Source organism: Paroedura picta, chromosome 9, assembly GCF_049243985.1.
Source record: "Paroedura picta isolate Pp20150507F chromosome 9, Ppicta_v3.0, whole genome shotgun sequence".
NCBI lineage: Eukaryota > Metazoa > Chordata > Lepidosauria > Squamata > Gekkonidae > Paroedura > Paroedura picta.
The window spans coordinates 7,074,470-7,218,648 of record NC_135377.1 but is presented as its reverse complement, the minus strand read 5'-3'; the positions used below and the strand labels follow the sequence as shown (position 1 = coordinate 7,218,648).

The 144,179-nt window shown below is 47.8% G+C and overlaps 1 protein-coding gene across 3 annotated transcripts; it reads right to left on the bottom strand.

The window, feature by feature from the left end:
• Positions 1 to 48,791: 48,791 nt before the first annotated feature.
• On the bottom strand, positions 48,792 to 133,469 carry ZFAT (zinc finger and AT-hook domain containing). 3 transcript variants are annotated; one of them, XM_077351450.1, is made up of 16 exons: positions 133,107 to 133,469; positions 126,670 to 126,840; positions 121,541 to 121,816; positions 115,463 to 115,636; positions 110,964 to 111,117; positions 107,860 to 109,283; positions 104,636 to 104,868; positions 91,479 to 91,566; positions 89,416 to 89,565; positions 85,685 to 85,858; positions 81,826 to 81,914; positions 74,139 to 74,277; positions 66,775 to 66,887; positions 64,990 to 65,122; positions 63,959 to 64,107; positions 48,792 to 52,760 (listed from the first exon to the last, which is right to left on the bottom strand). In XM_077351450.1, exons 1-16 carry the CDS (start codon positions 133,123 to 133,125, stop codon positions 52,518 to 52,520), a joined length of 3,729 nt encoding a protein of 1,242 aa, XP_077207565.1. In that variant the 5' UTR covers positions 133,126 to 133,469; the 3' UTR covers positions 48,792 to 52,517. The 3 variants fall into 3 exon arrangements, with proteins under 3 accessions (XP_077207565.1, XP_077207567.1, XP_077207566.1); XM_077351452.1 differs by lacking the exon at positions 133,107 to 133,469 and adding an exon at positions 132,346 to 132,437; XM_077351451.1 differs by lacking the exon at positions 133,107 to 133,469 and adding an exon at positions 131,090 to 131,209.
• Between the last annotated feature and the right edge of the window lie 10,710 nt (positions 133,470 to 144,179).

Here is a 144,179-nt window from a genome sequence, read left to right as displayed (position 1 = left end):
CAGGAGTGGATATAACTCACTACATTTGAGAAAACCACTCCAAAGTGTAGATGTCTGCATTTTGCCGGATTAATTTCCTTCCCCTTCTCTGCACCTCCAACACTGATTTAGTGAAGTAGTCTATTGCTGATTGGTCAGGGCATCAATACAAACACTGCAGGAAAACTGGTTCCCAATTGCCATTCCCTCGCAAGACTTATTTTTGCTCTCATTTCTAAAGTGATTGTGCTCCAAGCTCACACTTCTATGTTCTGAGATTTGCCTTTTGGATTGCCTTTCCACCCTCATTCTCCTTACCCCTCACTAATTCAGGAAAAGAAAAATAAACAAGCAACCTTGTGCCCCCCCCCCCTTTCCTTGCTTTGGCTGTAGAGGAGACAAACGGCAGGAAATAAAACCCTCTCCAGCCCTATGCTATTTCAATGCCGGCTGGAGCTTCACAACCACCACTCCCCTGCCCCCTCTTAATTTTCCCAATCAAACGGGAAGAACAGAGCAGCCAGACAATTCTGTGTAGAATGCAACATATGTTTCAATTTGAGAAAAAACAAAGGCAGAAGACACAGGTTCAGATCGATCTGAATTCAGCAGGATCGACAACAGGAAAAAAATGTAAGTGCAGAACCAGCCCAGGATAGCCTAGGCAATTCCCGATCTTGCTAGAACTTGTAAATTAAGCACAGCCAGCCCTGATTAGTGTTTACATGGGAAACTTCCAAAGAGGCAGGCAATGGCAAACCAGCTCTGAACATCTCTTTCCTGGCTGCCAGACAATCTAAGGATCTCTTGGCCACACTACACACATGCCATGTGATAAATAAATTATCTACCTATCTATCCATATTGGATAATTTTAAGCCTGTGTGACTCTCACCTAAACAAATTAGAGCACAAGTAATCATGCAAGTCATTATGAATTTATCAGACGTGCGCCTATTAAGCGGCCTCCGTCGCTTCATTAGCGAGCAATATAAAAATGAATAATAGTTAACTACCAAGGTAAATGCAATTACCAATGCATAATCACTGGGAGAGCAGCACACCAACCCCAAATTAATCTGTCTTGAGTAAAAAATGCAATTAGTTGATTGTCAAAGGGACATGGAGTGGAACGGTGGGATCAGACAAAGGGGTCTCAGCAGCAGTGGCATAGCACCCTTCGCTCCATGAGGGGCCTGCAGAAAATGATACAAAACTGACTTTCTGTTCTACATACCATTCATCTGTCTGAATATCTCATCTAGAAAAAAAGGACAACTGCAACCTTCCAACTGCGAATGGCTTTGCTACCTTTGCTACCACTGCTATGGTTGCCAAACTCCAGTTGGGATATGGTGAACTCTATGAATTGTAACTGACCTCCAGAGAACAGTGGTCAGTCCTTTTGAAGATGTGGCTACTTTGGAGGTGGATGGTAAAGCTCTGAGGTTCTTCCCCAAACTCCACCCTCCATATGCTCCACCAGGGGTGGCCAAACTGTGGTTCTCCAGATGTTCATGGACTACAATTCCCATGAGTCCCTGCCAGCACATGCTCATGGGTATTGTAATCCATGGACATCTGGAGAGCCACAGTTTGGCCAACCTGCTCCACCATCAAACCTCCAAGCATTCCCCGACCTCGAAGTTTCCCAGCTGCTCCTTTAAAGGACCTGACAATGACCTTAGGGCCTCTCTCAACATTTTACCATTGAGAAATCCTTGAAACATTCTTCAGATTTTGAGAAACCCCAGAAGTGACCCAATCATGCAGAATATGGTTGGGAAGCAGAGCTGTGGACACGCCCACCCTGGGCCCCTCCCATTCCCACCCCCTCCAGGCCATCATTGGTCATTTCAGGAGTGGAGGGTGGGTCAGCATGACCAAACATGCTTATATCACCCAATAAACATTTAACACATTAAAATATATATTAAAAATTAATTTACTCCCACCCATTTGGAAAACCCTTCCAGGGCCCTCAAGACCTTGGGCTCACCACAGCACTGATGGAAATGCTGATTCTGTGAATTTAGGCAAGTAGGCGGGGAGAGGGGATTGTGTCTGAATTTGACTCTTGTGGTCCTTTCTTGTATGCCCAGGGAAATGCCGATAGCCACTTTGGGGTCAAATGGTAGATTTCTTCCAGACCAGACTAGCCTGGGATTCTGGATTTTTTTTTTTTGTGCAGGGGGGGGGGTCTCATCTGGGCATGGAATTAGAGTCAATGTGGTGGGCAGACAGTTGTGAATTTCCTGCATTTTGCAGCGGGTTGGACTAGATGACCCTGGAGGCCCCTTCCAACTCTATGATTCCTTGACCTCTGCAATCTGGAGAAGAGTTGCAGTCTTGGGAACTCTGGCAGCAACCATCCTTCCACAGCGGAGAGGCCTCCATCGGTGCTTAGAAAAGTTGGAAGTCGTGTGAGATTCTGCTGTAAACTTAGTTCCGAGTTTTCCGATTCACAGCTCTCTCCTTCTCCTTTCAACTGCCGTGCCTTTGTGCATGTGGGCATTATTAATTCATGTATCCTAAATCAGGACTGTCTAAACAGAATACAATTACAGCTGCCAAGTGACGGATGCTGTGTTCCTTAGCATCATGCCCGGGGAAATCAATATCCATCATTTTTCTTCCACTGGAAAATTCAATAGGTAATTGCTCAATTCACTTCTCGACCAGAGGAGCCAGCAGACACTTTGTGCTTGGCCATCTGCTCAACAATAGCGATCGGCGCTCACCATTTGGCCCACTTCTCCCGATTACCCCTCAGCAGCCCTGCCAAAGTATCCAGCCGATCGTCTCCTCCCAAATTCCCATTCCCATCGTGTTGACTTTTCTCTTGAAATCGCCTAATGAGCGTAGCACAAAGATGATGACAATAGAACTGTTCGGAGGGGACTTCGGCACGATTGCAGAAGCTCAGAAAGGACGCCGCCAAAGAGTCTCCCCTCGGGCTTGTTATGGGCTCCCGATACAAAAGCAGCTCGACACGGATCTCCCTTCTGCACAGGGAAATGGCACAAGATCAGGGATGTGTAATTGAACACACATGTCTGCTTCACAATGCACACCTGTGGAGGGAAGGAGTCCAAGAGGGCACCCCCATGGAACCCTGCCCTGAGACTTGGCTTGGATAACAGCAGTTTCATCAGATTTCATTGCTCTCTAGCAGTGTACTTTGTGGGCAGTGCAAATCTCTTCTTCTTCTTCTTCTTCTTCTTCTTCTTCTTCTTCTTCTTCTTCTTCTTCTTCTTCTTCTTCTTCTTCTTCTTCTTCTTCTTCTTCTATCTTACTCGATTTCCTGCCCTTGAAAAATTGAGGACCAGGAGACAGAATGGCCTCCACACATCCACAGAATGTTGCTGTGTAAAGTCCATTATTCTCCCTCCCACTCCTCTGGGAGCCAATAATGTGCCTTGGACTGGTGAATGGGAGATCAGCTTGGTGGAGTTGTTAAGAGTGGCAGCCTCTAATCTGGAGTGCCGGGTTTGATTCCCTACTCCTCTTCTACATGCAGCCAGCTGGGTGACCTTGGGCCGGTCCCAGATCTCTCAGGGCAGAGCAATTCTCTCAGGACTCCCTCAGCCCCACCTCCCTCACAGGGTCTTTGTTGTGGGGAGAGGAACGGAATGCAGTTGCGAGCCTCCTTGAGACTCCTTCGGGTGTTGAAAAGTGGGGTATAAAAACCAACTCTTCTTCTATTTCCTTCCTGTAAGGAGATTAGATCAGCCATAGCTAGACGTTGAGTACTTCAGTGGAAGCCCCAGTTACAAAATGGCCTTCCTGAATGTCTTAAGAAGACGATATCAAGAACCAAATCTCTTAGACAAAATGTCAGGTTCTCTTGATCCACACCTTTTATATTCATCATCTGAAAATGTCAAAATGCCTTTCTGTTTTTTTTTTTAATGCAATTTTCCCCCACACCAGCTCTTAGCTGCTTCTTTCTCCCATGTTTAATTTCCTCCCGGCCTGAAGCATAATGCCAATAAGAGCTCCTTAACTCGCTCCACAAAGCAAGCCCTTATAGAAATGAGCAGAGCATCATAATGGGATCCATTTCTGCTAAAAGCCACATGCGTAGACCTGCGGAAAAAAAACCGTTCTGTGGCTGATAAAAAACGAACGTTAATACAGAATTACGCTAATGCAGGGGGAAGTGGCCCAGATAACAAAAGTGTGTCTTGCCTAATATACTCACCTGCAACTTTCCAGAGCTTTTAGAGAGTGATTTGCAAGTGTGTTAACAGGGCTGAGAGGAGAGCTGCTTTGAAAGAGAAGGCTGCCATAATCATCCTGCCATTACAGTTTAGCCGGATTGCCTCAGTTCTTAGGGAATGCTAATTAACAGCCACTTGGTACGGAGAGAGCCTTCCTTTGACAAGTGAAGGTTTAAAAAATTGCTTGTTGTGCAAGGACGTAAGGGGCACCCACACTTTTAAATAAATTGCATGTGTTTTAATTTCTCTTGGGATCGGGCATTAGTCAGGGGCAACCCGTGACAGTGCTGTAATGAATAATTCCCTTGAAAACAACGGAATGCAGTCAGAGGAGCCAAAGCAAACCATTTGCAGAGTTGGCTTGCAGTTACTTTGCGGGGGGGTTACGTGAAACTGGCAATATCCTTACATCACCTCCGAATACATCCCCAAAGTGACAAGGAGTAGTTCTAGGAATTGCCATAAACTCTATGATTTACCATAGAGATTCCAGTGATTCCTAGAACGACCCAATATCACTTTGGGGTTGTATCTGGAAGTGCTGGCTGCATTTTTATTTGTCTCCTGCTCCTTCTCTGAGCAGGACTGGGCAACAGTGACCGTCAGTAGGTAGTCCTCCTGAATCATTTTGTTCTTTGTGCTCTCACATTCCAGGTTACCAGAACTCCTGGGGTTTCAGAAACATGTAACTGTTTGTATTGGATCTCTCCTTGGTTGGAAAGTGCCGTCCTGCAGCAAGAAAGCATTTGATAGGTCATCCAGTTGAGGCAAGGGTTCAAGAAGGCAATTCTAGATTTCTATAGAGGTTTCTCCTCTGCCTCCGTTTCCTGATGGGTTGGTGAATTCTTCCACCCTCCCATGTTTGTGCGTCCATCTCTTCTTTAAACATGTGAAATGGTGTTGGAAGATGCAAGAGGTGCAGTGTGCATAATTCAACAGCATGTGTGAAGAATATCCTACAGGGGACATCAGAAGAGAGGTGTATTTAGCATATTTAGATCAAGAACTTTATGGTATTTATCAAATAATCTCCTCGTGTATCCCGATTGGCTCAATTGGAGATTTCCTGCTCCTTTGACCACACTTTGTCTGTTTGCCTTTAGATGAAGAACAGTTAGTCAGTTAGACTGCTAGGACTCTCTGCCTCTCCTTACAAAGTTGTTCCACTTCTCAATGAAGGTATTTATTCTTTAGCAGCTGGTGCTCCGAAAGGTTTGCGCGTTTAAACTCTCCCAACAAAAAAACCCATAATTATTTTTCCAGGCACTGGTGATGAGTTTTGACTCTATGGTTTGGGAATATTACATATCTCACATGACCAATTTCCAACCTTCAAGCGGGGCTTTGGGAATTCCTGGAATTACAAATGAAGTCCAGTCAAGAGAGATCAATTCTGTGGGAGAACATGGCTGCTCGGGAAGGTGGACTCTGGGTCATTGGACCCCTGCAAAGATATTTCCACTCCCCCAACCCTGCCTTCTGCAGGCTCCATGCCAACCCAGAGCTGGCATCCCAAATTGACCACGGATATTTGAATGGCATTCGGAATCATAGCTTTTTCCACACATGAAAGAAATATTCAAAACGAATAGATGTTACTTGCTAGCACAATTTTTCCACTGTGACACCTTTTGAATTGTCATGTCTTGCTGAGAGCAATATTAAGATTTCTTCCCTCTGGCGCTTTCACAGATTCCCTAAATAGAGATTAATCTTCCATATTTTGATATCAATCTGAGTTCAGAAGAATAGAGACAACTCCGGTGCTTTCAATTAGTCAAGCTGAATGCCCCCCAAAATCAATAATCCGAAATAAAACAAGAAATAAATCATGAGAAGAAAGACAACATGACGAGGAGTAATAAATTAAAGAAACAACAAGGGGAAAGAACTGAGAATTAATGAGATAAAATAGTGCTAGACTTCAAGGGCAGCCCCGCATAACATGCATTGCAGTAATCTATCTATGTGGATTCTCTAGGACTTCTTGCTAGTCAGAGAAGTGAGCAGCATTAAGCAATAGAAAAAAGGCATACAGAAACTTTGCCAGTGGGAAACAAGAAGCTCTGATGCTATGGGCCTCATGAATTCTTAAAAAAGGAAGTAAAAAGGGAAAGATGAAGTCTGGGAGGAAGCAGATGAAGCAGATAAAGGTGGGCAGCAGAAAAGGAAGCGAGGAAAGGGGAAAGGCACTGGGAGCTTCTGGGGGAGGGAAAGAGAAGGAATACGGGGGGGGGGACAGAGAAAAATTAGATGCCTACTTCACATTCTAGAATCATAGATTTAGAATACAACACAGGCCAACCCCCTGCTCAATGAAGGATCAAGTCTAAAGCATTCATGAAAAGTATCTGTCTAGCTGCTCAAAAGAATATGCACAGTTTATTATTGGAATATTTCTATATATATATATATATATGTGTATCATAGAGTTGGAAGGGGCCATACAGGCCATCTATTCCTACACCCTGCTCACTGCAGTATCAGCCTAAGGCATCTCGGATAAGGATCTATCTAGTTCAGCCTCTCTTGACTTTTTTACCATTGAGAAACCCCTGAACCATTCTTTCAGCTTTGAGAAACCCCAGAAGTGACACGTGGTGCAGAACATGACTGGGAGGCATCGCTGTGGACACGTCCACCTCTCCCCTTCCCACGTCCTCCAGGCATAATATATATTATATATATATATATATATATATATATATATATATATATATATATATATATATATATATATATATATATATATATATATATATATATATATATATATATATATATATATATATATATATATATATATATATATATATATATATATAAAATATATATATAAAATAATTAACTCCCATCCATCCAGGAAACCCTTTCAGGGCTGTCAAGAAACCAACGAGTTTCACAATCCAGGTTGAGAAAGTCTGACCTAGCTGCTCAAAGTAATATATACAGTTTATTATAGGAATGACATTTTTATATAGGTATCACAGAATCCTAGAGTGGGAAGGGCCCATCTAGGCCATCTAGTCCCACCCCCTGGTCAATGCAGGATCAGCCTCAAGCATCCAGGATAAGGATCTGTCCAGCTGCTGCTTGAAGACCAACAGTGCAGTGGGGTGGGGTGGGGGACCTCACCACCTCCAAAAGCAGTTGATTTCCACTGCTGAACTACTCTGGCTATGAACAATTTTTTCCCTTGATATCTAGGCGGTATCGTTCTACACGTAGTTTACACCCATTACTGCCGGTCCTTTCCTCTGCTGCCTACAGGAACTGCTCCCTGCCCTCTTCTAAGTAACAACCTTTTAAATACAACCAGAAAGCAATGCTGTCCTTATGGGTCCCCAGCTTGTCCACCTCTAATTTTACGCTGTTCCACAGGTCTGTCCATCACCGCTTGCTCAAGAACAACAGAAATCCAGACTCAGGTATTGCGCAAATGGATGGAAGGCTTGCCAAACTACCCTGGCAGCATTCTGCCAATACTTGTTCCATATCTGACGTGCTGCAAACTCTTTCCTTGTCCAGGCTCCCTGCAGTGACCTCAAAAAGCAAATGACAAGATGATCTCCCTCCCTTTAGGAGACGGTGCTTCTCTCGCAATCCCTTGTCCTACAGCAAACAGCCTTCTGAATTCTTCGATTTCCCTGCTATAATATCTGAGTAACACCATGTACAGTCAATAACGCTATTGACTAGTTTCAGATCGTATTTGTAATAAGCTCTTTGCTGAATGCATTGGCAAATATATTCTCTCTCTCCCTTTCTCTCGCTCTCTTTCTCTCTCCGTCTCTCTCTCTCTTTTTCATGCCTCCTGATTCTTCTTCTTCTTCTTCTTCTTCTTCTTCTTCTTCTTCTTCTTCTTCTTCTTCTTCTTCTTCTTCTTCTTCTTCCTTCCACGGCTTTTCCTTGCAGACTATCCATGGAGTGGGTGACATCAAGAAGTGGCTTCCCTCATGCGTCTCTGGTGCCACCTTTTGAGAACAGCAACATGAAGGCGAGCCTTGTAGGTGTGAATAATTCAACACAAGAGGCAGCAGCAAAGTAGTATGGGAGATGGCATGGCGGATTGGTAAAGAAGGGCAGACTTTGATCTGGGGAACCGGGTTTGATTCCCCACACGCAGCCTGTGACTTGGGCCAGTCACTGTTCTTGCAGAACTCTCTCAGCCCCTCCTGACTCGCAAGGCGCCTCTTGTGGAGAGAAGAAGGGAAGAGAATTAGGACCACTTTGAGACTCTTTTGGGTAGAAGGGTTTGGAGGGCTACCAGATGCAGGTTGGGAAATCCCTGGAGATTTGGAGGTGGATCTTAGGGAGGACAGAAACCAGAACTGGATACAGTGCAACAGAGCTCACCCTCCAGGCAGGGGTAGTCAAACTGCGGCTCTCCAGATGTCCATGGACTACAATGCCCATGAGCCCCTGCCATAATTCACTGGCAGGGGCTCATGGGGATTGTAGTCCATAGACATCTGGAGGGCTGCCGTTTGACTACCCCTGCTCCAGAGCATCCATTTTCTCCAGGGGAACTGATCACTGTCATCTGGAGAAGGACCATAATTCCGGAGGCAATGGCAGACCACCCCTGAAGGTCTCTTGTCTTGAAAACTCCATGGAGGTCACCATAAGTTGGCTGTGACTGGTTGAGGGGGGAAATGGAGAATCATCTAGGTCAGCTGTTCTCAACATTTTGACCATTGGGGAACTCCTAAAACATTCCTCAGGCTTTGAGAAACCCCAGAATATGGTTGGGAAGTATAGCTGTGGACATGCCCACCCGTGGCCCCCTCCCCTTCCCACCCCCTCCAGGCCCCTCACTGGCCATTTTGGGAGGGGAGGGCAGGTCGACATGCTCATATCACCTGATAAATGTGTAACAAATTTAAAAAATATATATTAAAAATTAATGAACTCCCACCCATTCAGGAAACACTTCCAGGACCATCTAGAACCTCGAGGGCTTCACGAAACCCTGGCTGAGAAGGCCTCCCATCTACAAGGTTTAGCCGTGGCTTTCCAAGGTATGTGGCAGAGTTTAGCTTACTCTTCCCTGAAGTCCAATACATACTGCTGGTGCAGTCTTAATTGTTGACGAGATATGATCCTTAGGAACGTTCAGCATTCGTCTCTCATAGAGAAGGCACAGAGAATCTCGGTGCAACACTGAGCAATGTTGCCCGGCCCAACAAGGCAAGCGCTGGGGAGCTCAGCCAAGCTCCGAAACCGTCTTCTCTTCAAGCAACGCTTCCCAGCCACACTCCAGGAACACCACGACGCCATTAGTGGGTAGTTCATAAATCCCGGAGTTGTTGGCATTTATTGATTAAAGCTCCAAGGTAAATGGATCAGTCGCTCTGTCTTGCCAGCAGGTTATTAAAATAATACAGTGAGAGGTGATAAACGCCATGACAGTGAGTCATTGACACAGAACTTGGTGCCTGCTAGGACTTGCACGGAATCTGGGCCGAGGAGGGGTGTGAATCTCTTCCTCTCCCATCATCTTCTCACCTTTCCGTAAGGTGAGGGCGTTAAGGATGGGTAACTTGCTTTTGCCTTCACCTAAATCACCCAGGGAGTCCGATCTCACAGATCTCAGGAGCTAAGCACGGTCGGCCCAGGTCCGTAAAAGGATGGGAGACCACCAGGGAAGTGCAGGGTCGTGACATGGAGGAAGGCAATGGCAAAACTATGGCGAATCTTGAAAATCCCATCTGGATAACCATAAGTCAGCTGTGATTTGACAACAATCCCCCATCGTGCACTAACGTGCATAATCCAGGAGCACTCAGTATTGACCCACACTCTTTAACAGGCTGATTTAAATTGTTTTAGATGGTCTCCAGCATTGCGCCTGTAGGCACCATGGTCTCAGTTGACATCTTTCCTGGTGAAGAAGAAGAAGAAGAAGAAGAAGAAGAAGAAGAAGAAGAAGAAGAAGAAGAAGAAGAAGAAGAAGAAGAAGAAGAAGAAGAAGAAGAAGAAGAAGAAGAAGAAGAAGAAGAAGAAGAAGAAGAAGAGTTGGTTCTTCTATGCTGCTTTTCTCTACCCGAAGGAGCCCCAAAGTGGCTTAAAATCACCTTCCCTTTCCTCTCCCAACAACAGACACCCTGTGAGGTGGGTGAGGCTGAGAGAGCCCTGATATTACTGAGGAAGAAGAGTTGGTTCTTCTATGCTGCTTTTCTCTACCCGAAGGAGTCACAAAGTAGCTTACATCCACATTCCCTTTACTCTCCCCACAACAGACACCCTGTGAGGTGGGTGAGGCTGAGAGAGCCCTGATATTACTGCTGGTCAGAACAGTTTTATCAGTGGTGAGCCCAAGGTCACCAAGCTGTCTGCATGTGGGGGAGTGGAAAATCAAACCCGGCTTGTCAGATTAGAAGTCCGCACTCCTAACCACTACACCAAACTGGCTCTCAGAAGCTAAGCAGGTGGTGCTCATGCCCAGCAATGCTTCTGACTGGCCATTGGAGACCTGATAGGCTGTGCAGTTATTGTTATTGCTTCAGCGGCATTTGCCACCACAGCACAAGGGTCCTCACTGAGCAACTGCAGGGGTGAGAAAGAAAATATTTTGTAAACACTCGGTTCATTCTGAAAGGCCAAAACCGATCTGCTGTCCAAAATGCTGGACAAGTACTATTAGAGCTATGCACGTAACTCACTCCCTGACATTTTGTGGCGGGTTCCCTCTCTTGTGGCAGCCATTTTGTGGCTGACTCCACCTCTTGGGGTAGCCATTTTATGGTTGGCTCTGCCTCTGGCAGCAGCCATTTTGTGGTTGACTCCCCCCCCTCACGGCCGCCATTTTGTGATTGCGTCCTCCATCCTGCGTCCAAACGCCAAAAGCGCTCACAGACACACACAATCTGAGCTGTTTTGCTTCCCCCCAGTCCCTTGCGATCTGTCCTGGTTTGAAATTGCACTGCATCACTTTAAAACTGGCTCCTTTTGAGTCATTTGTGGTTCTTGTAATCTAGAGGTTATCTCACGTTGGGTACCAGTCCTCTGAGGAATTGCAGCTATGCTTCTTCCTGCTGATGCCATGCTTCTCAGAGCATCTTGTTCTACACCGGCATCGTCCTGATTACGCAGCCCAAAGGTGCATGTAATGACACACCGTGAGACCCCCTCCTGACCACGGTGGGGCTGAATGAGTCAGCGTTCCTTCTGTTTTCCTGGCCGCTTTTATCATCTCCTTGTTTTGGAAAGAGAAGGGGCTGAAAGCCTCTTATTGTGGAAAAGGATTTAGATAACTCGGCCATTGTGCACTTTCGCAGTCATTTCCATTTTGAAGGACGACACCTGAGAGATCGATACCTCCATCTCTTGGCAGTGTGGATCCTTGGCAAGAGAAATGAAAGGGGCCTTTTTCAAAATCTGTGTGGGGCCCGCCTCAGTGAACAGGAAAGGACTGGCTCTTTACAGGCACTAGAAGACAGGAGATGCATAATGACAAAGAGTGTGCAAGAAAAACATATTTGAGATGATTGGGTGACTTGGAAAGTGTCCCTGGAAATAAGGAGTGGTCTACATGAGAGCCATTGTGATTGCTGTGGCATGCGTCTTCATGCAGGTCACAGGTAAGGTGGCCACAGACCTGTAAGTGATCTATAGCCCCTCTTCCGATGTTCCAACTTAGGACAACTTTCCCCAGATGTATGGCACATGGGGGGCAAGTTTAGTCTGGGTTGGGTGGGGGGGGATAAAATGGGATTGTTTTAGTTTTTATTGCTCAATTATTACTGTATTGTTATTGCTATGAATTGTTGTTAGTTACCACAAGTTGGCTGGCCAGGTGTGGCGGACTATAAATAGCAGATAGATAGATAGATAGATAGATAGATAGATAGATAGATAGATAGATGGATGGATGGATGGATGGATGGATGGATGGATGGATGGATGGATGGATGGATGGATGGATGGATGGATGGGTTTCTGACAGACAGACAGACAGACAGACAGATATGGGGGAGGGCTGCAGCCCCCGGATGGGCCAATATATTGGCAGTGGGCCACCTCCTCCTGGCCAATGCAGCTGCTCCAACACAACCTTCCCCGAGAGGCAGTGCTGTTGTCCACCGTGGAGTGGTCAGAGGAGTGAGCAAGAGTGGCTTGCATGGAGGTGGTGGCGGAGGAGGCAGGGTGGCTAGCTGGGGTGGACGGTCACCTGCTTGCAGGGAGGAGCAGCTCTCAACCCCTGTCTTTCCAGAAGCATCAGGCCCAGAGTCAGATGAAGCAGGGAGAGCCAAGGTACAGGGTCTTCCAGCAGCTGGCTAAAGGGGCCGTGGGTCCTGCATGGAGGGCTCTCTGAGGGCCCCTGAACCACAGGTCTCGTGGGCAGGCTGGCAGCAGGCAGCTGAGCAGCGGAAGAGGGCTACATCAGTAGAGCTGGTCTACATGTTGTTGTCTTTTATGGGTAGACCTGACCTCTGGAAGAACAGGTCTGTGTCTATGGGCAGGCCTGTCCTCCTGGGGAACAGGTCTACATGCCATAGGCTTCTGTGGGCAGACCTGGCCTCCGGTTGAGTTGACCTACCCACTATAGGTTTCTATGGGTAGTCTTGGCTTCCTGAAGAGCTGGTCTACCCAGCATAGGCTGCCAGGGGCACCTGGGTCAATACTGCCAGTCTGCCCCTTAACAAAAATGCCCCTCCCCCATAAAAATTCTGTCTGTGGGACTTTCCTTGGCTGGGCTACTGCCCAATGCATATCTATACAGTACGCATTAAGTACAAAAGGAATACATAAATCACACGTGCATGGGTAACTGCACATCTCCTTGTGTTGCTCTTGAGGAAATGGAACGAACTACCAGGCTAACGCAACACCAGCTTTACTCCATCAACCTTCTCTCCTTCCCCTTCTGCAAGGCAAAAGAAGACGATTGCTCCTGCAGTGGGATTACGGGCCTCCTCCTTCCGAGCCATTAACCGTGGGCTCTAACAAGGAGCCTGTCAGGCTGTTATGGAGCTGGATTTGAGTAATCCATCAAACCGGGGAAAGCACAGAACTCTGGGAAAAGCACTGAAAACTGCATTAGAAAGCCAGGCGAGCGGCTTCACTCGAGTCACAGGAAATGTAGAATATGCTCAGGCTCATTATTGCAGAGAGGGGAGGCTCGGAGGGAAAGGTTTAAAGCAGGGGTAATCAAACTGCGGCCCTTCAGATGTCCGTGGACTACAATTCCCAGGAGCCCCTGCCAGCGAATGTAGTCCACGGATATCTGGAGGGCCGCAGTTTGACTACCCCTGGTTTAAAGGTTTCCGTGTGGATCTATTTGAGGGGAAATGACTAAGTAAGCACATGTTTACCTCCGACATGTAATTCTCAGTCGTTAGGGAGGCACTGATAAGGGCCAGGGCTTTCTGCCCAACAGTCCCTGCAACCATTCCTTAGGCCAAAGTCAGGAGAGGTGAGTGCGATCATATTTCACAGGTTTCCTGATGGCCTCACCATTTCGGTTTGGGGGTTTTGGTTGTAAGGAACGTACTGTTGGAATAGGCAAGGTCTACAATGTGCTGTGTTTCAAAAGCATATGGGGAATAGAACAGAATGGTATATAGGGAAGGGGTCATACAGGCCATCTAGTCTGACCCCCTGCTCAATGCAGGATCAGCCTCAAGCATCCAGGAGAAGGATCTGTCCAGCTGCTGCTTGAAGACTGTCAGTGAGGGGGAGCTCCCCACCTCCTTAGGAAACCCATTACACTGATAAACTAGACTCAGAGAATCCTAGAGTGGGAAGGGGCCATGCAGGTCATCTAGTCCCATCCCCTGCTCAATGCAGGATCAAGCTAAAGCATCCAGGAGAAGGATCTGTCCAGCAAATGCTTAAAGGCTGTCAGTGAGGGGGAGCTCCCCACCTCCTTAGGAAGCCCATTCCACTGCTGAACTAGACTCCTAGAATCCTAGAGTGGGAAGGTGCCAGGCAGGCCATCTAATCCCACCCTCTGCTCAATGCAGGATCAGCCTAAAGCATCCATGAGATGTATCTGTCCAGCTGCTACTTGAAGACAGTCAGTGAAGGAGAATACACCACTTTCCTTAGAAAGCCCATTCCACTGCTGAACTAGACTCACAGAATCCTAGAGTTGGAAGGGGCCACCCAGGCCATCTAGTCCCACCCCCTGCTCCATGCAGGATCAACTTAAAAAATCCATGACCATTTCCACACGAGGAATTAGCCCCTGCCCGGCCTCTTTCTCCTCTCTTTTTCTACAAAGTTATTTCTCCTCTTAATAAAACTATTATTTAAGCAACCTGGTGCTTTACACCCTCTTTGCACATTTAAACTTGGACGACATGAAAAAGCCCTTGTTTGTTTCTGTGCATTTACAAAGTCATATTGTTATGCATACCTGGGGAATCTCTGGACTATCCGGAAGCCTTCCTTTGTCACTGCCTGGTTGTTTCTGCTTTCAGCATTTGCATGAAGGGCAGCCACATTACTACTAGGTGGAATAGTATATATTATACAAAAAAGCAACATGCGTTGTTTGTATATCTACCAGGCACCTCCACAGGGACTGTATGAAAAATATATTACAGTCTGTAGAAGAAACCAACAAATCAGCAACAGCATCCTTGAAAGCAACTGGACTGAACCAACGGCAGGACCTGGAAATGGTATAGAATGGCAACACCCACCCATGTCCCTCAGCAGCCACCGTTTCTGTGCTCAGAATAGAAACTCCCTCTGAAGCTAGCCATGTCTTATTTGCCAGAATCCTGTTGTTTCTTGTCTGCCTTAAAAGGTTTCTGTAGTTATTCATTTAATTGATTGCCTTTTGGGGTCCAGGTCCTCGGCTATTAATTGAAGTGCATTTGGGAATGGAAAGAAGCAATTCTGAGAATGGCCAAGACAGTCGATGTTCTTGCCCTTTCGCGAATCTGTCTCAGCCGTGCAATTATGTTGTAATTGTGACATGGATTCGCCCTGACTAAAAGGTAGGAGAGCACCTGTTTTTCCTTGAGCCGTAATCCCATAAAAGCCGATGACGACAGGGCATTTGTGATTTCATCTCTGGCCCTTTAGGAGACTTAAAGATGCATTTATTCCATCACTCCTGGTACCTTCTACGTTCAAAAACACTCATGAAACTTAGATCTCATAGGAAATGATTGAGAAGACTTTATCAGCCTCTCCAGGATGGTGGCGATCATGGTGGCAGCAATGTGGACAATCTGTGTTGGAGGCCAGAGTAAGAGCTGGCCTCAAAGATGGAAGTAGAAAAGATTATTTGCAGGTATTATGGGCCTCAGCCTTTTAGATAAGGTTCCCAACATTGCCTGCACTAATGCTTGGAGATTTGGAAGGCAATGCCTGGGGTGAGTTTACAGCATAAGGCTTTCATCTAAGTAACTAACTCTCCTTGAAACTAATGGCACAGAATGATCATGATGATTAATTTAATTGCTTTCGACTGGGCAGAATCATGACTAAGTGATTATGGCTGGGGTTGTGGGTGTGATTAATGCACAGCTTTGAAAATGATTTTGTGCTTGACAAGAATCCCATACTGTAGTGACTGACTGGCCTATGAAAAGGGGGAATGTACAATATGTTGCGGTTGAAGCCAAGTCACGCCAATGGCGCTTCTCCCAGATTTCGTATTTAATTGTTAATTTTTTTTAAGTTTGGTTAAAGACAGTTCCTTAAATTTGATCTGGACCAGTAACCAGTGCACCTGCTGGAGAACAGGTCAAATATGTACTCATAGAATCATAGAATAATGGAGTTGGAAGGGACCTCATGGGTCATCTAGTCCAACCCCCTGCACTATGCAGGACATAGAGTCTTCATAAGGACCTGAGCAACCATTTCCTGAACCAGCTGCAGTTTCCGAATCGAGGGCCTATTCTGCACACAATAGATAATGCATTTTCAATGCACTTCAGAAGTAGATTTTCCAGTTCTGCACAGGAAAATCCAGCTGCCAAAGCACATTTAATGTGCATTATCTTATGTGTGCGGAATGAGCCAAGGTTAAAAGTAGGCCTGCATAAAGTGAGTTCCAGAAGTCAAGCCTGACTTTGACCATCATGGATCACTGGGGCTAAGTGTTCTGGGGCCAGATAGGATGCTAGCAGCTTCACCTGGCAGAGATGGGGGAAAAGCTCACTGAGCTACCCTTGCAATCTCCATAGAAAGAGAGGTGTTGAATATCTCCCCCAGATTCCAGATGGTGTGAGCAGCTTCCAGCTGCACCCTATCCAGACAGGGGAGGCCCACTTCCTCTTTTGGTATCTTCTTTCCCAGCCAGAAGACCTCCATCTTCAAGTGGTTTAGCTTCAGGGAGCTTTGTTGGAGCCACCCTGTTATGGCGCCTGCTCCTGTCGCCACGCCCAGGCCGGGAGATCGGGGAGGGGGGGCGGGAGAGGGGCCGGCTGGGACTCCACAGTGGGGGGGGGCTCACAAGCAGCACTGTGAGCCCCCCCGCCCTCCCAGCACCCATGCTAGCGCCCATTGTATTTAAGAATACAATGGGCTTTGCCCCTAGTATGTATAAATAAGAAGAAGAAGAAGAGTTGGTTCTTATATGCCGCTTTTCCCTACCCGAAGGAGGCTCAAAGCGGCTTCCATTCGCCTTCCCTTTCCTCTCCCCACAACAGACCCCCTGTGGGGTGGGTGAGGCTGAGAGAGCCCTGATATCACTGCCCGGTCAGAACAGTTTTATCAGTGCCGTGGGGAGCCCAAGGTCACCCAGCTGGCTGCATGTGGAGGAGCGCAGAATTGAACCTGGCATGCCAGATTAGAAGTCCGCACTCCTAACCACTACATCAAACTGGCTCCTAACCACTACACCAAATAACGTACATTGCGTGCTTAATTTGCAAGGGGGAATTAACAACATCCATGCATTAACACAAACCAATCTAGAAACCCAGCAATGAAAATCCTGTCAAACAATGTTTTATTATTAGCTTCAGTCCAGATTTTAAAAGCAAGAGGAAAGAAAGAGAGGAAACTGCACAAAAGGGGAAGAACAGACCTTTCAGCCTCTTTAAATTTTGAATTTTCAGCCTTCCATACCATTGATTATTAATTCAGACTTGACCTTTATGTTTAAATAGCTTTATAATTATTACAGCAGCTATCGTGCTTAATCTCTGAAACCACAAGTCATCAAATTGTTTTTTATCTCTATGTTGCAAGAAGTCTATAAGATTTCCAATTAATAATGAAAGAAGTTGTTGATTTTTCTCTAATCAATGAGGTAAGTTTAGACAGTTTTGCAGGTTCTCTTGTTTTCATCAGCCAGTCTCCTAAAGCTAACATATTTGTAGTTTTCCAGTTAAGAGAATAGAGTTGAAGAAGAAGAGTTGGTTCTTATATGCCACATTTCTCTACCCGAAAGAGTCTCAAAGCAGCTCACAGTTGCCTTCCCTTTCCTCTCCCCACAACAGACACCCTGTGAGGGAGGTGGGGCTGAGAGAGCCCAGATATTCCTGCTTGGTCAGAACAGTTTTCTCAGTGCCGTGGCGAGCCCAAGGTCACCCAGCTGGCTGCATGTGGAAGAGCGGGAAATCAAGCATGGCTTGCCAGATTAGAAGTCTGCACTCCTAACCACTACAGCAAGCTGGCTCTTGGTGTAGTAGCACTGCTGTTATCATACATAAGAACAAAGTTCCATGGTTCTTTTCTAAATTACTATCCATCAAACCTAACAGAAATACTTCTGAAAACTTACCATGAAAATCAAAGAACTGAACCCATCGACATGAATAAATGTTTTTCAATGAGAACATTCAACCATCTCTATCTCAGGCCACTCCTGCCAGTTTGGTCACCAGTAGGTGCAAAAAAAAAATCAGATTGTTTTAGATTCAGCCCGAATCTTAAGCACCCGAAATACCATTCTCTGTTTCATATTTGACCAAACCCATAGCAATTTAGCACCTTAACAACCTATGGTGTCATTAGTCAATGAGAAATTTGCCCTTTCCTTCTATTCCATGGTCTGGGTGGGAATAGATGTAGAGGCACCAAATCTGCAGGACCCTCTCCTCAAACGAACCTCCAAGGGAAGAAAAGATTCTCTGTTCTTGTCCTTTTCCTCCTCACAATGGAGATTGGATGGGAGTACCACCTTTGGGTGACCATAGAATTGGATCTCCTGGCTCAATCTTTTTGAAACGTGTGGGTCCTTTTGAGCAGGGGTAGTCAACCTGTGGTCCTCCAGATGTCCATGGACTACAGTTCCCATGAGCCCCTGCCAGCAAACACTGGCAGGGCTCATGGGAATTGTAGTCCATGGACATCTGGAGGACCACAGGTTGATTACCCCTGCTTTTCAGGAAACACTCCTGCAGCTACACTACAAATTTGGTACCTCCAAATGCCCACCTCCACTCCAGACCACAAAATAGACAGAAAAGGAAAGTTTTGGTCCCTTTACACTTTTAACTGCCCAATCTCCACATGGGTGAATCACACCTGAATCGCGCTTCAGCAGTTTGGCGAAGGCCGATTCGGACAGCTTAACCTAAGGGGGAGTGCAATTTGGATGAGATTTGTACAAAAAGTATCCAAATTGACATTGGTTTGGGTGCTTTTCAGACAATCTGACACGAATCGCACATGCCTAGTTGCCAGTCAAATGCGCATGGAAAAGGCATTGCTAAAACCTCTGGAAGAAACACTTTGGATGGAGGTCTGTTTGGCACATCTGTCTCTTATTGCTCTGCTCAAAAACGCCCCCTTCCCAAGGCTGCCCTAGCATGCTTTGTGCATAATGTACATTTCCACCCACATTAAAGGATCTTTGGCATCCGGGCTGCATGAGCCACTGTGCTGCATCCCTCGAGGACCAATGTCAGTCAACACAGACAGAACTGGGCTAGATGGGCCATTGATCTAACTTGCGATAAGGCTCTTTATCCTTTTACATACGGTTGATAGATGCAGCCATCACACAGAACAAATGTGGTTGCCGAGTATCTGTTCTGACTCCTCACGCTGGATGCGCCTGGCTCCCGCGAAGAAGGAAAGCTGAAATCGTCACCCTGAGGCAATCATTTTGAAGGCCAGGTTGCTTCCTTATTACAGTCCCAAAATTAACATCGGGGAATAAACCCTGGCATGCTCGCGTCGAAGGCCGAGCGTCAAAGAATTGAGGCTTTTGAACTCTGGTGCTGGAGAAGACTCTTGCGAGTCCCTTGGACTGCAAGGCGAACAAACCGGTCAGTCCTAGAGGAGATCAGCCCTGACTGCTCCTTAGAAGGCCAGATCCTGAAGATGAAACTCAAATACTTTGGCCACCTCATGAGAAGGAAGGACTCCCTGGAGAAGAGCCTAATGCTGGAAGCGATCGAGGGCAAAAGAAGAAGGGGACGACAGAGAACGAGGTGGCTGGATGGAGTCACTGAAGCAGTCGGTGTGAGCTTAAATGGACTCCGGGGAATGGCAGAGGACAGGAAGGCCTGGAGGATCATTGTCCATGGGGTCGCGATGGGTCGGACATGACTTTGCAACTAACAACAACAACACTACTAGGCAGTGGATACGTTTGTTGCTCTCCATCGGTCTGATACAGAGACATTTATTTATTTATTTTCATCCTGAAGGATGAAGAGAATTAACAGCATTAAAAGCTTACACTGAACTAACATCCATATAATAGTCAAAACACTTCCATCTCACCAGTGTACTGATGTTTTTCCTAAGTAGGGAGGACAGATTGCTGGTGGTATTCTCTAGGCCTCAACCATAGGCCTGGTGGAGCAGCTCTGTCTTCCAGGCCCTGAGCAACTGTCCAAGGTCCAGTTGGGCCCTGATTTCACTCAGAAGGGTGTTTCCCCAGGCCGACACCAGGGCCGAAAACCTCCTGGTATAGATTGAGGCCAATTTGACTTCTCTGGGGCCAGGAATATTGAGCAGACTTTTTAAGCTAATTCTCAGATTTATTTTGGGGGCAGAAGGAAGAAGGCGGTCCCACAGGCATTAATGTCCCAGAGCATTTGGGGTATGTGAAGGTTGGTCAATGAAGAAAGCTGACAGGAAGAAAATAGAGTCCTTTGAAATGTAGTGTTGGAGGAGAGTTTTATGGATGCTGGAGACTGCCAAAAAGGCAAATTGGTGGGTGATAGATCAAATCAAGCTTGAACTCCCTCTAGAAGCTAACATGACTAAACCAAGGCTATCCTGCTTTGGTCACATTAAGAGAAGGCAAGGGTCACTGGAAAAGTTGCTAAGAGATTGCTAAGGGGAAGGCAGCGGTGAAGACGAAGATCCAACATGAAATTGATGGATTCAATCAGGGAAGCTACAGACTTCGATCTGCAAGACCTGACCAGGGCTGTTAATGATGGGATGTGTTGGTGGCCATCAATTCATAGAGTCACCATGACTTAGTGGTGACTTGAGGACACTTAAGACACAGACATAAACATATACACTTTTGAGCTGACCTGCTAAAGGTTGCTCCCCTAAAGTATCTGCAAACTGGATAGGGTTGGATCCAGCCCTATTTTCTACATTTGATAAAGGAAGAAAGTCCCCTTTGACTACCCTCCCCCCCCCCAAAAAAAAGGCATCCTGAAGATCAGGAGACCTTCATGGACAAATGTCAAGCAGGATGTAGTAAGGAGGAGAATTGGATGACATTGCACTAATAGGTTGGCTAGATTCAACCCTACATCTGTTGAACTCCTATTGGTTTATTCATAGTAATGTCAAGCATTAGCCATATCAATCCATTGTATAAAAAGAGTACAGGTCACCCTAAAATTTAATTCCATCATAAGCTTTAATGGGCTAGAGCCTCCTTTTCAGTTGCTTTGAGTGGGTTCTTATTATGCAGGCATTTATGTAGGAGATATTTTAAAATAAGTAGTAGAGTCAAGGAGTCATGAAATGTAGTAAGTACAAGGTGATAAATAATCATATAAAATTCACCTCTAATCAAGAAATGTGCAGAGATTCACTAAATAAATCAACACCTGAAATGAATGGGTCATTCCAGGTTTTGCAAAGATACTCAATGCTTTGATTTTTTTGCCATCACGTGACTGATGACTTACAGGAACCCCATAGGGATTTCATGGCAAGAGACAGCCAGAGGTGGCATCCAGAAGGTACCAGGTTCAATCCCCTGCATCTCCAGTTAAAAGGGCCAGTTAAAATAAAAAACCTGGGCCCCCAATGGAATAGTCAGGATTCTGCAGGAACTCTAAAATGGTGCTTTTCCACCAGGCCTATGGATGAAGCAAGGGCAGTTCAGAATTACACCCGGCCTCCCTCCTTTCTGCTGCCCATCTAGCCCCCTGTATTATAGGCTCCTCCCCCCACCTACTACCACAAAAGAGTAGAAAACTGACAGCAAGGGGATGGGGCAAACTGAATGAAACGGCGAAAGGATGGAGCATTTAGAATTTAGTAACCTATTACTGTATTTTATTATGTTTCAGGGAGAGATGATTTTGAATGCGTGTGTATTGGTTTAAACCACCCTAAGCCAACTTGCAGGGAGGGTGCAGTCAAGAAATCAAATGAATGAATGAATGAATGAATGAATGAATGAATGAATGAATGAATGAATGAATGAATGAAACCCGAGACCCTGGAGAGATACTACCAATACGAATACACAATACTAACCTTGATGGACCAATGGTCTGATTCAGTATAACACATTCATGAGTCAGAATGCTCCTGACAGATCGGAAGAAAAATCCACATGGTCCAATCAGATGCTCACAAGAGGATCTCCCTGCTGGAGGAAAACTCCTTAGGCTTGAAGAAGTCTTCAAACGTTGCTGAGAAGATCAGTGGAACATAGGCCAGTGTGTGTTTCTTGAGGCATGTGAATGATGGCTGGGAATATGTTCTGCTTTACAGATGTGGGTAATAACAGCCAGAGCAGTGTGATGAGGTAGAGTTTGGGATAGTCCAGGCAAGCCCAATTCCGTCAGATCTTGGAAACTCAGAAGGACCAACCTTGGCTAATATTTAGAATGGAGACCTCCAAGGATTTAGGTGGTAATTCCTCCAAGGAACACTTGGAGTTATGACTCAAAGGCAAGAAATGGCAAGCCACCTCTGAACATCCCTTGCCTAACTGCCAGGCAATCCTTAAATCTCCCAGCTGCACTGCACATGCTGTATGATAAATAACAATGGGATATCTCTGTTTCTGTCCTCTTCCATGAGGGTCTCTGAATGACCTTTGGCCACTCACACTCTTTCATCCTAGCCTACTCCAGAGGGGTGCTGTGAGGATCGAAATGAGGACAACAGAAAATTACACATGCCTCCAAGCTCCTTGAAGGAAGAACGGGATAAAGTATATCAGGCACATAAATGGCCTTATCCTGCCGGGAGCGGTGCTTTTTCAGTTGGCCATGCGGAAGGAAGAAGCAGACTCTAAGGGGCCGTCTGGGCTGATCCGCTATAGCAAATTCCACTTTTGCAGTAGAACAGGATATAAGACACAAGCGATCAATCAATAAGTGTCCTAATGGAATTTGGCTAGCACAGGTGCGACTTCAGGTTGAAAAACAACACATCGCGCTATTTTAATAGCTGTTCATTAAAGGAGATCATTAACATGCAGAAGTCTAATTTACCATATGTCCCACCAATGATTGAAGGGCAGGAAAAGGGTAAGTGCGTATTAGATCATCGGGATGAGGGTCTTTATCCCTAATAAAACACATTACTGTCTCAGAATCCCTTGGTATATGGACTGTCATGGCTGCCACCACTCCTCCACCATCTGCCGAGATTCAATTACAGGACACGTTACCGGTCTGTTAATATTGTTTCAAGCTGTCCTGGCTTGGTGTATACAGATTTTGCAAGGTGATCAGGAGAGGAAGTTTCTGTTCAGACTTGCCTTTTCCAGTAAAGAAAGATCCCTGGAGAAAGTCCTTCATCAGGCCAAGATGGAAGCATCAAGAAGTATCTGGTGTTGACCTATGGCTGGAGAAGATTAGAGAGTTCACCATAATGGCAAAGCCGTCTAACAGTAAACGGAAGGCCAGCAGAAGAATTTCATGATGGCTGGGATTCCCCCCCCCCTCCACCTAGAATTTGTGGACAAATACAATTAATAAGTAAATATTTATATTTCTTATCTTTTAGATCATTGCATAACAACAAATAATATTATCACTAAGGAGTAATATTTTGCTCAAATGTTTGATACAATTTGGAATGTACTCCATGAATTATATGTTTTGTTATATATTTTACTTGTTGCATATGTACCATTTATAACTTTTTTTTCCGGTATTCCCTTTATATCTCTATTTCTTATTGTTTGAAATATATATATTCCTTATTGTTTTTATATTATATATAAAGTCCTTGTTGTTCCTCTAGCTCGTTCACAACTAGTGTTAGCAGGAAACAAAGAAGAGAAGGACTTGGGTCGGCTATTGGCCATGGACTGATGTGAATTTTAGAAAAACAGGAAGTGACATCAGTCCTCTCGAGGAATTGCTAGAGACTCTGTGGTTTTACCAGAAAGATCTATTCCTAGTGGGCATATGGCAACCTTATCAGCTCCCACAAATTCTCTAATTCTATCTCAGTACAAAAGTATCTCAGTTCCATCCTTCTAGCTATGACATATCTTCTGGAAGCTGGACTCTAGACCATCTGAGAATACATCTACCCTTACCATGACCTATATGGTCTTATTGTCAAGATGCATGATGTTTTCACATACATCTATGTGACAATCTGATTCTCAAGACTTTTTTCTGACCCAACATGCATTTACTTTCACTTGACAACACTGGACTTCATTGGGCACATTGTCACCCACTCACCTTCTGTGTGACCCTTTCACAAGGATAAGGTGATTCAAATAATATTTGCGTGAGCTCCTGGCTTTTCCAAAAATAGATATGGACCTTTCCGTGTCTCCCAAACATTATTTATCTGAGGACAAAGCCTCAAAGGAAGCAAGAACAGATTCATGCTAGGTTGGAACTGTTGGTGGTCAATGATTCAGCTCCTGATTAAATAATCTTCTCTCTCTCTCTCTCTCTCTCTCTCTCTCTCTCTCTCTCTCTCTCTCTCTCTCTCTCTCTCTCTCTCTCTCTCTCTCTCTCTCTCTCTCTCTCTCTCTCTCTCTCTCTCTCTCTCTCTCTCTCTCCATTTTAAGACGAATGAGTTGCCAAACTATTATTCAAGATATTTCAGCACCACCATCTGTGATATAAATCATCCAGCCGCTACCCAGAACATTGCCAATGGATAACATAGCGAAAGAGGGTGCAGGAAATGAGGAAGGCGATTGATGTCATGTTCCAGGACTTTTGACCTTAACACATTGGATGGTTGCATCTTCCTGGCTTGATTTCCCCTTGCCAAAAAAGAAAGGGGGGGAGAGATGAATTGCTTTATGGAACACCCAAATGGCATGGAATGAAAGATTAGATACCGTAAACATTTAAATTGCTCTGTCTGCTCAGCATGTCATAAATCAGTGCATAAATGCAGGCCATTAACAGCAAAAGAGAGATTGTCCGTGTCTGTAATAATGACATAGCAAAGCAGTCTTCTCTGATTGGCCAGGGCATCAGTTCAAAGACTTCCTGGTTCCCAGTTGCAAGGCTTCCCTCCCTGTTTTAAAGTGACTGCGCTCCAGATGCCCACACTTCTCTTAGCTAAGATCTGCCTCATTCTCTGAGAGGCTGCTACTGGCTCCAAATCAAAAGAGAAGAAATAAAGCACTAGTGCCGGCTGGATTTCACCCAACCCCTTCCTTCCACGTCAGTTCAGGAAAGGTAGTTCAGCTTCATGACCACCATTCACCTCCCCACTCTGAGCTTCCCCAATCAAGTGCAGAAGGCTTTCTGTTTCAATTGGGGAGGGGGGGAAGGAGAAAGACCTGGGTTCAAATCAATCTGAATTCAGCAGGATTCACAATGGAAAAACATAGTAAGTGCAGAATCAGCCCAGGACAGAAATGTTCACACTCAGAGTAGTTCAGCAGTGGAATCAGCTCCCTAAGGAAGTGGTGAGTTCTCCCTCACTGACAGTCTTCCAGCAGCAGCTGAAGAGATACTTCTCCTGGATGCTTTAGGCCAGTGGTTCTCCACCTGGGGATCGGGACTCCTTTGGGTGTCGTAGTTGGACAAGGGGGGATGCTGCCACTGTTACCGCTCCTCCTGCAGGCGCAGGTGCCTGTGCTTGGCCACCAACCACTCCAGCAGTGCCTCCAGCGCAGTGCAGTCTCCCACCAGGCGCACCAGGTGGCAGCGCAACTCAGCAAGAGAAGAGGCAGAACCGAACTGAGAAACCCTGGGGGAAAAAAACAATTTATGTACAATCATGAGCAATGGATCTTCACACCATTGGTCAGTTTGGGTTTAATTTCTGAGAAAGAACAGTTGCCTAATTTTATGGTTGGGGTCACCACAACATGAGGAACTGTATTAAAGGGTCACAGTAAGGTTGAGAACCACTGCTTTAGGCTGATTCTGCCTTGAGCAAGGGGTGGGACTAGATGGCCTGTGTGGCCCCTTCCCACTCCAAGATTCCATGACTCTATGGTTCTATGATTTGAAACCAGTTCTTGAAACTCAGATTTGCTTGTGAAGATCGTAGCTAGTATTCTCCACATGTGACGGGTGTGGGTGACATTATCAGACATGGATGCTGTTCTCTTGAAGCTCACAGGTAAAAGCAAGGTCTTAACTACCTTCAAGTTGGTGAGCTGATGCCATCATTTTGAGCAGAGCGGTACGACGGCTAGTTTTGATTTCCGAAATTTTGCATTCGTGCCGAACATTGTTCCAGTTTTAAATATTCTGTTCCGCTAGCAAAGCTGTGACCTGGATAGCCAGGTGAGCCTGACCCCATCTGATCTTGGAAGCTAAGCAGGGCTGACCCTGGCTAATATTTGCATGGGGGACTGCCCAGGAATGCCAGGGTCGAGGCATGGAGGCGGGGAATGGCACTCCACCCCTGCACTTGGGTCATCTTTAAACAAAGAAGACACAAAGATGTCAAAACACAGTAAGGCTTTCATGGGTAATTGTCTATTTCACGGGTAATGAGTCACTAATTGTTTTCAATAGGGTCGGTTTGTGGAGGAAGGGCGCGTGGCTCGGTAGTGGAGCATCTGCTGCGCATTCACTTCCTGTATCAGATGAAGTGGGCTTTAGTCCACATAACCTTAACCAGCAGAAAATCTTTCTGTCTTTTAGGTGTTACGGCAGAATGACAAAGATTCCCCCCCTGGGGAGGGGTTTTGGTGTCCAGGGGAGTCTTGTTTTACACTGGACCTACTTTGGTGTAGCCAACTTGGTGTAGAAAATGCAAGGCTCTTATCTGGAGAGCCGGGATTGATTCCCCACTCCTCCAGATGCAGCCAGCTGGGTGACCTTAGGCTAGTCACAGTGCTGTATGAGCAGTTCTCACAGAGCAGTTCTCTCAGAGCTCTCTCAGCCCATCTACCTCAGAGGTTGTCTGTTGTGGGGAGAGGAAGGGAAGGCAACTGTTGGTTGCCTTGAGATGTCTTCAGATAGTGAAAAGTGGGGTATAAAAGCCAACTCTTCTTCTTCTTCTTCTTCTTCTTGTGCTTCTCCTCCTCCTCCTCCTCCTCCTCCTCTGCCTTGCCTAATGATGGACATCTGAATAGAAAAGGACCTGCATTTTCATACAATGCATTGGTTTTGTGCCCTCATCGAGAAAAGGAATTTATTAAAAAGGAAGAAGTCCAGGGAAGATGGTCATCTCCCACCGTGCCCTGCCATGTATTTGCGAGACAATGCTAATTTCACCCAATGGCACTTTTAAAAGCCAGCAATGGCAACGTCTCCCAGCCTCCCCTCTTCCTGATTCTCCGGCTTCTGCTCTGAGCGAAGAATCCCTTCAGCCCAGAGACCAGAGTCAGCGTCTCACAACTTCTCCTGATGCGGCGTGACAACCAAAGCTCGGGGGCAAATGGAGACCAATTTTCAAAGGCCTGTCGGTGACTTAGATCTGCCCAGATTTGCAGCTTGAAATAAAGTGGGTCATTAGATTATGCGGCATGGCTAATGAGATGCTGGGTTTAATTACATGAGAAAAGAGCTTCTAATCATGCCATTGTAAAAAAAAAAGAAAAGAAAAGAAAAACACCACCCTCTCTCTTTCTAGAATAAAGGGGATGGGGGAACATTCACTGAGTGCAGCCTAATTGCTCGTTTTCCCAGCGTGGGGCTGCTTTTGATAGGCTCTTTAACTCTCTCATCCTGCCTGACATCATCAAAGCGAGGGCAGGCTGAAGCTTTTTCATGCCGTCCTTTCTCAAAGGTGGATATGGTTCCCTGCTCTTCCATTTCATCCTCAGGTTACTCCCTGAGGGCTGCCAGATCATTGGAGGGGGAGAAGGGCAGTAGGGATGAACACACACACAAATACACCTTCTGCTGGACCCTCGGTCCATTAAGGTTGTCAAAGGTGTTTCATCAGAATGGAGAGAGGTGAGTAGCTGGGTACCTCAGGGCTCGGTGCTCGGCTCGGTACTTTTTAACATATTTATTAATGATCTAGATGAGGGGGTGGAGGGACTACTCATCAAGTTTGCAGATGACACCAAATTGGGAGGACTGGCAAATACTCCGGAAGATAGAGACAGAGTTCAACGAGATCTGGACACAATGGAAAAATGGGCAAATGAGAACAAGATGCAATTTAATAAAGATAAATGTAAAGTTCTGCATCTGGGTCAGAAAAATGAAAAGCATGCCTACTGGATGGGGGATACGCTTCTAGGTAACACTGTGTGTGAACGAGACCTTGGGGTACTTATGGATTGTAAACTAAACATGAGCAGGCAGTGTGATGCAGCGGTAAAAAAGGCAAATGCCATTTTGGGCTGTATCAACAGAGGCATCACATCAAAATCACAAGAAATCTGTGAGATAGGTGGGGCAGAGAGAGCTTTAAGAGAACTTTTCTGTGAGAACCCTAACAGGGCTGTGACTAGCCCAAGGTCACCCAGCCGACTGTCTGTGGAGGAGCGGGGACTCAAACCCAGCTCTCGAGCTTGGAAGCTGCCGCTCTTAACCACTACAGTGATCTGGCTCTTTCAGTTTAGTTCACAGATCTCTTACAGATTTGTTTTCTTGGAGAGAATGGCTGCTTTGGAGGGTAGACTCTATGGCAGGGGTAGTCAAACTGCGGCCCTCCAGATGTCCATGGACTACAATTCCCATGAGCCCCTGCCAGCGAATGCTGGCAGGGGCTCATGGGAATTGTAGTCCATGGACATCTGGAGGGCCGCAGTTTGACTACCCCTGATCTATGGCCTTGCACCCCACTGAAATCCCTCTTCTCCCCGAAACCTGCCGTTCCCAGGCACCCCTTCCCAAAATCTTCAGATATTTCTCAACCCAGAGATGGGAACCCTTCATGAAGTTGAATATCGATGGGAGGGAAGAGAGAAAAATGTATTTCCGACGGAGCTGTTATGGCTTCCTCTTCTGATCTGAAACATTTCTTTCCCCACACAGAAGTATACATAGAAGAGAAACTGCAAGGGCGTAAGGAACGGTGGTCTCTCAAGCAGTCTCCTCTCTGACCCTTTCCCTGGTTCCTTCATCTGTCTCCAGATGTCCGTCTCCCCCGTCGGCCACTTTGTATCTCCGGGGGTCCTTTCTCGGCCCACCCGGACGAGCCAGTGAGGCGTGTCCCAGCCCCCTTACAACCGCCGGTCGCTGCTCATTAGAAAAAGCAGCAGTTAGCCATCCAAAGTCATCGAGAAAACAGCTTGAAACTTCGGTGTAGAAACATGTATTGACCCACAGCACCCATTAACAAGGAGGCAAGTTAAACAACAGATGGTCCTCTTGTCACTTGACAGAACAGGACAGCCTTTTTGAATGCAACATGTTGCTTTCTCGGCTCCCTGGCAGCTGGACTCCATCCAAGCAACATGGAAACACCAGGCCTCGGAGTTAAAATAGATGAAGCACGGATGGCCTAATCACATTATTTACAGGCACAAATCTAGGCCCGTGGCCAGAAATTTGAAGGCAGAGGTAAGGGTGTACCGAGGACGAGCCAATGCAAGTAATGGATTAGTTATTTCAATCCTGTTAACATATCCATGACTATCTGTGAATCGTCCTGAAATCTTTGTACTCCTTCGCCAGAAAACGTAGATTTACCTGATAGTCCTGGAAGCTTTGAAGGTTGGGACATAGAATCATAGAATCATAGAGTTGGAAGGGGCCATACAGGCCATCTAGTCCAACCCCCTGCTCAACGCAGGATCAGCCCTAAGCATCCTGAAGCATCCAAGAAAAGTGAATCATAGAATCATAGAACCATAGAGTTGGAAGGGGCCATACAGGCCATCTAGTCCAACCCCCTGCTCAACGCAGGATCAGCCCTAAGCATCCTGAAGCATCCAAGAAAAGTGAATCATAGAATCATAGAATCATAGAGTTGGAAGGGGCCACACAGGCCATCTAGTCCAACCCCCTGCTCAACGCAGGATTAGCCCTAAGCATCCTAAAGCATCCTAAAACATGGAGGGGGGCAGTTGTGATGTGTGGTGACATCATTTCCAGGTAGGGTTGCCGGGGACCAATGGGAGCATTTAGGGCAGGACAATGGAGGACTGGCAGGGTTGTATGAGACATGACATTACTTCTGATTATTCTTTAAAAGAAGGTGACCAAGAGCAGGGATGGACATGAACCAGAAATGTGGTTCATTCCTTAGTTTGCGACATGCCTGGTTCACAAGCCATGGACATCATGAACTTTTACAGTCCAAGTGAACCAGTTTAGTAAATGGGATTTGTGCTCTGGTAGAATACCCCCTAGGCTAGAGACACACAATTCACAAAGGATCTCCAGCTGACTCTCCTCTCCCTGCCCTAGAAATTTGAAGGGAATTGGATTTATAGGGGACAAATTACAGACTCCAAAGGATGGTGAATAAAATGGGCAATGTTGTAATGCCCCCGTATAGATCTGTGGTGCACCCTCATTTCAATAACAAAAAGACCAGATAAGTAAACGACCTATAACAAAATGCCCTGGTGCCTTTCGATCCAGTTATGAATGCACACATACATATGCATAAGTATACATGAAAAAAAAAAAGCTTGTTATAGTCCAGAAGGTTGAATAAAAGTCTGTGTTATACAAACACGCCGATAAATATCCTGAGTCTGTTTCGATCCAATTACGGATCCACACATACATATACATGAATAAATAAAAACTTTAGTCCAGAAGGTTGAATGTAAGTCTGCATTGCACAAACATGCCAATAAATATCCTGAGTCTATGTTGTGATGGACAGAATTCATGATCACCAGAAGAAGAAGAATTCTTTTTTATACCCCGTTTTTTCACTGCCCGAAGGAATCTCAAAGCAGCTTACATTCAACTTCTCTTTCCTCTCCCCACAACAGACACCCTGTGAGGGAGGGGAGGCTGAGAGAGCCCTGAGATTACTGAAGAAGAAGAAGAGTTGGTTCTTATATGCCGCTTTTCTCTTCCCAAAGGAGTCTCAAAGCGGCTTACATTCGCCTTCCCTTTCCTCTCCCCACAACGGACACCCTGTGAGGGAGGGGAGGCTGAGAGAGCCCTGAGATTACTGAAGAAGAAGAAGAATTGGTTCTTATATGCCACTTTTCTCTTCCCAAAGGAGTCTCAAAGCGGCTTACATTCGCCTTCCCTTTCCTCTCCCCACAACAGACACCCTGTGAGGGAGGTGAGGCTGAGAGAGCCCTGATATTACTGAAGAAGAAGAAGAGTTGGTTCTTATATGCCGCTTTTCCCTAGCTAAAGGAGTCTTAAAGAAGCTTACATTCGCCTTCCCTTTCCTCTCCCCACAACAGACACTTAATGAGGTAGGTGGGGCTGAAAAAGCTCTGACAGGACTGCTCATTGAGAACAGCACTATCTAGACTGTGACAAGCCCAAGGTCGCCCAGCTGGCTGTATGGGAAGGCATGGGGAATCATACCCGGCTCGCCGGATTTGAAGCCAACGCTCTTCACCACGATGCCACCCTGGCTCCCTACAACTCTCTGCCCACATTTCTCAACTGAAGGAAGCTCTCTGTGGATGGCTGTGTGCAGGGGAAGTTTATCCATGTAGTATGTGCTACAGACCCTGCCAGGGGCCCTGGGTGGTGCCTTCCCCTCTAGGGATCATGGCCATAGCTTCTGTCCTGTCCTCCTTTCCCTCTTCAAGGAGTGATACCCCTTTCCACCACGGGGAGCCCTTCCGCCATTTCACTGGCTGCTCCTGTTACACTTGTAGTCTTCTAGGTCCCTGCAAATTCTTAAATTGCTCCTGGCTGCACATATCAGTATAAGGTTTTAGGGGCAGAGTTTGGAGATAGAGCCTGAGGAGGGCAGGGCTTGGGGAAGGGAGAGACTTCATTGGGGTACGTCATAGAGCCCACCCTCCCAAAAGGCCTGTGCAGAAAGACTTCCTGGGAGGGCACCCATCCAAACAGTAACCAGGCCTGACCCTGCTTAGGTCCTGAGATCTCACTAGATTGGGTTAGCCTGGGCCATCCCGGAGAGGGCAGGGCAGGGCAGAGAAAGAGTGCCCAATATAAAGAATTATGAACAGAGCAGTGCAGGGCTGATTCTGCACTTACTTTGTTTTTCCATTGTGATTCCTGCTGAATTCAGATTGATTTGAACTCGGGTCTTCCTCTATCCTCCCCTCCCATTGAAACAGAAAGTGTTCTGCACTTGGTTGGGGAAGCTCAGAGAGGGGAGGGGAGCCAAGCACAGCAGGAGTCTCTTTCTTTCTTTTCTTGTACAGGGCAAGGGAGGGAGAGAGGATTGGAGACAGCAGAGGAGGGGGAATAAATCCAAGTGATGAATCTCTGCTGAGAGAAGTTAGGGCTTCTGGAGCACAGTCACTTTAAGACAAGCCTTGCAACCAGGAACCAGGAACTCTTTGAACTGGCACCCTGGCCAATCAGGGAAGAATGCTTTGCTACGTCAGTGGTGGAGGCGCGAGGCAGGAAATTAATTTGCAAAAAGCAAAGATCTGCACATATATTGATGCTGATAATTGATATATCGAGGGTTATATCCATTTCTGGATATCACGGGGGAAAGGTAGGGTCACACAAGATCCATCATGCCTGTTGCGGATGGAAAATTTAAAGCACTAAAGAGACTTATTCAAGGACTGGGTAAATAGCCCTGTGCAGACTTCACCCTAAATTACGATACGGCACATAATTGACATTTAAAAGGAAATGTTTGCTTTTGGGAGGAATGTGAAGCAACAAACTCCTTTCACCTTTGCTTCCTAATCCGCATACTAATTTCCCTGAAACCGTATCTGTGGCTGGCACGTACCGAACTGTCTTAATGAAGCTGGCTTTAATCCTTTTGCCAGGACACAGGAGCAATTACATGGTGGCTTCATCGAACGAGAGCTTCTGAGAGGCTTGCCTCGCGGCGCAGGAGGCCAGGCGACCTTTCCGCACGTGAGCCCCTGTGACAGAGAGCGACATGCGTCTTTGTCTAGCAGCAAGCACCTCAATGGCTTTTGCTGACCCTTTGGGGCAAAAGCACAATTTTCTGCCACCTGTTTGGATTAAAGAATGAACAGAGAGGCAGAGAACCCTCTGGGGCTGCAAACGCCAAAGCTGATGTGCAGAAACCGGGCCGATAGCTTGAACAAGGAGGCCAGTTGCTGTTAAGACTGCCAATTTCTGTCTGGGAGATACCTGGGGATTTGGGCAAGGAACTTGAGAGACCTCAGTGGAGTATAATGCCACAGAGTCCACACTCCAAAGTGGTCATTTTCTCCATTGGAACTGGTCTCTGTTAGCTCGAAAAGAACTGTCACCCCAGATCTCTAGCCCACACCTGGAAGTCGGCAACCCTAACTGCTATCATGAACCATTCCGCAGCACCAACAAGGATGTGTCTGCTACCTCTCAAAGTTCAGGGTTGCCAACTCCTGCTGTCATTTCGGGTGATCTCAAGGCCACAGCTGGAGGTTGCCCATGCGTCTTCAAAGAAGCGATTTCCTTGGAGGGAAAAGACGCCTGCTGTCTTCGGATCAGCTGGAATTCTGGAATCTCTCCAGGACCCACCGACGCATCAGAAATCATTTTATTTATTTATGATTTCATTTTTTATGCTGCCCTTCCCCGCAAACGGGCTCGGGGCAATTTGCAAAAATAAACAAAGGTCAAAACATTGTTAAAACATCCTTAAAAACCTGCCCTCTTCCCCCGCCCTCTTTAATCTCATCCACTGTCTAATCGGACTAGAGAACACAGGGACAGGGGGAGCCAAGGGGAGGCGAGAGGCCCGTATAACTTTCATATTGCTGTTTTAGGGCCCTATAGAACTTCGATGCAAAGAACGTTTCATGCAAAGATGGGTATGATAAGGGACCAAAATGGTAGGGACCTCACAGAAGCAGAAGAGATCAAACAAAGGTGGCAAAATTATACAGAAGAACTATACAAGAGCGAGCTTAACATCCCTGATGACCACAATGGGGTAGTTACTGACCTGGAGCCAGACATCCTGGAATGTGAAGTCAAATGGGCCTTAGGAAGTCTGAGCAACAATAAAGCTAGTGGTAGTGACAGCATTCCAGTTGAACTATTCAAAATCTTAAAGGACGATGCAGTAAAAGTGCTACACTCAATATGCCAGCAAATTTGGAAAACTCAACAATGGCCACAGGATTGGAAAAGGTCAGTTTACATTCCAATCCCAAAGAAGGGCAATGCCAAAGAATGTTCAAACTACCGCACCATCGCACTAATTTCTCATGCTAGCAAAGTTATGCTCAAAATCCTACAAGCTAGGCTCCAGCAATATGTGGACCGAGAACTTCCAGAAGTACAGGCAGGATTTCGAAGAGGCAGAGGAACTAGAGATCAAATTGCCAACATACGCTGGATCATGGAGAAAGCTAGGGAGTACCAGAAGAACGTCTACTTCTGCTTCATTGACTATGCTAAAGCCTTTGATTGTGTGGAGCACAACAAATTGTGGCAAGTTCTTAAAGAGATGGGAATACCAGAGCATCTTATTTGTCTCTTGAGAAATTTATATGCAGGTCAAGAAGCAACAGTGAGAACTGAACATGGAATCACTGACTGGTTCAAAATTGAGAAAGGAGTTCGGCAAGGCTGTATACTGTCGCCTTGCCTATTTAACTTGTATGCAGAGCACATCATGAGAAATGCGGGATTAGAGGAGTCACAAATTGGGATCAAGATTGCAGGGAGAAATATCAACAACCTCAGATATGCAGATGATACCACTCTAATGGCAGAAAGTGAAGAGGAACTAAAGAGCCTGTTGATGCAGGTGAAGGAGGAGAGTGCAAAAGTTGGCTTGAAACTCAACATCAAGAAAACAAAGATCATGGCATCCGGCCCTCTCAATTCCTGGCAAATAGAAGGGGAAGAAATGGAGATAGTGACAGATTTTATTTTCCTGGGCTCCAAGATCACTGCAGATGGGGACTGCAGCAAAGAAATTAAAAGACGCTTGCTCCTGGGGAGGAAAGCTATGGCAAATCTAGACAGCATCCTAAAAAGCAGAGACATCACCCTGCCAACAAAAGTGCGTTTAGTCAAGGCTATGGTCTTCCCAGTTGCAATGTATGGCTGCGAAAGTTGGACCATAAGGAAGGCCGAGCATCAAAGAATTGAGGCTTTTGAACTCTGGTGCTGGAGAAGACTCTTGCGAGTCCCTTGGACTGCAAGGCGAACAAACCAGTCAGTCCTAGAGGAGATCAGCCCTGACTGCTCTTTAGAAGGCCAGATCCTGAAGATGAAACTCAAATATTTTGGCCACCTCATGAGAAGGAAGGACTCCCTGGAGAAGAGCCTAATGCTGGGAGAGATCGAGGGCAAAAGAAGAAGGGGACGACAGAGAATGAGGTGGATGGATGGAGTCACTGAAGCAGTAGGTGCAAACTTAAATGGACTCCGGGGAATGGTAGAGGACAGGAAGGCCTGGAGGATCATTGTCCATGGGGTCGCGATGGGTCGGACACGACTTCGCACATAACAACAACAACAAGAACTTCGATAGCTCTACGTGGATAAACTGGCCTTGGCTGAATGGCCCCTTCCGACTCTACGATTCTAAGAAGGACTGGTTGAAAAGAAATACATTTTTTTTCACAGATCCTTCTCCTGGATGCTGGAGGCTGATCCTGCCCTGAGCAGGGGGTGGGACTAGATGGCCTGGATGGCCCCTTCCCACTCTAGGATTCTGTGAGTTTAGTTCAGCAGGGGAAGGGGCTGCCTAAGAAGGTGGGGAGCTCCCCCTCACTGGCCATCTTCAAGAAGCGGCTGGACAGATACTTCTCCTGGATGATTTAGGCTGATCCTGCACTGAGCAGGGGGTGGGACTAGATGGCCTGCATGGCCCCTTCCCACTCTAGGATTGTAGGAGTCTAGTTCAGCAGTGGAAGGGGCTGCCTAAGGAGGTGGGGAGCTCCCCCTCACTGGCCGTCTTCAAGCAGCGGCTGGACAGATCCTTCTCCTGGGTGCTTGAGGCTGATCCTGCACTGAGCAGGGGGTGGGACTAGATGGCCTGCATGGCCCCTTCCCACTCCAGGATTCTAGGAGTCTAGTTCAGCAGTGGAGTGGGCTGTCTAAGGAGGTGGGGAGCTCCCCCTCACCGGAGGTCTTCAAGAAGCATCTGGATCCTTCTCCTGGATGCTTGAGGCTGATCCTGCCTTGAGCAGGGGGGTTGGACTAGATGGCCTGTAGAGACCCTTCTAGCTGTAGGATTCTAGGATTCTATGATCAGATATAGTTCTGTCCCTTCTCAAGTCAACTGCCCACTGCAAATCTTGATTTGCCACTACATTCTATATAAATCAGACCTGACATTCATCTTTCTGGGACTCAGCTGTATTTTGCACCTTTAGCTAGGAGCAGGGAAGAAAAACAGCTGAGTTCCCCCCCACACACACACACACACATAATAGCAGGAACATTCGTTATGCTGCCGTCTTATGGTGTTTTGGCAGCCTTTAAGAGGTGGCCCCTTTTCAAAAACAGCCGTTCCAGAAATCCTGCTGGAGGAAAAATGGCCAATCTGAACAGAATGTGATTATCGAGGCTTATTAGCATACATGGCATTGTTTTTCGGGAAGGGGGGGAAGTAAGACTGAAGCTCGGGAGCTGGGATGTGGCAGGCAACTGTTATCCGGAGGTGGAAGGGATGACAGACGGTGTCTCCGTTGTCGCTGCGATCTCAGGCTCCGAATGACAAAGGAAGGACAGCAGAGTGTCTCGTGGGCAGATAGTCAACGATAGGAGCTGGGTGTCAGAGCCCCCGCTGTCACTCAGGGAGAGTCAGTCGTGGCTGGCCATCCGCCCACATGCCCGGGCCAGCGTCGTGAGCCGGCTTGTCATTTCGATCCGCCATGAATTATTAAAAGAACAGCTGTAAAATAGCATGGTGGGGGAAGATGTCGCCGTGACTTTTCCCCCGGCGGAGTGACAGCATCTGCGTGTTCCGGGCTTCCGTTTGGATTTAGGAACGCTAAATAATAATAGGGACAACCACAAAAACCAGGCTGCATTACTGCTGGGACGTACGTCTTTCGGTCTTTGGGCCAAAGTGGTAAATACTGTGGTAATAACATTTTGTAAACAATTTAAAACCTAGAAGATTGATTACGGGAATATATTTTAGTGTGTTGTGATGGAGAAGAAGAAGAGGAGGAGGAGGAGGAGGAGGAGAAGGGGAAGGGGAAGGGGAAGTGGAAGGGGAAGGGGAAGGGGAAGGGGAAGGAGAAGGAGAAGGAGAAGGAGAAGGAGGAGAAGGAGAAGGAGAAGGAGAAGGAGAAGGAGGAGAAGGAGAAGGAGAAGGAGAAGGAGAAGGAGAAGGAGAAGGAGAAGGAGAAGGAGAAGGAGAAGGAGAAGGAGAAGGAGAAGGAGAAGGAGAAGGAGGAGTTTTATACCCCACTGGGGTATACTCATTAGCTGAAGGAATCTCAAAGTGGCTTACCATCACCTTCCCTTTCCTCTCCCCACAACAGACACCCTGTGTTTACTGACAGTGGATGGAATCTGCTCCCTCGGAGGGTGATGGAGTCTCCTTTATTGGAAGGAGGAGATTGGATGAGCACCTGTCAGGAGGGTGTGATTTTGAAGTCCCTGAGAAGGGCAGCGGCTGAATTGGATGGCCCTCAGTGGTCTTTTCCAGCTCTGTGCAATTCTAATCCAGGAGCCATAAATGTGATGCATGATTTCTACTACTAAACAGTAACCTCCATGACCAACACATAGATGTACTGTGCTAGCTGAAGGGAAACACCTAATTTAGTGGAAACTGACTCCCCCAAGCTCTGCCGATCGATCAGGCCAATTGAATTGTGTTCCTGACATCACCTCCGATCAATAGGGGATTAGACCTCTCTTGCACAGTTCTGAGTATAAAGGAGGGGAAGGGGGGAAGTTCTTTCTCATTAAGATGTCCCAGGATTAGTTTAAGCAGCTGTAGCACAAGGGGGGCGTGATCCACGCAAATATTAAAACGATGAATTTTCTCAAAGCAACTGCAAGACAAGGCAGAGATAATCCCACAGTCCAGGGTGTGGAGATTTGGGTTTTTTTTTTTTAAGAAATGCAGGTGGGAGGGGGGTTTCTCAGCAAGGCTGGCCCAAGGTTTGCACTTGTTCAAGAAAATTACCCTTCAATGCACACACATGCACAAACACAATTTCATTATTTACTGAGTAGGTAATCTTCCAGAGAGCCAGTGTGGCATAGTGGTTAAAACAGCCTTTCTCAACTTTTTTACTTTTGAGAAACCCCTGAAATATTTTACAGTCTTGGAGAAACCCCAGAAGTGGCGTGATCATGCAGAATATGGTTGGGAAGCAGTGTACCCGTCCACCTGGAGGCCTTCCCCACCTCCTCCAAGTGCATAATTGGCCATTTTGGGGGACGGAGAGGCAGATCAACGAGATCATATATGGTCATATCACCCGATTGATGTTTAACGCATTTCAAAAATATATTAAAAAATTAATTCACTCCCACTCATTTGGGAAACCCTTCTAGGGCCATCAAGAAACCCCAGGGTTTCATGAAACCCTGGTTGAGAAAGCCCGGGTGAAAAAATGGCAGACTCTAATCTGGATACCTGGGTTTGATTCCTCACTCCTTCACATTCAGCCAGCTGGGTCACCTTGGGCTAGTCAACAGACACCCTGTGAGGTAGGTAGGCCTGAAAAAGCTCTGAGAGAACTGCTCTGTGAGAACAGCTCTAAGAGAACTAACTGGCCCAAGGTCACCCAGCTGGCTACACATGGAGGAAGGCTGGCTACACCAAGACAGCTCTCAATATGCCTTTAAAAAGGACCCTGTTCTTATAAAATAGAATCATAGAGTTGGAAGGGGCCACACAGGCCATCTAGTCCAACCCCCTGCTCAACGCAGGATCAGCCCAAAGCATCCTAAAGCATCCAAGAAAAGTGTGTATCCAACCTTTGCTTGAAGACCGCCAGTGAGGGGGAGCTCACCACCTCCTTAGGCAGCCTAGTCCACTGCTGAACTACTCTGACTGTGAACATTTTTTTCCTGATACATTCTTGCACACACACTGCTAAGTATTAGTCCTTTTGCTGTGGTAGCAATGGCTGCCAAGCAGCTTTTGAAAAATCTGACAATCAAATCTACAACGGCCAATCAGAAGACTTGCTGGAGAAAAGGCCCACCTATTTTCTCAAATACACTTGATGGGCATCGGGGCAAGAATTGGCGTCTACATTTATGCCCATGGCTCATTGGGGACCCCTGCCTTAGATGGTGCAATATGTGCAGGGGATAAAACTTGCCAGATGCCCAGATACATCTGGATGGCTTCAAATGGGGGGCTACGAGCACGTAAATGGCAAGTGTTTAAAATTCAAAACACAGGGCATGTCTCTCTAAAATCATCGACTTTGGTTTCCTCCCCCATCCTACCAAAAACCAGGTGTAACGAAATCTACTTTCTTCAAAGTGGGATTGTGGGGTTTAAATCAATAAAGGCGAGTAAAGTCCTTTGATGTCCGTGGATGAAAAATATCCTATTCATCAGCCTTATGAAAAGATTGACTTTTCAGAGCAAAGGATCAAAGCAGGGAGGAAAAAAGAAAGAAAGACAGATGTTATCAGCGTTCATCTTAAATTGTTGAAGGCAGCATCGCAGCTCGCATAAGAAGATGAGGGGAGGGCTGCAGGTGAAAATCAGAGATAGGGATCAGAGTATACTCCCAAAGAAAGATGTAGGATACAGCTCGGAGTAAAGGCGGGGGAAAGGAAGAAGAAGAGCTGGGTTTTTGTACCCTGGTTTTGACTGCTTGAAGGAATCTCAAAGCAGCCATAATAGGCACCCTGTAAGGTAAGTGAGGCTGAGAGAACTCTGAGGGAACTGTGACTTGCCCAAGGTCACCCAGCTGGCTTCATGTTTTCAATCGCCTACCCTTCTCCCCACAACGTGCTAAATGCTGCTTGCAATCACCTTCTGTTCCTCTTTCCACAACAGACCCCCTGTGAGGTGGGTGAGGTCTGAGAGAGCTATGAGAGAACTGTGACTGTCCCAAGGTCACCCAGCTGGCTGCATGTGGAGGAGTGGGGAATCAAGCCTTGTTCTTCAGATTAGAGGCCATGGCTCCTATCCATTATCCCACGCTGATTCTTGGTGTGAAATGCTATTTTGAGAGAAATGCTATTCTGAGAAGCTGTCAGATAGGGAAGGTCTTAATATAAGAATGAAAATGTCATCGAGATAAGACAGTGGAAGGCAGCAGGAAAGAGAAAGCAGTGATAGAGGCCTGGAGTCAGCTGCAATTCCCTGAGCAGGGTCTGTATCCAAGGCTACTAGATCACTAGCCTGGGCCATCCAGGGCATGGCAATCCCTGTTTCCCCATCCTGGTTTTCCATTCTGTCTCTCATAAATCAGAACTCCTGTTTTGTTGTTGGGAGGCTGAGGTTTGGGTACCTTTGATCCATGAGTGAACAGCATAAGGTGCTAGAAATGCAGCCCCACACTTCCTGCAGTTTGGAGATGGTGGAAGATTCCAGAAGTCCCAGCCACCCCAAAAGGACTTTGGGGTATCTGAATCTATTAAGGGTAATAAATCAGGAAATGCATGTCCACAAAGAACCAGGAGCCTCCACTGTAGGCTTTCAGGACTTCATTATTTAGGAAGCAGTGATGCTGTGGGCCAAGGTGAGGTTGATCCAACTTACTCCATCCACTGGATGTGACCTTTGGGGTAGCAAGAAGCAAAGGAGTCTTGGATTCTTGAAGCTCAGAAGGAAGAGCTTGGTCTTCCCAAATCCGATCGCATACCTGGTATGGAAAGCAGGTCTCCCGGTGAGTTGCAAGGCAGGCGTGGACAAAGCCAGATGACAAGACTTGAGGAGCAAGGGGACAGGAAAAGCTATGGCGGCCTCCTCTTTCAGTGTGCTGAAAGTTCTAAAGATCTCCAGCCAGAAGGCATCCTTTGTAACATTGGCCAGTCCAGTCACGTCCCCAGCAACATCTGTATCCAAATCACCTCCACGTTAAGTACCATTTTTCTCCCTTTTGGGGGGGGGGGGGTTGGGGGTTGGATCAATGCCTATTTAGAATCCACCCTCTTTCAGGAAACTCCGCACGCTTCCTTTACGTTTCACGGAATGGTTAGACTTTAATAGGAATCCTGTACACCGCATCACGTTCCGCGGGCCCCTCGCCGTTCACAATGATTTTCTTTCTTTGCTCGAAAAGCCGTGTGCACTTTAAAAATCAATACCTGCTTGTTTGCCAAACACGATAGGTCAGCAGTTCACCTGAAGAGAGGGGGGCATTCACTGAGGCTGGGGTTCCCAATTTAAACAAAAAAAGTGATTTAAAGCAGAGGTAGTCAACCTGTGGCCCTCCAGATGTCCATGGACTACAATTCCCATGAGCCCCTGCAGGGGCTCATGGGAATTGTAGTCCATGGACATCTGGAGGACCACAGGTTGACTACCCCTGACTTAAAGCACACCTATGCTGCTCATAAAACACACAACCAAGAGCGTGACGTTAGTAACCTTGGAGACAGACTCTATTCTGGGAATGTTACCTAAGTTCAAGCCTATTTCTCTGCTCGGTCGTTTCCACGATCCTGTTCAAAGTTAAGCTAGCTTGCCTGACCCTGTTCTTATAAAAGAAGAAGTGCAGAATATAACTTCTAATAATATTAATCTGTATTTTTATATAGACAACCTAGCCTTACTATGCTCAGGGTGGATAACAATGGTCAGTAGAACAATCAGTAAAATTATAAAATCAAATATAAATACAGTGAAACCTTTCTCCTAGGGTTCGGTGTTTCGGCGTGCCTCGGCCGCTTCGGTGACCGCGGAAGTTAAGGCGGCCAGTGCTGTGCTGGCCGCCTCGGGCTTCTGCGATCGCCGAACTGGCTACGGCGTGCCGAAGAGCGCAACCCTACTTTCTACTTCAACTAATTCAAGTCTCGATGTGCGGAGTGGGGGTGGTTAAACTTTAGAACAAATCCACTCAAAATTTATGGCAGTGAAGCCAATATTTTTTTAAGGCCTGTCAGGGCCCGGTCCCTAGGCCTGGTGGAACAGCTCTGTCCGGCAAGCCCTGAGAAACTGGTTAAGGTCCTGCAGGACCCTGATCTCCACCAGACTGGGGCCAAGGGTGAAAAGGGTCTGGCCTTGGCTGAAGCCAATTTCACCTCCTTTGGGTGGGGGATCCTAAACAGGTTTTGTTCTGATGATCTCAATGACCTTTGGAGGGCGTAGTGGGTCCCATGGGGACGCTGGTCCCAGACCATTTAGGGCAGCCTTTCTCAACTTTTTTTTTTACCATTGCAAAACCCCTAAAACATTCTTCAGGCTTCAAGAAACCCCAGGAGGGGTTTGACGGTGCAGAATACGGTCGGGAAGCAGAGCTGTGTATACGCCCACCTGTAGTTCAAGGCAGAGAGGGATGAGGTGACCCAGGCTAACCCAATCTCATCAGAACTTGGAAGCTATGCATGACTGGCTCTCGTTAGAATGTGGATGGGAGTCCACTGAGGAAGACCATGGTCATGACTCAGAGGCAGGCAATGGCAAACTACCTCTGCACATCTCTTACTTTGAAAACCCTCCAGGGTCACCATAGATCAGCTGCAACTTGTCAGCACCTTCCACCACCACCACCACCAGATGATGGACCAAGGGGGCACAGGAAGAGGGCTTCTGGAGTTCTGGTCCCTCTGGTGGACCTCCTGATGGCCCCTGGGTTTTGGCTACTGTGGGGCAGAGAGTGTGCGTTTGGATGGGCCACTGACCTGACCCAACATGGCTTCTCTCATGTTATTAAGGCTGATAACGGTAGACATTTTGGAGCTAATTAATTCGCAGTCAACTCCAGATGCCCAACGATCCGCAGGAGCAGAGGACGTGTCCCTCCCAGCTATTAGCGCCCGTCTCCACAATATAACGCACCCAAGGAAATGGTCACCCTCAATTTCTCTTCCTGTAGTCCCTAAAGAAGGTGGACTGTTCATCTAATTAAAACTGGGTTGATAAGAATAGCACATGAAGCCAGCTCAATGCACATTCATGCACAAGGCAGTTTGTTACGGAGGGGAACGCGACAGAATTGAATGTGATTGTGAAAAGCCTGACAGATTCACTTCAAAATATGGGACGCAATTACATTACTGTGTCTCTTTTATCCCGAAGAGGCTAAGTGCCAAATTGCCAAACAATTTTCATATTTAAAAAAAAAGAAAATAAAGTTCCTTAGACTGAGCTGCCGGATATTTCTCATGAGCAGGTGGAGCTGCCCTGCACTGTGACAGGCCATGGGTTCATCAGTGCTCACATTCCCTACTTAGACTGACAGGAGACGTCTGAAGCTTCAGCTAAAAGTTTTTCATATTACCTACTGCCAGTTCCTTTAAATGGAGATGCCGGGGACTGAAATTGGGACCTCCTGCACATGTCAAGCAGATGCTCTGCCACTAAGAAGACGAAGAGTTGGTTCTTAGATGCTGCTTTTATCTACCTGAAGGAGTCTCAAAGTGGCTGACAATCGCCTTCCCTTTCCTCTCCCCACCACAGACACCCTGTGAGGTGGGTGAGGCTGAGAGAGCTTTGGTATTACTCAAGAAGAAGATTTGGTTCTTATATGCTGCTTTTCTCTACCCGAAGGAGTCTCAAAGCGGCTTACAATCCCCTTCCCTTTCCTCTCCTCACAACAGACACCGTGTGAGGGAGGTGAGGTTGAGAGAGCGTTGATATTAATGAAGAAGAAGAAGAGTTGGTTCTTATATGCCGCTTTTATCTACCTGAAGGAGTCTCAAAATGGCTGACAATCGCCTTCCCTTTCCTCTCCCCACAATAGACATCCTGTGGGGTAGGTGAGGCTGAAAGAGCCCTTACTGTTTGGTCAGAACAGCTTTATCCGTGCTGTGGCAAGCCCAAGGTCACCCCGCTGGCGGCATGTGGGGGAGCGGGGAATCAAACCCGGATCGCCAGATTAGAAGTCTGCACTCCTAACTGCTACACCAAGGTGGTTCTAAACTACGATCATTTCCAAAGCATTTAACCCCACCCCCATAGTTCTTTCTTAAGAGTTCCAAAGAAGAAAATGGCCCTCTCTTCGTATGCAAGCATGAGACCTTCCAGGTGAAGCTCAAGGAACACAAAGTACAACCTAGGAAGGTGAAGCACTTAAAAACCTCCTTGAAAGTGAAGCAAAAATTCCCAAGAGACCCAGCATGGGCATGGTGGTTACAGAGTGGAGGACTCTCGTCTGGGGAACTGGGCTTGATTCCCCATTTCTCCTCCACATGCAGCCAGCTGGGTGACCTTGGGCTGGCCACAGTTCTCTGAGCAGTTCTCTCAAGAGCCAGGGCTGTGCAAAGGGGTAGTGATGGTTAACCCTCTAAAAAAAGGATAAACAAAAGAAATGATACAAAAAGCTACTCATTGAATCCATGAAAACCTATTAATGATTGTACGAGAGAGAGAGAAACAGGAGAAAAGAATTTAAAAATTCAAGAAAAAGTAACTATTTAAGAAGTTTCATGAAGGTTCTGGAATGTATTGGACCCCCACCCCCTTTAAATCCAATGCATGGGCCTGCTCACAGCTCTCTCAGCCCCACCTCCCTCACAGGGTGTCTGTTATGCAGAGAGTGAGGGGAAAGTACTTGTAAGCCACTTTGAGATTCTTTTGGGTAGTGAAAAGTAGGGTCTAAAATAAACAGTTCTTGGTCTCTTCCGATTTCCACAGGAGAAAGATTCAAGCACGTGTGCACTTCTTCTCTTGCGGACAACAGTCAAGCTGAACTGTGGCCAAATTCATTTTGGGGACTTCTTATCCCTAGCAATCACAGAATGCCTTTCTAAGCAGAGTTAAATCCCTTGCAAATCTGCTTCGGAGACTGCTCCAAGGGCTAATGGCCTGAATCCAATGAACACACATGAAATTGCCTTGTACTGAATCAGACCTTCGGTCCATCACTATCAAGATGATTCTATGATTCTAAGATTGTCTGAGAATCATAGAATCATAGAGTTGGAAGGGACCTCCTGGGTCATCTAGTCCAACCCCCTGCACTATGCAGAACACCCGCATCCATATTGCTCATCCACTGTCACCTGCCACCCCCTTGAGCCTTCACAGAATCAGCCTCCCCGTCAGATGGCTCTCCAGCCTTTGTTTAAGAATTTCCAAAGATGGAGAACCCACCACCTCCTGAGACAGCCTGTTCCACTGAGAAACTGCTCTAGCTGTCAGGAACTTCCAGATGTTTAGACAGAATTTCTTTTGAATTAATTTCATCCCATTGGTTCTGGTCCATCCTTCTGAGGCAAGAGAGAACAACTCTGCTCCATCCTCTACATGGCAGCCTTTTAAATACTTGAAGATGGTTATCAGATCCCCTCTCAGTCGTCTCCTCTCCAGGCTAAACAGACCAAGTTCCCCCAACCTTTCCTCATATGTCTTGGTCTCCAAACCCCTCACCACCTTTGTTGCCCTCCTCTGGACATGCTCCAATTTGTCTACATCCCTCTTCAACTGGGGTGCCCAAAACTGAACACAGTTCTCTAAGTGAGGCTGAAGCAGAGCAAAGCGGTACCATCACCTCCCGTGATCTGGACACGATACTCCGTTTGATACAGCCCAAAATCCCATTGGCCTTTTTAGCCACTGAGTCATACTGCTGACTCATCTTTACTGTATGGTTTACTAAGACTCCTAGATCCTTTTTGCACATGCTACTGCCAAGACAAGTCTCCCCCATCCTATATTGGTGTAATTGGTTCTCCAGGGTCTCAGGTGGAGATCTTTGATGCCACTTATAAACTGTTTGTTTTTTTTTAACAGGAGGAGACGGGGATTGAACTCGGGAGTCTTCTGCACACCAAGCATCTGCTCTACTGTTAAGTCATGGCTCCTCACCAAGGAATTCTGAACAACCAAACGCTTGCAGAAGGGAAGGAGACTTTTCCACCTCCCCCAATCACACAGCAACACCCAGAGATCTCTCTTCCGACAACATTTTGTGGGTGTGCCACGAAAAATCGAGCTGCACAAAATGCATTTCCACGCCTGAATTTTCGTGTCCAGTTGATTTCATTTTGTGGAAATTTTTAAAAACACAAATGGTCAAAACAATTTTTCGCTTCTTTCTAATGCACTTTTCCTTTTGCAAGGCCAAGAATGCACGGCTAATTAAATCGCAATCAGTGCATTTCTCTCCCCGCGAACACAGTTCCGATCAGAATCGTCAGGAGAGGAGAGGAGGCACAAGTCCCTGACGGGATATGCAAAACCAATCAACAAGGCCACTCGAAGCAAAGAAGTGCTAATGTCTGGATGATTCAACCAACCCTCCCCAGATGAATATTCAGGGTCTTCCTTCCCCTCCCCTCATTAAAGTAATGCTTGGCCTTGATATTGATCCTGTTTCTCTAAATGGCGCCTCATAACCAAGGTTTTCATTTATAATGTCTGAAACAGGAAACCTACTGTCTTGCAGGGTTGCCAAGCTCCAGGTAGGACCACAAGGGAATAAGTGTATGAGGGCTACCCAAGTCAAGGATGCTTGCGAGATGTTACTTTTGGAACAGAATGAACAGAAGCAATGGGGAAGGGCTGTGGCTCAGTGGGAAAACATCTGATTGGCATGCAGGAGGTCTTAGGTTCAATCCCTGGCATTGTCAGTAAAGACCTGGTCATAGATGATGTGAAAGATCTCTGCCTGAGATGACAAAGAGCCATTGGCAGTCTGAGCAGTCATGACTGGTGTGGACAGAGCGAGAGTCTTACTCGGTAAAAGGTACTTTCATGTGTTTATTAGTTAAGAGTTGGGGCAGTGGCTCATTGGTAATGACATGGTCATAGACAATATGAAAGCTCTCTGTCTGAGAGCTCCTGCCAATTGGAGTAATCATGACTGATCTGGATAGAATAAGAGCTTTACTGGATAGAACAAGAGCCTTACAAGGCAATTTCAGCTGGCCTAGTTAAGGCTACGGCACTTACTTGGCATGCAGAAGGTCCTAGGTTCAATCCCTGGCATCTCCAGTAAAGACCTGGTGGTAGATTATGTGGAAGAACTCCACCTGAGAACTTGGAAAGAGGTCCATGAGTGGTTCTTAGCCCCAAGATATAGATGGAAGACTCTGCCTGGTGCAGTGATGCTCTGTATTCTTTGTGCTTGTGGAGCAACAGTGGGAGGGCTTCTGGCCTTGCTGGTGGCCCTTCTAATGGTATCTGGGTTTGGCCACTGGGTGACCCAGAGTGTTGGACTGGGTGGGCCATTGCCCTGATCCAACATGGCTTCTCTTACGTTCTTACGAAAGCCGCTGCCAGTCGATGGACAGAGGTTCTGAGTCAATATAAGGCAGGCTCATGCGTTTGCTACAGCAGGTCCCAAACAGCTACCGTATTCAGAACAGGTATGACGATAACATTTGCATATATTTGATGTTTAGCTTTACTGTTTCGGAAAAAAAAAATCCATCACATTGAGTCGGAAAAAAAGAAAACAATTTCCATACTCAATCGGCAGGAAGCACAACTAGCGTTATCGGGCTCGAAAACAACCCAAGCCTTAAATTGCAGTAGGTGTGCGTGACACTGATATATTAGAATTTTTCTTTTAAATTACGCCTGTCATGGACAGTGGAAATGCAGAGTCAATTGGAAAATAATTTACTTGAAAATTTGAAAGCGATGCATGGCAAATTAGTTTCCCCGGCTCTCACACCTTCCCCCTCCCCACCCCCAGATATTAACACAAGCAATTGATTAATTGATTCAGAAAGGCTTCCTTGCTAATAGTGTGACTCCCGTGACCGGTTACGATACTGTTCCAAATAGAGTTTTAATGGCAAGTGAGCCGTAGATAGAGCTGCTGAAGTCATCGTGTTTTTTTAAAAAAGAGGACACACAGTTCGCAGCTGCTCCTGCTTTTCTGATTACGGCAAAGGGTAATCTCTGGAAACACACAATGACATTTAATTGGGAACCACAAGACAAATTCATTAGTTCTGCTTTTCTCGGTGGTGTGCACAGGAAACGGCCCCCATCTACCTCTCGTTAATGGATGAGCCCGTTTGTTCGCTTGCAAAAAAGTCGCTTAAGTCTGTCCGCACTCCCTTAGCATCCTCAAGGGAAAGAAATCCAAAAGAACGTTTGCTACCTTGTGTCTTCTTCACCAAATCAGCCAGGATGACACCATACCCATTGGTATATTCCAGGGGTAGTCAACCTGTAGTCCTCCAGATGTCCATGGACTATTATTCCCATGAGCCCCTTCAAGCGTTTGCTGGCAGGGGCTCTTTGGAATTGTAGTCCATGGACATCTGGAGGACCACAGGTTGACTACCCCTGGAATATTCCCTTTAGGTTTCCAAATGAGCAAACAGTGTGTGTCCTGGGAATGCCAAAGAATAAGGAAATGGACAAAACACAGCTGAACATGGCTGACTTTTCAACTGGAAGCATGTTGATGACTCCTTCCAAAGCGGAAGTGACGGTGGTAGAAAGGGCTGCCAAGTTGGAACTGACTTATGGCCACTCCTTGTGGTTTTCGAGGCAAGAGATGTTGAGAGGTGGTTTATCATTGCCTGCTTCCTGCTTCCACATCACAAGCCTGGCATTCCTTGGAGGTCTCCTATCTGAAAACTAGTCAGGGCTGACCCTGCTTAGCTTCAGTGTTCTGATGAGATCGGGCTAGTCTGGCTATCCAGGTTAGGGATAGAGTGGTGCTACCATCCATCCATCCATCCATCCATCCATCCATCCATCCATCCATCCATCCATCCATCCATCCATCCATCCATCCATCCATCCATCCATCCAATTCTGTTGGGCAAGTTGGTGTTTCTGTGGATGGCCAATTGCCGTTTTGTAAGTATAGAGGCCAGTTCCCCCTCCTTTCCCATCTACCTGTTAGGGACTAAATTTTGCACGTGGCTTCCACATCATTTTTAGACCTTGTTTGGTGCCAACCCCAATGATTGCACTCAAACAGAAAGTCACTGTATTAAGCACAAGTGCACAGATATTTGTGGAGTACAGGTTTTCAAGATCAGGTCTACATAATGGCAAGAAAGATGGCAGAAAACTAGAAAAAAATAGCTAATTTATTTTTAGGAAAAAGTGGGGGGACCAGTTATTTTCCAGTTATTTCATTGAAACTCACTGAATAGAATCAAACGTGCTCACATTGTTAATAATGTTTATTGTTTGGATAGAGAGGATTGTCTTCCCAGAAGCCTCCAGGGGATTCATTATGATGTCACAGGTACACTCCCCATTCGACATGCCAAAGAAACAGCAAATCTGACGGATTGTGCCCATGAAGATTAACAGGGATGAATCCCACTTCATATTCTCTTATGTACAGCATAATTCAAACTCTGGTCGTATTTACAAACAAGGTTTGATTTTCATACATATTAACAAGGACGAGTAATTGGGGTTCACACTGCTGTTTTTGTGTGCGTGGCATTTGACAGAAGTGTTACAAGATCTATGAACTTCATTCTACGGTTGTAATCGGAAGTGGGTTTTTTAAAATCATGATTCAGTAACACGAGAGTCGGGGAGAGAGAGAGAGAGATCTGGGCACAACAATATCAGTACCCACCAAAAATCAGCTCCCATCCAGAATCCATAAACAAGCATCCACCTGATTTGAGTCCAGATACTGAGTTAAGTTTGATCCTATGGATCCTTGGGGCCTAATTCAAGCTTCGCACTTAGAATCGGTGGACAGTGTCCCAAGAGGATGAAGCAAAATGGAGTTCCATGGACACCCTCACAATTAAAAGTCTGGATGTCTATGGAGTAAATATTGAATCAGGCTTCTCCATCCATTTCCGGTTCCCCTTTCCAGATTTCTTGTGGGGTTGGGGAAACCAAACTTTGCAACACGAATATGCCAAGTATTCATATTGCCATCTAAATTTTCGATTCTTTTTGAGGTTAGAAATTCAAACTTTAATGTGTTGTTTGACAAGGCTGTTACTGCAGGGCCGTGATGGGGAAATTATGCAACTTCTCTTTTCCTATAACTTCTAGTGGACCCAGTAACTAGGTCCATACCCAGCATATTACTGAAAATATGTAATTCCAACATTCATTTGTGTATATTTATTTCATATTACGTAGAAATCCCCACTCTGCTCTGCATTAGAACTTGAGGATCTGCTCAGGAAGTAAAAGGATATTCTTCCCAATGAGGAAGCTTCTGCATTAAAGAAGGCTCCTCCCATTCTTACTAGGCTCCTCCTATTCAGCCCTCTGCTTACAAATCAGATCTGTGAGACGCAAACCTTTTTCTCTTTTTTCTACAAGGCTCTCATGCTACCTTGATGGGCCCTGTGGATACCAGTCTTACAGCCACCTTCTGCCTCCTTCCAGAGTTAGGGTGCTGAGGCTCATGACCCCTGTCACGTCACTTGAACCACAGCTTCATTGCGTGAAAACACAGGGATAAAACCACGCACAGGAAGTGGGTGTGAAACAACGGCAGACAGTGGACACGTGGGTTGCCAGTAGCTTCCAAAGAAATCCACATGTACGCATAGGATATTGCAGTGGACATATGTAAGCTCGCTCTTCCAAAATAGTGGTGAGAATTTTATCTCTCTTCTTGCTAGATGCTAACCTAATTAAAGGAAGGCGATTTGTGGAGCTGAGGTTTCAAAGGACTCTGGTCCCAGGGAAACTCAACAAATCAGATGATAGAAGTTGCAAGTTGTCTCGTAGTCACAAATATATGCATAGACATAAATGTAAGGATGACAATTCGTACAATTCACTAGAAAGAAGGAAAGAAATTGATTCAGGAGTCCTAGTACTTAGAGCAGGGGTAGTCAAACTGCGGCCCTCCAGATGTCCATGAATTACAAATCCCATGAGCCCCTGCCATAGCAAGGGTTCATGGGAATTGTAGTCGACATCTGGAGGGCCACAGTTTGACTAACTCTGACTTAGGGGCTTCCCTTCTGAGCTGCTGGCGTTCTTACATCTTGACTGTTATGAATTTTTCAGACATAAACAGATAGTGCTCCTGTGTCCACAAATGCAAGCAGAAACATGACCCATGGAACCTACGTTCGGCTGGGAAGTAACCTCAATTTCATTGGCGCTGAAGCTGGTTCTGACAATTTTAATTTACTAAAATCAACGGAGCTTGCATTTCCCCTGGCATTCTGGGAAATTGAGTTTCTTTTAAATGCCCCTATACATTTTCTGAATCACAATTTATCGCATTTCTTTTCAGACTTTGCAAACACAGAATCTGTCATCGGGAAATATACCTAGTCAGGGAAGTTTTGCAGGGATGTACAAAACCCACCGCAAAAATATGGCCTGGGAAAGATACCCTCTGTTCTTCTTCAACAAAGGCAGTGTTCTCAGACATCTACAGGGGCCAGCCCCTACTGACGGAGACTCTTACGTGCCGCCTTCTTTTGGTGAACCTTCACTGGTATAGGCAGATGCCTATTTCACTCTTTAAACAGAGTTGGACAAAGCCAGGCTTTCAGCAGAAGGCCGAAGTGTACCCAGGACTATAATATCTGGTGCAAATTCAAGATGGGCAGCAGCTAGTGAAGAAACACCTCAATGTACGGCCAGTTGGACAACCAGAGTCCACCAAATACCACCCAACCTCTCTTATTTCTGTTACATGCAGCTACACCTTGCTTTGAAAGGGCAGCTATGATGCGTGAATCTAGAACACTGTGCCCAAGCTATTTAAAAAATATATTTCTGAAATTACTGCAATGGCTTGTGAAGAGAGGGGGAGGAAAGGGAGGCTTTGACATTTTATATGCAGGGCGGATTAAAAACGTCCTTTCTCTCCAACATACGTGTCCAAAATCTGGCATAACCACAGAATGTCGACATTGGAAAGTTGGGGGCAGCTTCCCACTTGTGTTCCATGTTAGAACCGACCCTAACGAAAACCGGGAGTGCAGGGGAGCGAATCAGGATGCGATGTCGCAAAAGTACACATAGTTCTGATTCGGAGTACACACAATCCAACTGCCTTCAGGGAACGATCTTGTGTGTTTTGACAGCAGTGTGGCAAAGCAAGTACAATTCCTTGCAGAAGGTTAAATGCTGAACAACAGAAAAAAGGGGTGTAGGGGGGGGAAGCAGGTAGCAAGGGACCCTGTTTGTGCTTTTCTGCTTTTCTGCTTTCATATTGAAGAAACTATGGTTCTTATATTTGGTCTTCCGTCAGGCATCCAGTAATAAATATCCTGGGAAATTTGCCCCCCCCCCCCCCAATTATTAAAAGCTCAAGGGAACATCGTACGCAGCCGGATATGGTGGAAGAGAAACAACCGGGTCTCTTTTTGCTTTTGAGGGAGAGCTGGGTGTGAGAACTTCTGGGTTGTCATGTCGGCAGGAAGACCCAGCATCCAATTCAGGGCCTTCAAAAGCAGGGGGAGACCGAGACCCAGAGGCGGCTGATCTGAAGTTATCTTAAACTGCATTCAAGTGAAATAGCAACAAAAATGGCCTTAACGGGGCCCGTTTTGAGGTCACCACCCATCATGTTTTGGCTTTCTGCCTAAAAGCACAAAAAAGCTTACTGTCCCAGAAGGAACTGGGTGTGGTCATCTGCAACTGTAGATTTGTAGGCTGTGACTTCAGGAGTTCTTAAACAGAAGCTGTGTTGGGGGCTCAGTAGGTATCAAGAACATCTCCAGCCCAAAAGCCACCAGCCCCCTCAACAAGAACCCACACGTCTACTAAATTCTAAAAAGACGAGGTCCATTCGTTGTCCAATGCAAAATAAAAATGTGCTTTGATTTGGTAGTGTTGGAGGCTCACCTCCTTTGGGAGTCGCAGCTAGATATTCTGGGCAGAGGGCTCGTCCTCCACTGCTTGCTCCTCCACCGCCTGCGTGGCTTCCTGCACGTAGACAATAAGTTCCGAGGCTTCTCCTCCTTGGGTGTATACCGTCACTGTCCCAATCCCTTCCACCTCGTTGGAGATGACCAGATGATGTTCTTCGGCCAACTCTACCGAAGCGTCTTCCAACGTTTCCTGAATCATGACTGTGTGGTTGGTCGAGGGCTCCTCTTCCGTGACCTAAGAAGGAATCAAAAGGGCCGTGAACGTCTGTTTCTGATGCCGGGGCTATATTGCAGCTGAATTAAGAGCGCGGGAACAGAAGGAGAAATTCCGACAGCCTCTGTTTCATAAATGAAGGGCTCTTTGGGAAAGAAGCATGAGCTTCGGTTAACAGAAGAATTGACCACCTTCAATTAAGTCCACCTTAGGGATGGGCATGAACTGGCTCTCAAACTATCATCACCATCACTAATACTACTACCACTGCTACCACTGCTACCACTGCTACCACTACTACCACCACTACTACCACTACCACCACTACTACCACTACCACTACCACTACTACTACCACTGCTACCACTACTACCACCACTACTACCACTACCACTACTACTACTGCTACTGCTACTACTACTACTACTATTACTGCAGGAACTTGCCGCTACAGAGAAACGTTACTGAAGACGCCTCACAGAGTACTCAAGGAACAGATATACTCTGAGCCTCCAGCCTCCTCTCCACGGGATTTGCGTGCCAAAAGGCACTCCCACAGGAAGGCTGCTTATTCTAAACTACAAAGTGACACCTTTCTTCAAACGTCTTTGCACCCAGATGCAAAGAGCCAGGCAAGGTCATTTGCATTATTTTCAACATTAAACAGTGTCAACCATAAAAGGCAATAGGTGCGACCTCAGAGGGTGGAAGGAGTGGGGAAATGAGACTGGAAGAGCCCCCCCCCAGGGAAGAGAAGGCCTCTTTGTGGGCCCCCTCAACTGTAGACATGTACCTGGGCTATGGGTACAGGACAGCAGTTGCTTGGGGTGGGGTGAGTCCGTAACTTCAACCCTGTAAGTCCAATCCTTGTCAAATGCGGAAGGCAGGTAGAAGAGAGTCAGTCAGAGAGCCCTTGCAAGTTTGGTGTCTCTGGCATACCAGGAGTGGGCATCCAATCATGCCACAAACCTCACATACTGAACCAGTTAGTTTGAGGCCTAAACTACCCCAGCTAAGTCCACTGGATCAGCAGTGGAAAGATGAACACATGAAATGGCTTTATATTGAATCAGACCGTCGGTCCATCAAGGTCACTATCGTCCGCTCTGACCGGCAGCCGCTATCCAAGATCTCAGACAGAGGTCTTTCATATCACCTTCTACCGGATATTTTAACTCAAGGTACCAGGGACTGAACCTGGGCCTTTCTGCTCTACCACTGAGCCACCGCCCTTCCCTAAATATCCAATTTCCGAAATGGAAATGGCAACGGAGGGCAAACACAAGGGAGAGCCATGTGTGTGTGTGTGTGTGTGTGTGTGTGTGTGTGCAGCAATCATCATTTTTTTCTGGAGCAAAGAAAAATGCAATTGTTTTGTGCCAAAAGCGTTGTTATATGACACAGCTGTGCTGAACAGAAGGCCGTTTTATGTGCACGTTGATCAGTGTATACCGCGTTAGCTGTGCCATTTAACTGATTTAAGCTGGCTTCTTCCCTTGCTCTGAGAATGAATAGGTTTTATTCAGGTTTGTGTTTTCCCCCCTTTAATTTAATCTAAAGGAGGAGGGGAGAGGGGAGGGGCACGGGCAGCTGGAACCCGGGAAAGCAAAATCTAACACAGCCTATTGCCGTGGCAGAAGGTAGAAGCAACACTAAGAAAATGCTGGCCTCTCCGCTTGGAGGTCCTCCCCTAAGAACTCCACATGGCTCCCCGCCGTTCTGTAACCATCTAAGATAAGTTACCATCTTAGATACCCATTTTAGATAAGTTCCACGTCAAGAGGAGGCGGTCGTAGATTGTGAACTGATCAGGTTAATTATTTAATATTAAAAAATGTTTGAATCTTAAAACCAAAATTAACTAACTAGAGCTGACCTTGCTAAGTTTCTGAGATCTGACAAGATCAGGCTAGCCATGGCAGAGACAAAGAGAGGTGGTCTCTACGTAACAACTCTGGGCTTGCTTGGTGGTCTCCCATCCAAATACTAAGGAGGACCAATCATGCTTAACTTTCAAGAGCTGACACGGTCAGGCTAGCCTGGGCCATCCAGGTCAACATGGAAATATACAGGTGTCAAAACAGATGCACAAACCTCTTTCTCTAACTTAGCCTTTCTCAACTTTTTTATGGTTGAGAAAAACCCCTGGAATATTCTTCAGGCTTTGAGAACCCCCAAGTGTGGCATGATCATGCAGTCTATGGTCGGGAAGCGTAGCTGGGGACATGTCCACCCAGGGCCCCTCCCCTTCCCACCCCCCAGGCTCATCATTGGCCATTTTGGGAGGGGAGGGCAGGTCAACATGACCATATATGGTCAGGATCACCTATGGCGTGGGGTTATGACTCTCTCCGCCTACTTCCTCCACTGGTGTTATGGGGGGGGGGAGGATGGGGAGTTGCAATGAGTGATTTACACCACCATGTTTTCTTGTGTTTTTGTTTGTAATTTTATGTCCTAGTTTTGTTATTTTAATGGGGTTTTATTGGGGTTTTAAAATTATGGACCATTGTAACCCGTCACAAGATGGTTCCGGGAGTGTGTGTGTGTGTGTGTGTGTGTATATATATATATATATATATGTATGTATGTATGTATGTATGTATGTATGTATGTATGTATGTATGTATGTATATATATATATATGTGTGTGTGTGTGTGTATATGTGTATATGTGTATATGTGTATATGTATATATGTATATAAATTAATTAACTCCCACCCATTCGGGGCGTCAATAAACTCTACGTCAGTGGTTCTCAACCTTCTTAATGCCGCGACCCTTTAATCCAGTTCCTCCTGTTGTGGTGACCCCCAACCATAAAACGATGCAAGGGTTCTTTCACAGAAATTAAACCAAAACTGACCAACGGTGTGAAGATCCATTGTTCATGGTTGTATGTAAATTGGTTATAAATTGCATATAAATTGGCGGGTGCCTGCAGAAGAAGCGTCAACAGTGGCAAGACCCCCCCCCAGCCAAGCTGCTTGCTCTGCCGCAATCCCTGTGAAAGGGTCATTTGACCCCCAAAGGGGTCCTGACCCCCAAGTTGAGAACCACTGCTCTAAGGTTTCATGCTACTCTGAGGAAGCCTGCTCTAACTTGTCATTTAGGACACAAACGTATTTGTGGCATCTGATGGTTTCACTGGGACCGGCGGAGTGTGTAGATTCCACGAAATTAATTTGCAATTCATTCGGCAAAAAAAAAAAACAGTTCTAGCCTACAGAGTCCCAAAGGTGGCCACTTGGCTCCAGGAGAAAGCACCATTCCATTCTCCGGCACCTGTGAGAAAGCCGAAAGGATGCCGAGTGGGATGCACAATTGGCTCGTTTTCACGGACTGCCATGCATAATTTTAAATGCAGCCGAGATGTGCAAATAAACAACAAGGAGCGGAAGATAAATAAGAGCGTGTTTGACACCGGAGCGGAATGAAAACAGAACCTCATTTGGTGGCAAGGGCAAGCGAACGGGGTGCTTATTCAGTTTTATGTCCCCTTGAAATGAAAATTGGCCCATAACGAAACGCTAACGGCCTTTCTACCTGCCTTTATCCATATGTCTCTATTGGCTTCGTCATTCAAGGTAAAATGATTAACTGTTTGTATTTGTGGCGCTTCTCGTTCCATCTTTCCCGGGCAGACACCTATCCACAATCCTCGGAGCGTGACGGATGGATGGGATTTCCCAGGGTACGGCCTCTTGGGACCAGTTAGGCATTTCCATGCAGGCGACGAGATCGATCCACTGGGTGCCGTCCTTGCAAAACGCTATTTCCATGTCCTTTCCAAGAAAGAGATAAGGGAAGCGGCGGCTGCCAAGTTAAATGCTTATTATTCCGTGTATTCTCTTTGGTGCCTGCCGACACAGCTTCGTTGGTTCCCCAGCAGGCAGGTAACTAGTTATAATTTCTTGATTAAAGAGAGGGTGGGCAATCCTTCCTTGCAAACCACTCTGCTGAAAGGCTTCGGGAAAGATCCTGGCTTTGTCACAGCAAATTGGGCAAGACTGGAGCAGAATGAAATGTCATGGCCCAGCTACTGCTGGGATCTGCACGGGCACCCTGGGAAGCTCCAGGGTCCAATAGTTCTGGCCGGAAGTGACACGGCACTCTCAGGACCGAGGGACAGCGAACGACATGGAGAAGAGGGGGAGAGCTGGCCCTGCAGGAGGAAGAGTTGAGTGACCTCCTCTCAGATGACTGACAGGGGGAGATTATTGGCAAGAGGAACCCAGCTATAATTCCACTCCCCCGAGAAGCTCCCATACAGGGAAGGCCTCTGGGTGAGAGAACCTGGGTCAGAGGTCCACAACATGGCACCTGTGGGCTTCATGGAGACCAGCAATACACTTCCTAGTAGGAGGGACCTGGTGAAGCTTTGACCCAGCAGGACGTTTGACTGGCCCTCAGAGATCAGACTCACAGTACGGTTTAGAAAGTTGCTCTGGCAGCAGCTGCTGCCACACCACCAAGATCTTCACCATTTCTTAGAATCCTAGAAGGGGCCATGCAGGCCATCTAGTCCCACCCCCTGCTCAATGCAGGATCAGCCTCAAGCATCCAGGAGAAGGATCTGTCCAGCGGCTGCTTGAAGAAAACCAGTGAAGGGGAGCTCCCCACCTCCTCAGGCAGCCCATTCCATTGTTGAACTATTTGGACTGTGACATTTCCCCTGATATCTAGCCGGTACCACTCTACATGTAGTTGAAAATCATTACTGCAGGTCCTATCCTCTGCTGCCAACAGGAACTGCCCCCTGTCCTCCTCCAAGTGACAATCTTTCAAATACTTCCAAGAGAGCCATCATGTCCCCTCTCAATTTCTTCCTCTCCAGGCTGAAAATCCCAAGTCCCTTTCCTCACAGGGCTTGATCCCCTGGCCCTGGACCATCCTCATCGCTCTCCTCTGAATCCTCTCAATATTCTCTACGTCCTTTTTGATATGAGGCCTCCAGAACTGCACTTCGGACTCCAGGTACAGCCTGACCCAAGGGGTACACAGTGGGACTATGATGTCTTAAGATTTCGAGGTGATGAGATTTGAAGCACAAGGCCGCCAACCCCCTTAAAAAGAAGGCGGAAAACAAACTAGCTTGTTTGAGAGAAACCAGAAGGCACGCTGCTAGAGCCGAGACCAAGGAGCCAATTAGAGGACAAGGGTGGAGAGGCAGGGGCACCTGACACTGATGTATTGCTGAGACCTTGAACGTTTAGTTCTCACCATCCATTAAACCAGCTGAAGGTCACAAGGCTGGGAGAGAAGACGACCACGGCAGCGAGGGAGAAGTCAAATAGAAACACACGTTTTTTTTAAAAAAAGCATGGCTTAGTGAACAATGAGGAATGCAGAATGATTAAAAAATCGACGGTGGCCCTGGCTTTGAAAGAAACTGCATTCCTCAAGGTGACATTAGAACACCAGGTTTTTCCCCCCACCAGGGTAATTTGAGGCAAATGAAGAGATTCAATTAAAGCATTAAGAACAAGAAAAAACCCACAACGGCCGCGGCTTGGGAAGGAGCAGAGACTGAATAGGAATTTTAAATAAAATCCTCCAAATAATCGAGAAGGGGAGGACGGCAATGAAGTCAGGCAATGCGCTCCCTAAGTCATCCAGACAAAAGCAGCTGCTGCTTTGAACCCAGATGTGATTCTGGGCTTCCCTTGGAAGGGTGGATCCAGGATTTTTGCATAAGGAAAGACTAGGATCACAGCTGGCAAGCAGAACCACCAAGCAGCGTTCTGAGAATCAGGAGGCGAACAGACAGGAGCAAAATGTATTTCAGACTTTCACATCCAGGGTTTCCCGAATGGGTGGGAGATAATTAATTTTTTATATATTTTAAAAATGTGTTAAAACATTTATCGGGTGATACGACCATATACGGTCATGTCAACTCTCCCCAAAATGGCCGATGATGGGCCTGGAGGAGCTGCGAAAGGGAGGGGCCCCGGGTGGGCGTGTCCACAGCTCTGCTTCCCAACTGTATTCTGCATGATGGCGCCACTTCAAAGAATGTTTCAGGGATTTCTCCATGGTAAAAAAGTTGAGAAAGGCTTGTGTATTTACACCAGTCAAGCTATCTGACATGCAGACGTAACCTTTGATAGCACCTCCCCATTCATTTCCATGGAGGGGCAAATCCCCTTTGCAAATGTATTGCATCTTATTTCGGTGAAAGAAGGTAAGACGCTGGCGTGGGCCAGCACTTGGGTGCATGCCTTGGTGCACCCGTGCAAGTCTAGGTCTACATCCATGTACTAGTTCCTGGCAGCAGAACCCAGAGCCAATTTATTGTTGGCCAGGAGCGGAACCGAGGGCCCCATTCTAACAAATGCCAACAGGACCGCAAGCACAGAATAGCACTTGTGCCACCATCCCTGCAAGCCCCCTCCCCCTCGCCGGGATTGTGATTTCTAGAGAAATGACTTTTTCCAGAAGGAAAAAAGAAAAGCCAGCGCTGTACGCTGCTCGGTTGCTTTATCCCTGCCGGGTCCCTCAAAATTCCAAGCTGAATGCCGCTGCTGACGTTTCGACACCGCGTTTCAGGAAGCCGAGAACCCGGCAACAAAGACCGGCCCGGGCATTTATTTAGCTCGGCTTAATTGAGTTTCTGCAAGGCTAGCCAAGGAAATGTTCAAGTCCTTCTCAGTTAATTTGGTTCTCTCGGGCTGCCAACTCGATTCCCTGACTCATCACTTCTGCCGAGCAGAGACGCCCTGGGGGACCAGACGGCGGGAGAAAGGGAGCAGAGGGAACGGTCGGAACGCGGGAACTGGCTGAGCTATCAGGCGATATTTATGTGCAAAGGTCTGGGCTGCTCCCCACCACCTAGAGCAGGGGTGGTCAACCTGTGGTCCTCCAGATGTCCATGGACTACAATTCCCATGAGCCCCTGCCAGCAAAAGCTGGCAGGGGCTCATGGGAATTGTAGTCCATGGACATCTGGAGGATCACAGGTTGACTACCCCTGACCTAGAGGCTACTTCATTGTCATTCAATTACAGTTGACCTGTATGATGGGGAAACCAGCTGAGCCAATGCTTTGTGGGAAAGCCTCCTGCTGCTTGTGGGAAGCTGGGGATGAAACAACGTCAGCCGCTGCAAGCAGAGGTGGTATGCATTGAGCAGGGGGTTGGACTAGATGACCTGCATGGACCCCTTCCAACTCTAGGATTCGGATTCTATGATCAAGGGAAAGGAACTTCATACATAAATATTTAATAGGTCATTCAGTAGAGAATCATAGAGCTGGGAGGGACCTCCAGAGCCATCCAGTCCTGCCTCCTGTACAATGCAGGAACTCACAACCACCTGCCCGCCCATGGTGTCCCCCCATGCCCAAGTGATCCCTACACAAAAAAAAACCCAGAATTCAGCCTGGCCCGGAGGAAACCCACCTACTCACAGGGGCAACTAGCAACTCCCTGCGCACCCAAGGAAGGGCCACAAGAGACAAATGCCAGTACATCCTTTACTGCTCACCCACCCACTCAAAATCTGCCCAAGTTCATAAAAGATAACTATCTAGCCTCTGCTTAAAAACTTACAAAGAAGGAGAACCCACCACCTCCCGAGGAAGCCTGTTCCACTGAGGAACTGCTCTGACTGTCAGGACTTCTTCCGGATGTTTACCCAAAAATTCTTTTGAATTAATTTCAACCCACTGGTTCGAGTCCGACCCTCTGGGGCAAGAGAGAACAACTCTGCTCCATCTTCTCTATGACAGCTTTTCAGGTATTTGGAGATGGTTAACATATTAGTTGTCTTCTCTCCAAGCTAAACAGACCAAACTCCCTCAACCTCTCCTCATACGACTTGGTCTTCAAACCCCTCACCCTCTTTGTAGCCCTCCTCTGGACACGCTCCAGTTTCTTTACATCTTTCTTCAGTTGTGGTGCCCCAAACTGAACACAGGACTTCGACTGAGGTGTAGGCAAAGCAGAGTAAAAACATAGGCTCAGAAAGCTGAAACCAGCAACTGTTGGGGATTGCTGGGATCTGGAGGCTGCACAAGTTAGTTGCTCAGAGGCCTCCCAGCCCACCTACCTTGCAGGGTGTCTGTTGTAGGGAGAGGAAAGGAAGTCGAACGTAAGCCACTTAGAGACTCCTCTGAGTAATGAACATTAGAGTATAAAAACCAACTCTTCTTCTAAAATGAAAGGAGACCCGTGTATGATGTACCCAGCTCCTTGGGAAAGGGGCAGGATATGAAAAAGAAGAAGAAGAAGAAGAAGAAGAAGAAGAAGAAGAAGAAGAAGAAGAAGAAGAAGAAGAAGAAGAAGAAGAAGAAGAGTTGGTTCTTATATGCCACTTTTCTCTACCCGAAGGAGTCTCAAAGCGGCTTACGGTCGCCTTCCCTTTTCTCTCCCAACCACAGACCCCCTGTGGGGTGGGTGAGGCTGAGAGAGCCCTGATATTCCTGCTCGGTCAGAACAGTTTTATCAGTGCCATGGTGAGCCCAAGGTCACCCAGCTGGCTGCATGTGGGGGAGTGCAGATTCAAACTCAGCTCCGAAGCAGGAGGGCTGAAGTTAACAACAATATTCTCGTGCTATTAGACCTGTCAGCCGCATTTGATGTGGTTGACCACGAGCTCTTGGTTCACCGCCTCGCTGATACTGGGATTGGAAGGGTGGCTCTTAAATGGCTATCCTCCTTTCTAGAGAACAGATCACAGAGGGTCGCTGTGGGGGAGGAGTTATCCGACTCCTTTGCACTCCCATGTGGGGTGCCACAGGGAGCGGTGCTCTCCCCCACGTTATTTAACATCTATATGCGTCCCCTGGCTCAGCTGGTACGGAGTTATGGGCTTGGGTGTCACCAGTACGCTGATGATACCCAGCTCTATCTCTTGATGGATGGCCGGCCAGATCTCCCCCCAGAAAAATTCGCCAGTTGTTTGGAAGCAGTGGCTGGATGGATCAGGAAGAGCCGCCTGAGACTCAACCCCTCTAAGACGGAGGTCCTTTGGCTAGGCCGAAGGGAGCAGGAACAGGAAGCGCGTCTTCCCTGCCTGGACGGGGTACAATTGTCATCTGTGCCTCAAGCCAGGAATTTGGGAGTGATTCTGGATGCCTCACTTTCCATGGAGGCCCAGGTCACTAAGGTAGCCCGGACGGCGTTTCTCCATCTACGCCAAGCTCGGCTACTAGCGCCCTACCTGCCCCCGGAACACCTGGCCACTGTGATCCATGCAATGGTTACTTCTAGATTAGACTTCTGTAACTCGCTCTACGCGGGCCTACCCTTGTCTCTAACCCGGAAGTTACAGCTGGTACAGAATGCAGCTGCACGGGTCCTCACTAAATCATCTTGGAGGTCCCATGTTCAGCCTCTGCTGAAGCAGCTGCACTGGTTGCCAGTTTGTTTCCGGATCAGGTTCAAGGTTTTGGTATTAACCTTTAAGACTATACGCGGCTTGGGTCCTGCATACTTGAGGGACCGCCTATCTCCTTATGCCCCCCCGCAGGGCACTTCGCTCTGCGGGTAAGAATCTGCTGATGATCCCAGGACCCCGGGAGGCACGCCTGGCCTCGACAAGGGCCAGGGCCTTTTCGGTCCTGGCCCCTACCTGGTGGAATGAGCTCCCTGAAGAGCTGCGGGCCCTGTCGGATCTCTCTGAGTTCCGCAGAGCCTGCAAAACGGAGCTCTTCCGCCAGGCGTTTGTCTAAGGCCGGGTGATGGCCCGGGGCTAAGATCGGACCCCTCTCCCCGGAGGGGGGAGGCCAGTACTAGACTGACCTGGTTCCCCAGAGTGTTCCATCCTATGCCCAATTATCCTCCGTTCCCTTCTGCTCATCCAGTGGGCCTGTACGGGAATAGTTTTAATCGCCATCATTGTGACTTAGTCATTGTTTTAATGGGGTTTTAATGGGGAATTTTAATGGTTAATATATTGTATCTGTATTAAAATGTTGTGAACCGCCGCGAGCCGGTTTCCGAGAGCGGCGGTCATACAAATCAAATAAATAATAAATAATAATAATAATAATATAACTTGTAGGGCTGTGGTGCAACAGAGCCATATGTTTGCCCCATACAAGCTCTGCGTTTTTGAAAGGGATGGGTTTCTAAGTAGTCGATCCTTGCTCTGAGGGTTCCGATATCATAGAATCACAGAATCATAGAGTTGGAAGGGGCCACACAGGCCATCTAGTCCAACCCCCTGCTCAACGCAGGATCAGCCCTAAGCATCCTAAAGCATCCACGATATCACTTTCCATGCCTGATCCTGTGGGCATGTCTGCTTCATGGCACGCTTCCAGGCTTTAGCGTTCTTGTTTCCACAAAGGGTCCTCACCCAGACCAGCCCGGCATCAACGGCGCAAAGATTTAGCCGCAGAGAAAGTAATCTGGCAATTAATTGAGGACTTTGTCTCCCCAAGTATCTACACGGAAGACGATCTGGCAATTTGCAACAGCAGCTCACGGGATGCCTTATGCTCACGGGCCTTGGAAAACATGCAATTTAATGAAATGAGTTTTTATGAGCAAACTGCTGCTATGAAGCAATCAGGCTTTTATCAATAATGAAAGCTCTTGGCTCTGTTAGCAAAAAAGGAAATCTTTCATAAGAACGTAAGAAGAGCCCTGCTGATCAGACCAGTAGTCTATCTAGTCCTGCATCCTGTCCCACAAACTGGCCAACCAGTTCCTCTGGAGGGCCAACCACAGGGCAGAGAGGCCAAGGCCTTCAAAGGTGGCGCTAACGCACATGCGGGTGTGCGTTTTTGCCAGCAGGGGGCGCAAACACGCATGCGCGGCAGCTCTGCGTGTGCGCGTTTGCGTCGCTGGCGTGCCGGCGGCCGTGCCTGCCTCTTCCCCCCCCTCTCACTGCGGGGGGGGGGGGGAGGCAGGGACGGCCGCTGGCGGCCCGGTACCAAGGCCTTTGCGGCCCGGTACTGGGCTGCAGACCGGGGGTTGAGGACCCCTGCTTTAGAGAACAGGCCACCTTACAACACTCGGATGTAACACCCCTCCGTATATTTGAACAACCATTTTGATCATTTTAAGTTTAAAGCACAAAACTAACAACCTTCAAGGCAGATCTAAGGTGATCCGGAGAGGCCTCAATCCTGAAACATTCCCTGAATCCATCCTGCCTGACCGGCCAACATTCTGTTCAGCCCGTTTTTAATTAACCACGGACAGGCTCCCGATGGGGGGAGGCAAACAAGATTCACGTTCCGCAGGAAGCGGAAATCCACCCTCACCTGCTTCACGACAGTGACGGTCCTGGGGGCCACGGCGACCACGGCTGCTGCATCGTGGGGCTCGGAGCCCAGATCGATGATTTGCTGGAGGATGTTGACAGCCGTGGGTTCGAGTTGTCCGCCTTCGCAGGTAGAGGCAGGAGAAATGGCTGCGTCAGAAACAGAACAGCTTTAAACCAATATAGAATCCAACTTTCCATACTCTAGAATCATAGAATCATAGAGTTGGAAGGGGCCATAGAGGCCATCTAGTCCAACCCCCTGCTCAACGCAGGATCAGCCCAAAGCATCCTAAAGCATCCAAGAAAAGTGTGTATCCAACCTTTGCTTGAAGACTGCCAGTGAGGGGGAGCTCCCCACCTCCTTAGGCAGCCGATTCCTCTGTATCGTTTGCTACACACCCTTCTTCCCTATTCCCTTATCAAATCCATTGTCCTGCTCTTCAATAATTAGAGCAGAGCTCTTCAATCAGAAGAGGGTGGGGTGCAATTTCACACACAATAAGCTTCATTAGAGCATTAAAAGTGTCCTGTCCTATGATGAATTTGGGGACATCCTTGTCAAAGAGCCACAGCACTGATAAAACTGTTCTGACCGAGCAGTAATATCAGGACTCCCTCAGCCTCACCCACCCCACAGGGTGTCTGTTGTGGGGAGAGGAAAGGGAAGGCGAATGGAAGCCCCTTTGGGACTCCTTCGGGTAGAGAAAAGCGGCATATAAGAACCAACTCTTCTTCTTCAGTAATATCAGGGCTCTCTCAGCCTCACCTCCCTCACAGGGTATCTGTTGTGGGGAGAGGAAAGGGAAGGTGATTGTCAGCCACTTTGAGACTCCTTCGGGTAGAGAAAAGCGGCATATAAGAACCAACTTTTCTTCTTGAGGGAACTCATCTTTAAAAGCATTTGGTTGCTTGGAGCTGCGTTGCTTCACCCTTATAGCATTGCCATAAGGATTAACAAGGTAACAGGAACAAGCGGTTGAAACCTTAGCATTTTTAAACCGCTTTTGCTAAACCGTCGTTTTCTCTTACCGTTCTCTGAGGTATACTGCAGGTTCTGCAACGCGGCCACAGCCGCCTCAGTCCCATGCGCGTCTTCCGTTTCTGTGACGTGGAGATACTGGGCAGCCGTTTCCTCCGTAACTTCCACGGTGGACTGCAAAACCTGCCGGGTGGTGACCAAAAAGAAATGATTTTAGAATCAGAAGCATCACAAACGCTGCCCAGCGTTTAGAGAATAACAGCGTACAAAGTGCTGTGGGTTGCATTCCATGGATCCGTGCTGCTAAAAGGGGCACTTTTCTCCCTCAGCAGCACCTTCAGAATCACAGAATCCTGGGCCTATTCTGCACACAATAGATAATCCACTTTCAATGCACTTTAGAGGTAGATTATCCTGTTCTGCACAGGAAAATCCAGCTGTCAAAGCACAATGAAAGTGCATTATCCTATGTGTGCAGAATGGGCTCTGGAGTTGGAAGGGGCCATACAGGCCATCTAGTCCAACCCCTTGCTCAACGCAGGATCAGCCCAAACGCAGGATCATTGCCTTCTGCCAGAAGACAATGGCTCTGCTTCAGATGTGGGTGTACGGGATTGAACCCTGTTACTTTCAGTTCATCTTTTGTCTTTTGAAGGTTGAAAGGGCAAATTTGCATCAAGAGTTGCAAGCGTCCCTTTCAAGTTAGCACCAATCAGTTAAGATGAGCTATTCTCAACTTTTTTTTATTTTGGCCCTGGCCCTTTTAGGTGCTGTTTTTGGGTTCCAGGGCCCCCTGCGGTAGGCTGGCCACATGCACAATGAGCTAGGCTAAAAAAGGCCCAAGCTAAGAGTGAACTAACTCTACTCAATGTCCCCTGTCTTATATACACACGAGACAGATTTCTAGAACGTTTGACTAAGAGAAGCAGTGCGTTTCTTTTTCTTTTCTTGAATGTATTAATTCAAATAGACACAAAAGAATAGACGGCATCATATCTATTTTCCCCCTTGACAAAGGTCAAACTTTCTACCAATTTATGAAGTCGTATGTGACAAAAAGGGTATTTCATTGGTTCAATTACCAGCCCACTCCCCATAAACCCTTTGGGCTCCCCTTCTTACATTTTCCACTCTGTGGCCCCTTCAAATGTGCCAGGGCCCTCCAGGGGGTGGTATGGCCCCTGCTGTGAGTGGATGATTTAGACAGTTAACTTCCCCTTCAAACTGTTGGGCTTATTTTACATACATGGCAATCCGGTCCTGATCATTCCTCCATTTCTCAACGGAGGAACTCAAAGTGAGATGGGGTTGGAGCACATCCCTGTTTGCAAAGGCTAAACAAGTTTGAAGCTATTCCTTGGGTTGGAGGCGGGTGAGAAAAAGTGATCCAAACTGTTATACATGGTGGGGAGAAAGTGAGCAGAGAGGACTTCTTTTTCTGGCTAGTAGAATTGAGTAGGGTTGGGCGCGGCGGCGTCCGAAGCAGCTGCTCCACCCCGCCGCAGCCAGCACACTCCCTCCCCCCCTGCGGTGAGGTGCTGGCTGCGGCGGGGTGGAGCAGCAGCTTCAGACGCCGCCGCGCACAACCCTAATATCAAGGGCAGGACATACGGAACTTACATGAACGCACATGAAACTGCCGTATAATGGAATGCTGCATCAAGGTCAGTATTGTCTACTCAGGCAGGCAGCAGCTCTTCAGGGACTCAGCCTTTCACCTCCCCTGCCACCCGACCTTCTCCTGTTTCTGCGGTGCTTTTCTCGTTTCATTCCCGTTTTCTCTTTCCCTCCCTCCCTCAACCTGCGCTTAATATTTCGTGGACAGCGGGCTTTACCTCCCACTTCATCACCCCGTCCATCAGTTTGAGTCCGTGTTTGTTCTTGAGGTGTCTGTTGAGTTCCCATTTCGTGCCGTACACAAAGTTGCAAACCGGGCACTTGATACCGCCTGGGGAGGGAAGCGGGGGAGGGGGGGGGAGAATGAAATTAAGGTGATATCGATACAGACATCAGAATCCTTTCACTTATAGCCAATGAAGAAAAGAAAAGATCCCACAGTCATAACACCGGATTTGCATATTAAAGGTAAAGGTATCCCCTGTGTAAGCACCGAGTCATGTCTGACCCTTGGGGTGACGCCCTCCAGCGTTTTCATGGCAGACTCAATACGGGTGGTTGCCAGTGCCTTCCCCAGTCATTACCGTTTACCCCCCAGCAAGCTGGGTACTCATTTTACCGACCTCGGGAGGATGGAAGGCTGAGTCAACCCTGAGCCGGCTGCTGGGATCGAACTCCCAGCCTCATGGGCAGAGCTTCAGACAGCATGTTACCACTCTGCATTTGCATATCATGTTTAAACAAAAACCAGGCTGCTATGTTTGCGTCATTTGCTTGACCCTAATAAGAAGTATGAAATGGGTTTCGCTTTTGTTGGGGATCTTGCGTGGGCCAACACAGCTGCCTGAAACTTCTTAAAAAGTTTAGCGTCTGTCCGTCTGTCATCCGTCCATCATTTATTCATTTATTGGCTTCATAAATCCCTCTAGTCCCCAAACGCCCCTTGCCCCACCAAACTCCTTTTGGGTAGGGCTCTTCTAGCTCTGCGGGCTCTGCCATCCGCAAAGCAAATTTTGTTACTGCGAAAAAGCAGAAAATCATCAATTACAGCATGAGCGTTTGGATTTCCCGCAGTGTGTTGCCAAAATGTTTGCGGTGAGCGTTGCATGCTCCCCCCCTATTTTGTTGGGCCTCTTAGAGACAGTGGGGATGGGAGAAAATTCGAGCCTCCCTCCAACTAGGCTTCGGCCGAAAAATAATAATAATTTTCGGTTTAGTTCCCTTTCCCCACGGCAATCATTCTTGGCTTTTCTCAAGCCTTAAAGCCTTCCTTTCCTCAGCTTTAATTTTGACAGTTGCTCCGGAAGAAGCCCCGGAATCTTGCAGGGAACTCTCGTGAGAATGGGTACGGACTGATGGGAAATACTCTTTCATAACTGAGGATTAAAGTCAACTGTTGCCTCAAGTTATTTTCTAAGCCTTGTCATGAAATCTTACAGCCAAGACAACATGGGGTGTGTGTGTGTGTGTGGGGGGGAGCTGCCCTATAGAAGAAGAAGAAGAAGAAGAAGAAGAAGAAGGAGAAGGAGAAGGAGAAGGAGAAGGAGAAGGAGAGGGAGAGGGAGAGGGAGAGGAGAGGGAGAGGGAGAGGGAGAGGAGAGGGAGAGGGAGAGGGAGAGGGAGAGGGAGAGGGAGAGGGAGAGGGAGAGGGAGAGGGAGAAGGAAGAAGGAGGAGGAGGAGAAGGAGAAGGAGAAGGAGAAGGAGAAGAAGGAGAAGGAGAAGGAGAAGGAGGAGAAGGAGAAGGAGAAGGAGAAGGAGAAGGAGAAGAAGAAGAGTTGGTTCTTATATGCCCGCTTTTCCCTACCCAAAGGAGGCTCAAAGCGGCTTACAGTCGCCTTCCCATTCCTCTCCCTTATCTTTGCTCTGCTTGCCTTATACATCATGGGCTGCCTGGCTTTGTGCGTAATCAAAATGGCGTCTCCATTAAAGACCTTAATAGGCATCGTGGCAGGGCAGAAAAGCTACCCTTGGCACAGGATAAGACAAAGATATCATCAGACGCCAGGAATGGAAATGAAATATTCCTTCCCGATTGCCCACTTAATAAAAACTCACTTAGGAGAGAGACCTTTCGATATTTCTTTTAAATTAAATTACTGTAACAATAACACCCCGTTAATTAAAGCCGCCACCTCTGTCACGGCGACTTTAATTAAGGAACAACAAATGGGAAAGTCTGCAACCGAGCCAGCAGCATAAAACTGTGTGTCGGTTAATTGACACCGCGGCTGAAGAAAATTAATTTCTATCCAATTCATTAAATACTTTGGAAACATAGAGGGGTGGGGGGAGGGAAGGTCACCGAATGACATGACTTATTTCCCTCTGACACCAGTACCAAATCGTAGGGAGTAACTTTCACATTTTTCCCGAAATGCCACCTGAGAGAGGCCGCTGCATTTCACAAACAAAGATTAACATGCTGTCCCTTGAAAGTCTTTTCATTTTGATAATGTATCAACAACAAGAAGGATCAAATGAGAGACTCCAAAGCAAACCCCCCCCCCCTGAAATAAACAGATGTTGTGATGGATATTTGGCCAGATCATCACAGACATGGAGTTGCCAGCTCTGCACTGCAAAAGACCTGGGGGAGATGCCTGAGGAGAGTGTGGTCTGGGGAGGAGACGGACTTCAGTGGGGTAGGACGCTATAGAGCAGGGGTGGCCAAACTGCAGCTCTCCAGATGTCCGTGGACTACAATTCCCATGAGCCCCTGCCAGCAACAGAGAGTCCACCTTCCAAAGTGGCTATTTTCTCCCGCTGAATTATCTCTGTCACCTGGAGATCAGTCAGTTGTAAGCCCAGAAGATCTCTAGCCATCACAGGGAGGTTGGCAAACCTAAGCAGATGCCAGCTGACCCCCTCTCCCCCAATTAAATGACCAGTTTTTTTTTTTTTCAACATCTCTTCATACCCTTCATCCACAAATTGGGGAACTTAGAGGCAAGCAGAGCCTCTTGTGGCGCAGAGTGGTAAGGCAACCATCTGAAAGCTCTGCCCATGAGGCTGGGAGTTCGATCCCAGCAGCCGGCTCAAGGTTGACTCAGCCTTCCATCCTTCCGAGGTTGGTAAAATGAGTACCCAGCTTGCTGGGGGGTAAACGGTAATGACTGGGGAAGCCACTGGCAAACCACCCTGTATTGAGTCTGCCATGAGCAAACCACCCTGTATTGAGTCTGCCATGAAAACGCTGGAGGGCGTCACCCCAAGGGTCAGACATGACTCGGTGCTTGCACAGGGGATACCTTTACCTTTTAGAGGCAAGCAGAACTGCTGTACAGAGGAATGCGTTGTGGGTGAGATGTCTGGCATAGAAACCTCTGCCTGCCTCACACTCTTGAGCCGTATTGGTCTGAAGCAGCGGAAAGGGCTTTCTCCACCATCGGTTTCGTGAAACCCTGGGGTTTCTTGATGGCCCTGGAAGGATTTCCTTCATCTATCCATCCATCCATCCATCCATCCATCCACCCACCCACCCACCCATCCATCTTGACATCAAACAGGAACTATGCAAATAACTCAGTTTATAATAATACAATAATAACTATAACATTATGAACAATAGAACATTGGGGAGAACAATAAATCAACCCTTACTGATGGCCCAGTGGGTGGGCTAATCTGCAATGATGGGTGCAGGAAGAAGGCTGAGGGGGGGGCCGATGAGAAGCGGTGGTACTGGTCTACCTCAACCAAGTGTCTGGCAGAAGAGCTCTCTTTTGCAGTCCCTGTGGAACTGTTCGAGTTCCCTCAGGGCCCTGATCTCCTCTGGGAGCTCATTCCACCAGGTGGGGGCCAGGATGGAGAAATGGGTGGGAGTTAATGCATTTTTATACGTTTGTACAATTTGTTAAACATGTATCAAGTGATATGACCATATATGGTTATCAATCCCCCCCCCCAAATATCCAGTGATGGGCCTGGAGGGGGTGAGAAGGGGAGGGGCCCGTGTCCACAGCTCTGCTTCCCAACCATATTCTGCATGATTGTGCCACTTCTGGGGCTTCTCAAAGCCAGTCGCAACTTTTAAGAGCAACAAAACTGGATTCAAGGAGCAAGCTTTCATGCGCATAGGTGCTGAATGAAAAATATTTGCTGTTCAAGGTTCCCCCGGACTAAAATTTTGGTCTACTGCTTCAGACCGACACAGAGACTCACCAGATTCTTGGGATCCGTCAAGACAGACAAGAAACTAGGTCCTTGAGGGAGGTTTTCGGGGGTTGAGATGTACTAGTTTAATTAAGCGATTTATTGAATGCAGTGAGAAGAGATAAGAGGAAAGTGTCCAGATCAGACTACTGGCTGAAAAATTAAATGAAGGCCTTTCAAACTACTTTGCCTAGACATCTGGGACCGACATCCATTTCTTTCAAGGTATTCAAAGGGAGGGACGGTCGTCTCTAGAAATGCTGGAGTGGTTTTTAAATTGGATTCTGCAGCCTACCCACGATGCGGCTATGAGGCATGGCTGGTTATGATGTTCGGAATCTATCTAAAGCAGGGGTAGTCAAACTGCGGCCCTCCAGATGTCCATGGACTACAATTCCCAGGAGCCCCTGCCAGCATCCGCTGGCAGGGGCTTCTGGGAATTGTAGTCCATGGACATCTGGAGGGCCGCAGTTTGACTACCCCTGATCTAAAGCCACAAGGAAGAAGTGGGCCCCTAGACATTTAATGGAGAGCCATCTTGAAGACCTCTGCCTGGACACTGACCAGGCCCCTCCACTTAGAAGGAAATTAGTCATGTGGAGAGATGGCTTTTTAAACTTATAAATATATATATATATATATATATAATGAATTCCCATCCATTTGAGAAACCTTGGCTGAGAAAGCCGGATGTAACGTAACATTTGTTAATACATGCTGTATGTTTTGAATAAGTGTCTCCACTTTTTGTACATAGTAGTTTGTATATTTCTGGAGTGTACTCTGCCTACTTCCTGGAGTTGCTAGGGATTGAATCTGGGACCTTTAGAGCCAGCTTGGTGTAGTGGTTAGAGGCACCGATTTCTAATCGGGCGAGCCGGGTTTGATGCTGTGCTCCCTCACATGCAACCAGCTGGATGACCTTGGGCTCGCCATGGCACTGATAAAGCTGTTCTGACCGAGCAAGAATCTCAGGGCTCTCTCAGCCTCACCCACCCCACAGGGTGTCTGTTGCGGGGAGAAGAAAGGGAAGGCGAATGTAGGCCACTTTGAGACTCCTTCGGGTTGAGAAAAGCGGTATATAAGAACCAACTCTTCTTCTTCCTCAGTAATATCAGGGCTCTCTCAGCCTCACCCGCCTCACAGGGTGTCGGTTGTGGGGAGAGGAAAGGGAAGGTGAATGTAAGCCACTTTGAGACTCCTTTGAGTAGAGAAAAATGGCATATAACAGCCGCCGCTGCTTCCTCCTCCTCCTCCTCCTCCTCCTCCTCCTCCTCCTCCTCCTCCTCCTCCTCCTCCTCTTCTTCTTCTTCTTCTTCTTCTTCTTCTTCTTCTTCTTCTTCTTCTTCTTCTTCTTCTTCTACTACTACTACTACTACTACTACTACTACTACTACTACTACTACTACTACTACTACTACTACTACTAATGTGTGTCTTGTTTGTTGTTCTGATCCCACCTGAAGGTTGGCATCCCTCACCTACCTTGCCAAGTGCCTGTTATGGGGAGAGGAAGGGAAGGCGATTGAGAGCTGCTTTGAGACTCCTTTGGATAGCAAAAAACCAGGTATGAAAACCATCTTCCAAAAGCTCTGCCAGAGATCCTGGAGAGGCACAGCCAGCCTGAGCAGACCAAACCGTCTTGGAAGGACCAATGCGCGGATGGCGTCACGTGTCCAGGTGCTGTCCCACCTTTGCCTTGCTAAGCTTCGGCCAATGGGAGTTCTTGAGGCATTAAACACCTTGGCCTGTATTATCTCGCCATCTCTTTTGCTCTTTTGTCATTCTGCTCCTAGCAAAAGATCCCGAGTGTGAGCAGGCTCCCCTTGTGCCCGCCTTGCCTAGCGGTCTCCATCTGTGCCGCAGCGGAAGGAGGGGGGCTCTGTGTACTTTCCCAAAGCTTTCGGCCTGACTCACCACCCCAGTCTTGCTAGAACATGAGTATGTGCCTCCAGCAGACGTGGATTCTTCTCTTGTTTTTTTTCCCCCCAAAGAATGAAAGAAAGAATTTGGAAACGCTTTTTTGCATGTCACGCTTGAGAGAATTATGTTTTATTCATTATCTGGGGCCGTGGCGCGATTCTGGCATCTCGTCTAGTGGAACAAAAAGGGGAAAAATTTTTAAATCCCCACAAGATGCTTTTCAAGGGGAGAGAAAAAAAAGTTCGGCGTTTCAGCATTCGGCGTGGGGGTAATAACTCGGAAACTCTCAGAAATTATATACAAAAAGTCGTCTCCTTCCTCCTCCCCTCTCCCGCCCCGCGACAGCTCTCAGCTTTTTCAAACACAATGCAATCTAATTTAACTTCCCTTATTTTCCTACTCGCTTTGTTGTGTCCTGCATTCTGAAATCCATTTTATACTCCGCAAGCTCTCGGATCGTGCTGTCAGGCTGCCAGCGACACAACAGCTAAACTCCCCTCGGGTGATGAGAGAGGAGCACAGACGCACCCCCCCCCCCTCCTCCCCCCCCCCCCCGCGCCAGTTGCATCCGGATACGATGCTCTTTTACAAAACTTTAAAAATAAAACTTAAGAGTCCCTGATAATTCCCTTTCCCCTTCAGCTTTCAGCCCCTTTTTATCATCAGCGGCTTTAGAGATCATCGCGGGAGGAGAGCGTACGGCGGCCAGATGGGGCGGTTAGCATTTTATTCGGGATTGATTTTTGGCTGCGTTCTGCGGGACTCGTTTCTGGAAAATGTGCATCGATTGGGGAAACTTGAGAAACAGAAGAAGAAGAAGAAGAAGAAGAAGAAGAAGAAGAAGAAGAAGAAGAAGAAGAAGAAGAAGAAGAAGAAGAAGAAGAAGAAGAAGAAGAAGAAGAAGAAGAAGAAGAGAAGAAGAAGAAGAAGAAGAAGAGTTGGCTCTTATATGTCGCTTCTCCCTACCCAAAGGAGTCTCAATGTGGCTTACGTTCGCCTTCCCTTTCCTCTCCCCACAACAGACACCTTGTGAGGTGGGTGAGGCTGAGAGAGCCCTGATATCACTGCTTGATCAGAACAGTTTTATCAGTGCCGTGGCGAGCCTAAGGTCACCCAGCTGGTTGCATGTGGAGGAGTGCAGAATCGAATGTGGCATGCTAGATTAGAAGTCCGCACTCCTAACCACTACACCAAACTGGCTCTCAACACGAGACACAGTTTTGAATCCGTCCAATGATGAAAACACTCACAAAGCTGCCTTCTACTTGAGCAGAATGCCAGTGCATTCTGGCAGCTTCCTGACCTCAATCTGTTGGCTCTGCCAACACGTCTTTAACAAAAACCGAGCCAAAAGACTTTCTCTGGGGATCAATAAAAAAGGAAACAAAAAATCCACCCCTTCCCACTCCTGGAAAAGCTACGAGTGCTGTAGCATGTCCCTGCACAAGGTAAGCGAATTGTATCTGAATTCAGTGGGGAGCGTTTGCATGACGCCTTGAAACAAACCTTGTTCCAGGAGAGCTTCGTCTGCCAGCTGGCTGGAACCTGCGTTGACGTACACCTCGTTGGGATGCTTCCTGTTGTAATGCCTCTTCAGGGAACCAGATATGTTGCAGGAGTAATGGCAGTGGCCACACCGGAAAGGCTAGGGGACAGGGGAAAGGAAACAAATGAGCCGGATTCACACGCATGCTAAAACAGGGGTAGTCAAACTGCGGCCCTCCAGATGTCCATGGACTACAATTCCCAGGAGCCCCCTGCCAGCATTCGCTGGCAGGAGGCTCCTGGGAATTGTAGTCCATGGACATCTGGAGGGCCGCAGTTTGACTACCCCTGTGCTAAAAGGACCCAAGAGCCAAACTTCGGGGCCAGTCACTAGGGATTCCAGCCTCCAGGTGGACCTGGGGATCCCTGGAACTGCAACTCATCTCCAGGCTAGAGAGATCAGATCCCCTGAACAAAATGGACAAAGACACATCTCCAGGCTAGAGAGATCAGATCCCCTGAACAAAATTGACCTTTACAGGTCTTCTTCAGAGGTCACTATTGAGCACACAGAGACATTTTAAAACACAGAAATACATATAAAATATGCGTGTAAATTAGTTATCACCCAGAGGTCCCTTGCATGCTCACTAGAGATTATAAATGCTTGTGCATCAACGAGTATTTTTTTTTCCCCAGACAGTTGCCTCCAGTAACCTCTCCTGGTGTGAAGCAGAGTCAGCCGTGTGTTCCTCTGTGTTACTTTTCTTGGATGCTTTAGGATGCTTAGGGCTGTTCCTGTGTTGAGCAGGGGGCTGGACTAGATGGCCTGTATGGCCCCTTCCAACTCTATGATTCTGTGATTCTATGATTCAATGAAACCAATGAGGAAGAAATTAACTTTGAAAACAGGCTATGGAAAGAAACCAGAACCAATTTTGGTTCATGTTTGCATATTACAGGTATGAAGATAATATCTATTGAATATTAAATATTGAAGTTATTCATTTCTTTCAATAAATTGGAGCAACTCTAAACTAAAACAGATTACATCTTTTTTGATAGCCAACCGGTCAAATGCTTCTAGCAGGGAGGTTACTGGAGGCAGCCCTTTGAATGTCTGGATATGCAACTGATATAAGCGTGTGATCTACAGAAATAAGCGTAACTCCCTGCCGTTTTATCATTTGTACTATTTTTATATATTGCAGCTCCTTAAACAAAATACAAATCATATATTTACACTGAACATATTCTTTTAAACGTTATTGATTTATTTACATTTTATTTATTTATTATTCGGCTTATAGGACTACTCCGCTTGGCCCAGCAGTCTCGGGGTGGTGTCCATCACATTAAAACAGCGTAGAATAAAACAGCTAAAAACTTACTGCATCTTCACTTCCAGCCTCCCCTGCAATTACTTTCCTATATTTAGTTGCCGGAGTATGGATGTTACAAGGGACAGTGTTGCGGGGGGGGGGGGGGGGTCTTAGATGTTAGTGGCAGCCTGGCCTCAACCGAATGTCTGGTGGAAGAGCTTTGTCTTGCAGGCCCTGTCGGTAACTGGTTAAGTTCCGTCAGGGCCCAGGTCTCCTCTGGCCGCTCATTCTACCAGGTAGGGGCCAGGACCGAAAAGGACCAGTCTCTGGTCAACGTCAGGTGCACCACTCGTAGGCCCGGGGCCACCAGCCAGTTGGAACCGGCTGAGCATAATGCTCTTCAGAGAGGCAGTAACTCAGATAGTCAGGCCCAGACTGTGAATGGCCTTAAAGGTCAAAACCAGTACTTTGAACCTAATCTGGTACTCTGCTTTTCTCAACATTTTTTGGGTTCTCAACCTTTTTCCAGGTCGGGTTTTGTCCCACCCCCCTAATTTCTTTGTGCCACCTCCAAATCTCCAGGGGTTTCCTAGCCTAGATCCGGCAACCCCGTATCCCCATTCCTGTCAGTGTCCAGGGGGACCCGGTGACTCTACCGGTCACAGTTAATCCCATCTGGACTTATCATAACTTGGACCAGGAGTAGTCAAACTGCGGCCCTCCAGATGTCCATGGACTACAATTCCCAGGAGCCCCTGCCAGCATTCGCTGGCAGGGGCTCCTGGGAATTGTAGTCCATGGACATCTGGAGGGCCGCAGTTTGACGACCCCTGACTTGGATATTAGTGAGCTCATTGGTTCAATAACGTAACCCTTCCAAAAGCAACACATGCCTATCCCGCGACTCATTATTTCCAGCTTTATTGACTTTTTATGCCCCACGAAGTTTGACATAACAAGGAGAACTGAAAAGGCAAAGGAAGCCAGCGATTGAAAAAGCACACCGCCACATCTGTGTCAAACTGCTAGCCAAAGTATTTTTTGGCCACGGCTGCTAAACCCTGGACTCCTCCGTAAAAAGATGGATCGTGGGCCAAGGTAGCATCTCTTGCTCTGAACTCACAACAAAACGGCAGCAGCATTGAATGAGGGACTCTGTGAATTACGAGGCAATGAAAATTAACGCCCTGCACTAAGGCCCTGGCTTGCTTCTTTCTGCAGAAGGGAAGGCAACCAAAGCTTATGCCTCATTCTAACATGACTACTAAAAGAGATGAATTGGGTTATGGGGCCAGGGAGGAAGTCCAGCAATCAAGGTTACCCTTTACTCACCATGTCAAATAGCAGGGGCAACAGCACTAGCACAAGGGAAGGGAGGGAGACAGTACATTCCCTGGTTACCCATGAGATCACTGGTTTTCAGTGAAGAACCTTAAGCTCAGAAATCCCTCCATCCCCTAGCTGGACAGAGGTTCTAAGAGAGCCTTTCTAAACCTTTTTACCACTGGGAAACCCTGGAAACATGTGTCAGGCTTTGAAAACTCCCGGAAATGATGTCAGCAGGCCACACGTTCCTGCAACACTCGTGGAAGTCACATGGCATCGGAAGTGACATGACCTAGACACTCCCACAGGATGTGACATCACCAGGCCACTCACACATCACAGGAAGTGATAGCACAGGGATATTTTCAGATGATTTGTGAACAAAACTGGGTCAGCACTCTGGGCTGGCTACCACTTTGTTCTTCTTCACCGAAAAGGAGCCTGTAGAAACAGGGCCCGGACGGGTCTATGCTGCTCCATCGCCTCCACCTCCCCACCCCTAATGCCAGAAACAGGGCTGGAGCAGGCCTATGCTGCTCCATCCCCCTCCCCGTGTCTCACCGTTAAGTTAAAATGAGAGTACTTACCTCTCCAGACACCAGTCACTACCACATGCAACAAGCCTTGGCCAGCAAGGATTTGTATGGCTGGAGCCCCTCCAGGCCTATCAGTGCCCATTTCGGAAGGGGTGGGTAGGTCAACATAACCATATATGGTCATAGCACCCAATACATTTTTTTAAAATTAAAAACATATAAAAAGTTAATTAACTCCCACCCGATCAGAGAAACCCTTCTGGGGCCATCGTGAAACCCTAGGGCAGGGGTAGTCAAACTGCGGCCCTCCAGATGTCCACGGGCTACAATTCCCATGAGCCCCTGCCAGTGTCCACTGGCAGGGGCTCATGGGAATTGTAGTCCGTGGACATCTGGAGGGCCGCAGTTTGACTACCCCTGCCCTAGGGTTTCATGACACCCGGGTTGAGAAAGCCTGTTCTAAGGCCGCAGCGCTCGCCCAACTGAAATTAATTTCTGCCAAGCGTAAGATTCAATCGCTTCACGAAAACCAATCAGTACAGATGTCCTGCTAAATCCCCTTGGGAGAACGCGAACAAATCCATGTAAAATCGGGGGGCTGACTAGAATACTGAACACCGCCACGGTTTGATGCTGCTTCTGAGGCGGAGCTCGGGCGCCAAGAGCCTCGTAAACTCTCATCTTGTTCACTGCGCAACGACGAAGCTGTGTAGCTGTGGTACCCACGGAGGACCGAAGCTGAAACGCCCTCTGACAAGGTCATGGAAGAAGGAAGGAGGGCAAGTCAGGTCTTTTAGGCCCAGCTTCAAAAGACACAGTGAAAAACCACGCGTGGTAATTACGAAAACCCACTGGCTGTTTCTCTCTCTCTCTCTTTCTCTCTGAGATGTGTCGTCGAGCTGCTTCCGACTTAGGATGGCTCCATGAATTAATGACCCTGATCTGGATAGCCCAGTCTTGTCAGAGTTCAGTAAGGAGGCCAGGGACCAGGTGGTGGCTGGAGATCTCCTGGGATTACATCTGATCACCAGGGTGACAGAAAACGGTTCACCAGGGGGAAAATGGCAGCTGTAGAACGTGGACTCTATGGTGTTATATCCCCAATGAGCCTTGAGCTCAGCCAATACAAACAGGCTAGTAGTCCCTGGACTCAATGAGATTTGGCTGGCCTTGACCAGAGCCTGGGCCTATTATGGTTAACAAAGGGCTAGAACAGGGGTAGTCAAACTGCGGCCCTCCAGATGTCCACGGACTACAATTCCCAGAAGCCCCTGCCAGCGGCAGGGGCTTCTGGGAATTGTAGTCCATGGACATCTGGAGGGCCGCAGTCTGACTACCCCTGGGCTAGAACATGAGAGCTACTACCACCACTACTACTACTACCACCACTACTACTACCATTAATAATGATGATGCCATTGGAAGCATTTCCTAGTAATGGTAGATTTTTTCTGTTTGACCCTCAACTGGATTGATCAAGAACTATCACATGCTTCTTTTTTTCTTTTTAAAGCCTGCTATTAATTTTCATTGCCAGTGAGAACAAACCTGACTCTTCAACTTTTGGCGTGAACAATAAAAACCGTGGACAGCAAAACTGCTTCATTGTTTAACAACGTTCTCTGCCTCGAGAACTAGAGGAGTTAAAAATCTATATTAATAACTCGCTGTCAAATCCGACCGTGAAGATACAGCCGAAACCCATGCCTTGCCTCATGTGAGGCCATAGATTTCCCCACCACCAATTGGAATGAAAGCATCAGTGGGAACTCTTAAGGAGCCTGTTCCCTCTCTCTTTATGGTGATACTCCAAAGACAGATCAGCCTCATTCTAAATAGAAGCAAATGACCACACACACAGTGGCTCATTTCTAGGACATCTGATCACTTCACCACCCTCTCTTTCTTCTGTCCTACTGAATCAGACTGTTGGATCATCAAGGTCAGGACTGTCCACTCAGACTGGTAGACGTCTTTCACAGGTTGCTGTAGTGGTTAGGAGTGTGGACTTTTAATCTGGAAAGCTGGGTTTGATTTTGCGCTCCCCCACATGCAGCCAGCTGGGTGACCTTGGGCTCGCCACAGCACTGAGAAAGCTGTTCTGACCTAGAAGGAATATCAGGGCTCTGTCAGCCTCACCCACCTCACAGGGTGTCTGTTGTGGGGAGAGGAAAGGGAAGGCCACTTTGAGCCTCCTTCGGGTAGAGAAAAGTGGCATATAAGAACCAACTCTTCTTCTTCTTCAGTAATATCAGGACTCTCTCAGACTCACCTCCCTCACATGGTGTCTGTTGTGGGGAGAGGAAGGGAAGGCAAATGTAAACCACTTTGAGACTCCTTCGGGTAGAGAAAAGCGGCAGATAAGAACCAACTCTTCTTCTACAATCAGATCCTTTAACTGGAGTTGCTGAGGATTGAACCTGAGACCTTCTCCTGGGTGTGCAAACAGTCTCCCACTGATCCATGACCCTTTCAAATGACTATTAACAACCCCCCGACTCTTCCAGGCATCGTTCTCGCCTCCCTTCCACTCCAGCCTGTCTCATCTTTTTCCTGCAGGCAAAGACTGCACCTTATTTTCTTTTGTGTACAGTGCCTGCCAGTTGCATTTTATTTGACTCTGAAGGACATGCACACAGACACACGCAGAAGAAAGATCACAGCCCTGTGTTACTTTCCATCTAGATACTAAAAATAAACCTCGGGCCATAACCCTGGCTCATCTCTAGAATGCCTGTTTCTAATCATGCCGCCATCCTCTCCCTCTCCTGTCCCGTAGGTTCTCATCCTCCTGGGCCATGGCTTGGATTTAGAGGTCTTCAGGCATAGTCTCCAACTCACCCCCGCCCATGCACAAACATGAGAGGTGATGGTACCGCTTTACTCTGCTCTGGTTCGGCCTCACTTGGAGTACTGTGTTCAGTTTTGGGCACCCCAGTTGAAGAGGGATGTAGACAAACTCACTTATGTAAGCCTCACTTCTGTCTTGCTTAACAACCCCATGACCCTCAGCCTGCAACTTCAGGCTCCAGTTGCAGATCTTGGGCTCATCAATGCCCAGCGCTCAGCGCCAAGTCAGCCATGAAGCTACAGCTCACAGATTATTTTGTATGCATGTATTTATACATTTATAGCCAGCTATTCCGTTTTATTGGTAGCCAGTCTTTTGGGCCAAGCTGGTTCTCATAAAACACTAATGACAATGAGAATGATTAAAATGCAACAATCCATCCACAAAAGCCCTAATAGCAATGGCCAATCAGGACAGAGCACTCGGTGTCCCTCAAAACAAACCAAAAAAATCTCCTAAACAGGACAGCTTGACTGACAGCGAGGGCCCCCTCTGGATTCCAGCTGAGACCCATTCCAGAACATCGGCGGAAGCACAGAGAAAGCTGCGGAAGAAACACAGCTCTCTAATCAATGATATTGCCAGGAGAAACTGCGGGCAGGAACAGAAATGACGCACAGGTATGGAATGAGAGTGTCATTCCTTTGCAACTGGTCTTCAAAGAATCTTACAACATTGGGTTGGATCCAGACTGCATCAGACATTTCTATTAATTCCCTGCTTTTCTCCACAGTCCCCTGCCCCCATGGTGTTCCTCGGGGTTGCTTCTTGGCGAGGCTTGGAAGTTTCATTTTGACACGGAAATTTTATCTGGATCCAGCCCGTTCCCCCCCCCCCCCCCCCCGTCTCTGCCAGTAACAAATCAATTGGCTTCTGTCGAAGGTTTAGGAATCACAAGCAAATATAGACAAATGGGACGGTTTGTAGTGAATACAATACAATACAAGAGAAAAAACCTATCCCAAGGCTACTATAGATGTAGTAAAATTATACAGAATAAATGAAATAAAAGGTTCTTCATTTTTGTTTATTCTTGTATAGGATCCAACCAGAACGATATCCAGATATGTCCCGTTTTCAAATAATAATTTTCCTCAATGGTTGTCCTCACTTTTGAATGTGACTGTTATGAATGTCCAAATTGTGAAATTCAACCTCTATTGAATAATATATATATATCGGCCTTTGGCTCTTCAATATGGGGATGCTAGTAATACCAACTGCTTCAATGGCTGGCAGCCACTTCAGGGTTGGTGGGGGGGAAAGCAAAACTGATGGGTTAAAGGGCACACAGCTGTCAAGATTTCAGACTTGTAAATAAAACTCCAATGTCACTTCCGACATGTAATGATGTCATCATATCAGCAACATCATGGGGAGGATCTGGGGTTTGGGGCTTCTACCACAGAGTTTTTGTTTTCAGTGAGGAGAAGCAAAGCAGAAGGCTTAAATGGCTGCTAGCCAATTAAACCAAACATTCACATTCAAAAGTGAGGAAAACCATTGAGGAAGATGATTCTTCGAAAACGGGACATATCTAGATACCGTTCTGGTTGGATCCTATACAAGAATAAACAAGAACGAAGAACCTTTTATTTCATGTATTCTGTATCATTTTACTACATCTGTAGGTTTAGGAATGGCAGAACGGGGTCGGGGGGACCCGGCCTTACCTTGAACAAAGCGTGCTGCTCCATGTGACGTTGCAGCTGGGGCTTTTGGGCAGCCGTGTAATCACACACTGTGCATTTGAACTGTTTCCCTGAAACAGAAAGCCAAGTTAATTCAGATGCTAATAGTCACTGGACGGGGGGGGGGGGGGGAACAGTGGGTGGAAAGGGAGCAGGTTGTGGATGAGCACTCAGCATCCCGTCCCTACAGCCAGTTGGCCGGGGTAGCAATTCTGAAGCCCCTTTAATTTGTTTGCTGTCCAAGCGATAAATTGAAGATTGGACGGCTCTGAAAAAGAGCTACCCCCTCTGCCAAGATCATAGAACCATAGAGTTGGAAGGGGCCACACAGGCCATCTAGTCCAACCTCCTGCTCAACACAGGATCAGCCCAAAGCATCCTAAAGCATCCAAGGAAAGTGTGCATCCAACCTTTGCTTGAAGACTGCCAGTGATCAAGAACATCTCATCTCTTTTTTCAGTGCCTGGTTTCAAAGTTTAACTGTGTTTTTTTGGACTTACAAAGTTGGAAGTGGAACAGAGTTAACTAAAACACCTTGGCTTTACATCTACTGGGACTTTATATCAGAGACGTGGGATATAGCTCAGGAGGGCACCCAACCTGCACTTGAATTGGCCTCGTAAGAAGTTGGATCGCCTTCTTAGTTTTGTCTACTTTGACAGGCCGTGACTCATCAAGAACGGAAACGGAGAAAGGTCTTTCTCAAAAACCAATTCTTGAAATGATTAACTGGACACATTCAGGACTGAACCTGAGACCTTTGGCATGAAAAGCTGGTGATCGACCCCTGATCCGTAGCCTCTGACAGTACACATGCCTTAAAGCAGTGGTTCTCAACCTGGGGGTCGGGACCCCTTTGGGCCAGGTGGACGCCATCCACACAACAGCCTTGCGGGGTAGATTGAAATAGAGCGTGTGTCTCTCTGGAGCAGTGGAAAAGAGCGAGATCGGCATGGTGGGACAGGAGGCAGAACTGAACTGAGAAAGCCCGGGGGAAAAATATATAATAAAATCATGAGCAATGGATCTTCACGCCATTGGTCAGTTTTGGTTTAATTTCTGCATAATATTATGGTTGCGGGTCACCACAACATGAGGAACTGTATTAAAGGGTCATGGCATTAGGAAGGTTGAGAACCACTACTTTAAAGAGTCTTCCCAAGACACTTCAATAGGCCCATCAGTTAGGGTTGTCCTGCTTAGTGCAGGGGGTTGGACTAGATGATCCATGAGGACCCTTCCGACTCTATGATTCTAGGATTCGATGATTCTAAGGCAGCCGTCTGAAAGCTAGGCAGCCGTCTGAAAGCTTTGCCCATGAGGTTGGGAGTTCAATCCCAGCAGCCGGTCAAGGTCGACTCAGCCTTCCATCCTTCCGAGGTCGGTAAAATGAGTACCCAGCTTGCTGGGGGGGGGGGGGTAAACAGTAATGACTGGGGAAGGCACTGGCAAACCACCCCGTATTGAGTCTGCCATGAAAACGCTGGAGGGCGTCACCCCAAGGGTCAGACATGACTCGGTGCTTGCACAAGGGATACCTTTACCTTTAGGGCTGCCTCAGTCTGGCTTTCAGTTTACAGAATCAGGATGACATATTTAAATCCAGGGGTAGTCAACCTGTGGTCCACCAGATGTCCATGGACTACAGCGTTTGCTGGCAGGGGCTCATGGGAATTGTAGTCCATGGACATCTGGAGGACCACAGGTTGACTACCCCTTCACTGCTTCGGTACTCCTGTTCCCATCTTCCGCTTCCTGCTTAGGATGCCGAGATGCTATTTGAAGCCCGTTCAGGAACGGCTGTCAAAAACAACCTTAAAATGGAACCCGAGTTGCAAAAGGAAGATTTACGGCTTTACACTAACTTGTCAAGAAAGTGGGGAGTTTGCGCCTTGGAGTTCTTTTTGAAATTTGGGAACAGCGTATTAAGACTGTGACAATTATCTATATAAAACATAACTGAGAAAATTCTTGATGTTTAAAATATCAGCTGTCTAATTAAACTCGGGGAGGGGAGGGGATTTTCACTGGCAATTATTAATGGCAAGAAACTCCAAACAGCTGGATTCTGTGATGCCATGCCGTTTTTGGGTGTGCATTCCGAATACACAGCTGGAGAGTAGCAGGGGGTGAGGGGGCTGATATTGCAGGAATTATGTCTGAGACACAGAAATGACTGTGAGGACCCCTCCTGGGAGACTGGCCTCGTCCAAAAAGACAGCTGTACCAAAACCTGGTAAGAAAGATGTCCCATGCATTTCATGGGAAGAATATCTGGAAGTTTCTGCTCAGGAAAGGAAGGCTGTTTGTGTGTGTGAAATAATAAAGCTGCAAACAGAAGGCACCCCAAGAGAATAATTAACTTAACAGATTTAGATTTTCTCTCCTCTATTCCAAATACAGACCCTCCAAGGCAGCTAGTAACAAATGGCTGGGGGGAAAAAAACCACATTACAGTAAAATAGGGCAAACATCAGTGCAAAAGCAGCAGACGATAAACTGCAAATAAGTAAAATGAAGAAAGTGACATCAGCCCAAGGAAGACAGCAGTCAAGCAAAAACTCTCTTCGGCTGAGACCCAAAACTCGCTATACGAGGCCACTTTCAATTTTTGCCTGGGAAGGTAGTTCAGGTAAGGCCTGTCTCCTTCACCTCCAGCTAGATCCACTCAGATTTGGGCACAAGATCTCAATAAAAGGCTCAGAGGGCAGGAGAAGGTCCTTCCGATACTCAAATTCTAGACAGCTTTGAGATCTGAATGTTCCAAAACAGGCCTTTGAATTGCGCCTGGAAATCAACCGTAACTTGTTGAGAGCTTTCGGAACCTCATGATTCTTTGTTTTTAAAGAAACATAACCATTACTGTACAGTCAGGAGAAGACAAAGGCCTGCAAAATATTCAGCAACCTGAACTGTCCCTTGATTTATCCACTGCATGTGGAGACCTTGAAAACTTCTTGTACCTGGCAAGGGATCTGTGTTGGGCTTTCCATGCCGAATTAACCCTAGATCTCAGAACGTCTTCACCTCATGCTCAGGCTTTGCTAGAAGCAGGTAAAAAGGTAAAGGTAAAGGTATCCCCTGTGCAAGCACCGAGTCATGTCTGACCCTTGGGGTGACGCCCTCCAGCGTTTTCATGGCAGACTCAATATGGGGTGGTTTGCCAGTGCCTTCCCCAGTCATTACCGTTTACCCCCCAGCAAGCTGGGTACTCAGAAGCAGGATGGAAGCATAATGAAAACAGTGGGCTGTATACCCTACCTCTCCGTTCAGCCAAGTTAGGCACTGTGCACCCGAAAGAAGCATCCCCAGAGAGAAGAGGCTCTTCTATAATCTTTTTCCAGTGGAAGAATGCTTGTTGTACCGGGAGAACGCGTCACCAGAGGTCTCCAATCTTTTTAATGCTATGAGCACCTTTGGCATTGCGAGACGGGGTGGTGAGCCCTAAACTGCATTGGCTTCTGTAGGAGGCAGGCCCCAAATCAAAAAGGCTTCCACAGGAGGTGGACCCCAAAAATCAAACTAACTTCCACGGGAGGCAAAGCTGAATAGAAGATTTCCTTCCTCAAAGGGTGTTGCAGAGGCGAAATAAAAAGAAACTCAGGCAAAGCACAAGGGAGAGGGAGAAAGAGATGGGGGGTAAAGAAAGGTTACCGCACAATGACCAAGGAAAGACTTTGCAGTCTTTCACGCGTAGGACACAACCCACTACACTCCTGTCCTTGGCACGCTGCCACCGGTAATGGCTCTGGGCAATGTCGTTGTTTGGTGAGCAACATCTGAACAAGTGTCACACAAACTCACTTGCTGTATGGTGTTAGGAAGCAGTTGAGCGACTCACCATCTGCGGTGTGGAGGAGCTTGTGGCTCTTCAGGGTGCCTTTGGATTTGAACTTCTTCCCGCACATGTCACACAGGTGGGTCTTCTCGGTGCTGTGCCGGTTCATGTGAGCCTTCAGGTTGCTCTTGCTTCGAGTGGCGTATTCGCAAAGAGTGCACTTGAACGGCTTGACCCCTAGGAGGGAGGACAAGGACAGAAGAAACGGGTGGTGAGCCACAGACCTGAACTCAAGAAGCTGCCTGGAACTGAATCTGACAATTGGTCCATCAAGGTCGGTGTGGCCCACTCAGGCTGGCAGCAGTTCTCTAGGCTCTCAGGTGGAGGAGGTCTTTCCCATCACCTCTGACCTGATCTGGGACCTTCTGCAGGCCAAGCAAATGCCCAAGATGTCCCCGGGATAATCCCTGTGGGTGCTGTAGGTGCCTGCTAACATCTTTTCTAGTGCCTGTCAAGTGGTTTTAGAAAGTGGATGAGGCCATGTAGAGCTTTTGCCCAGCATTGCTTCTGATGGAGCACTGGAGATTTGATTGGCTCTGGAGATTTTTTTAAAAATTGTTGCACTGTGCGACTGAAGGTATGCTTTGATGGCCATTTTGTGGCTAGCTCTGCCTTCTGAGGCAGCCATTTTGTGGCTAGCTCTGCCTTCTGAGGCAGCCATTTTGTGGCGCAGCCATTTTGTGGTTAGCTCTGCCTTCTGAGGCAGCCATTTTGTGGCTGTGCCCACCACACTGTGTCAGAATTACAAAGGTAGGCTCAGAACTGCTGGGGAGCCCTGCCTTTCCCACTCAGCCACGGTCCCTTCTCAAGGAAGTGGTGGTGGCTGCTGATGGGAACAGGAGAGTTCCTCAGACGGCTTCATACATTGCAGTCCTGACTGTGAAACCATGGTGGAATTGGGATGGTGGGCAGGAAAAGACAGTTCCAAGCCTTGCTATATGTACAGGCCCGTGATGTGAAGACTACCTGCAAGAAAACTATGAGGCCCTTGTGATTTCTGGATAATCTTGATGTGACTGGATCCACATAAGCCACCAGGGGACTTAGAAATTATGCAACCCTCTTTGGCTCGGTAGTTCACGGTTCAGCATCTTCTGTTTCCTGATCAATCCTCACCACTCTATAAGGATCAGTTTCCTTGACTTCCCCCCAACCACCTTTGACCTCCCCCAAAAGACTCTTGATTCTTTCGTGATCCAAGCTGCAGAAGCAGAATCACAGAATCATAGAGTTGGAAGGGGCCATACAGGCCATCTAGTCCAACCCCCTGCTCAACGCAGGATCAGCCCAAAGCATCCTAAAGCAGGGGTAGTCAACCTGTGGTCCTCCAGATGTTCATGGACTACAATTCCCAGGAGCCCCTGCCAGCAAATGCTGGCAGGGGCTCCTGGGAATTGTAGTCCATGAACATCTGGAGGACCACAGGTTGACTACCCCTGTCCTAAAGCATCCAAGAAAAGTGTGTATCCAACCTTTGCTTGGAGACTGCCAGTGAGCCAATTCTATCTGCCAATGTTCTTGAGGAATCAGGATTAGGGTTTTGCACTCTGGCATGCTTCGGCCACTTCATTGATCACTGAAGACTGAAGCGGCCAGCACCGGAGTGCGGAAGGGAGGGGCCCCGGCTGGTGCACTGCCTCCAGCCCTGCCCCTCCCCTCTGCACCGTGGCTCTGGCCGCTTCGGACTTCAGGGACTGCCAAAGTGGCCGAAGCACGCCAGAGAGCACAGCCCTATGGTTCCAGGCATGGAGATTTGGTTTGGTTAATATCTAAAAAGCAGAACTGGAAAACAGACACATTTTAAAATCTGTTGTGCCAAGGATTCCTAGCGATTTGGGAGCATCCTTAGTTGCAAGCCTGGGGCTTTCTTTAGACAGCTGTAATAATGTCACTTATCCTTCTGTGTACGGGGAAGGACATTCGCTGGGCTGGCTAGGTTTTCATTCATAAACAAAAGAGAGTTCAAAATATTAATTACTGAATCTCTCGTGACTTATCTCCTGAGATGGAGAATCATAAAACAGACTTCCTTGGGTTCAAGACTGCAGCTGATTAACACAAATTTTGCATCAGCTCCCAAAATAAGATACAGCAGGAGACTTCTAAAAGCTGATGTGCTAATTCCCTGCTTTGATAGTGCTAAAGCAAAGAACATAAAAGAAGCCAGGCTGGATTAGGCTAATGGCCCATCCAGTCCAACACTTTGTGTCACACAGTGGCCAAAACCCAGAAGACATCAAGAAGTCCAACAGAGGGGCCAGAACTCCAGAATTCTCCCCACTGCCTTCCCTCCTCCACCTCTGACCACCCCCTCCTCCTTCCACTTCCCTCCGAGGCTCGGAGGTTGTAAATCCCTGCTGCATGAAAGCTGCCCCTGCCGGTGAGTTCCCTTCCTGGGGGCCTCCAGCCTGCAGCCTTTCCTGGTCCTGGGGGAGGCAGAGGACTTCCACAGAGTTCTTCCACTCCCCCCCCCCTGCAATCTAGCACCCATTGTATTCCTGAATGCAAAGGGCTATGTCCCTAGTTATTAATATTAATAATAATAATAATAAAATAATTTGCACCAGCTTTAGTGGAAAAGTCCCACTGGTGGACTGCAACGTTAAGTGGCAGCCTGAATACTTGTAAGGATCGTCCCCAGGTCTAAAGCCACAGAGGCACCTTTTGCTGAAATCTCGAACACTTCAGTGAATCGGTTCGTGCATCGAACTGCAAGCCGTGCACGAAAATGCTAGCAGTCCCAGATTAGAAGACGAAGTAGACTGCGTGTCACAAGCCCAGAAGAAGAAGAAAATCTCTGCAGGCTCCTCACACAGAATTCGGTGACCGAAAAAAAAACCCCAGAAGTTGAATCCCGCCTGGATGCTCATTGGCATGAGAATTTTTGCCAATCTTCGAATCCCACATCTAAGCTCTCATGAGTAGTATTTCAAGATGCATTTTTATAATAACTAGCTTCAAAGCCCGTTCCTAAGAATGGGCCTTGAAAGGGTCCCCTCCACTGGCCCCTGGCCAGGCAGCTTAAGGTGGCTTTGGGCCACAGCTCGCAGCCAGATCAAGTGGGGTGAGCGGGGTCTGGGCAGCTCATTAGCAGGCCCAGGACAGAGCTCCTTAGCAGGCAGTCAGCAGGCCGGGAGGCCCTCAGCAGGCCCAGCCTAGCAGGCCAAGGGGCCCTCGTTAGGACACCCTCCACCACAATCCTTTGCCCAGAGCCCTCTCCCCTTACCTGCTGCTCACTCCAGGCACTGAGGCGTCTGAGAGCAAAGAGGCTAGAGTCCAGGGACAGAGGGTGGGAGCTGCAGGGGCAGGGCCAATCAGGGCAAAGCTGTCTGCACCCTAATTGGCCCTATTTCAACTTGGACAACCGGACATATCCCACCCCCTGGGCTGTTTCAGAAATATATAGAGGAACAACAATGGATAAGGATAACATTGACAAAAGACTAACTAGAACTATTACTACTACTATTTTTGCTGTTGTTGTTGTTGTTATTTTATTTTTACGGCCCAGCCTTCCCAGTTGGCTCAGGGCAACCAACAGCAGGGCTGTTTCATGGGGGAGGAAACAATTAAATACACATGTCCCACTGCAGAAACCTGGGAGGGACCCAGAACTACAAGCTGCTAGCTTCCCAACAACAAGAACACAAGGTGACGGCACATCCGTTCGTAAATTATGCAGGGGAAGTTGGACTGTGTTCAACTTCAAAGCCGGGAAGGAGCCTGCTAGTTACCTTCGTGGGCCCAAATATGACGCTGAAGGTCTGACCCATTCTTCATGAAATAAAAATTGCAGTAGGGACACTTCACCGCCCGCTTTCCGATCAATCCTTTCAGCTGAACCCTCCTGCCCACAATCTCAGAGATGGTGTTCATTGAAACCTCTGGAGAAAAAGAAAAAAAAGACTCATTATAAAAGACCAGTACGGTGGCATTCAGGAAACACATGCCCAGCATACATTATATCTATTTATTCACATTATTCCTTGTCATGTTCTGCTACTCCTGCCCCCTTTCAGTGATGGGGGCTCACTCTCTAAGGAAATAGCCGCCTTAATTGATGGTGTTTCCAGTGCTGGTCATTGCTTTGTGTGCCTCCACAGTCACAATTTAAACACAATTTAGTGTCTGGTTCTTCCGTCCGTGCAGAGATTGTCTTCCAATGGGAAGCGTTCTCGAGTGGCCGACAGCTAACAGGGTAGAGCTTTGCTAACCAAATATTTATGTGTTTCAATACTCTCCGAGAGGCGCGTAACATTTGTTTAAGGTTTCGCCCGGGAGTTTCCGAGGAGTCGGAACCGTCTAAGCAGACAGCTGGTTAACAACCACAAAAGGCCTCTGGATCCAGATGTGACACTGCGCACATTGGAAATGATCGGGCGATTGGGCCATACAGCTCCGTTTCAAAACATGTGTTAAAAAAAACAAAACTCAAGAGCAATCAAAGATACTAGAGATGAATGGGTTTTATATGAGGAATAATGGCGCCAGGCACACACAAAAATCACTGCCAGGGGTTTTGGGAAATGAATGAAGCGCCTCGTGGGAAAAGCATGGATTGCCATTGGTGCAGAAGGGATGAAACCTCTGCTCTTGTGACCGGCAGACTGTATGAAGCCTTTGGATTGGGCAGATGCTGGGGTCAAATGCTAACAGCTTGAACAAGACCAAATAGGAACGCAGTCTGCAAAGACAGGAAGGGAAAAAAAACCTATATAGCACTATATACCCCCCTCCCCCTCTGGCGTTAAGCAAACACAGGCCATCTAGTCCAACCCCCTGCTCAACGCAGGATCAGCCCTAAGCATCCTAAAGCATCCAAGAAAAGTGTGTATCCAACCTTTGTTTGAAGACTGCCAGTGAGGGGGAGCTCACCACCTCCTTAGGCAGCCTATTCCACTGCTGAACTACTCTGACTGTGAAAAGTTTTCTCCTGATATCTAGCCTATATCGTTGTACTTGTAGTTTAAACCCATTACTGCATGTCCTCTCCTCTGCAGCCAATGGGAAAAGCATCCTGCCCTCCTCCAAGTGACAACCTTTCAAATACTTAAAGAGGGCTATCATGTCCCCTCTCAACCTCCTTTTCTCCAGGCTGAGCATTCCCATGTCCCTCAACCTATCTTCATAGGGCTTGGTCCCTTGGCCCCAGATCATCCTCGTCGCTCTCCTCTATACCCTTTCAATTTTATCTACGTCCTTCTTGAAGTGAGGCCTCCAGAACTACACACAGTACTCCAGGTGTGGTCTAACCAGTGCCGTATTCAATGGGATTATGACAATCCAGCCTGGCCTGGAGGGAATTCACCTACCATCCCACAGTGGCAATCAGCCATTCCCTGGGGATGCGAGGAAGGGCCACAAGAGACAAATAATATCGTTGTGAGAAGCATAAATACATAACAGCTCCTGGTTCTGCCTTGATGTCTGATCAAAACTGCTGTTATGTATTGTGCTCGGACGTTTAAATAGAAGTGGCAATGTTGGAGCACGTGTTCGACGGTTTCTACCACTCCTACCTGGCACAGGTGACCACTCCATTTGGGAGTAGCATGTTAGTAGTATCTGAGGGGAAGTCAAAAACCACTGCTACAAAATCGCAGAAACCTGCATTAAACAAAAAACATCCAAACCTGCGCGAAGCTATAGTTTCTCAACATACCCTCCCTCTCGGAGGATGTACGTATGAACTGGAAGCCCAGCAGCAATACTTTTTGGATTAAGAGCCTCCTCTTTAACCCAGGCCGCTCCTCCTCTTATTATATCACCTTAAAAATGACAGTGAGTCTTATCTTACCCGGGTGGTTTGTCTTTATGTGTGACTTTATAAGTCGGTCTTCAGAAAACGATTTTTCACACACGGGGCAGGAATAATTCTTTTTGTCCTTTAAAGAAAGGGGGGGGAGAGAGGGATTATATTATCAGATCATTGAGGAGACTGCAAAACTCATTACATGCTGAATAAGATACGACTCCCAACAAGACGATAACCGGAAGGCTGAGATACGAAATACAGCTGGCGTTACCGAAACGCTAGAACGGCTATCACGATGAGGCACGAAATGCAGAAATTAGGCTTCGTTACCATGTGGTTCATAGCTTTGATTTAAAGCTCTTGGTGCTGGGGTGAGTCAGGAAATTACGCAGAAAGTGTGCATGATCTACCCTATATTGTATCCAGAGAAGAAGCCAAACCATTCTACAAGTCCCCGGAAATGCAGCAGGAGGAGGAGGAGGAGGAGGAGGAGGAAGAAGAAGAAGAGTTGGTTCTTATATGCCGCTTTTCCTTACCCAAAGGAGGCTCAAAGCGGCTTACAGTCGCCTTCCCATTCCTCTTCCCACAACAGACACCCTGTGGGGTGGGTGAGGCTGAGAGAGCCCTGATATCACTGCTCGGTCAGAACAGCTTTATCAGTGCCGTGGCGAGCCTAAGGTCACCCAGCTGGTTGCATGTGGGGGAGCGCAGAATTGAACCTTGCATGCCAGATTAGAAGTCCGCACTCCTAACCACTACACCAAACTGGCAGGAGAAAGGACTATACCACTTCATGAGGAGGGGATTAACACTCCCCCACATTAAAAAAAATATCTCCGTCACTAGAACAGCAGTAACTAGTTAGCATAAGAAGCCAACTAGTATAGCAGTGAGATGACGGAGCAAAAAGCTGCTTTCACATATCTCATTTCTCCGGGCGGGAAGTTAGGATTTTAAAAAATACATATAAGGAACACACAAGATGCAATCTTCCTGCTTCAGTCTAATGCAGGGTTGCCCAGACTGTGGCTCTCCAGTTACCATGAAGCTCTAACAGAGATAATTGCTTTAGAATGTTATGGATACATATCATTTTAACAATTGCCATGCTCTAGTTTTATTATTATTGGTTTAAAATATTGCGATGGCCTGCGGTCACGTACAATAAACCACTTCCCTTGCCTTGGTTCTCTACATCAGGGACAAACAGGCACACAACGAGGCTAGTGAGGGGTCAGAGTTCCTTCTAGCCCCCTTCTCTTGCAGCAAAGATAAACAAAAATGCAATGAAGCTGGGTAGATAACAAGATAATTAAGGGAGACTAATGATGGAAGCCTTCTGGAGCCGGTCTCACAAAGCCTGACTGCTGTGTAACTGAGCAATTTAACCTGGCTTTGCAAATAAGGAAGCGGAGAAGGATTGGCTTCCTCAGGAGGTGGTGAGTTTTCCATCTTTGGAAATTTTAAATCAGAGGCTGGAGAGCCATCTGACGGAGAGGCTAATTCTGTGAAGGCTCAAGGGGGTGGCAGGTTACAGTGGATGAGCGATAGGGTTGTGAGTGACTTCCATAGTGCAGGGGGTTGGACTAGATGACCCAGGAGGTTCCTTCCGACTCTACGATTCTATGAATTTCCCAACCCCCACAATCCCAGGATCCACTCCCAAATCCCCAGGTATTTCTCAACACAGAACTGGCGACTCTCAAGACTTCGTACACAATTTTAATGTCTGGATTTGGCTGCTCATTTCAAGATGGACTGTGGCTGCATCCAGCATCTCTTTTGACCCTAGTGATGTGCCGGGCAAGATCCCACTGCTGATTAATTCATCAGGGTCTGGGATTCTCCCTCCCTTCAAAAACGTTGGTTTTCTCAGGGTGGAGACGTCTTCCCAGTCAAAGTGATAAGGGATCACAGGAGACAGGCAGCCCCCTGAACTGTAATCTCCTTCAGGACCTCACTGGGGAGAAAAACGGGATATAAATAAATGAACAAAAGAGTCCTTTCCTGAGGAAAGTGAGTCCCACAAGCAAATCCTCAGCAGCAAAGGAGTTCTGGACCATTTCACCTCTCCGTCCTCTCAGAGGATCACGAGAAGCTGGACGGGAATGGGTTCAGACCCCATTCTATATTTATATGTACGTGGGAACACGACGGGACCCAAAAGGCTCAGAGACCGGAAAATAAATATGAAGAACGTCAAGTGTATTATATTTCCAGAGCGAATACTTCCAAAGCCAAGCGGATGAGTTTGAGAGTCTTAACTCAATTCTGAACATATGGCGTTAGTGAGGCAAAGGCTCCTGGGAACACAACGCAGGCTGGAAGAGAGGGGCTGCTGCACTTTGCAAATGCCAAGATTTGCCTCCTGAAAGTGAAATGCCACACAAGGCAGAGAGAGAGAGAGAGAGAGAGAGATGTTTTCCAAAGGCTCAGTCTGGTGGAGATATTGCGGAATGTGCAGGAAAGTTATTTTCATCTATTTAACGGACCTTCAATATTTATTCACTTTATTTATACTCTTCCACCTGGTCTATGGTTGAGGCCAGTGTGGAGAGAAGATCTGTGGGACCCCCCAAAGGAAGGAAGGTATTCCACCACATTTTAAGAATGGGGGCCAGCATTCTCCCCTCGTCCCCAGTGCGGGTAGGTGGGGGGTTCGTGTGCCGCCGTGTTTGTAGCTGGTTTTTCTATCTTGTTCATTGTGCTGTTTTAAGTGGGGGTTTTAGCGGATTTGTATTTTACTCCTTGTCTTGTAACCCGCCACGAGCCGGCTTCACCGAGAGTGGAGGGAAAGAAAGAAAGAAAGAAAGAAAGAAAGAAAGAAAGAAAGAAAGAAAGAAAGAAAGAAAGAAAGAAAGAAAGAAAGAGAGAGAGAGAGAGAGAGAGAGAGAGAGAGAGAGACAGACAGAGAGACAGAGAGACAGAGAGACAGAGAGACAGAGAGAGAGAGAAGGAAGGAAGGAAGGAAGGAAGGAAGGAAGGAAGGAAGGAAGGAAGGAAGGAAGGAAGGAAACAAACAAACAAACAAACAACAACAACCGATCCTTCTCCAGAGGTTCAGGGAGCCTTACAAAGTTTAAAACATATGACAATAAGAAATAGTTTTGTTTGTTTTTTAAACTAACATTCCTTAATTAAGCTTAAAATAAAACCTGGCTTTTCCACCTTCATGCTGCCTCCTCTTTGTGGGAATTAGATGGTCACAAAACTGAGGAGACCCTTTCTCAGTTCTCAGAGACCCTTTCAGGGGTAGACTTCCGAGAGACCCAGACTCTTGATGTTATTTCTAGGCCTCAACCATAGGCCTGGTGGAACAGTTTGGTGTAGTGGTTAGGAGTGCGGATTTCTAATCTGGCGAGCCGAGTTCGATTCTGTACTCCCCCACATGCAGCCAGCTGGGTGACCTTGAGCTCGCCACGGCACTGAGAAAACTGTTCTGACAGAGCAGGAATCAGGGCTCTCTCAGCCTCGCCCACCTCACAGGGTGTCTGTTGTGGGGAGAGAAATGAGAAGGAGACTGTAAGCCGCTTTGAGACTCCTTCGGGTAGAGAAAAGCGGCATATAAGAACCAACTCTTCTTCTTCTTCAGTAATATCAGGGCTCTCTCAGCCTCACCTCCCTCACAGGGTGTCTGTTGTGGGGAGAGGAAAGGGAAGACAACTGTAAGCCGCTTTGAGCCTCCTTCGGGTAGGGAAAAGCGGCATATAAGAACCAGCTCTTCTTCTCCTTCTTCTCCTCCTCCTCCTCCTCCTATTTTACAGGCCCTGTAATTTGGAGGTGGGCCATAATTCCGGGGGAAAACCAAACTCTACCTGGAGGCTGGCATCCCTAGAGGTAGGAGATATGAAAACCTGTATCTGAGAACCCGGGGAGCTGCAGACAGTCTGAGTAGACAGTCCTGACCTTGACGGACCAATGGTCCAGTATAAGACCACAGCTCACGTTTTCGATCAGCATCTTCCCTTGACACAGCACGTTGATGTGAGGCTTTGATTCTGAAGCCGCTCTTTATCAAGGGTGATCTAAAAATCCCGGCTGACTTCACCTTCAAAGTGTTCCCGGATTTGAAATTCCTTCTACAGAGTCAAGCGAGACTTTTTTTTTTTTTTTTAAAGAACAAGTCCAACGAACACCGCCTTGCATCTTCCCAGATGAAACAGAGAATCAAAAATGTATTCCCACTAAAAGACAGCTGGTGTTCAGGGGGGAAGGGGAGATAAATAATGTTTACAATCCCGCCCGTGTAAAAGGGTTGCTGGTTTCTGGCCAGAATTACTGACAATCAATATGTCTATGTGGTTCCATTCAAACGGAATTAGGTCTCTTTCTTCAAGCACTGTGATATGTAAACAAACCTTTCAATTATTTCTTCTCTCATTTAAACGTGACAATGACAAAGGAAGAAAATAAACATGTAATGAGAAGCCAGCGATCTCCCCTGGTGAAGATGCTAAGCTTCTATTACATGTAAACACCAGGAGGGAGGGGGAAGGAATGGCAAAAGAAGGGCAAGACACAGGAAGGGCAAGACACAGGACCTTCTAGGACAGGGGTAGTCAACCTGTGGTCCTCCAGATGTTCATGGACTACAATTCCCATGAGCCCCTGCCAGCAAACGCTGGCAGGGGCTCATGGGAATTGCAGTCCATGAACATCTGGAGGACCACAGGTTGACTACCCCTGTTCTAGGACATTATTGATTACGGAATGGGTGGGATTTTATTAATTTTTAATATATTTTTAAAATTTGTTAAACATTTATCAGGGGATATGACTTTATATGGTCATGTCGACTTGCCCCCCAGCCCACCCTAAATGGCCAATGATGGGCCTGGAGGGGGTAGGGAGGGGAGGGGCCCTGGGTGGGCGTGTCCACAGCTCAGCTTCCCAACCATATTCTGCACGATCACACCTCTTCTGGGGTTTCTTGAAGCCTGAAAAAAGTTTCAAGGGTTTCTCAGTGGTAAAAAAGTTGAGAAAGGAAGGGTTAGAAGAACAGATATTTTCCCCAAATAGAAGATGATCATGATGATGATGAAGAAGAAGAGTTTGTTCTTATATGCCGCTTTTCTCTACCCAAAGGAGTCTCAAAGCGGCTTCCAATCGCCTTCCCTTTCGTCTCAGTTGCTTTCTCAGTGCCATGGCGAGCCCAAGCTGGCTGCATGTGGGGGAGCGCAGAATCAAACCTGGCTCGCCAGATTAGAAGTCCACACTCCTAACCATTCCACCAAGCTGGCTCTCAATAAATCTCCTTGACCCTTGAGTGCAATTGTTGTTGTTGTTGTTGTTGTTGTTGTTGTTGTTGTGCAGCTCCTAAGGAATTCCTCGGTTTGATATTTAGCATTCCAAAGCGCAGAGAGTCCTAAACCAGCTGCTGCTACAGCCTGTCAAGGCCTTCTCATAACGTCCTTCTTGTGAACGGTGTAAGGATTCTCTCTCAAGGACTTGACTTGGACGTGGTCTCTTTACAGTGCCCTGTGTCACAATCTCGGTGTCTGCCTTTTCCTTCAGCGAGGGAAAATAAAAATTAGGTAATTTATCTCCTGATCCACAGGAGTGTCTGCTTCCGAAACACCTCTGAAGGCTTTTTGAAGGACAGAAACAGAAACAAAATGCCCTACGAGGACTATTTTTTTACAACTCGCTCCTGTTATAGACTTTTTTTTAAATAGCACTTTACAAATTGACAGTGCTGGGGAAGTCTATCGGGCCCAACTTACTATTCGAAATTTACACGTAGGGGAATTGAGGCTTGAAAATAATGAGGAAGGGCCAGATCATTCTCCGTCTTGGCCCCTACCTGGTGGAATGAGCTCCTAGGGGAGATCTGGGCCCTTTCAGAGCTAGCGCAGTTCCGCAGGGCCTGCACAGTGGAGCTCTTCCGCCAGGCATTTGGTTCCCCATTAAGCACATCATGGGGCAAACCAAATCTGCAAACAAACAAGCAAATAAAACCCTGTGGGGTTATGGTCAAAATGTTTACAGTTGGATTGTTGTTGATGTTGTTCTTACTGTTAATTGATGATGCGGTTACTGAACTTATACTGTATCTGTCATGTGGCTTTCATGTTCCCTGAGAACTGCCCTGAGCCACAAGGGAGAGTGGCATATAAATGTAATAAATAAATAAGACTATACTCAAAGAATGGGCAGACCCAGTTAACCGTATATGCCATGGAAGCGTCTTAAAAATGCTAGCAACCATGAGCAGAGAGATGGCAGCCACAATTCTTGTCCTGCCCTTCTTCTGAGGAACTTATGATTTGTTTCAGTTCCCAATATTTCTCGGTGAGGCAGGTCAGATTAGGAGAGAGTGAGGGGTTTAGACTCATCCGGTGAACTTCACAGCCCTTGGGAGCCTTGGACCCAACTCTCCAAGGCCCTAATTCAGGGGTAGTCAACCTGTGGTCCTCCAGATGTTCATGGACTACAATTCCCATGAGCCCCTGCCAGCATTTGCTGGCAGGGGTTCATGGGAATTGTAGTCCACGGACAACTGGAGGCCCACAGGTTGACTACCGCTGCTCTAGTTGACAATACCAGCTGCTGCCCAGGTATCTGAGGAAGCCCTGATATTACTGCTCGATCAGAACAGAACTGTCAGGGATGCAACTAGCCAAGGTCACCCAGCTGGCTGCATGTGGAGGAGGAGTGGGGAATCAACCCCCGGCTCACCATATTAGAGGCTCAACAAAACAAAATCAGAGTCCAGTGGCAAATTGAAGACCAACAAAGATTTATTCAAGGCGTGAGCTTTCGAGGCTGCCGCTGTTAACCACTACACCAAGCTGGCTCTCACTTTGTTCCTCTAATTGGGTGGAGAGCGAGGCGCACCCTTTTATGTGCCACACTCTGGCACCCAGAGGCACATGCTGGGGTCTCCTGTGATAGATATTTCCAGCCTCTGCAATTTCAGACCGCAAAGGGGGAGTTAGCACTTTAATACGCTTACAGCTCACGCAACACCAATGTCTTAGGGAAGGGGGGATTTTGGCCAGCCTTTTCCCTGAGGTGCTCCTTTTGAATAAACGAAGAAGCTTTTGACTCCAATATGGACAAGTATTCAAAATAAGCCGCCTCGACCCCCACGTGAAATCTCAGCAGTCCAACCCATGAAACAACGGAGCCGCGCGGTCCTTCCGGTTCTGCACTTAAACTCCCAGCATGAGAGAAATACATAAACTTATAGGAAGCCCTTTTTCTCCACCCCTTTGTAATTCCAAGGCTTTTTATCTGTTTCAGATTGGGAGCCCTTGGAGGTTTTATCTCAAAACACAAACAGTTTCTGTTATCTGACGCGATACCTTGATGAAGCCGGGGATAGAGCTTAGAGCAGCCCGTCTCGACTTTTTAACCGTTGAGAAACCCCTGGAATATTCTTCAGGCTTCGAGAACGCAGAATATGGTTGGGAAGCAGAGCCGTTCCCCTTCCCACCCCCTCCAGGCCCATCATTGGCCATTTTGGGAGGGGGGGGCAGGTTGACATGACCATATAGGCAAACATCACCTGATAAATGTTTTACAAATTATACACACACAAAAACACACACAAACATATAAATTAATTAACTCAAACTCATACCAAAAACCCTTTCAGGCCATCAAGAAACGCCAGGGTTTCATGAAACCTTGGTGGAGGAAGCCTACTCCAAAGCATCCACTTTCTCCAGAGGAACTGAGCTCTGTTGTCTGGACTCCTGCTGCAATTCTGGGGGACCTCACAAGGAGGTTAGCATCCCCAGGACGGTGAGAAACTGGGGAGGGGGGGGGCATTTATCCCCAGTGATAAAGTTTTGTGCCTCCATCCTTGCTTTGTGGCCAGCTGGTTGTAGTGGTAGGAGCAGCGGTTTCTAATCTGGTGTTTCTAATCTGGGTTTCATTCCCCTGCTCCCCCACATGCAGCCAGCTGGGTGATTTTGGGTTTATCACAGCCCTGGTAAAGTTGTTCAGATCCAGCAGTAACATGAGGGCTCTCTCAGCCTAACCTCCCTTGCAGGGTGTCTGTTGTGGGGAGAGGAAAGGGAAGGTGAATGTAAGCCGCCTTGAGACTCTTTTGGGTAGAAAAAAGTGGCATATAAGAACCAACTCTTCTTCTTAAATAATATCAGGGCTCTCTCAGCCTCACCTCCCTCACAGGTGTCTGTGGTGGGGAGGGGAAAGGGAAGGTGAGCCCCTTTGAGACTCCTTCAGGTAGAGAAAAGTGGCATATAAGAACCAACTCTTCTTCTTCTTCAGTAATCTCAGGGCTCTCTCAGCCTCACCTCCCTCACAGGGTGTCTGTTGTGGGGAGAGGAAAGGGAAGGCGACTGTAAGCCGCTTTGAGGCTCCTTCGGGTAGAGAAAAGTGGCAAATAAGAACCAACTCTTCTTCTTTTTCTCTCTTCTTTCCAGGGCAGTGGTAGAAATCTTCCCTTCTGCTTTCAAGCAAGGTGCTAGTTGTTGTTGTTTCTTAAAATGAGATGAAAAGCCGCAGGTAGGTTTTTTATGCACACAAACCCGCACAGAGCAGAGCACCTTTCAAGAAATCAAATAATGCAAATAAGGGTTGAAAACATGACCCAAAAATGAGCTGAGGCTTCTTTTCCCCCTGCTAAAAATAAAATTGACCAGTAAATTCTTCTCCAATGGCAGTAAAATAACACGAATAAAAATATGACTGCACAAAGCATATTTCTAGAGGGGTCCCTCCTGTTGGCTTTTCTCCCCCGTTGCTTTCTCAATAGCTGCCCTGTGGCTTCTGGCTACTCTGAGTAGGAGGAGAATTATTCTGTCCATCAACACCTTTCCAACAAATTTTAGCTGCTGGAGGCATTGGTCAGCTGCTGGAGGCATTGATCAGAAAACATTTAGGAGGGTCACATTTAGTTTGCTCATTGAGAAGTGCTCTAGTACAGCGGTCCCCAACCTTTTTATCACCGGGGACCGGTCAACGCTTGACAATTTTACTGAGGCCTGGGGGGGGGGAGTCTTTTGCTGAGGGACGTCTCTGCCGCCTGCGCCCCTGCTCCACTTGCTTTCCCACCGGAGCCCCTGACTTCCCACTGGGGGGTGCTGCCAGCAGCAGCTGCACAGTGCCATGCCGAGGGGGAGCCCCAGCCATGGCAGCCACCAGAGAGCACCAAATGTGAGCCGGCGGCAGAGTGGCAGGGCAGCCCCCGAGGCAGCAGCGGGGGAGGAGGAAGAGGAGGAGCCGCGGCCCGGTACCGACTGATCCATGGACCGGCTCCGGTCTCCGGACCGGGGGTTGGGGACGACTGCTCTCGTGGAGAGGCATTCGTATATCAAGGAGATCAAATGAATCCTTGGAGAAACGCTGCAGAAATGACAGCCCCGAATCAGACAGGGAGGAGAAATCTTAGAGAGCGCTACATGAAGAAAGGAAGGCAAAGCTTTAATCTGTCTTACTGAAAATTCCGAAGAAGAAGGATCAATCCTTAAGGCAAAAACTGAAATGCAGAACACAACCGGTGAAGGGAAAACAGCCCCAAATTGGCTGAATCCCAGTTCAAGCTGGTAGGTATTCTAACAGTTCCAAGAGACAAAGCATCTTAGATCTCAACGGGTACAGACTAGAAAGGGAAAAGAATGCGCTGGCAGGCTCTGGTTGCCCACCTGGGCAGCAGGTACCCTACGTCTGGTCTCGACACCCTGGGTCTCCCACCTTACTCCTGCAGAGAAATTCTCACATATCAGATGCGTCTTCAAACTCTTTATTCAGACTTTTCCTTAAGGCAGGATCCACAGGGCAGAACGCAGCACTTGCCAGCATGATGGAGTGGTTAAGAGAGAATGCAAAGCTGCACCCACTGAGGTGGTGGGGTGAGCACTAATTAAACATAGGGTGCAGTGCCCACAGCAGCCTCCCTTATAGCATCAACGTCCACAGCATAACGTTTGACAAAAGTATCTGTGGACGACCAGGTGGCAGCTGTGCAGGTATGTAGCAAGAGAATACCCCTCTGGATTGCAGCAGAAGCAGCCTGGGTTCACGTAGAGTGTGCCCTAACCGTCAAAGGACATCTGACAGCTGCTTCACCATACGCCACTCCACCTGGAGATAGTCTGCAAAGAGACAGGTTTACCTCTCCTTGAACCAGAGTATCCTACAAACATCTGAAAGACTCGGTTCTTTTTAAATAAAATAAAAGGATTCTTTTGACATCCAGCATGCGGGGTGCATTCTCTGCTGGGGATGAGAGAAGAACGCCGTCGTATAGGACAGCGAGACTAACAAACAAGTATCCAAAGGCTCAAAGGGTGAACATATTAACTGTGTAAGAACCAAAGTCAAGGGCCATTGTGGAATAACAGGATGTCCAATTATTGGATGTCCAATGAGAGAAAAAGGATTTCCCCTCCACTGGGAGATGCAATGCCGAAATTGCAGCCAGGTGAACCTTAACTGAAGTGTTGTCAAGATAAGTAGGTAATCAAACACCAACACCAAAAGTGCATCAGTTAGGTCAACTCCCTTTGTAAGTGCCCACTGGGAAAAACATGAACATTAATTAGAATAAGAGGACCTAGTAGAGGACTTTTGAGCATTCAATAGGACTGGCCACACCTGGTCGCAGAAAAGGACAATCAGAAAGAGGCCTTGAGGACTATGCACCCTCCTTATGGGCCTGAGACCCTTGAGAATGGCTAGGCCTATTGTTCAGCCTGTGCCTGGAGCCCTGATTCTGCTGTGCCCCTGATCTGTTTTGAGGATACCCTGATGAATGTATATAGGCCAGTGGGTAAGATGGATGGTGGTACAATGACTGGTAACTCCAAAGGACTTCACTGCCTGTTTGTTCTTCTTGATATCTCTTAAGAACTCATATGTCTTAGTCAAAGATAAAGTTCTGCCCTCAAATGGCAAATCCTCGACAGGGGCTCTCGTCTCTGAATGTAGAGCAGTAGATCTTAGCCATGCATGTCTACGCAAAATAATTGCTGTCGTCATGGCCCTGATCAGCAGGATGTTTGGCCTCAATGATCTGTATCCTGGACAGCTTCAGTGCTTCTGCATGTATCACCTTCATAAGGGATCTTTGCTCTTCAGGTAAGTGCTCAAGATATGGTGTTGTCTTTTCCCATAATAAGAGCTGGAAGGCTCCCATAACTGCCTCATAGTCCGCAATTCTGAGTCCTAAAGAACTAGAGGCATAGACTTTCCTGCTAAGGGAGTCTATCTTTTTTCTTCCTTATCTGCAAGATTAGTGTTGCCCTGATACATGGCCTGCAATTCCTCAGCAACCATTGAAGAAGTTAGTGGCTGAGTGAATCAAAGCTCCAAACCCTACTCTTGGTCCTGGTAGATATTCTCCGTCCTCCTGGAAGTAGCAAGCATGGATGAGTTTTGCCCACATCGCTGTTGCAATGTCATGGAAGCCCACCAAAAGCGGTAAAGCCACTAACCCTAGCGTGTCGGGGTGCAGGCGTCCCAATCTCTTATCCTTTGGTTTATTGTTAATGGAAACCACAGGAATCTTGAGAGCTTCTGCCACCCTAGGCATTTGCTCTGTAATTAAGCGGAAGTCCTCATTAGGCAAGATCGGTTCCTGATATCCCACTGTGTCGTCTGGGGATGTTCCGACAACTCTTCGAAACCAGGCACAGATGTTCTTTCCTCCTCTTTGGAACCATAAGGGTGTTCCAGGCAAGGAGTCCAGGGCCCATGCTCTCAGAATGATGTCTAGCAGAAGGCAACGGTGGAAGCCAATCTCGGCCATGACAGAAACAGGGCAACACTGCTGAAGTCAGAACCGACCATTGATGATGAACTGAAACAGATTCTTCCCAGTCAGCAAAGTCACAAATAATCATCGACCTTGACGGTGAATGAGGTCTTGCCGATGGGGTCCTGGGAACGGACCTAGCTTGAGGTGCATCTGGAGGATCCGAGATCAGACGTCAGAACCGAGAGGGTGTCCTTTGACTCCGACGCAGTGGATTGAACCATGTGAGCCTTCTTTGATTTGTGAGGAAGTTCTGAGGAAGATAGTTGTCGAGTTGGTTCCGGGGATTGAGTTTGTTTTCTAGACAGATCCGAGGTTGGAACCAATTTCACGGAAGCCAAAAAAGGAGGAGCTCAGGAGTGCTCCTGTATCAACTTTGGCACCGAAAATACCAGAGTCTCAGCAGATGTTGACGGCCACACAACGGGTCAGGCCGATACAGATAAGGCTTTCTGCCAAAGAGCTGCCTTTGTCGAGCGGCATGCTCAGAACCGGCCTTAGGCATGAACCTTGACAAACTGAACAGGCACCGATATTATGGGATTCCCCCAAACAGAGTAAATATACAGTATGGTTGCCAGTGCAGGACATCTTTGTCACATAAGTCACACATTTTTTTAAACAAAAACAGTCTGCCTCAGAAGAATTCCTCTCAAAGAGAAAAATGATAATAATTAGTGAGGTAAATCCTCTCAGAACGGAGTCAAAGAGAGAACTGAGGGGACGGGGGCTGGCTCCTCCTTGGCCACGTGACCGTTGGGCGGGAAACGGCTACCGGGCGCTGATTGGAGGAACCGCTCCTACCTGTCTCTAGGCTAGTGAAAAGTCTTCCGGTGGCTGGTGTGCACACCTGTGCAGAATCCACGTGGGACTGCACAGGACAATTTCAAATTGAGTAGCCATGTTGGTATGAAGTAACACAATAAAGCCAGAGTCCAGAGCTTACCTTCTACTTGTAGGAATGTTTTACACTGGTACGGAGACAAATGGGGCCAGCAATAAATAGGAGGGTGGAAGCCGTGGATCACCGGCTTTGACAGTTTTATTTCTGATATGTCTTTATGAACTACAACTGGGTTCGAGGGGTCTGATTGGCTGGTCTCATGTGGCTGTGTATGGATGCTCTGACACAGTCTACGAATGTAACAGGATTAACTTTTGCTTATATATTCCTACTGTCACCATGGTCAGTTCTTAGTCTGACGAAGAGGGCTTGCACTCAAAAGCTCACACCTTGAATAAACCTTTGTTGGTCTTAAAGGCGCTACCGGACTCTGATTTTATTGTGCACAGGGCCATGATGACAAACGGAGGAAACAAGAACCTGGAGAATTTTAGGAAGCAGCCGATACCGGAACCGGCACACATGGCCGGGAACAGCGGAAGAATATTTCACGGCTTGCAGATTCCCCCTGCAGAGACCCCAGGAATGACAGTTTTTTGACATTACAGACTGCTCAGAAGTCAGACTTACCATCTCCGTATGAACTTTCAGGTGGGCCTGGAGCTTGTATTTATCCGGGGTGGAATAATCGCAGTCTTCGGTGGGACATTTCAGCAAAATGTTACTGTGCTTCTGGACGACGTGTCTTTTAAGGCAGTTCTTGGTGATGGAAGAGTAATTGCACTGAGAGCAGTAGTAGAGGTGCTCACGGGTGTGGGTGCGGACGTGCATGTCGTAATGCACCTGGTACCAAAACAGCTTGCCTGGAAAGAACCATTCCGACACAGAGACAGCATCCGTGAATACATCCAATGGCATATACATAGAATCATAGAATCATAGAGTTGGAAGGGCCCTTCTGGGTCATCTAGTCCAACCCCCGGCACTATGCAGGACACTCCCAACCCTCTCGCTCATCCACTGTCACCTGTCACCCCCTTGAACCTTCACAGAATCAGATGTCACATTTAACCAGGGTTAAGGAAAAACATGCACAATCAGCTCCTCATGCCGACAATCATGGTTGAACAATAATTCCCAATGTTCAAATGCAAGCGTATGGCTCAACTGGAGTTTGTTCCCTCTCCCTTTTCTACCTGGGATCCCAAACCAGGGTTTAAGCCAGGCTTAGAATCCTGTTAAGTGAGGGGTCGGCGGACTAACTGATTAACCTGTTCATCTTGGAGATTTATGTCCCTATGTCATAGGGGCCAAGCTCTATGAGGAAAAGCTAAGGAACTTGGGAATGTTCAGACAGGAGAAGAGGGGGTTGAGATGGGACATGACTGCTGTCTTTAAATATCTGAAAGGCTGTCACTTAGAGGGCAGGGAGCAGTTCCTGTTGGCAGCTGAGGACAGGACCTACCCTGTGAAGGACCTGATATTTCTGCTTGGTCAGAACAGCTTTATCAGTGCCTTAGCGAGACCAAGGTCACCCAGCTGGCTGCATGTGGGGGAGTGCAGAATCGAACCCAGCTTGCCAGATTAGAAATCCACACTCCTAACCACTACACCAAGCTGGCTCTCATAGAGTTTTGGCAATTCCTAGAGTTACCTTCTGTCAGTTCCAGGTTTTCCCTGCAAGTGGCATAAGGCCCTTACAAACACAAACACAGCCAGCTTGGAGTAGTTGAAGAAAAAGGGAGCTGTAGGCGAGGGATCCTCCACCCAGATTAGGAGATGGGCAAGCCGAAAGCAGGATTAGGTCACGTGATAAGACCTAACCCCAATCATGTTCTTGATCAAGCCTACTCTCTCACTGGAGCTTTGCAACAAAGGCAGGCCTCTGGGGGCTGCTATCCCTGGATCAGACCTGCCTTGCCTGGATGAACATGCAGCCGACTTGGCAGAAGCAGGGCCTCCTGGAAGCAGGCAAGAAGGGAGCACTCACAGTTGGGCCTAAGCAACAACGATGCTTCACGTCTTTCGGAGCTTCTTAGAGAAACCAGGTAGCGGGAAACCATTATTTCGGATATAGGCTCAGCTCCTCCAAACGCAGCCACAGAGCGCCTCTCCCGTGACCCAGCCTTAATTGATATTCCCCAAAAGAGAGCGAGCTTAACAGGGCACAGTTTAACACATGTGATCTTTTAACAAACGCGCTCCCGATGAAGCGTCTCTTTGAAAGGTATTTCGCTAATTGAATCGCTCTTGACGGATGCAGGCCTGATGAAATGCAATTTTCAGGAAGCACTTAAATCAGGAGGCGTTATTAGCAGAGCCGGCGACCCCAGATCATTGCCTAGGGCAACTTGGGGGAAGGCGGAGGTGAGCAGGCTACTGCAGCAGTGGGAGGAGGCACAGGAGGACTCTGGTAGGCTGGAGATTCATCAGGAGAGAGGAATGGGTATGCACAGCAGCAGCATGCTGGGTGAAATGCGGGGTGGGAAGGGCGTGGGCAGTAAGGGGATGGCAGCTTGGAGGGGGAGAAGAGGGGGTACCTTCCATGCAGATATGCATGGAAACAGGCACCAGGGAAACACACAACACAAACACAGCGGGAGACCGGATATTTTAAGAGCTCAGGGCTCCTTTCCTAGCTTCTCCCACCAAAAATAATCCAAAAGGGTCGGGAAGTCCACCACCTGTCAAGACTAAGGGAAGGTCACTACTGCATTGATGTCCCAGCATAGGCTTACTGGACCCAGGAAAGCGTGCATAGCCTTGACCAGGGCCAGGGCCTTCTCGGTCCCGGCCCCAACCTTGTGGAATGAGCTCCCGGGTGATCTGCGGGCCCTGCGGGAGTTTTCAGGCTTCTGCAGGGCCTGCAAAACAGAGCTCTTCCGCCAGGTCTATGGTTGAGGCTGGGGTCGGCGAGGTAGATCAAAGCCCCCCCCCCCCATTTGGTTATGAGTAGTACATCGTTGACCTCCTTCCTCACCCCTTTTGTAGTGGGGGTTGGACGGGGGTTTTCCCACCATTTGGGGATTTTTTTGTATATCTTTTAGTGGAGGTTTTAATTGGAGTTTTATAAGCCTTTGTAACCTGCCACGAGCCAGCTCGGAAGTGTTGGGGAATAAATATAATAAATATAATAAATATAATAATAATAATAATAATAATAATAATAATAATAATAATAATAATAATAATAATAATAATATTATTATTGAGGTCCTGTGGTCAGAGGGAAAAACTGGAGTGTGTTAGGTAGCTCCTTGGCTCCCTTCCCTTATGCCTTTGGAGTCTTCTAACCAAAGTCCCAGGATCCTCTTCACTGAATGCTACAGTGTGTTGTTGCCCCCCACCCCGGGTTCCCAAGCTTACAGTCAAATGGCCTCGTAGCCCCCAGATGTTTACACCAAGAGGTGTGAGTTGTTTAGTTTAATTTATTATTAAATTTTATACCCCCAACTCCCAGACCAGCCAGCTTGTGACGGTTCACAACAAGAAAGGCATAAAAACATAAGATGGCAAGTTCACCATCTTGCCGCTATTACAATAAAATAGCACCCTTTAAAAGACAAAGATGGCAGGCATAACAGTCCCTAACAGACCCATAGTCTTCACCTATTCCTGGTGGTGTCAACAGATGTAAACTGGGGCGATGGATGGCCCCAGATGCCACAAGGGCGGGGGAGGACCTGATATTACAGCCCAATATTCAGCCTGACCTCAACCATCATCTGCATTTTTTCTTTGAAGGGAAGTCCTGTCCTGAATGAACAGAATATTCTATTATTGGGGGCGGGGGGGGGGGGGATTTCTCTCTATAAAGTATCCTTTGAACTTTTGAAACCTTTGCTACTCCTTACCACAGTATTCACATTCCAAGTCTCCGTAGACCTTCCTGATCTTCTCGCACAAGGTTGTGTTCATTTGTCTCTTCTGCATGCTGTCCAGGATCTGCATGAAAGCTGCAGCTCCGGTCTGGTGACCAGAAGACGGCGCGAGAGAATCCGCGTTCTCGCCAGTGGCGACATTCGATTCCGGAAGAGGAAGTGGGGTTGACGGGTCCTCCTTTCCTGTTGTGGATGTGTTATCTTCCTGCTCCAGAAGACCAGATTGGTCATTTCCTGAAGGATCAGGCGTGCCCTGGAGATCTTGGGTACCAACACTGGAGCCTTCATCTACAGGGAGCCGAATTACTTCTCGATTAACGTCTGGTGAATGATCCTGAGAGGCTGTCTCTTCTTTTCCAAGGAGAGACTTTTCTTCTTCCGAAGAACTTTTCAGAAGGCAGACGTCTGAAGCACTAGGCGGGCACCCATCTTGGGATTGCGATTCGGTTGAGGGCTGGCAAAGAGGATCTACAGCACTCGGAACGGGAAGCCCTAGAGGAGCGGCAGGCAAATTGTCCTCAGGGCCGTTGCGATGGTTCCCGTCAGAGCTGTCGGATTCGCCGGCGCCAGCAGTTGGATTCGGCGGACAAAGCCCCTTGGCGTTTGAGGGCGAGAGTTCAGCGGCCATCTGAGACAACTGTTCCCCGAGGGCTTCTTGTTGGATATCCCCGCCGGGCTCCAGCAAACAGAAGCTCTGATTGATGGAACTGTCAAAAACGGAGGACTCCACCAAATCCCCGTGCGCTTCTTTGATGTGGGAGCGCAGCCGGATGGAGCTGACGAATTTCTTGGCGCACTCGGAGCAGACGTACACGAAGGGATGCTTCCGGACGTGAAGCTCCAGCGCCTGGAACTTGGTGGCGCCGTGGCCGCAGAGCTCGCAAGCGAAGGGCCGCTCGTCTCCGTGGACCAGCATGTGCCGGTCGCGATCCAGCTCGTTTTTGAACTTGCGCTCGCAGATGTGGCAGTCGTACAGCAGCTGCCTCTTGCCCTCGCGGGTCATCAGGCGGAGCTCGTCGAAGACGTCCTTCACTTTGGGGTCCAGCAGGTCGTGGGCTTCCTTGATGTGCTTGATCAGGTTCTTGACGTCCGAGTACTTCTTCTTGCAGAAGCGGCAGTGCTGCTTGATCTTCTTGTGGACTCTCTCCACGTGCACCTTGAGGTGGCCCTTGCTCAGGCACGTGAACGGGCAGCAGTCGCAGCCGAACTTCTCCCCCGTGTGCTTCCGCAGGTGGACGTTCAGGTTGGCCTTGATGGCGCTGGCGTAGCTGCAGAGCGAGCATTTGTACGGCTTCTCGTTGGTGTGGATCCGCAGGTGCGCCTGAAGGGAGTGCTTGAATTTGAATACCTTGTTGCAGTATTCACAGGTGAAAATTTTTAGCTGAGTTGCGGCTAGCCTAAAAAAAAAAAAAGGGAGGGGGGGGGACAGAATCAAGAAGTAAATCCTTGATGCAATTGAGGCAGGCAGGAACTAGCCTAGGGGTGACCAACATGGTGCCTGTAGGACCCGTGACACTTATCAGCACCTTTTCTGGCATGTGCCAGGGCGGTGCCGGGCGTGAACGCTGGAAATTTGATTGGCAGTGCATTTAAGTTGTGTTGGCCACGCACGCCACCCCAGTACATGGATCGTCACTTGTGTATATTAAGCAACCATTTTGGGACTGCTCCATCTCTTGTGGCAGCCATTTTGTTCCTGTTGCCTTCACAAGACAGCCATTTTGTGGCTCTACAAAGGCAAACATTTTCTGGTTCCGCTTCCTGTGGCAGCCATTTTGTGGCTGGGCTCTCACGCTCTGCCAGAATTTCAAAGGGGACTGTCGGCTCAAAAAGGTTGGGGATCCCTGTGCTAGCAGATTAATTGTGATTCCATAGCTTGCTCTTCTAAAAATGCTGACCCCCTGCCAATCTCCACTGAAGCCAGGGGTCTCAGTTTCCATATCAATTTAAAAGGGGGCGGGGAAGAGTCACTCTCTTCCTAGCGTTTTCCGCTAGCCGGTACCTCATTTTTAAAAGGTATATTTAGTCTTCCGCTGTGTATATCTGCAATTTTCCTCACAACACAATAAGCTTAACGTGATAAAAAGAATAGAGAAACATGACTAAAAACGTGAGGGTAAAAAAAACAACAATAACGAAGACAACCAAACACTGAGATGAACGACCATGAAATATTCTCAAACGATACAGAATTAAACCTTCGGAAAACCTTAATGGCTTGAAGGAGGCATTGGGACAAAACTGGGGCTGCTGAAAATGGCATTTTTAAACGTTCAAATGTATTTGTCTGTTTGTTTTCAAATATATATGCTGCCCTTCCGTGAGGGCTCAGGGTGGATCACAACATGATATGAGATAAAACATGGTTCAAACATATTAAAGATTGTAAAACCATCAAATTTACATACAATATCCTTCTCCTCCGCCCCTCATGTACTCATCAGAAGTTGATACAGGAGATGATAAGAGTAGCTCTAGGAATTTGCTCGATGGTAAAAACCACAGAGATTTCAGTGATTCCTAGACTTACCCTTGTTAAAAAAAATTGTTCTGTGATGCTATGTCCCACTCCTGTACTGTCTTCATGGGCCTGGAAGCCTGCAGGACGGTTGGTGGTGGCAGAAAAATTAACAAGAAAAGGAAGGCCTTGCCTACTTGCATAAAGATCCTACCACAAAGTTTCCAGCAATTCCTAGAGCTACCCTCCAGGTGGTGCTAGAAATTGCTGGGAACTCTATGGTCAGAACTTCCTGTCTTCTTTTTCTTATTAATTTCCTCCCGCTGTTTCCAGTTAGCCCATCGGTTCGTTTTGAAAACCGATGCTCAAAGGATATTTCAGAGGCTAACACTCTTGCCCAGTCCCTCTAAGGAAACAATGATTTCCACTGAAAGGTGGTTAGTAAAGAAATGACTCTCACAGACTCAGTGACCCAGATTTTGCATTCTGGAGTGAGTGTTGGAATATATTATGAAATCCATCTTCCTACTTGTGCAATTCATTTCAGCTGTTTTGGGATGTGCAATTCGTTGCAATTTATTTTAAAAAGACAACAACAACAACAACAAAACTCTGCTACCTGCTGGATTTCATTGGCTGTTCATAGGGGGTTTGTTGGATGGCATATTCCTGATACCCTTTTCGCTGTGACAAGTCCGATGCAGATGTCTCCAGATTGGTCGTTGGTTGGGTTTCCGGAGAAGCAGCTTCAACTGGGACTATCTTTGTGGCTCCTACAGGAAGAACACAGACCAATTATATTTTTAAAATGGGTAACAACGTGCACGCCTCATTGGCTGTTGGAAAAGTTGGTTGACTAATGGTCCGATAATATGCGCAATTGAACGGTAGTGATTTCATCTATAGTTACTTTTGGGTAAATACCCTGTGAACAGGGAGTGATCTCTGCCCCTTCGCCTTCCTCCCTGTGACTTCTCCTTCCTCCCTGCCTACTCCAAGCTGCTTCTTAAGTTTCAGAGCGCTGAGAAGCTGTCAGGAAAATAACAGAGTGCAGCGTGAAAGGTGGATTCAAGGAGGAAGCTATGTTGGTCTGAAGCAGCAGAAGAAATTCAGAGTCCAGGGACACCTTTAAGGCCAACACAGTTTTATTCCATGGATGAGCTTTTGTGTGTATGCACACTTCCTCAGATACAATGCGCACAAAGACAGACAGACACTTCCCTGGAGGCAGATCAGAAATGCATTTCTTCAGGACCTTGGAGAGCTCCCCTGGATAACTAGCCTTGCTCCAAGGCAGGGGTAGTCAAACTGCGGCCCTCCAGATGTCCGTGGACTACAATTCCCAGAAGCCCCCTGCCAGCAATTCCTGGGAATTGTAGTCCATGGACATCTGGAGGGCCGCAGTTTGACTACCCCTGCTCCAAGGAATGCCAAAGCCCAAGGAAGAACTTCAGAACAGGCCTGCTGACAGCGTAAGGCAGGTCCTTTGCTACTGTGGACAAGTCTTACCCACACGAAAGCTCACACCTTGAATAAAATTTGGTTGGCCTTAAAGGTGCCATAGGAAAGGTGTCAGGTTAAAAGGACATTGGTTAAAACCACATCCTTGTCTACAGGCTCTTTGGTGAGACCACCCTGCTCAAAAACCAGAATTGAGAACAAGATTTCTGCCCCTTTTCCCAACTTTGTTGCAGCTCCTTGTGCTGGGTCGCACTTCGTCCCTGTGGGAGGCAGTAAATTTTAGGGGGAGGAGGAGGAGGAGAGACTGCAGAGGGAAGATACGATCCATGAATTCCTTCAGTTCATAATGCACAGCATCCAGCCCGGTGTTTAAAAGCAAAAAATAATACAAATAATAAAAGGAGAAAAGAAGTCTTTTAATTAGCTCTCGAAAAGACGGTGCTTCTAAAGGTCACCCTTACAGCCGTAACTAAGGACGGAAGGTGCCCGTTAAAAGGGAGATGCAATTCTGTTTGTCAGCAGCTTGCCCGAGCAAGGCTAATGTGGGGTCCAGGAAGGCTTTTGCAGAGGGAAATTGGCAATCAAGGGGTGGGGGGTGGGGTCTTAATCCAGTCTCCATCTGCAGAATTTCCCCTGGAAACGCTTCCGGGTCTTCTTGAGCCCTGCCGTACTGGAGTCTGAAACAATGGATAAATAACAACAACAAGAAGTACCAAGACTTACAAATGGGAGAAGAAGACAACTACCATGCCGGTTGTCACTGGAATCCTTGGAGCAGTGCCTAGAAGTCTCAAGAAACACCTAGACCTTCTGGACAGTGAGGAGGAGGAGAGGAAGGAGGAGGAGAAGCAAGAGCAGCAGAAGGAGTTTTATACCCCTTCGCCTTCCCCTCCTCTCCCCACAACAGGGAACCCTGCTTTTCTCTACCCAAAGGAGTCTCAAAGTGGCTTACAATTGTCTTCCTTTCCTTTCCCTGCAACAGACACCCTGTGAGGGAGCTGGGGCTGAGAGAGTCATAACAGAACTGCTCTGTGAGAACAAGCTCTAACAGGACTGTGACTAGCTCAAGGTCACCCAGCTGGCTGCACGTGGAGGAAGAGCAGGGAATGAAACCTGGCTCTCCAGATTAGTGGCCACCGCTCTTAACCACCACGACGAGCTGGCTCTCACACAAAGCTCAGCTCCAGATGACTGCACTGCAGGACGCGATTCCAAAGAACTTGGCTAGGACTGCAGAACTCCAACTACCTGTCAACTATCTGACTGTGACAATTCAGAAGAAGAAGAAGAGGAAGAGGAAGAGGAGGAAGAAGAAGAAGAAGAAGATGCATTTCCATACAACTTCAGGTGCTCATAATCCTGCATAGGCCACCCTTACATGATCCCCAGATTGCAGTTTGTCAAAGGCCACCAGGTGAGTCCATGGCAGACACAGCATTCGAACCAGCGACTCCCAGAGCACAGCTCATTTCTCTGTGCGGTACACCAAGCCACTCCCCCCCCCTACATACATTGCCTTCTGCAAACATCGGATTAGGGAGCCCATCTGCCGGAGAACAATGCCTTTCTGCCCAGAGTAAGAGCTTACCTGGCTTCATCAGCAACAGGTTTGTTTAAGTTGAGGAGCTTTTTCTTTGGGCTCCTGATGGATTATATCAACGCTGCCTCACATTTCAATTTATCACATGGGGGGCTTATCTGGAAAGGCCACAAGAGTTTGCTTTCCTTTATACCGAAAGAAACGGCTCATCAAATGGAATAAACGGGACCATTATGAATGCACCGTGACACTCAGAGGGAGGAAACAGAGCTGGCTGAGTCAGATAACGCTAACCGTGCAGCTAGAAGCTGGGAGGGGATGAGGGTGCCTTTCTCCCTACTGGTGTGCAGGCCCCGCCTTCTTTTTGGTTCCTTCTTTTTATTGTAAGTACACACACACGTTTATATATCTCCCTCTACCTCTCTCTATCTACCTCTATCTACACACCTATATATATATATATATATACACGTGGCTGTTGTTGTGGGATGTTGGACAAGATAGATTACAAGGCTCTGTGCCTTGTTGTTGGCCCTCTAAAAAACTGATTGGCCAATGTGAGAAACAGGAGGCTGAACTAGATGACCCACTGGCCTGATCTAGCAGGGCTCTTCTTATATTCTTACTAAACTGAACCGTAAGAAGACAGGCTAGGTAAAAATAAAACCAAGAGAGGGAAAAGAGGTTTTTATTATCAGCACACTAAACCTTAATTGGAGGGGGGGGGGGGAAGAACAGCTGCTCGTATTTTTTTTTTTTTACAGATTTTCATGTCAGACTCCTAATAAATTTCTAACATGATGGAATTCTGCATTAGGAACACATCCGACTTTTTACAGAAGCTTAAATATTCCATCTCCTGTTTTCTGAAAGACAGAAAACTCTCGAGATCCTGCATTTGACATTTGGTCTCAGCAAAGCTCAAAGCAGACCGCAAGATGCCCTGTTCTTAAATGAGAAGGATCCTATTAAGACATTTGTGGCCGCGCCGATTTTAGTCCAGAATGGACGAATGCAATGACCATTTGTAACCGTCCATGATGATTTGTAATCGTTTAGTTTGGCAAAGTTGGTTTTGCGCTGTGACCGTACTTCCTTTTGCCTCACTCTTTTTGGCACGGCAAAAAAGCCTTTCGTTGGGCCACTGTCATACCCCATGTCCAGGACAGCTCTGGAGAGTTGGCTTAGGGCTCAGTTGGGTCAATCTAACTCCTTCCTCAATTCCCCCCCCCACCTCCGCTCCTTTGGTTTCCTTTTATCTGTGTTTACAACCAGCAAGCACATCTACCCCTTCCCCCCACTGGGAACTCCAACAGCGTCCTTGGCTCACAGAGACCGTTTATGCACTGGAGGTTTCATGCCGGGCTGCAAGCTGGAGTTTTAGTCGTGGCAGGTTGCCCCACCTCTTCCTGCACCCACATGGGTGAGCATTTGACTGGGTGCACCTCATCCACCCCTGATTTGTGCTCCTGCACGGGAGCCGGGGCAGTGAAGTTCCCAGTGCGTAAACGGTCAGAGAGGCGACTAAACAGCCAGCTGCGGACTATCCTCCATCCAGGGAAGGAGCCTGGATGTCTCAAGAGTTCGTGCCTACAAGATCAAAGGCCTCCCCTATGTGAACCCCTGTTCCCGCCTCAACCTCCAGATCTATATGATAAGGAGGGGAATCATAGTTCCTGGTCTCAGTCAATGGCTGCAATTCCTGTCTCTGCCTGTTCTGCTCTGCTTGGTGGATATTCTCAATGAAGACTGCCTTTCCTTTTACACTCGATGGAATTGTGTTGGCATTTCGTCTGAGAGAAGGTCTCTTCCCCGCACCACAATCCTCGAGTTGTGACAGCCACAAGAACCAAGCGGAGGCACGTCATGGGAAAACCACCTCTTATACTGCTCGCCTTGAAAAACCCGAGAGGCCGGTTGTGGCGTGGTGGACCTTTCCACCAAAACGTGGCTACACTGGAGAAAAACACACAAGGCCAAGATACAGAGAAGAACAGGATCTGGAAAGCATGGGAAACATTTGGATCTCGGAATGACGGGAAGCATTCAGAGGTGTTCACTTCACCCGATTTACTCGCTGAGGTAAAGCCACCCTGGCTCCCTTCCCTCCAGGTTACCTGGAATAGCTTCATGGGCTGTCAAAACCACGCTTATGATCGGGTTCTTCGCTCCTGAGGCCTGGTCGGCGTCTTTGGCCAAAAGGCTCTTCTCCGTCCTCTGCAGCCGCGGCCGCTTTGACGCTTTTTCTCGCTCGCCTTCCCTCCTGTCAAGCTCGACGTCCGAATCGTTACCTGGAGAGCAAACATCAAAGGGAACATGAAAAGGGGACGGTGCGCATTTCTCTTTTATCCCGCGGCCCGACGCCACCGGTCGCTGGGCGAGGCGGATGGCTGAGTCCTCAGAAAAGAAAGAAGTGTGTCAAAATTATTATATGAGCAGAGATATTTGCGAATAAGAAAAAGAGAGACGGGAGAAAGAGAGGCGGGGGGCCACAATCCAGATTAGAAACCAGAGGGCCACAGTCCAGCAGCCAATTGGTCAAATTGGGTGAATTGCCCCTCTTTAAAGGTTGCCTCCATATCTGAGAGGAGAGGAAGGGCCTCAGTTAATCACTCTCCGCATTCAACCATTAAGGATATATCTGCCTATCAATCTCCAGTTTGGACATATTGATCTATTCCACGATGCCCACAAATTCCTGCCCTCAGGATCCGTGGGGCAGAATTTGCTCATCTGCTCCTGATTCCCCCCCCCCTCCGGCAGACGCCCTCCCCGTCCTCTCCTTTTGCTTTTCGGCTCAGCAATCTGGCCGGATTGAATTTGTCCCGCAGGCAGTTTTAAGGATGAATGGTCAATGTTCATTAACTTTCAAAATTCGAGGATGGGTCAGCAAACGCTAATGGGGAAAGGAGAAAAGGCAATTCGTGCCAATTACGTCCCTGACAGTCCCTGGAAATGTCTTTTATGTCTATTCATTGGCAAGCTGTAATTTTTTAAACGACACATTCATAACGGGCGGGAGGGGACAGGCAACGCTGCGGAAACAGGCCGGGCATGGAAAATGGGCCGGATCCTGCCTCTTCTTTCCCCGATTGTGGAGGAAGAGAAGACGGCATTCGCAAGAAAAGAATTCGCGCTTGTGGCCAGGCCAGAGCGATTATGCAGTATGCATTAGTGCAGGGGTGCTCAACCCCCGGTCTGCGGCCTGGTAGCGGGCTGCAAAGGCCATGATACCGGGCCGCCAGCGGCCGCGCCTGCCTCCCCCCCCAGCAGCGAGAGGGGGGGAAGAGACAGGCACGGCCACCGGCACGCCAGCGACGCAGACGTGCACGCGCTAAGCTGTGCGCATGCGTGTTTGCGCCCCCTGCTGGCGAAAACGCGCACACGCGGCAGCTCTGCACATGCGTGTTAGCGCCACCTAGTGGCGAAAACGCACTGCGCGTGCGTGTTTACATGCAGCTACGGCGGCCGGGCCGCCGGCTCTCTTCCACCCTCGGAGGCAGTCCCCGACTACAAGAAGGTTGGGGACCGCTACATTAGTGAACTGCCTTTGAAAAATAACATTTTAATAAAAGGGGAGGAAAGTAGGAGTTCCCAGGCAGCAGGCAACATGCCCGAGGGATCCGACATACATGCCCCCATTCATGCCCCTCCTTCCCTGCAACTTCCAGTTTTAGGCTGCTTCCCCACAGGGTGATTCCCTCTTTTGCTGTCAGTGACAATACTGCTTGCATGTGCAAATTTACTCCATGCTCTCCCCCATGCCACCAGAAGGCTTTTTGCAAGGTTGCAACTCATAAGCAAACCACTGGGTGGACCGCATGGGCCAATATGGGGACGGTGTGTGTGGGGGGAGGGGGGATGAAATATACAACATCTTTCATTGCTGCTTCTTGCTAGGGCTGCCGAGATCCCAGTGAGAGAGGGAGTGCCCCCACCCCCGGTTCCCTGCTGGTGGCGGAAGTGGTTGTGGGAGGAAAGATTAAAAGAAAAATAAAGCCTTATCTTCTTACAGGAAGTCCTTACCATAGAGTTCCAGGCAATTCCTAGAGCAAACCTAGAGATAGTCTAAGAATGGCCAGAAATTCTGTGGTGAAAACTTCTGGGTTTATCAATGAGCTTCCAAGCGATTCCCAAAGAATCATAGAGTTGGAAGGACCCTCCAGTGTCCTGCATAGACTGGATGACCCAGAATGTCCCTTCCAACTCTATGATTCTATGACTCTAATCACCTCTGAACGTCTCTTTCCTTGATAAACCCAGGAGGGGTGGCCATCAGTTTGTCGGGACCTGACAACGGGCAGACATTCAAAAAGTGAAGCTTTCCCTGGGAAAGGCACCATCTGTTGCAATCCTGCCTGTTAAAGTCTTAAAGATGAGCTGCAACAAGGAGCAACCAACCGTAGCTGCCCATTACTTTCTGGGATCCAGTATAAGAGATGCTGGCCAGACTTCAGCCCGTTTTAGACATTAAGTTAGACCACTCAGAAAAAAAATCCCTGCTGAATTCTAAAGGCAAGGGGTGAACAGAGGTGGTTCACCCCTTGCCTTGAGAATCCAGCAGGGTTGCACTGCTTTCCCACCTTCGTTAGTCTTCCGCAGGACGCTGGTTGTTACAGAAATGTGAAAAGGAAGGGGAAGTAATCAATCTTTTCCCGAAACGCACATCAACGAAGCAATGGGGTCCATGGGGTTGCAATGGGTCAGACACAACTTTGCAACTAACAACAACAGTCTCTTATAATTCAGATGGGTATGGAATTAATTTAACTACTTAAAAGGTAGACATGATAAAGTGGGGGCCAGCTTGTTTATTGCAGCTTTAGAGATGAGGAAGAGGACGAAGGGGTGGGCAGAAGGAATTGTGTCCGTGCTTGGCTCTTGTGGCCCTTTCTTGCATGCCCAGGGGAGTGTTGATCACCACTTTGGGATTGGGAGGCAAATTTCTTCCAGGCCAGACTGGCCAGGAATTCTGGGGTTTTCTTGGGGAGGAGGGGCAGCATCTGAGCATGGAACTGGGATCACTGTAGGTGGGCAGGTAGTTGTGAATTTCCTGCATTCTCCGGGAGGTTGGACTAGATGACCCTGGGGGGGTTCTTCCAATTCTACGCTTCTAAAATACAATGGATTTAAATTACCAGAAAGGAGGTTCCACTTTAGGAAGCATTTTCTGATGGCGAGGTCTGTTCACAGATGGAATAGAGTGGTAGAGTCCCCTTTGTTGGAGGTTTTTAGGAGGAGATTGGGTGAGGAGTGTGCGATTTTTATGCCCCGGAGAAGGCAGGGGGCTAGACTAGATGGCCCTTGGTGGTATCTCCCAGCTCATTGTGATTCTGATTCTGAATCTACAATGGGCAGGGGAGACCATGTTACTAGTTTGTATTGAGCCCACATGATGCTTCAGCAATTAGATGTGGACTGAACCTCTGGAGGGCCAGATTGGTGCAGACAACAAGAGCAACAGCTGTCCCTCGTCAGTAACCTTAAAGGTAAAGGTAAAGGTATCCCCTGTGCAAGCACCGAGTCATGTCTGACCCTTGGGGTGACGCCCTCCAGCGTTTTCATGGCAGACTCAATACGAGGTGGTTTGCCAGTGCCTTCCCCAGTCATTACCGTTTACCCCCCAGCAAGCTGGGTACTCATTTTACCGACCTCGGAAGGATGGAAGGCTGAGTCAACCTTGAGCCGGCTGCTGGGATTGAACTCCCAGCCTCATGGGCAAAGCTTTCAGACGGCTGCCTTACCACTCTGCGCCACAAGAGGCTCTAGGCCAAGTAAATATGTGGGAAGTGGAACCTCCAAAAATGGTTATCAGGCTGTACATGTTTCACCCATCATTTTTTTACGTCAGCTCAACTGCCCCATGTTGACCCAGCAAATCTCCTGTAATTTCAAAGGTCTTCCGTATGTAACTATATTAAGGTGTCTGTGCGAAGCGTTCTTGGCTTTACCGCATGGCTGCCTTGCAGAAAAAGCATTGCTTTGGAGCCCTGCATGAAGCTCTTTGGAGCCGTGCCCGGAAGAACAAGCCGTCTTCCAAACCAGTATTAAAAATACACATCGGGCGATGCCAGCTATTAATTTTCTGCATGGGCTTGACTGGCTTGCTTTTTCTTTCTTTTTCTTTTTCGCCCTAGAACACCAAGTTTCTTGCTCACGTCTGCAAGAAGAGAAGCTGCTTTCTCAGACAAAAGAAGAAAGCCATTTCAACAGGAGAATTCTACCAGCGTTCTGCGAAGGAAACTGTCTTCCGTTCGGGTTTAATGGTTTAAGCGAGCGGTGGGGTCAAGGACGGCTAATTCCAGTAATGCGGGCAGTCTATTGCTAATTTTTAAAAGGCATTTACTAAACCCAATTAGGCTAGAATCTTGCAAATGTTACCGCTGCTGAGAACACTCAGGAATGACAAAAGGGCATGAGCGTATGCCGTGAATGAGACTGCTGGACAAATTATGCATTTGCTTAAATGAAAAAGAAATCGGAATGCAAAAGATGTTCCGGGAAAAGGTCCCGGGTGCTACCCTAGGTAGCGGGATTTAGAATCCATAGCGCTGGATCGGGCTTGTAAATTAATCAGACATGGACAACTAATCCAGGTACTATTTCGCTGCATGTATATTTCGGAGGATCACTTTGTGAGCACCAAGTAAAGCGCACACACACTGAAAATGAAATCACTTTATATAAGCATTTCTTCTTCCTTTAGACCAGGGAAACCTGGGGTTACGTGGCCTTTCCCAGAATTTCGGATGGCCGCTGACATCACTAGACATCCCTGGAGGTCACTTCCCCTGTTGACTTACAGGCCTAGTCTCTTTCTCCACAATGGAAACGGTAAATTTCAGTCCTGGCCCCTACCTAGGGGAATGAGCTCCCGGATAAGCTATCATCGTTCCGTAGGGCCTGCAAGATGGAGCTCTTCCACCAGGCATTTGGTCAGGACTAGGGCTGGGTGATCTTGGGGTCCCCCCACCCTCTCCCCTTGTTCTTAAACAACCATTCCATCTTTGACTCTGCAGCCCAGGATCTGACATCCTGCCAATACCTGTCTGGCAACTGCATCGTTGACTGGTTCTTAGAGTTATTTAACTGTTTTATTGGGGTTAGATGGGGTTGTATATTAGAATTTTTATGTTCATTCTTAATGTACCGTATTTTTTTGTAAGCTGCCAGTCTCACAAGAGCGGTGGGTAAGAAATCGACAGGCAGACAGATCATCTGCGGATGGACTGGCAGGATCCCACATATTACTTCTACATGTCACCACTTACAGGGTTCCGCCACAGTCAAAAGGTTGAAAAGGATGCTTTAGATGGATTGACGAACCTACTTTTGGAAAGCCTCCCCTAAGTTTAGTCAACTTAAGCACTAAGTTTAGCACAAGCGGAAAAGCAAGATGGGATAGTCAATAAGTGCTTTAGATTAAAATGGTGGCATAATCCCCAAACCTTCCCCAATTTACAGTCAAACCACCACAGGTACAGGATCGCAGAGTGTAACTGTGCTGGCCGGGGGGGGGGGGGGGGGGGGAGCAGTTGTCCCTGAAACCCAGCCATAACCAAAGACCTGGCGGAAGAGCTCCATTTTACAGGCCCTGCGGAACTGATACTGCTCTGTTAGGGCCCTCAACTCTTCCAGGAACTCATTCCACCAGGTCACGGCCAGGACCAAAAAAGCCCTGGCCCGGGTCGATGCCAAGCGTGCTTCTCTGCGGCCGGGGACCTCAAGCAGAATTGCACCCGCAGAGCAAAGTACCTTGCCGGGGGCGTAAGCAGGCATTGGTCCCTCAGACAGGCAGGGTCCAAGCTGCAGATGGCCATAAAGGTTAATAGCAAAACCCTGAATCTGATCCGGGCCACAATTGGCAACCAATGCAGCTGCTTCAGGACAGGATGGATTTGAGCCCTCCAAGATGTACCAATGAGGACCTTGGCAGCTGCATTCTGTACCAGCTCTAATTTCCGGGTCAAAGGGTTATCCCAACCAATTCCCGAACAGCACACTATACCAATTTGCAAAGAAAGCTCTTTAAACTCAGCAGGAGGCATGCGTCTTTTAGAATAGGAATTGTCGGGGAAGAAACTGTAGATAAAACCGCAGTGACATGTGCAATTTGTCCCCACGCCACATTCCCATGAACACTCGTGCTCTATCAGTATTCTTCCTAGTCATCAAGCCTTCAAAATGCACCTTACCTAGATCACCATCATCTTCAAGGTCTTCAGGTTTAACTATGATGCAGATGTGTTTTCGTAGCTGGCGGGAATTAGAGAATTTCCGGCTGCACTTCTTGCAGTCCAAGTTGCCTAGCAAGACATCTGCTAGCTCTCCTCCTCCTCCTCCTCCTTCAGGTCCTGGTTGCACCTCCTCGCTCGGAAGACAGTTGTTACTTTCCACCGATTCTTCCTCAGCGTAAAATTTCTTGGTCGAACCCTTGGGTCTACCTCTTCTCCTCTTCACGACGAGCACCTCTGGTGAAGAAACATCAAGAGGCGCACTCAGGGTTCAAAATCATAGGTACATGGTGGCTCTTTACACGGGGAACTGGCAAGGTTTTAAGTAGAGGCTAGATAAGCATCTGATAGAAATGCAGATTTTAGGAACTTAGGCAGATTGTGGGTGGGTGGGCAGGAAGGGACGTGCCAGTGTTTTTTCTCTTGTGGCCCTTCCTTGCATACCCAGGGAATTGTTAATGGTTGCTGTGGGATGCTAGGTGAACTTCCTCCAGGTAAGGCTGGATTCTGGAGATTTTTGGTGGTGGGAGGGGTCATTTGGGCATGAAATTGGGGTCACTGTGGGTGGACAGGTAGTTGTGAGTTCCTGTATTGTGCAGGGGGTTGGACTAGATGACTCTGTAGACCCCCTTCCAACTCTAGGATTCTCAGAATGTTTCCAATGGGGAAAAAGTACAGAAAGGCTGTGCTAGAGTTTTATTTTGCAGTTTGGTGTAGTGGTTAGGAACGTGGACTTCAAATCTGGTGAGCTAGGTTTCATTCCCCGCTCCTCCTCCACATGCAGCCAGCTGGGTGACCTTGGGCTTGCCACAGCACTGATAAAGCTGTTCTGACCGAGCAAAAATATCAGGGCTCTCTCAGCCTCACCTACCCCACAGGGTGTCTGTTGTGGGGAGAGGAAGGGAAGGCGAATGTAAACCACTTTGAGACTCCTTCAGGTAGAGAAAAACGGCAGATAAGAACCAACTCTTTTTCTACAATCAGATCCTTTAACTGGAGTTGCTGAGGATTGAACCTGAGACCTTCTCCTGGCAGCCAGCTGGGTGACCTTGGGCTTGCCACAGCACTAATAAATCTGTTCTGACCAAGCAAAAATGTCAGGACTCTCTCAGCCTCACCTCCCTCACAGGGTGTCTGTTGTGGGGAGAGGAAAGGGAAGGCAACTGTAAGCCTCTTTGAGACTCCTTTGGGTAGAGAAAAGCGACATATAAGAGCCAACCCTTCTCCTTCAAACATGATAGTTCAGCCCAAGGTGACCAGCACACAAAGAGCTATTTCTCAAGCAGCACAGACAAATGTGGCTATCGCAGATGCTACTCTGACACTTTATATCACTGCACAGATTCTCTGCCGGCCTGGCTGTCTATGTGACTTAACGCTTTGCTCTGGACGGCTGAGCTGGACAACTTTACAAAAAGCTTTAAAAAAATCCTTTTTAGATTTATTTGCAAGCCTGCAATAATATCAAAGCCCAACATCCTAACAGGCCTCCAAAAGGCACTCTAATTACACAACTCCTGGATGCTTTGCCCATCGGGGGCCGATATCGCTCTCCGAAATGAAGGGGAATTGTCCTTCGTCGGGCTGTTTAGCCGGAATAATCGCCATCAGCGAAGCCATTCAACCTTTGCGGCGTGGTTCTCTCTAACCGCACGAGTGTTAATTCGCCATTGTAAATTATGAATAATCCCGGTTCCGTCTTTGCACAAAATGAGAGAGATTATCTCAAATGAATCACAGATTCTCCCCGCTTTATCCCACCCTCCCCCCCAGCAAATACTGAGATAACATCCAGCCAACCGGCTTGCCAAATGACTGCGGAGCTTTTATTTTTTGCAAATGGGCTGGCCGGGTTTCCAGAGGAAATTTAAACGTTTTTTTTTGCTTTCGCTCCAATCTAGCCACCAGGGTTGGGCAAAGACTCAGCGCCTGATTATATTTAAACCTGAGGAGCCGATGTCTGTTTCTTCCATGACCATGAAAAGTGGCCATCTGTTGTTCCTGCACAGACTCTAGAGCACGGGTGGCCAAACTGAGGATCGCCAGATGTCCGTGGACTACAATTCCCGTGAATTATGGGAACTGTAGGCCACGGACATCTGGAGAGCCAGTTTGCCCCCCTCCCTGCCACAACTCATAGAATCATAGAGTTGGAAGGGACCTCCTGGGTCATCTAGCCCAACCCCCTACACTATGCAGGACACCCACAACCCTCTCGCTCATCCACTGTCACCTGCCACCCCCTTGAACCTTCACAGAAGCAGCCTCTCCATCAGATGGCTCTCCAGCTATGACTTTACTGTGCATAGACAGAGCAGCATAGGTCTGTTATCATACTAGAACCTGTTTATAATGCTCCCCCTCCCCAATATGGTAGAGCAGGGGTAGTCAAACTGCGGCCCTCCAGATGTCCATGGACTACAATTCCCAGGAGCCCCCTGCCAGCATTCGCTGGCAGGGGCTCCTGGGAATTGTAGTCCATGGACATCTGGAGGGCCGCAGTTTGACTACCCCTGTGGTAGAGCGTTCATGTTAATATATTGGGGCAGAGCCTAAAAGGAATCCATAGCACCTTCAAGACTGCCAGAGTTCTTGTAGCATAAGCCCTTGAAGGCACTTTGGCAGAATCATTCATGCCCAAGAAAGCTGATGCTACAATAAGTCCACCAGTTTCTAGGGTCTCCCCAGATTTCTTTTTTTTCCCCATGTACAGTGTGGAATGGCTAAACAAAAGCCAAAACAGAAAGGACACGGCTAGTTTTGAGGAAGTGACATGCTGAGGTTCATGTCTGTCTGGACACAATTAAAGGCTCGAGTGTCAGACAAGGGTCTGGAAGACCCGGGTTCAAATCTCTTACTGCCACGGAAGTTCTTTGGATGGCCTTGGGCCAGTTGCACACTCGTAGGTATGCCGCTCCCCAGGTGGGACCTGGGGATCCCCTGGAATCATGGCTCATCTCTAGGTGACGGACATCAGGTCCTTGGGAGGAAATGGCTGCTCTGGAGGGTGACTCCAAAACATTATACTCTACTGAAGTCCCTCCTCACCCCAAATCTTGCCCATTCTTGATGCCACCCCCAGGTACTTCCCAACCCCAGGAATCAAGCCCGGCTCGCCAGATTAAAAATCCGCACTCCTAACAACTACACCAAGCTGGCTCTCAGATTAAAGCTGATTGAAAGGATGTTATTAAATGTGTTTCCTCTGGTCCCACATAAGTCAGTCCCTTCTGACGAATTCCCGCTGCACAGGCCACCCTGGCAGGGATTCCGAGGGTCGTGTGACTGGATGCTGTCCCTCAAGGGGGTGTGGAGCTTGTGTGCTTTGAACAGCAGCCCCCCCCCCCCAGTCCCCGCAAGAGCTGCACGGCAGTCCACGTTTGAACCTGAACAGGTTTTCAGAAGTGGTTTTGTGATATGAAGCTCGGCCTTCAAAGAGGGGAAAAGTCAATACTCCCAGCAGGTTTCTTTTTCTTAAGCACCCTTTGAGGTCTGGGCCCCTATAGCTCCTGAGTGGTGCGGAAAACGCACTTTTGCTCCAGCCAAAAGGCACTTCAGCTATGCCGAAAAACAAATGTGCAGTAGCCCCTCGAAAAAAATCCAATAACTTCTTTTTGGAGATGCCCTCAAAGTTTTTGTTTATTTGCTGAAAAACTTAAGCCCAGAAGCCTTTCTGATCCCGTGGGCACCTTTTGGATTCGGACACGGGACGGTTGGCGCAAGCACAAAATGGCCGTCCCGGGAGGCGGAGCCAGCCACAAAATGGCTGCTGAAGGAGGCAGAGTTACACAAACCCATAGAGGAAGCCCAAGTGCAGGGGAGAAGAGGGCAAATTTAGAAATACACAGGGAAGCAGGAGGGAGAGAGAAAGAGGATAAATCCCACGCTTTTGTGACTACCGCTGCCAAAGCGTTATTTCAGTCTGAGCAACCAATTGGATCCACAGGGGCCAATCAGAAACACTGCTGGGGAAAAGCTCCATTTGGCCCCACCCACTTGGACAAAACACTTGGCGGTTCCGTCAAAGGGGCTGGTGGGCCCCACTTGCCCATGGACACCACATTAGGGACCATGATCTAGGTATACGTCAGCTCCTGCAGTTTTGACTGCGCAAACATCTCAAAGGCAAAGCAACTGCTTGCCTTCAGAACAGAAAGAAGAGCCTCTATGCAGGGTTCTTCTGATGTTCTTAGGAAGGCCACAGCATCTATGCCCTGTCATTGGCTTTCTAGAGGAACTGGTTGGCCACTGTGTGGAACAGGATGCTGGTCTAGATGGACCAATGGCCTGATCCAGCCGGACTCTTCTGATGTTCTTATGAAGTCCTTGGCCTCTATGCCCTGTCATTGGCTTTCTAGAGGAACTGGTTGGCCACTGTGTGGAACAGGATACTGGACTAGATGGACCACTGGTATGATCCAGCAGGGCTCTTCTTACATTCTATGAAGGTCTCAGCCTTTCTGCCCTGTTCTTGGCCCCCCAGAGGAACTGGTTGGCCACTGTGTGGAACAAGATGTTTGAGGAGATGGACCACTAGTCTGATCCAGCAGGGCTCTTCTTACATTCTATAAAGGTCTCGGCCTCTGTGCCCTGTTGTTGGCCCTCTACAGGAACTGGCTGGCCACTGTGTGGAACAGAATGCTGGACTAGATGGACCATTGGTCTGATCCAGCAGGGCTCTCCTGATGTTCAAACCAACGGCCCAGCCAAAGCAGCAGCCATGAAAATTCATCTCCCCTTGCGGAAAGCATGCAAGGCTTGGCCACACACACCTACCTGGCTAAATTTGCACAGCCTCTCAACTCCTGCTCAACACGGGAGTTCCGACGCGTTAAGCAAATACTTATAATTCATGAAACAAACAAATCCTCTGGCAGGCTCCCGAAACCATCAAAGCCTTCTACGCTTTATGCAGAGACATTTAATCAGCGTAGTCGGAAGGTTTCATGAATTAGGCAGAAGTCTGGCCGTTGTCATGAATTAGGCAGAGGCTCCGCCGGTTGCGAGACTGAAGCAATTTTATAAATTTAGCACAACGCCCAGAACAGCGGCAATAACGGCTTGGCGTCCTCGCCCGGTCCTGCCAGTACCTTCCCCGCTTTTATGCAGACTGGAGGGCGCCGTAAGAGGCCTGAGCGGAATAATGATCTCGTCGGCCGTCATCCCTTCTTCCGTGTGCTTTTCGGAGACGTGGGTCAGCAGCTCGGGCCGGTTCGGGGAAAATAAGTTACAGAGCTTGCACATGAAGATGGGACTGTTCCCTGGAAAAGAGTGATAAAAACAGAGGCGTGTTAACCATTTTTTCTAAGATTGTGAAAAGTTCATTTGGAAAACCAAAGGAAGCATTCATGCAGGATTTTTGTTTTTAATTGGGCTTCGCCGAGGCAGGTGATCGTGGGCACACTCCTAAGCAGGTCTGCTCAGAAGTCATAGAATCATAGAGTCGGGAGGGACCTCCTGGGTCATCTAGTCCAACCCCCTGCACTGTGCTGGACACTCACAATCTTATCGCTCATCCACTGTCCCCTGCCACCCCCTTGAGCCTTCACAGAATCAGCCTCTCCGTCAGATGGCTATCCAAGGCTCTGTTTTAGAAATCTCCAAAGATGGAGGACCCACCACCTCCCGAGGAAGCCTGTCAGTTCTGGGTTTCTTTTTATTAGAATATTTCTGCGCCCTTGCCCCAGAGTTTTGTTCGAGGCAGTTTAGTTTAGAACACTAAAAACGCATGCCTTGGAATGTAAGCAGCACAAAACTGGCCAGCCTGGCCTGGGGGAAATTTGTCTTCTGATCCCAAAATGGTGATTGAGATTTCCCTGGGCATGCAAGAAAGGGCCACAGGAGCCAAGCACGGACACAATCACCTGCCCATCCACCCATCTGCCTAAATTCAGAGAATCAGCATTGCTGTCGGATGACAATCCAGCCTCTGCTTAAAAACTTCCAAAGAAGGAGAACCCTCCACCTCCCGAGGAGGCCTGTTCCGCTGAGATTGCCTTAATTGCCAAGATACCAATATTTGATGTAGGTAAAACAGACCAGAATGAACTCCAAATGGGGAGTTCTGATTTTAGAGCAAGGACGGGGAGGAAGAGGAGGAGAAATGTATCTCCTTCCTCTTCCCACAACAGTCACCTTGAGAGGTGGGTGGGATGGAGATAAGGTTGTCAGCCTCCAGATGTGACCTGGGGATCCTCTGGAATCCCACCTCATCTCTGTACTAGAGAGATCGTTCCCCCGGAGAAATGGTAGACTCTATGACATGGTCTCCCACTGAAGTCTCTGTCCTCCCCAGGCTCCATCTCCAAATCTCCAGGAGTTTCTCAACCTGGATCTGGCACCGCTACTGCTGGTGGCTAGGGGCAACCGGGCAACTGTAGGTGGAGAGAGCTCTGAAAGAGCTGTGAATAGCCCAAGGTCACCCAGCAGACTTCATACAGAGGAGGAGTGTGGAATCAAACCCAGTTCTTCAGATTGCAGTCTGCCATTCTTAACTACTACACCATGCTGGCTCTCAAGAATTAAGGGAAGAAAGGAGAGGGGGTATCTCCTGTCCAAAGCTGGACCTAGCCAGAGTGATCCATGCGATGGTCACCTCTAGATTAGACTTCTGCAACTCGCTCTGCACTGGGCGGCCCTTGAGACTGCTCCAGTAACTCCAAGTGGTTCAAAATGCAGCAGCATGAGAACTGACATGGCCACAGTGGAAAGCTCATATAACGCCAGCTGCGTTAGCTCTAGAATGGAGACTGAACCCGGCTCAAAGGGCCGGTTTTAACCGTTAAAGCCCTAAACCAGGGGTAGTCAAACTGCGGCCCTCCAGATGTCTATGGACTACAATTCCCAGGAGCCCCTGCCAGCATTAGCTGGAAGGGGCTTCTGGGAATTGTGGTCCATGGACATCTGGAGGGCCGCAGTTTGACTACCCCTGCCCTAAACAGTCTGGGACCAGCGTACCTAAGGGACCGCCTTCTCCCCTATAATCCCCCAGGAGCCCTACGGTCTTCAGACCAACATCTGCTCAGGGTCCACGGCCCAAAAGAGGAGGCCTCGAACAGGGCCGGGGCCTTTTTGCCCTGGCCCCTGCCTGGTGGAATGTACTCCCAAGAGAGACCAGGGCCCCGGGGGAACTAAATCAGTTCCACAGTTCCTGCAAGATGGAGCTGTTCCACCACGCTTATGGCCAAAACCTAAAACAGGGGTAGTCAAACTGCGGCCCTCCAGATGTCCATGGACTACAATCCACATGAGCCCCTGCCAGCGAATGCTGGCAGGGGCTCATGGGAATTGTAGTCCATGGACATCTGGAGGTCTGCCGTTTGAGTACCCCTGGCCTAAAATAACACCCACCAATAAAGGCTAGCATCATCGCTGGAGGAGTGAGCTGGAAAGCTTCCAAAATCCCTGTCTGGGGAAAATTTTAGCTAGGGGTATCAAGAAAACTGTAAACTTTTAAAGATTTTTAACTGTATATTTTAAATATATTGTTAGCCACCTAGAGCAATGTGGAAAGGTGAGATAAAATTAAAAAATAAAATAAAAATAAAGTGGGGAAAAGGTTCGCAAATTGCTGTCTCTCTCTCTCTCTTTTTGAGTCTCATTTTGAGACTCAATTCCCTATCAGCAAAGTTAGGATGACCAGCTTCACAGGGCTACTGTTAAACACACAAGCCTGCACAACCCGCACTGTGCAAATAGTTGCCAATAATAATAAGGCCGCTACCCATCCCTGTCGCAGCTGAGCAAATAAGCAATGGGTAATTGATAAATCGGTTGATAATGAGGCGGGGAATCAACAGGACAATAAATGAAACAGCCAATTAGAGGGGTAAAGAATCAAATAAGCAATACTCCAAATTACGCAGGCATAGAATAGATGATGAGGCAGTGGGTAATTAATTAGGAGGGAAGTCAACAGAGCAATTAATTAGACAACGAATTAAATATGCAGAGAATCAAAGGCGCTGTTAATCAATTAAGTATGCAGGTACGCCAAGAGGAAGTGAGTCAACAGAACCGGGGAACATTCGGCTTTACAAATGCAATCTCTTTTCCCCATGCCTGCCAGTCTCAAACCTCATTTGCTGTTCCAGTACTTTCTTCTCTGACATAAAAAAAGCATTCTGAATATATGTATTTTAAAAAAACCCTGTTATCACTAGATCAGCCCAAATTCTTCCTGAATTTTCACTTTATATTCGTCCTTTTGACTGATTTCAAAAGGCCATATTATCAGGCCATATTATTTACCAGGTTCCCCCCACCCAGCCACATTGGTGTCGGAGTAAAGAGCAGCGGCTTCTAATCTGGTGAGCCGGGTTTGATTCCCCGCTCCTCCTCCATGTGCAGGCAGCGGAGTTACCTTGGGCTAGTCACACACCCTCCCTCCCCCCCACCACGGTGAGGCGCTGGCTGCAGCAGCACGGAGCAGCCAAATCGGACAGCCGGACACACAACCCTACTCTGTGTTCTATCCGGGGCTCATGGGAGCTGTAGTCCATGAACATCTGGAGAGCCATGTCTTGGCCACCCCTGTCCTAGTCCAACAGTCTGACCTCTAGATCACCTATAAGCTCCAATCTTGCATTGCAAAACCAGTCAGAGTAGCGGGCCACATTTTTTTTTTAAAGGGACCGTAAGCGTTGAGAAGGCGAGAGGGGTCCGTCCATCACAGGGAGCCAGCAGAGCCCTGAAGGAAATTGATCTGTTGTGTTGACTTCTGCAGGAGGACATTCAAGGCAGAATTTAAAGGGCTCAAACGTTGATAAAAGGGCATTTAAATAGGAAGCTTGAGGAGAGGCATAAACAAGAGCCTAACCAGAAGAGCTGCTGGGAAATCCATTAGAGCAGGGGTAGTCAACCTGTGGCCCTCCAGATGTTCATGGACTACAATTCCCATGAATGCAGATGCTGGCAGGGGCTCGTGGGAATTGTAGTCCATGGACATCTGGAGGACCACAGGTTGACTACCCCTGGTCTACGGCACCACCAGGCATCCCCAATGGTGATGCACCTCATCCGTGTGTGGTGTGTAATGCGCTTCTAAAATCCAACAAGATCGGCCTAACCTGGACTAATCAGTTTGCGTGAAAGAGATCTTGGGGGTACTTGAGGACTGTTAGCTAAATATTAGCAGACAGTGGGATGTGATGATAAAGAAGGGCAAGGCAGTCTTGGGCTGTATCAACAGAGGCATCACTTCAAAATCACAAGATGTCAAAGTCCCGCTGTATACCGTGTGGGTCAGACCCCACCTGGAGTCCTGGGTGCAGTGCTGGAGGCCTCACTTCAAAAAGGATGCGGACAAGATTAAGAGGGTGCAGGGGAGAGCAATGAGGATGATCCTGGGGACCCAGCCCTGTGAGGAAAGGCCGAGGGACGGGGGAATGTTCAGCCTGGAGAAGAGGAGGTCAAGAGGGGACAGGATGGCTCTCTTGAAGTCTTTGAAAGGTTGGCACTTGGAGGAGGGCAGGGAACAGTCATGGCTTTAGAATACATGCAAAATGTTACCAGCTGGATATCAGGGAAAAAAATCAAAGTCAGTAGTTCAGCATCAGCTTCCTCAGGAGGTGGGGACTCAAGAAGCCGGCGAAGGTCAAAGTTTCAGATTTGAGCCTGCTGAAATTAAACTCGGGCTTTGCAGACAATCCATCACCCCCCAAAATGAGTGAAATGTTCAATGAGGCCGGTGATTAAAACAAGCTGCTTAAGTAAGCTCCCCATGCTCTCGGCTCACGGCAATGGGTGGGCCGACAGCAGCCCCTAGTGGTTCCTCCCACAGCCGAGGAAATGAGGACAATGGTGCTGGGGAGGCCTGCGTGGAAAGAGGACGGCTGCCCCCTGGTGATACTTTGCAGGAAAGGACGGGCCTTCGAGGAAGGGGCTGGGGGATGCTGCAGAAAGGAGACAGGGCAAGCTGGGCCAGAGGAAAGTTGGGGACATGGACAGGACAGGGATGCTAGGAGGGCTGGAGGTGGGGAGAATGAGTGAAAAGGGGCTCCAGGTGTGGCCAACAGAGATTTTTTCTTAATGTATTTATTTGGAGATTTCTATACCGTCCATCTCAGTATTACTCCCTTGGGGCGGTTTACACGCGATAAAATTCATAGCACCCATCCACAACATCCCCCCACCCATTAGACCAGGGGTAGTCAAACTGCAGCCCTCCAGATGTCCATGGACTACAATTCCCAAGAGCCCTTGCCAGCATTCGCCAGCGAATGCTGGCAAGGGCTCCTGGGAATTGTAGTCCATGGACATCTGGAGGGCCACAGTTTGACTACCCCTGCATTAGACAGAGGGTAGCAGTGAGATTTTTTACAAATTTTATAACATGATTAATATCTACGTTGATATATGTTTTACTTGTTTATATGATGCTGTAAGCTGCACATGGGGAGGGGAAGGGTATAAATGTAATAAAAAGCAATATCCTACATCACAGGGTTGTTGTGAGGGTAAAACAGAGGAGAGGGGAATGAGGAGAGTGGAAAGGGCTCCCACAGGAGAGAAAGGCAGGATACGATCAGTAAATCCTTAATGGGTTAACTTGCTTTGTGCGTCCCTCCTGCAATTTCAGTCCTTCCCCTTAGAAAGGTGACCAAACTGAAAATCCTCGGCCTACCTCACAAGAGTGCTGCAAAAAATAAAATAAACAGAAGAAAAAGGAGCTAAATAAAAAAAGAAAATAAACAAAAGAAAAAGAAGCTAGTCTTTATGTCCCAAATTTCTCTGCCCAAAAGATTCCAAAAGCAGCTTATAATCACCTTTCCTTCCTCTCACCACAGCAGACACCCTGTGAAGTAGCGAGGCTGAGAGAGCTCTGAGAGAACTGCTCTTTAATAGCCACTCCAAGAGAACTGTGACTACTAGCCCAAGGTCACCCAGCTGGCTGCACACGGAGGAGCAGGGAAGCAAACCGAGCTCTCCAGATTAGTGTCTGCTGCTATTAGAGGTGGCAAAAAAGAGGCTCTCCAGATGTCCATGGACTACAATTCCCATGAGACCCTGCCATGCGTGGCAGGGTCTCATGGGAATTGTAGTCCATGGACATCTGGAGAGCCACCCTTTGGCTACCCTTGCAAGCGGGCTTCCTCAGCCAGCCTTTGACAGCAGCAGTCTCAGCAAAGAGGAAAGATTGCCGAAAAGAGTCCTCACTTCCGGTTTTGAGCACGCCGCCGCCATATGAGGGGCAAGAAACCCTCTTCTCCCCCTTTAAGCTAAGCGAGCCCGCCTTTTCCTCCGCGTTCGATAGGGAGCCGGAAGTGTCGGCGCTGCGACTAGGCCCCAATCTGACTCAACCCTCGCAGGTAACTGGGTGGGAGGAGGTGGGCGGAGCCTTGGCGCCATAGATCGCAACGCCTAGAGTGGAACCATTCCGAGCCCATTCACCGGAAGTGAGGCCGCGGCGCCGCGCTAGCCCCTCTTTCTCCGCGGCCCTCCTTCCGGCCTCCTTCGCGCCACTTCCCCCTCCCCGCCGCTGCACAGGACGGGCCCGCGGAGCGCCCCTCCCCCCCTCCCCACTCACCTGCCGAGGGCGCCTCCATAGCGGGCCGGTGGGCGGCGCGGGGTTTGGGGGGCTTTCCTTTTTGGTAAAAAAAAATATATTTAAAAAAAATAGCATTTAAAAATGTTTTTAAAAAACAAAGCACTTTCGTCCCTGCCCCGACCGCCTCGGCCCCCCGCGCGCCCTGCGGTGCCTCTGGAGACCCGGCCGCGAGGAAAAGCCCCCCAGGGGAGAAAAATAATTTCGGGACGCCATAGAAATATTAATACGGATTATTGAATGGCGTCGGGGAGGGGGGGCAGCCCGCGGCGGGCAAAGCGATTATGGCGAATCTGCCGCGTCCGACATGATGGCTTCTCCTCCGCCTCCGCCTCCTCGAGTGACGTCAGCGGCCGAGCGCGAGGGAGGGGGGCGGGGCGGCTAGGGCCGCCGTTGGGGCGCGCCGGCGCCGCCCCCCTCCCTCCGGCGGGCTCTCCGTGTTGCGCCTGCGCGGGGCCGGGTCCTTCCCTCGGGCTGGATGGAAGCGGCTGACGGGGGGAGGGCGGTTGCCAACGTCCAGGTGGAGCCTGGAGATCCCCCAGTAGGGCTTGCTGGGGGTGAACTTAGGGTCGCCAGGTCTGGGTTTGGGAATCACTGGGAGACCTTTGTAGGGGGGGCACTCTGGGAAATGACTTTGGTGCTGGGAAGCCAGCCTCCAGGGGGGACCAGGAGATCCCCAGGCGTTACAGGTCATCAACAGACCAAAGTGTTCAGTTCCCTTGGGGAAAATGGCTGCTTTGGAGGGTGGACTCCATTGCATTAGACCAGGGGTAGTCAAACTGTGGCCCTCCAGATGTCCATGGACTACAATTCCCATGAGCCCCTGCCAGCAAATGCTTCTGGGAATTGTAGTCTATGGACATCTGGAGGGCCACAGTTTGACTACCCCTGCATTAGACCATGCAGGGTCCCTTCCCTCCCCGAACCCCACCCCCTCTTAGTGGGATGCCAGCCTCCAGGTGGGTCCTGGGGATCCCTGAGTAAATAGATCAGTTCCCCTGGACTACAGAGTTCTGGAGACAATGGCTGCTTTAGAGAAATGGGGTTTGCAATGGAGAGGGGCCTAAGCAAGGAATAGGGAAGCCAGCTTCTAGGAAGGACCTGGGGACCCCCTGGAATTACAGCTGCTCTCCAGACTGCAGGGATCAGCTCTCCTGGATAAAACAGCTGCTTTTGGAGGGTGGACTGTATATCACTGTGCCCCTCTGAGCTCCCCGGGCTCCATCCTCAGAAGTTTCCCAACCTGGATCTGGTTGCTTTAGGATGCTTCGGGCTGATCCTGCGTAGGGGGTTGGACTAGATGGCCTGTATGGCCCCTTCCAACTCTAGGATTCTATGATTCTAAAGCACCCCCCACCCCCTTTTGGGTGACCGCCTGGGCCACGGCAACGTCAGCAGACTATAATAGGCAGGCTAAATTCCCTATAGACTTAGCTCCGTTGATTATGATGAAGCCGAATCAAGTCTGAATTACCCAAATCACTATAGAGAACCAGTGATTCGGGCTGACCTTAATGGATTCGGACCCAACCAACACACTTAAAAATATATATTTTTGGGGTGGGGGGAGTACACATCCCTAGTACCTACTTCACAGTACTTTAGGCACCAAGCCAAGTGTGTGTTTAACCGGAGCTTTTAACTGGAGTAGTTTATCTTTCTGAGCTCTTTCAAGGTTGCCAGTTTCAGGAAAGTCAAGGAAATGGTTATTAGTCAAGTAAAGTTGAGAAAATATATGAATAAGGACATACTTTTGAAAGGCCGCTACAAGAAGACATTTTACCCTTGAGATTGAAGCAAACAAGTGGCAGAATACAAGGGTAGCATAACAACAAACACATATTTCATTAATCACCGTACATGATTTCGGGGAAAAAATATTGGGTGATGGGTGTTAAAAATAAAACAAAATGAATTTGTAAGAGCATTGTTTTATTAAGAAGCTGAGTACTTCTTGCAAGTTTGTTTAATTCAAACAGGAATTGGTTTCAGTTGACTGGAAAATGGGAATATTTTTGACAGATCGGCAAATTGTGCATTTTTTTTCTTCTCATGTCCAATCATGCCCCAATACAACTCTCAGCAGCAATTATTGTGAGATGGTTTTATAAATAAGACCTTAAAATGCAGAACTATGTTTAAAATACTTTCCCTTTTATTAACAGGGTTTAAAAAAAACAAAAAGCAATTTAGACACTATTTTGCATAGGAAATGGCACCATTACAAAAGGAATGGCACCATTTTTGCCATGAAATGAACCTTAGGTGTTCCCTTGGCATAAGGAAGAGGGTCAAAAATAGCCAATGAAAGGAAGGCATCAAACCAGTTTTTTCTGAGATTCAGAAAGGTAATCGCTTCCGGTGCATTGAACATTTTGTTTAATCCCCTTGAGTTTCAGAAAGTGATGGAAGTATTTTTTGTTGATGTGAAATAGACATCAACCCTATAATAAAATGAGATTCCTTAAAACGATTGCTGAAGATTGCAAAACATTTCCACAAAGATTTCAGAGCCAAAAACTATTTGCACCAATTCTTTTTGTACAAAGAGCTTGATGAACTAATCAGGAAACAAGTGACTGTTGGGTTTCCTGCGTTGAGCAGGGGGTTGGACTAGATGACCCTGGAGGGCCATTCCAACTCTACGATTCTATGACTTGCTACATAAGATCTGTGGTTCACAGTTCTTAAAAACTGACATGAAACTGAGAACCTGCTTAACTAAAGCAAGGTAGGAATTGGCTTTGCATCAAAGAAGCTAAGAAACCAAATTAAATTATCATCAAGTGGCTGAATTCGACCTAGGATGTCGAAATATGGCAACAGCATTCAGGTGGGTAGCCATGTTGGTCTGAAGCTACAGAACAGAATTTGAGTCCAGTGGCACCGTTGAGATAAGCCCTTTTTAGTTCAGGATGGATTCTGGCTTATCAGCATTCATTCCTTCTAACACGTTATCCAGATAAACTCTTGGAATCACCAGAATAGGGACCGTACTGGAACTTCTGCTTGCAGCAAATCGAATTTATGATGCAACAGCTGAAAAACCAAAGCAGAAATACACTGCTTTAACACCCCCACCCCTCCTGCCCACAATGAAGTCAAGGCTCAGCTTCAAGCATACCTGGTAAACCAAGATGGTGAAATTTGATTGGGCACATTTCACAGTGATATTTTGATGGCCGGGAAGAATTTTTCTCTCCAGTGGAATGTTGCCGAGATGTGCCTTATCTTTACTCAGGGCAATGCTTCTGTTGAAAGTGAGTTGGTGTTAACAGAGAATTTTTGTGAAGAAAGTGTTGTCTGTCAGTCATCCGGCAGGGTTATCATATGGTCCCGAGTTCTGGAGGACTTGATTGTAGTTGATCGGAGGATGTGGCAGTCAGTCTGGTGTTCTTGCACACCCTACATGGAGTTCTGAGGAAGCTAAAACACTGTGAGCCGCAAGAAGAAACACGGGGAAATGCCTTGATCATGCTAATCAATAAAGGCAGGAAAGAAGGCAAAATGGAAGAAGAAACATTTGCTCAGAAGCTAAGGGAACTGCAAAACAAAACAGTAAAACTGTAGAAACGATAGCTATATACTGTTTGGGTTACCATATTTTGAAAAACAAAAAAGAGGATGTATTTCCCAATGGACTATTTCAAGCGATTGATCACTGACCAATCTTAATACCCCTGCTATTTGAGCTGTGATAATTGCTACTAGTTAGGAATATTCCTAACCTTCCAACATTTTCATCAGTTGTTTTTAAAAGAGCCCAAAAGAAGACGGGACACACACACACAAAACCCTATATTTAATTTGTTTTAAAAGTATATTTGTACTGATATTTGGGCTGATCCTGCGTTGAGCAGGGGGTTGGACTAGATGGCCTGTATGGGCCCTTCCAACTCTATGTTGTTAGGTGCGAAGTCGTGTCCGACCCATTGCAACCCCCATGGACAATGTTCCTCCAGGCCTTCCTGTCCTCTACCATTCCCCGGAGTCCATTTAAGTTTGCACCTATTGCTTCAGTGACTCCATCCAGCCACCTCATTCTCTGTCGTCCCCTTCTTCTTTTGCCCTCGATCGCTCCCAGCATTAGGCTCTTCTCCAGGGAGTCCTTCCTTCTCATGAGGTGTCCAACTCTATGATTCTACCCTAATTCCCAACTTTTAGTTGCTAATTCACAACTAAGTTCCATGTTGTGGCTTCAGTTAAGACACCGTTTAAAAATACTGAAAATTACGTTTTTAGAATCACTTTAAAAGAACAAAAACATTCTGGTGCTTCTTTATGGTTAGAGATCACAGGTATTGAAGTTCCATCTCTTTATAATTTTTGTGCATTTTCAAAGCATTTGAAACTCAACCTTTAAACGTTTATATTGAAGCTCTTACCTTAACTTATTTTTTTTTAATTTCAGTACTTGTGTAATTTTAAACTGCTTAATAAAACCTTTATATAATGTAAAGTAAGCTATGCATTATTTTTTTTTACTTGGAGCACTTTTTGAATGGTGGTCAAAGGAATCAACAGAAGTCAGTCGATGTCAAGAAAACGGCAAATAAAATTTGAATGGCAATCTTGCCACTAAACATGTTGTTCGAGTCTGTATTATGCCATTGTGTTTTCCTCCCCCCCCCCTCCCCATTGTGAGTCACTTAGAGCCCGGCCCTAGGAAGATTAGCATATAAATTATCTAAGTAAATAACCCTGACTCATACCTCACCCCCAGCATCTCTTCTCTTAAATAAAATGTCTCAAACTTCTTAGCCTTTCCTCTCAAAGAAGGTGCTGCAATCCTGTATTTCAGTCATCCTTGTCAGCAGCTTTTTGAGTGTCAAAATACCTCTTGGAGATATGTAGAATCATATGAGTTAGAAGGGATCTCCAGGGTCATCTAGTCCAACCCCCTGCAGAATGCAGGAACCCACAACTATAAGTACTCACAACGTCAACTAGAACAGTTTTACAGGCAGTGAGAACTGCTTTACAGGCAGCCACACAAGAGTCCAGCTGGATCAGATGACACTGTCCAGGTGGTCCAGAGGTGGCCAAACTATGATTCTCCAGATGTCCATGGATTCTGACTGCCTTCCAAAGCTCCTCAAGCAATCATTCTTCTCACTGCATTAACTGGCTCTGCTGCATTGCTATGTTGCAGTCCAGGCCAATCGGGACGGGGAGGGAGGGATAACCTTTGAGGATTCACAGGCCCTTAAGTTTCCTTTAATGCAGTGGAGGCGCTGTGGCTCCATCTGCTTTGCATGCAGAAGGTACCAGGTTCAAACCCTGGCATCTCCAGTTAAAAGGTACAGGCAGCAGGCGATACAAAAGACCTCAACGGCACAACCTGGAGAGCTGCTGCCAGTCTGGTAGGCAAAACTAACTTTGACGGACCAAAGGTCTGATTGAGTATAAGGCAGATTCATGTGTAAAGTCTGCCAAGCCGGGTTCAGTTCCACGCTCCTCCACATGCAGCCCGCTGGCTGACCTTGGTTTTGTCACAGCACATGCTGCGCGTTGGATAAGGCACGTTCAATGCACTATAGATTATCCGTTTTGGACGGGAAAACCCAACTGCAAAAGCGCATTCTCCAATATGTGGGGAATGGGCCCAAGTGATCCATTTTGGAGATCAACACAAGCCATCACCTTAGGTTTGTCTCCTGGCATCTCTAGCACATAACGTCCCAGAATTACGTTGAGCACAAGAAACAAAATAGGACACAAAAGCATTAATGTACAGCAGCATGAAGGCGGCAGCAGCCGTGCCGAGCAGAGTCATGCTTGCCAGCCTGTGGAACAGATTTCCACCTGTTGGGTATTCAAGGCAAGAGATAGTCGGAGGGGGCTGGCCATCGCTTGCCTCCACAAAGCGACCCTGGGCTTTCCCGGTGGTCTCCCATCCAGATGCTAACCAGGGCCGACCCTGCTTAGCTTCTCAGAGCTGGCTAGGTCAGAGCTACCTTGGCTGATGTAAATTTCCTCATAAAAATGTCAACACCTTTTGCAGAGCATTTCGCCGAGGAAGGAGGGAGTGCCAACTTGGGACGAAAGGTGCACAGACCCTCTTTTTGTTAAGCAAATTGGGATGGCAGAGACGTGTCATGGTCCTAGAATTATTTTCTCGTTTCTGCCTCCCCAGCTTTCTGCCTCTTTTCTGTGTATTTTCGGCAAGCTTTCCACGTCCGCTGATTAAAATTAAAAATACATCCTTTTCCTGCAAGAAACGGGGTTGTATGTTACAGGCATTCACTGTGAGCGTAGGAGGCAAGAAGGAGTAACCAATGTATGGGGGGGGGGTCTTTTTAAAGGGCCTGCAAAATTGTGGCGCATAAGCTGAGTCCATCATTTGCAGGCACTTCCCCACGCCCTCTTAGCACCCACCAAGTCTTAATTCCCACGCGTTCCTCGTTAACAAGGCGAGATGGTTCACATTTGTTTTGCTCAATCGAACCCCTCAGCAGTTCATGCAACATCGGCATTCGACAGCATCTGCAGAAATTGCTGGGAGAGGTTGGCCACGACAAGCCCTGAGTGAGATGCAGCAAATGAATCTATTTGCAATAGATTTGTGGATCTGTGGACTCTTTTTGTTCCCTGTCTTTCCCCACCAATGGGCCTTGCTTTGCATTTTCCTCTCCATCTCTCTGGTTTATGATTAAAAGCCAGCCCTGCATTTTTTTCTCTTAACTCCTCTTTAACCGGGATCAGCATCTTTGCAAAAATTCTCTCTGTATCGTTTCTAGAGCCTCTTGTGGCGCAGGGTGGTAAGGCAGCTGTCTGAAAGCTTTGCCCATGAGGCTGGGAGTTCAATCCCAGCAGCTGGCTCAAGGTTGACTCAGCCTTCCATCCTTCCGAGGTCGGTAAAATGAGTACCCAGCTTGCTGGGGGGTAAACGGTAATGACTGGGGAAGGCACTGGCAAACCACCCCGTATTGAGTCTGCCATGAAAACGCTGGAGGGCGTCACCCCAAGGGTCAGACATGACCCGGTGCTTGCACAGGGGATACCTTTACCTTTATCGTTTCAGAGAACTGTATTCCAGATTCTAGTCCTAACTCGTCCCTTTTGCCAGATGAGTTCATCAATTTCCAGGAACGCAATTAGGCTTTCTGCATATGTAAAGTTGTAGGAGGTGGTTTGAGGGCATCAGTCCCAATTAATTCACCTTGCAGAGCAGTATGACGCAGCTGAAGGTGGGGGAAGATGGAGAAAGAACAGGAAGAGTGGCAAGGCAACGGGGGAAAGGCAACGATCCCACAGGTAAGAATCGGTGAAAGAATGACATTTAACAAGACACTGTTGTGCTGCCCTTGACATGAACATCGATCTTTTCTTTGTATCTGACAGAAGATCTAAATCAGGGGTAGTCAAACTGCGGCCCTCCAGATGTCCATGGACTACAATTCCCATGAGCGCCTGCCAGCGAATGCTGGCAGGCGCTCATGGGAATTGTAGTCCATGGACATCTGGAGGGCCGCAGTTTGACTACCCCTGATCTAAAGTGAGATGGCAGGGGCTCCTGGGAATTGTAGTCCATGGACATCTGCAGGGCCGCAGTTTGACTACCCCTGATCTAAATGCTGCAGTTTCAGATGGGTAGACAAGCTGGTCTGAAGGAACAGAGACAGTGAGTCCAGTGGCAAATTTAAGACCAAGTGTTTTGTTCTGAATATCAGCTTTCCTGCACATCTGAAGAAGTGTGCGGGTACACGGAAGGGGCCGCTGGACTCAAACTTTGTTCTAAACATGGCACAACTTTATTTTTAAATGCTCTTTTGCTTTGAGCCCTGAAGCCACTTTATCTTCTCACATGCGAGAATCATAAATGGTTATTAATTAATTGTTTTTGTCGAGTTCCCAAGAGACAGGATGCCAGTGACCTGGTAGGACATGGGTCCACGTCCCAAAATAGAAAAGATAGATCTTGGTTTACATTTATAAGCTCTTTCTTCTCAAAGCGTGGAGTAATGTTTAAGAACGGTGGCTTCTAATCTGGCAAGCCGGGTTTGATTCCGCGCTCCTCCACGTACAGCCAGCTGGGCGACCTTGGGCTCCTCACAGCCCTGATAGTACTGTTCTCACAGAGCAATTCTGTCAGAGCTCTCTCAGCCCCACCTACCTCACAGGGTGTCTGTTGTGCGGAGAGGAAGGGAAGGAAATTGTAAGCCGCTTTGAGACTCCTTCGGGCAGTGAAAAGCAGAGTATAAAAAAAATCTTCTTTAAAAGAGATTTAATTCATCTTTCTCCTCATTGAAGTCTGAACATTCGAAAACTAGGTGAGACAGGGTACCTATCTTTCCTGTACTAAAAAAAACCCCAAAACCTCCATCCTGTATTATAAAAACAACTCTGTCCAGATACCGGCCTTCCATTTCTGGAATCATAGCAGCATTAATTTGCCATGTTTTTATATGGTTGAAATTTCCCTTATTTTGTAAGAAATGTATTGGGCAATGTTTACATTTTCATTGTTTTCCCAACTCTATGCTCATATTTTGATCTAATTTGTTTACTCCTTTGAATTGGTTTGAAACGGCCTATGGCCAATCAATGAATTGAACTAAACTGGAACCGGTTTCACCTGGCACAGACAAAGACAACCCCCTCGGTATCGGTGGATGGTTATTGATTTTCGATAGGCCGCTAATATAGCAGGGGGTTCAAGTGCATGATACCCTGAAGAACATACCCGTCTTGCTCATAGGTTTTGCACGTCCAGACTGCGCCATTATTTAGCACCATCTTATGTTTCGCATCTTTGAGATCTGTTCCTCTTTACGGATGAGTAAGCAAGACTCAGAACGACTTGTTCAAGGTCAGCCAAAGGTTCAGATACCTTTCGGGCCCATCCAGCCACAGGTGTGCTTTCTAACAGATTTGCAGATACAGCCTTGTCTCCTGCTTATCCCATCGCTCATCAGCACCTTCGGCATACTTGCTTCATTTCGTAGACGCTCCCCTGACACCACTCTCCGGTTGCTCTTTCCCAAGGTAGGGAAGACACTGTGGGGCTATCTTGACTCCGTCTTAGCGTTCATGTAGAGCAGAGGTTCTCAACCTTCCTAATGCCGCGACCCTATAATACAGTTCCTCAGGTTGGGGTGACCCCCAGCCATAAAATTATGCAAGGGTTCTTTCACAGAAATTAAACCAACTGACTAATGGTGTGAAGATCCATTGATCATGATTATATATAAATTGGGTTTTTTCCCGGGGTTTCTCAGTTCAGTTCTGCCTCTTGTCCCACCATGCCAATCTTGCTCTTATCCGCTGATCGAGACAGATGAACGCTCTATCTTGATCTACCTCACAAGGCTGTTGTGTGGATGACACCCCCCCCCCTGCCAAGCTGTTTGCCCTCCTGCGATCCCGGTGACAAGGTCATTCCTGACACCCAGGTTGAGAACCACTGATGTAGTTTCTCTTTACCCTGTAAAGCACCTGAGAGCCAACCTAATTGTGTATCTTGACTGGGAAAGAGGCAAAGTTTCCTGCAAAGCCCTTTTTTTCTGTAGGCTCCCTCTTGGATGTGCTTGTGCAGGGTGGGGTGGGGATGGGGCACAAGAATGGGGGTGGAATATCCAAGGTCTGCAGTGGGCCTGAGTGAACAGATTCAGCTGGGGTGGCCAAACGGTGGTTCTCCAGATGTCCATGGACCACAGGAGCTCATGGGAATTGTAGTCCATGGACATCTGGAGAGCCACCGCTTGGCCACCTCTAGTATAGTGAATAAGAGATAGATTATTGGAGTCTTTCTATATCACTGTACTGAAATTTTGTTCCAGGGTTCTTTTGGAGGGGGCTCTTGGAGCCAGCTTGGTATGGTGGCTAGGACTTCTAATCTGGTGTGCTGGGTTCAGTTCCACGCTCCCCCACACGCAACCAGCTGGATGACCTTGGGCTCGCCACGGCACTGATAAAGCTGTTCTGACCGAGCAGTAATATCAGGGCTCTCTCAGCCTCTCCTCCCTCACAGGGTGTCTGTTGTGGGGAGAGGAAAGGAAAGGCGATTGGAAGCCACTTTGAGACTCCTTTGGGTAGAGAAAGGCGGCATATAAGAACCAACTCTTCTTCAGTAATATCTGGGCTCTCTCAGCCTCACCTCCCTCATAGGGTGTCTGTTGTGGGGAAAGGAAAGGGAAGGTGAATGTAAGTCACTTTGAGACTCCTTGGGGTAGAGAAAAGCAGCATATAAGAACCAACTCTTCTCCTTCTCCTCCTCCTCCTCCTCCTCCAACAATCCCCTGCTGATGCTTTCTTTCCACGCCACCCATCCCCATTTGTTTGCATCTCCTTCCTTCCCTTCCCTCTTTATGAACCTTCCTGTAGACTAGATGTCCTTTCCCCGATGTGGTCAAGTGGGGTGTGCAGCTAGGAACAGCGCCACTGTGCCTTCCCTGGCATGTGGTTGGGAAGCTCTGGGGCAGCGGGCCCTGCCAGAATCCCCCGCCCCTGGCCGCTGCCCCACCTCAAGCCGTGCTGGTGCTCACCCCATTAGAAAAGGACCATCTCGGACCACTTTGCTGAGGCTCCCCAACTGCAATCCCGACCCATGTTGTGCTGAGAAGTGATGTTTCTCAACGGCACTCGGTAAAAAAAACATGTTGAGGCTCCCTGCATCGCCAAACATGCCTGATTGAGAAAAGTTGGAAGCTCCGTTGTTCTGGGATCCATTGGAACATTTTGCCCCCCCTCGTATTCATTTCAGGCCTTACCTGGAGGGTGGTGAAAAACTGGTTGTGTGAGTTTTCACGAGCCTTCTCGTGACTCGCGGTTTACAGTCAGAAGGTGTCTTAAATGGCTCGTATTTGCATTTTATAGGCAGCTTGGAATAAGGGAGAGGTTGAAGGTGCCTTGAGGTAAAAAACTGTACTTCTAACACACCTCGCCAACCCTTGGTAGGAATGCTTCAGCTTTGGAAAAAGGAGCGAAAAGACAATAAAACCTCAGCCCAAACTGTAAAGAAAACAGTCGGGAAGAGCAAATGATTCCTTAGGTACAACCGTCAAAGTGCCTGAAGAGCTGCTATTTATCCTTAGATGCCCATTCTCCACCCTG

Bases quoted from the DNA above. Each gene is read 5' to 3' on its own strand.
- ZFAT (XM_077351450.1), bottom strand. The intron at 109,284-110,963 runs GTAGCAGAGTTT...TTTTTTTTTTAG, and splicing joins CAGCCAATGAAATCCAGCAG to GCTAGCCGCAACTCAGCTAA. The intron at 104,869-107,859 runs GTAAGGAGTAGC...GGTTCTTTCCAG, and splicing joins CTTGGAATGTGAATACTGTG to GCAAGCTGTTTTGGTACCAG.